At 41.7% G+C, this 144,179-nt stretch overlaps 4 protein-coding genes across 13 annotated transcripts in view; 3 read left to right on the forward strand and 1 right to left on the reverse strand.

The window, feature by feature from the left end:
* LOC139536115 (pleckstrin homology domain-containing family A member 6-like) overlaps nucleotides 1-8,193 on the forward strand; it is a 335,460-nt gene extending 327,267 nt beyond the window's left edge. For all 8 annotated transcript variants that reach the window (XM_071336301.1, XM_071336297.1, XM_071336296.1 and 5 more), the window contains one exon: nucleotides 3,463-8,193. Coding sequence is in view for 1 of the 8 variants with exons in the window: in XM_071336300.1 (XP_071192401.1) it covers nucleotides 3,463-3,506 (44 nt within the window). In the remaining 7 variants the exon portion in view is untranslated. The remainder of the gene's footprint in view (nucleotides 1-3,462) is intronic.
* Nucleotides 8,194-18,729: 10,536 nt separating this feature from the next.
* LOC139536116 (vesicle transport protein GOT1A-like) lies at nucleotides 18,730-34,052 on the forward strand. 3 transcript variants are annotated; one of them, XM_071336304.1, is made up of 6 exons: nucleotides 18,730-25,011; nucleotides 25,298-25,389; nucleotides 29,472-29,650; nucleotides 30,424-30,487; nucleotides 30,597-30,699; nucleotides 30,944-31,678. In XM_071336304.1, the coding sequence occupies exons 1-5, from the start codon at nucleotides 24,987-24,989 to the stop codon at nucleotides 30,690-30,692; spliced, it is 456 nt and encodes a 151-aa protein (XP_071192405.1). In that variant the 5' UTR covers nucleotides 18,730-24,986; the 3' UTR covers nucleotides 30,693-30,699; nucleotides 30,944-31,678. The 3 variants fall into 3 exon arrangements, with proteins under 3 accessions (XP_071192405.1, XP_071192407.1, XP_071192406.1); XM_071336306.1 differs by lacking the exons at nucleotides 30,597-30,699; nucleotides 30,944-31,678 and adding an exon at nucleotides 33,936-34,052 and having other exon boundaries at nucleotides 18,732-25,011; XM_071336305.1 differs by lacking the exon at nucleotides 30,597-30,699 and having other exon boundaries at nucleotides 22,340-25,011.
* On the forward strand, nucleotides 34,047-39,494 carry kiss1 (KiSS-1 metastasis suppressor). Its single transcript, XM_071336307.1, has 3 exons — nucleotides 34,047-34,159; nucleotides 38,490-38,624; nucleotides 38,903-39,494. The coding sequence occupies exons 2-3, from the start codon at nucleotides 38,534-38,536 to the stop codon at nucleotides 39,157-39,159; spliced, it is 348 nt and encodes a 115-aa protein (XP_071192408.1). The 5' UTR covers nucleotides 34,047-34,159; nucleotides 38,490-38,533; the 3' UTR covers nucleotides 39,160-39,494.
* Nucleotides 39,495-57,711: 18,217 nt separating this feature from the next.
* csf1a (colony stimulating factor 1a (macrophage)) lies at nucleotides 57,712-94,553 on the reverse strand. Its single transcript, XM_071336194.1, is given in 10 exon segments — nucleotides 57,712-59,492; nucleotides 62,582-62,628; nucleotides 62,790-62,980; nucleotides 63,273-64,027; nucleotides 64,029-64,152; nucleotides 75,996-76,185; nucleotides 77,485-77,655; nucleotides 78,705-78,767; nucleotides 79,086-79,199; nucleotides 94,238-94,553. Coding segments are annotated over 10 exon segments (1,755 nt in total). The 5' UTR covers nucleotides 94,271-94,553; the 3' UTR covers nucleotides 57,712-59,425.
* Between the last annotated feature and the right edge of the window lie 49,626 nt (nucleotides 94,554-144,179).

A 144,179-nucleotide genomic window follows, 5' to 3' on the forward strand; every position in this document is an offset into this window, starting at 1 on the left:
GTGGATAAGCTGTTATTACTATTATCACAAGGTCAGATCAGTATGGATAAGCTGTTATTACTATTATCACAGGGTCAGATCAGTGTGGATAAGCTGTTATTACTATTATCACAGTGTCAGATCAGTGTGGATAAGCTGTTATTACTATTATCACAGGGTCAGATCAGTATGGATAAGCTGTTATTTCTATTATCACAGTGTCAGATCAGTATGGATACGCTGTTATTACTATTATCACGAGGTACGATCAGTATGGATAAGCTGTTATTACTATTATCACGAGGTCAGATCAGTATGGATAAGCTGGTATTACTATTATCACAGGGTCAGATCAGTGTGGATAAGCTGTTATTACTATTATCACAGGGTCAGATCAGTATGGATAAGCTGTTATTACTATTATCACAGTGTCAGATCAGTATGGATAAGCTGTTATTACTATTATCACAGGGTAATATCAGTATGGATAAGCTGTTATTACTATTATCACAGTGTCAGATCCGTATGGATATGCTGTTATTACTATTATCACAGGGTCAGATCAGTATGGATCAGCTGTTATTACTATTATCACAGTGTCAGATCAGTGTGGACAAGCTGTTATTACTATTATCACATGGTCAGATCAGTGTGGATAAGCTGTTATTACTATTATCACAGTGTCAGATCAGTGTGGATAAGCTGTTATTACTATTATCACAAGGTCAGATCAGTATGGATAAGCTGTTATTACTATTATCACAGGGTCAGATCAGTGTGGATAAGCTGTTATTACTATTATCACAGTGTCAGATCAGTGTGGATAAGCTGTTATTACTATTATCACGAGGTACGATCAGTATGGATAAGCTGTTATTACTATTATCACGAGGTCAGATCAGTATGGATAAGCTGGTATTACTATTATCACAGTGTCAGATCAGTATGGATACGCTGTTATTACTATTATCACGAGGTACGATCAGTATGGATAAGCTGTTATTACTATTATCACGAGGTCAGATCAGTATGGATAAGCTGGTATTACTATTATCACAGGGTCAGATCAGTTTGGATAAGCTGTTATTACTATTATCACAGGGTCAGATCAGTATGGATAAGCTGCTATTACTATTATCACAGTGTCAGATCAGTATGGATAAGCTGTTATTACTATTATCACAGGGTAATATCAGTATGGATAAGCTGTTATTACTATTATCACAGTGTCAGATCCGTATGGATATGCTGTTATTACTATTATCACAGGGTCAGATCAGTATGGATCAGCTGTTATTACTATTATCACAGTGTCAGATCAGTGTGGACAAGCTGTTATTACTATTATCACATGGTCAGATCAGTGTGGATAAGCTGTTATTACTATTATCACAGTGTCAGATCAGTGTGGATAAGCTGTTATTACTATTATCACGAGGTCAGATCAGTATGGATAAGCTGTTATTACTATTATCACGAGGTCAGATCAGTATGGATAAGCTGGTATTACTATTATCACAGGGTCAGATCAGTATGGATAAGCTGTTATTACTATTATCACGAGGTCAGATCAGTATGGATAAGCTGTTATTACTATTATCACGAGGTCAGATCAGTATGGATAAGCTGGTATTACTATTATCACAGGGTCAGATCAGTATGGATAAGCTGTTATTACTATTATCACAGTGTCAGATCAGTATGGATAAGCTGTTATTACTATTATCACAGTGTCAGATCAGTATGGATAAGCTGTTATTACTATTATCACAGGGTCAGATCAGTGTGGATAAGCTGTTATTACTATTATCACATGGTCAGATCAGTGTGGATAAGCTGTTATTACTATTATCACATGGTCAGATCAGTGGGGCTAAGCTGTTAGTACTGACAACACTCAGTGGTTTGGTCTCTGCATGCCTCATGTTGCTCTAGTTGTGTCCTAAATGGCACCCCATTCCCCATTCCCCAGGTTGAGGCCTATGGGACTAGGGTGGCATTTGGGATACAGCCTCTATTTTTCTGCCTTGGACCAGTCAATTTAGAGCTCTACATGTTGAATAAAGCCAGGCTGCCACATCCAACACATATTCAGCAATGAACCCAAGTAATGATAAACTGCTGTTTCAGACTTTGAAGCTAACAGACATCACATTCAACTAATAAGAAGAGGATCACTCTTACTGTCAGCACTTTAGTTTAATCATATCATGTGTACAGACTCGGATGAATACCAGATATTTGAGTTAGTTTAAATATTGAGGGATCGACACTGGGTGGTTGCGACGGTAATGCAACCATAATCTTTATAAGCCCTCCAGAAGACATTCTTGTCATTTCTGGTCAAGAAATCAAACCTCAAAAACTACACTGATTTATTTCCTTTTCATTGTGTTTGGCAAAAACAACTCAAGATATCCGCCTTACTTTTAAACATTGGCAGGATCACACATGGCCCTTACAAAAGCCAAATGCACAAATTGAATGCAGACGTACACCAATGGCACAAGACTGCAATGCCTAAATAGACCTTGAAGTCCATGGGTAGTATCTTTGGTTCTGCCTGGTTTATGATGTTCAGGGTCTATTGTCCATATACTCACACCAAACATACTTCCGTGACTTTCTATGGTCATTGTTGTTGTTTACAAGCTGATAAATCAGCACATTTCCTAAGACCATTGTGGACTTGTTTTACCCAAAATTACAACTATGCAGGAAAAGTATGTTAGCTGGAAAATTACTCAAGTTGATGTTGCACTGCGACTTTCTTGGCCTGGTTGTGACAACTATTGAATCCCTTCAATAACCACTCTCCCACATAACAGGGGCACTTCCTGTACTGTGCGACAGGATTCTCAGCTGTGATTGGTTCAAACTGGCCTGGAGCGGTTGACCGAAATGAGGCAGCATAGAGAGTTGTCCTGCTGTCAAATTAGCATTTAAAGTCACACGAAGACATAACAGAATGGGATCTCATATGAGTTCGGATGCATTTCCTTTCCTTGCTTTCAGTTTTCATTGTGTCTCTGTTTGAATGTTTTGTAAGAGTTTTACTGGAGTTAAAGTGTATTCTCTCTCTCTCCTTCCCGTCCTCCCTCTATCTATCACTATCTCTATCTCTGTGTCTATCTCTGTGTCTATCTCTATCTCTGTCTCTAACTTTGTCTCTGTGTCTATCTGTCTCTATCTCTGTGTCTGTCTCTGTGTCTCTCTGTGTCTATCTCTGTGTCTATTTCTGTGTTTATCTATGTGTATATCTCTGTGTCTATCTCTGTGCATATGTATGTATCTATCTCTGTCTCTATCTCTGTGTCTATCTCTGTGTCTATCACTGTGTCTCTCTGTGTCTATCTCTGTGTCTATCTCTGCATCTAACTCTGCGTCTATCTCTGTCGCTGTCTCTATCTCTGTCTCTATCTCTGTCTCTATTCCTGTGTCTATCTCTATCCCTCTCTCCCTTTCTCCCTTTTTCATTTCTAGCTCAAGCACTGGCTGCCGTTAAGTTTGATGGAGCATCCTTCTGAGGATCCACTGGAATATAAAGAATAAGCCCAAAGAAACTGGTTTTGTTTAGTCTCTGACCGTACGCCCGCCGGTGTATAAACCCAACGACCTCCACAACAACACAACAGGAAAAAGGAAGCTGTCACAGGAAGTCTGGAAAGTTGGCCACCTGAGGACGTCTTCAAGCCAAACAGACTAATGATGGAGTAACTTAAACTTAATGTCCACACCTCCCACCCACCCCAGGGGCTGCTATAACAGCATCCTCCACTCTCCTTCTGTCAATGACCACATTTACACTCTTCCTCTCAGCCTAGGCCTGGTAGAAAATAGCTTCTCTATGAGGGCAGGAAAAGCAAACAAAACAAAAGCAAATTCACAATTTTGGGTGTACACAATTTTTTGATGCAGCATCTGAAGCTACTAAACTAGCCATAGAGCATAGGGTGTATACAGTACATTACTCATAGGGTGTATACAGTACATTACTCATATGGTGTATACAGTACATTACTCATAGGGTGTATACAGTACATTACTCATAGGGTGTATACAGTACATTACTCATAGGGTGTATACAGTACATTACTCATAGGGTGTATACAGTACATTACTCATAGGGTGTATACAGTACATTACTCATAGGGTGTATACAGTACATTACTCTAACATGGTCTCCGCCATGCTAAACAGACAGTCAGACAGTGTTTCTCTGTTACTCAGCTCAGAACGGTATCTGCTATGGAAAGATTAGAAGTACCACAGAGACTAGAAGCCAAGGACAGTAGAGTTTTGTGACTGAACGGTTCAGGAGAGCACTTATTGTACGTGATGCACAGATCTCAGTTAAGATGATTAGGGAAGAGGACTGGCTGAGCTGGACTTCAGGAAGAAGGTAGGAAGGTTTTTAATGGTGCAGAGAGTAGTAGAACAAATCAGAGACTGATGTGTTTAGTGTAACAGAAAAAGGTCACAGAGGAGAAGGAGGTGAACGGAGGGTGGTTCAAGAACCATAAAGAGATAAAAGTAGCAACAGTAACAGAAGGTACCAGAACAGAATACGGCATCTTAAGAGCAATGTGGTCTTCTCTCTATTTGACTCCTGGGTCATGTAGTCTTGTTTCTGATTGGCCCCTGGGTCATTGTCTCTAACTCAGTTAAACAGCCCTTGACCCTCAGAGGCCAGTAGCGGGAGAGCTGTACTGCATGCAAGCAAAGTGTCACACACATACACACACACACACACACACACCATTCTTTCCCACCTCAATCCACTGGTGTCAGGGCATGGGTGTACAGCAGTGCGTGATGAGCCACCCCCCCCCCCCTATTCCTTTCCAACCCTCTCATCCCAGGTCAGGAACACACCTGTTGAACACTTACCTGACCCACTGTGCCTGCCTCCCAGCCCCTTCTCCAGGCTTGGCTACCCCCTTCGGTTCCCTCTTCTGTCTACACCCCGAGCTTGTTGGAACCTGTATGTGTATGTGTGTGACTGTCTACAGGAAGACCCATTCTGACTCTGGTAACTGTGAATCTAGATGTGAGTAAAGCCCAACCACCTTTAGCAATAAAGCCACTGTCTTCTCTTACTCCTCTCATTGCTAGGACCTTTCTTCAGTGGTACAGTACGTCAATAGCTAAATGTCTGGATAAAATCCATGCATACAGTAGCAGTCAAAAGTTTGGACACACCTACTCATCCCAGGGTTTTTCTTTATTTGTACTATTTTCTACATTGTAGAATAATAGAGAAGATATCAAAACTATGAAATAACACATATGGAATCATGTAGTAACCAAAAAAGTGTTAAACAAATCAAAATATATTTTATATTTGAGATTCTTCAAAACAGCCACCCTTTGCATTGATGACAGCTTTGCACACTCTTGGCATTCTCTACACCAGCTTCATGAGGTAATCACCTGGAATGCACTTAAATGAACAGGTTTGCCTTGTTAAAAGTTAATTTGTGGAATTTCTTTCCTTCTTAATGCGTTTGAGCCAAAGTTGTGTTGTGACAAGGTAGGGTTGGAATATAGAAGATTGTTTGGTAAAAGACCAAGTCCATATTAACTCAAGAACATCTCAAATAAGCAAAGAGAAACGACAGGCCATCATTACTTTAAGACATGAAGGTCAGTCAATCCGGAAACTGTTAAGAACTTTGAAGTTTCTTCAAGTGCAGTTGCAAAAATCATCAAGCACTATGATGAAACTGGCTCTCATGAGGACCGCCACAGGAAAGGAAGACCCAGAGTTACCTCTGCTGCAGAGGATAAGTTCATTAGAGTTACCAGCAGCTCAAATAAATGCTTCACAGTGTTCAAGTAACAGACACATCTCAACATCAACTGTTCAGAGGAGAATCAGATCTTCGTGGTCGAATTGCTGCAAATAAACCACTACTAAAGGACACCAATAAGAAGAAGAGACTTGCTTGGTCCAAGAAACACGATCAATGGACATTAGACCGGTGGAAATATGTCCTTTGCTCAGATCAGTACAAACATGCGATTCTGGTTCCAACCGCTGTGTCTTTGTGAGATGCAGAGTAGGTGAACGGATGATATCCGCATGTGTGGTTCCCACCATGAAGAATGGAGGAGGTGTGATGGTGTGGAGGTGCTTTGCTGGTGACTCAGTGATTTATTTAGAATTCAAGGTACACTTAACCAGCATGGCTACCAGAGCATTGTGCAGCAATACACCATCCCATCTGGTTTGCGCTTAGTGGGACTATCATTTGTTTTTCAACAGGACAATGACACAAAACACACCTCCAGGCTGTGTAAGGGCTATTTGACCAAGAAGGAGAGTGATGGAGTACTGCATCAGATGACCTGGTCTCCACAATCCAGGTGAAGCAGGTTGAGAGAATGCCAAGAGTGTGCAAAGCTGTCATCAAGGCAAAGGGTGGCTACTTTGAAGAATCTAAAATCTAAAATAAATAAAACATTTTATAACACATTTTTTGTTACTACATGATTCCATATGTGTTATTTCATAGTTTTGATATCTTCACTATTATTCTACAATGAAGAAAATATAAAAAATAAAGAAAAACCTTTGAATGAGTAGGTGTGTCCAAACTTTTGACTGGTACTGTACATATACAGGTATATAAATATATATACATACAGTACAGTATAAAGTATGTGGAAAGATGTCAGTGGAAAAAAGAAGTGGCCTTAGAATTGTAAGTCTGCTAGTTGGAACACTTGTGTTAAGATGGGCCAGCAACTTGCATCACAGCCAGCTTACAGTGCATAAATATCAGAAAACAAAATGCATCCTACATGTATCATATCCCTAATATTAAACAGTGCCATGATGAAGTCTGAAGCTATTTTAGCATATAGAGATGGTTTATCTTGTCATTCTGATCAGACAGATAAACAGATAGAGATATCCTGGTAAGGGTTGGAGGAAAGGAATTCTATCTGGAGTGAAGGACGTTTAATGGTGCAGTAATGTGCCCTATTCTGCTTCTACTGCGTTCCTCCCATGCAAGTTGTTGACCCATCCTTTGTATTTGGTCTGTCTCTCTTGACACAAAATCTGTTTGTCAGTTTGTCAGTCGATCACTGTCAGCGTCTCCAGATTTAACCTGTGGCCTTTGCGAAAGTCCAGCCCTTTTTATTGCCTTTCATTCATTCCTCCCTCCATCACTATCCACCCATCTCTCCCTCGTCTCTTTTTCCCTCCATCCCTCCCTCTGTTTCTCTCTCTTTGTCATATTGGCTCAAGAGGTAATGTTGTGTCTGTACAGAAAGACATGTTTCTTCAGACCAGCCAAGATGTTTGATGGTACGTGAAACGTGTAAACACAAAGCAGATTATCAATCTCACGAAGCAAAAATCAACAGGTCTGAGGAAAATAGTTATATTTTTTCTTGTTTTGAGAAAGGGAAAAATAAGGTCAAAAAGATGCACAACATATTTTTTTAGACACATGGGTATTTGATGATTAAAATAAGATTTCAGCCAACAGGTTACATTTTTAACAAGTAATCAGGAATGTTTAGAATTTTTTACGACATTGGGGAACAATTGTTGCAGAAATATTTTATTTAGGCTATTTATTGCTTTTAAGAATTGATTTTGGAAATGGTTGATTTTGGTTGATTTTGAAAATATAGGTATTTTTGGAACAATTGGCATCAGATGTGTTGAGAAATACAAAAGCCAAATAAGGGGTGTCCAATATTTGATAACAAATGAAGCATTTATGGCTAATAATGATGTGGAGAGATTTAGCACATTGGTCAATGTACATATTTCTTATTTGAACTACGTATATCTTAATAATAACATTAACTGTTACTATTTTGGGGAAATACACAAACTGCTTGAACTATGCAAATAAAAAAGTGAAAAACCATATGCTTGCTTAGGAAAACCTTCTTGCAATAAAGTGAATGTATACAATAAAGTATGTTTTACTCTTTAGATGCTTTCGGAATATTCACGCTGTACTTTATAAGAAAAATTATCGTAATCATTGATATTATTAGCGTTATTGTTTTGATCATAATATTGATGTTGACTAGGCCTATCACTGCCAAAATAATCACACTACTGAGATTGATTGCTCACCTTTTTGTCTGTTATATTAATAGACCTTTACTTAAAATAACATAAGGACTCTGTTATATAATATCATGTGTATGTCCGGATAAATAAAACTGATGATATCATGTCGACTTTGAAGACTGACTGGATTTGTGGAAAACACTGTATCAACTGTCACTTGACTTTCAGAATTTCTTTGAAACTTTCTCTTCTGCATCTCGGACACATTTGACTGACAGATTATCACCATGGATTGTAAATAAGAATTTGTTCTTAACTGACTTGCCTAGTTAAATAAAGGTTAAAAAAATATATAAATACTCGATTAAACACAGAGGTCAATCTTCGTTGCTTCGCATGGGGAACACTTTCTGGATTATGCTATGGTCAAGAGCCTACTACTATACTTCACAGGGAACTCCTCTATTAAAATATATTTTAATTTCTATAAGGTAAAGCTATCTGGCATCTGTTTGTTCTTATTGACAGTGGTAGCCTAGTGGTAGAGTTTAGAAAAGCAACAAAGCAACTTGGTCATCTTTTATGCCACAAACAATTAGATCTTTTACTAATGAAGTAAGATGCAGGCTGTTGAGAGAGGCGGATCTCACATTGACTAAAGCTATGATGTGTGTCATGCCAGTGAAATTACATCCAGTCCGGTTAAAATGCTCAATGAGGAAATTGAAGTACACAAGATAAAAAGTGTACAGTGTTGGCCAAAAGTTTTGAAAATGACACAAATATACATTTCCATAAAGTTTGCTGCTTCAGTGTCTTTAGATATTTTTGTCAGATGCTACTATGGAATACAGAAGTATAATTACAAGCATTTCATAAGTGTCAAAGGCTTTTATTGACAATTACATGAAGTTGATGCAAAGAGTCAATATTTACAGTGTTGACCCTTCTTTTTCAAGAACCCTGCAATCCGGCCTGGCATGCTATCAATTAACTTCTGGGCCACATCCTGACTGATGGCAGCCCATTCTTGCATAATCAATGCTTGGAGTTTGTCAGAATTTGTGGGGTTTTGTTTGTCCCGCCTCTTGAGGATTGACCACAAGTTCTCAATGGGATTAAGGTCTGGGGAGTTTCCTGGCCATTGTCGTGTCTTTGGCTATGCCGGATTAAGTGATATGACATGCTATTCTCTAAAATCCTTTCTCCGTAATTAATATTACCTGATTGAGCTAATCATGTAAATGTAATTAACTAGAGAGTCGGGGCACCACAAAATAATATTTATAGAGCTGTTATCTTCCGAATAAACTCTTAAAGACCTAGTAATATTTTACATCAATAGCAGTCAATATTAATCGTCACCTTAACGTTGTAAATTATTGGTTATCTTCACGAACCCTGGCTAACAAGTTGAATCAGCAATACAAAATTGGGTTTAATTATTTATTTACTAAATACCTAACTAATCACACAGAATTACATATACACAGAATGAATCATACCTTGATTACAAATTACGTCATAAAGGAAAACGTCCCTAGCGGGCGGAACAGATATGACAGCTGGTTACACAAAATAAAAGGGGGCTGGGTTTGAGTGAAAGAGCGGGAAGACTTGAGGAACCAAGGGAGAAGCCATGCTATCGTAAATACAGTATCTTATGCATTCTAAATTACCACCCATTTGGAAAAGGAAAATGCAATAAATATTTACTCCAAGCTGCGCTTCGGTAGGTTGGTGGTAGATGGAAGGCCGTGTTGCCCAACCGAGTCCTTTGTCCTTTGAAGAATGTCTCTGCTGGTAAATTGGGTACGTTGTAGTAACATCGTTGTGTGGTAGACGGGATACTCTGTCTGTTCTTTTTTAACTTACGTTTGCAGCTGCTGTTGCTAACTCAACGTCTAGGAGGTATCACTTCTGTAGTGAATAAGATTTCAAAGTTCATACCATTCGCAACCAAAGCTCACGCTGATGTTGGCTTAGTTCTGTAGTTGACATGTTTAGTCCTTTTTAACGCAGAGGCTGCAGACCTCACGTACTTGGAACAGGATGTTACATTTTCGTCAAGGGCTTATACGTATAGTGGAGGGAGAAAAGGGGTGTGTTTCATAATTTACAACCTATGTCTCTTCACGTGGACGGGCCACTGAGTCGGGCCTAATTCACTCATGAAAACTCAATTCTCACATTTTAGAAGCTAAAATCACATTTCATCCCATCACGAATAATTTAATATTCAAACATTTAAATTGAACAACAATTCCATGTGAATCCGATAACTCTGATGTGTAGACTTTCCACTGTATAGTTTGTCATCCTATCATTGATGAGAATGTCTCAGATGACAACCGAACTGACATCATATTCATTAAGTACCACCGCATATGTTCAATTGGTCGGATTACCAGAATATAGTTCATTTCCCCCCACCTTCTGATGTTCCCAGAATCTCTATGTTAACCAAGGGGTTTTCTAATGTCAGATCAGTAGGGTAGAGAGAGGAAAAAGGGGGGAAGAGGTATTTATGACTGTCATAAACCTACCCCCAGGCCAACGTCATGACACCATGGACCCAAGATATTGATGTTTTGTTCCCCGAGCCACTTAGTTATCACTTTGCCTTATGGCAAGGTGCTCCATCATGCTGGAAAAGGCATTGTTCGTCACCAAACTGTTCCTGGATGGTTGGGAGAAGTTGCTCTCGGAGGATGTGTTGGTACCATTCTTTATTCATGGCTGTGTTCTTAGGCAAAATTGTGAGTGAGCCCACTCCCTTGGCTGAGAAGCAACCCCACACATGAATGGTCTCAGGATGCTTTACTGTTGGCATGACACAGGACTGATGGTAGCGCTCACCTTCTCTTCTCCGGACAAGCTTTTTTTCCGGATGCCCCAAACAATCAGAAAGGGGATTCATCAGAGAAAATGAATTTACCCCAGTCCTCAGCAGTCCAATCCCTGTACCTTTTGCAGAATATCAGTCTGTCCCTGATGTTTTTCCTGGAGAGAAGTGGCTTCTTTGCTGCCCTTCTTGACACCAGGCCATCCTCCAAAAGTCTTCGGCTCACTGTGCGTGCAGATGCACTCACACCTGCCTGCTGCCATTCCTGAGCAAGCTCTGTACTGGTGGTGCCCCGATCCCGCAGCGGAGTCAACTTTAGAAGCCGGTCCTGGCGCCCTGAAGTCTTCTTCACAACATTTTAACCGCTCTCCTTGAAGTTCTTGATGATCCGATAAATGGTTGATTTAGGTGCAATCTTACTGGCAGCAATATCCTTGCCTGTGAAGCCCTTTTTGTGCAAAGCAATGATGACGGCACGTGTTTCCTTGCAGGTAACCATTGTTGACAGAGGAAGAACAATGACTCCAAGCACCCCCCAAGCACCCCTAAGCTTCCAGTCTGTTTTTCGAACTCAATCAGCATGACAGAGTGATCTCCAGCCTTGTCCTCGTCAACACTCACACCTGTGTTAACGAGAGAATCACTGATGTAAGCTGGTCCTTTTGTGGCAGGGCTGAAATGTTTTTTTGGGGATTCAGTTCATTTGCTTGGCAAATAGGGACTTTGCAATTAATAGCAATTCATCTGATCACTCTTCATAACATTCTGGAGTATATGCAAATTGCCATCATACAAACTGAGGCAGCAGACTTTGTGAAAATTTATATTTGTGTCATTCTCAAAACTTTTGGCCACGACTGTAGAACTGCAAAGAGGTTCGACAAGAACAGAGCAAAGGCAGCTCAAGATGAACAAAAAAATATATGTAAATTGCAACAGATGTGGTTACAAGCGCGAGTACAGAAAATTCCCAGCCTATGGTGAAGTATGTAAATCCTGCCAAAAGAAGAATCACTTTGCCAAGATGTGCAAATCACAGAGCCAGCAGAACCAACAAAGGAAAATGCATGTAGTTGAGCAGAGTGAAGACAATGACAGTATGTTCCTAGGCACAGTTGAGATTGAGATGACTGAAACATTAAAACACATTGAAGTTGTCACTGCAGATATGGACAATGACAAGCAAAATAGACTGAGAAACTGAGAATAAAAAACAAAGATGTGACATTCAAGCTTTACACCGGTACTGAGTGCAACGTAATGTCTTCAAAGATCTTCAACTCACTTGGACTGAGAGAGAAGTTTTGGGGCGGCAGGTAGCCTAGTGATTAGAGCATTGGGCCAGTAATCGAAAAGTTGCTAGATCGAATCCCCGAGCTGATTAGGTAAAAATCTGTCGTTCTGCCCCTGATACTTTTCCTAGTCTGTCATTGTAAATAAGCAGTTGTTCTTAACTGACTTGCCTAGTTAAATAAAGGTTAAATAAAAAATAAAGAAATAAAGTTGAAGAAGTTCACCTGCAAACGGCTTACCTATTCTGGCCACCAGATATCGCCATTGGGTCAGAAATCATTAACTTCCAGATTATTTAAAGAGATGCTCCAGCAATTCTCAGAAGATACACATGTCAAAAACTAGGCATGGTGAAGAGAATACATGATGTTCGAGTCAAACACAATGACATACTGAAAGACTTTGAGGATCTGTTTTCTGATCTCCGGTCCATGATGGAACAACATCATATACAGTTAGACCCTACAGTTGCACCAGTTGTGCACGCCCCAAGATAGTTTCCAGTTGCTCTCAAAGACAAGATCGTTGTGGAACTTCACGGAATGGAATAAATGGAAGTGATCACTAAGCATACAGAACCGGCAGACTGGGTTAGTAGTGTGGTCAAACCAAACAAGATACGGATATCTATGGATCCAGTGGACTTGATCAAAGCAATCAAACGGGAGCACTACCCACTCCTCACTGTTGAGGAAGTTGTATCCAGCATGCCAAATGCTAAGATATTATCTGAACTGTACACGAACCAAGGACTCTGGCAGATAAAACTGGACAACGAGACTTCCAAGTTCTGTACATTCAACACGCCCATAGGAAGATATTTATTTCTGTGTTTACCCTTTGGTGTCTCATCTGCATCTAAGGTGTTCCGGAGATCCGTGGCACAGATGATTGAAGACCTGGAAGGAGTAGTCAACATCATCAATGATTTGTTGGTCTGGGGTGAAACTATGGAGGAACATGACCACAGACTGAACAAGCTGCTACATAGAGCGAGAGTACAATCTCAAACTAAACAGAAAGAAATGTAAAATCAGAACGACAGAGATTAAACCTCTTGACGCTATTATTTTTAAATAACGTTCCCAAGGTAAACAGACTATTTCTCAGGTCCAGATCATAGAATATGCATATAATTTACAGATTAGGATAGAAAACACTCCAAAGTTTCCAAAACTGTCAAAATATTGTCTGTGAGTATAACAAAACTGATTCTGCAGGCAAAAACCTGAGGAAATCTAACCCGGAAGTAATTTTTTTAATTTTTAATCTGTGTTTCCTGGCCCGTCTTTCTTCCATTTAAAGGGGTATCAACCAGATTCCTTTTCCAATGGCTTCCTCAGACTGTGACCAGGCTTTAGACATAGTTTCAGGCTTTTATTTTGAAAAATGAGCGAGATTTTTCAAAACTAGTCAGGTGTCCTTTGATTAGTTCCTGCTCGCGAGAGGGGTAGCTCTCCATTCTCCATTCTTTCTCTCTTTTATTGAATAGGTTACGGTCCGGTTGAAATATTATCGATTATGTTTGTTAAAAACAATCTGAGGATTGATTATAAAAAACATTTGACATGTTTCTACGAACATTACGGATACTTTTTGGAATTTTCGTCGAACGGAATGAGGCTTTGGTTTTCTGAACATAACGTGCAACCCAAATGGCGTTTTTTTGTTATAAAAGTAATATTTATCGAACAAAAAGAACATTTATTGTGTAACTGGGAGTCTCGTGAGTGCAAACATCCGAAGATTATCAAAGGTAAGCGATTAATTGTATTGCTTTTCTGACTTTCATGACCATGCTAATTTGGGGCTAGCTGTTCTAGCATTGATTGATACACTCACAAAAGCTTGGATTGCTTTCGCTGCAAAGCATATTTTCAAAATCTGACACGATAGGTGGATTAACAACAAGCTAAGCTGTGTTTTGGTATATTTCACTTGTGATTGCATGATTATAAATATTTTTAGTAATATGTTTGAATCTGATACGTTTGGGAATTCTCTTCTGCCTTTCAGGACCGGAACGAGGCTGTAGTTTTCTGAACATAACACGCAACCCAAATGCCGTTTTTTTGTTATAAAAGTAATATTTATTGAACAAAAATAACATTTATTATGTAACTGGGAGTCTCGTGAGTGAAAACATCCGAAGATTATCAAAGGTAAGCGATTAATTGTATTGCTTTTCTGACTTTCGTGACCATGCTAATTTGGGGCTAGCTGTTCTAGCATTGATTGATACACTCACAAAAGCTTGGATTGCTTTCGCTGCAAAGCATATTTTCAAAATCTGACATGATAGGTGGATTAACAACAAGCTAAGCTGTGTTTTGGTATATTTCACTTGTGATAGCATGATTATAAATCTTTTTTGTAATATTTTCCGCCCTGCAATTCAGCGGTTGTTTAGGAAAATGATCCCTTTAAAGGGAATCGTAGCGCAGAGAAGTTAAGCATATTGTCACAATGGTCTGAAACCAGATGATGAGAAGGTGAGGGCTGAGGTGCAGATGCCTCCACCTGAAGAGATTCATGGGCATGCTACAGTATCTTGCCAAACTCAATCCCAAACTTTCTGAAGCTAGATCTCCACTCAGAAAGCTCCTCGAGAGTGTCACTGAATGGCATTGGGATCAAAAACAGAAGAACAGTTTTGAGAAACTCAAAAGTCTGGGAACAATTGCGCAAACACTGACGTTCTATGACATGAATAACTCCTAATACTGTCAGTAGATGCCAGTTCAGGAGGTATAGGAGCAGTCATACTCCAAGATGGTAGATATGTTGCATATGTGGTTCTCGACTGTCAACGTAGATATGCACAGATCGAGAAGGAACTACTTGCCATTGTTTACGGATGTGAGAGGTTCCATCAGTATGTGTATGGCAAAGAGGTACAAGTTGAGAGTGATCACAAGCCCCCCGAGAGCATATTCAAGAAGCCGCTAAATCAATCTCCTTCAAGACTGCATAGGATGTTGCTCCGACGTCAAAGATACAGTCTCAATGTGACCTACAAGCCAGGCAAAGAAATGCACATAGCAGATGTGTTGAGTAGAGCCTACCTCAACAAACAGAATGAAGATGTGCTGGGAGAGGAGTTGGAGGTAAAATGGATAACACCTCAGCTGCCAATCAGTGGAGAAGCTACAAGCGTTCAGGAAAGCAACAGTAGAAGATCCCGAAATGCAACTGTTGAGAGAAAGAATGATGAGTGGATGGCCCAGTGAAAAGAGTGTAGTTCCCAAAGAAATCCATCCATACATTCAAGGAAGAAATCAGCTACACATCAGAACTGATGTTCAATGCCGTGAAGCTCATTGTACTACATCAACTGAGACAAGAAATGCTGAACAGAGTTAACAAATCACACCTGGGAATAGTCAAGTGCAAAGAAAGAGCAAAATACATTCTATACTGGCCAGGTATGTCAACACAGATTGAGGACATTGTGTCTCAGTGCGCTGTCTGTACCGCCAAAAAGAACAGCAACCCGAGAAAGCCATTGCTTCCACACACTCCACTAGAATGACCATGGGCAAAGATCAGCACTGATCTGTTTCACTACATTGGCTCAGAGTATCTTCTCTATGTCGACTATTACTTCAAAGATCCAGATATCACCAAACTGAGTGAAACTACGAGCAGCAGTGTCATCACAGCCATGAAGTCTACATTCGCCAGGCATGGCATAGCAGATGTTGTCGTTTCCGACAGTGATCCACAATATGCAAGCACCGAGGTCAGATGTTTTGCTGAAAGCTCAGTCAAAGGGACAATCGGAGATCAAGAACCTGCTCAAGAAGGCACAAAGTAGCAAGAGTGACCCCGACAAAGGTCTACTGGAGTACCGCGGCACACCACTAGAGGGCATAGGTTTATCACCAGCCGCACTACTAATGGGATGGCGACTGAAGTCCAAGTTGCCAACCTCTACCACCCTAGAGACTCCTAATGATAACGTTCAACTCCAAGACAAGCTGAATTACAGACAGCTTAAACAAATCATATCAAATTGTATTTGTCACATACACATGATTATGGGTTGGCGACCCCCCTTGGGTTGTGCCGTGGCGGAGATCTTTGTGGGCTATACTCGTCCTTGTCTCAGGATGGTAAGTTGGTGGTTGAAGATATCCCTCTAGTGGTGTGGGGGCTGTGCTTTGGCAAAGTGGGTGGGGTTATATCCTTCCTGTTTGGCCCTGCCCTGTCTCCTGAACCCTCCTGTCTCAGCCTCCAGTATTTATGCTGCAGTAGTTTATGTGTCGGGGGGCTAGGGTCAGTTTGGTGTATCTGGAGTACTTCTCCTGTCTTATCCGGTGTCCTGTGTGAATTTAAGTATGCTCTCTCTAATTCTCTCTCTCTCTCTTTCTTTCTCTCTCTCGGAGTACCTGAGCCCTAGGACCATGCCTCAGGACGACCTGGCATGATGACTCCTTGCTGTCCCCAGTCCACCTGGCCGTGCTGCTGCTCCAGTTTCAACTGTTCTGCCTGCGGCTATGGAACCCTGACCTGTTCACCGGACGTGCTACCTGTCCCAGACCTGCTGTTTTCAACTCTCTAGAGACTGCAGGAGCGGTAGAGATACTCTTAATGATCGGCTATGAAAAGATAACTGACATTTACTCCTGAGGTGCTGACTTGCTGCACCCTCGACAACTACTGTGATTATTATTATTTGACCATGCTGGTCATTTATGAACATTTGAACATCTTGGCCATGTTCTGTTATAATCTCCACCCGGCACAGCCAGAAGAGGACTGGCCACCCCTCATAGCCTGGTTCCTCTCTAGGTTTCTTCCTAGGTTTTGGCCTTTCTAGGGAGTTTTTCCTAGCCACCGTGCTTCTACACCTGCATTGCTTGCTGTTTGGGGTTTTAGGCTGTGTTTCTGTACAGCACTTTGAGATATCAGCTGATGTACGAAGGGCTATATAAATACATTTGATTTGAATTGATTAGCAGATGTTAATGTGAGTGTTGCGAAATGCTTGTGCTTCTATTTCCGACAATGCAGTAATATCTAACACGTAATCTAACAAATTCACAACAACTACCTTATACACACAAATGTAAGGTATGAATAAGAATATGTACATATACATATAAATATATGGCTGAGCGATGGCTGTGCGGCATAGGCAAGATGCAGTACATGGTATAGAGCAGTATATAGTAGTACATATGAGATGAGTGATGTAAACATTATTAAAGTGGCATTATTTAAGGTGACTAGTGATACCTTTATTAAATCAATTTATTAAAGTGGTCAGAGATTTGAGTCTGTATGTTGACAGCAGCCTCTTTATGTTAGTGATGGCTGTTTAACAGTCTAATGGCCTTGAGATAGAAGCTGTTTTTCAGTCTCTGGGTCCCAGCTTTGATGCACCTGTACTGACCTCGCCTTCAGGATGATAGCGGGGTGAACAGGCAGTGGCTCGGGTGGTTGATGTCCTTGATGATCTTTTTGGCCTTCTTGTGACATCGGGTGCTGTAGGTGTCCTGGAGGGCAGGTAGTTTTCCCCCAGTGATGCGTTGTGCAGACCGCACTACCCTCTGGAGAGCCTTGCGGTTGAGGGCGGTGCGCGGTGCAGTTGCCGTACCAGGCGGTGATACAGCCCGACAGGATGCTCTCGATTGTGCATCTGTAAAAGTTTGTGAGTGTTTTAGGTGACAAACAGAAAAGGTACTACGACATACAAACGAGACAACTACCAGCCATACAGTACCAGTAAAACGTTTGGACACACCTACTCATTCAAGGGTTTTGCTTTATTTTTACTACTTTCTACATTGTAGAATAAGAGTGAAGACATGAAAATTATGAAATAACACATATGGAATCATGTAGTAATCCAAAAAGTCTTAAACAAATCAAAATATATTTTATATTTGAGACAGCTTTGGCATTCTCTCAACCAGCTTCACCTGGAATGCTTTTACAACAGTCTTAGTGCTTTTTATTTAACCTTTATCTAATAGGCAAATCAGTTTACTTCTTATGGCTGCAATCCCGTTAACGGGATGATATGACAACAGCCAGTGAAAGTGCACGGCGCCAAATTCAAACAACAGAAATCTCATAATTAAAATTCCTCAAACATACATGTATCTTAAACCATTTTAAAGGTAATGTTGTTGTTAATCCCAGAAAAGTGTCCGATTTCAAATAGGCTTTTCAGCGAAAGCACCACAAACGATTATGTTAGGTCACCACCAACTCCAGCCAGAGAGAGGAGTCACAAAAAGCACAAATAGAGATAAAATGTATCACTAACCTTTGATGATCTTCATCAGATGACACTCATAGGACATCATGTTACACAATACATATATGTCTTGTTCGATTAAGTTCATATTTATATCCAAAAACTTCAGTTTACATTGGCACCATGTTCAGAAATATCTCCAAAATATCCTGAGAAATTGCAGAGAGCCACGTCAAATAACAGAAATACTCATCATAAACTTTGATGAAAGATACATGTTTTACATAGAATTAAAGATACACTTGTTCTTAATGCAACCGCTGTGTCAGATTTCAAAAAGCTTTACGGCAAAACAATATTCAATAATCTGAAAACAGCGTTCAGTCACAAAAGCAAGCCATACAGTTACCCGCCAAAATATGCAGTCAACAAAAGTCATAAAAAGCATTATAAATCTTCACTTACCTATGCTGATCTTCGTCGGAATGCACTCCCAGGACTCCCACTTCCACAAGAAATGTTCGTTTTGTTCGGTAATGTCCATCATTTATGTCCAAATAGCTATTTTTGGTAGCGTGTTTGGTAAACAAATCCAACGTCAGGAAGCACGTTCACTAAAAGCTGACGAAATGTCCAAAGGTTCCGTAACAGTCAGTAGAAACATGTCAAACGATGTATTGAATCAATCTTTAGAATGTTTTTAACATAAATCTTGAATAACGTTCCAACCGGAGAATTACATTGACTTCAGATGAGCGATGGAACAGAGCTCCCTCTCATGTGAACGCGCATGGTCAGGTCATGGCAGACCTGACTAATTCCCCTCTCATACGGCCCCCCTTCACAGTAGAGGCATCAGACAAGGTTCTACAGACTCTTGACATCCAGTGGAAGCCGTAGGAAGTGCAAACTCATCCATATCTCGCTGTGATTTCAATAGGGTCTTGGTTGAAAATCGACCATCCTCAGAATTCCCACTTCCTGTTTGGATTTTTTCTCAGGGTTTTGCCTGCCATATGAGTTCTGTTATACTCACAGACATAATTCAAACAGTTTTAGAAACTTCAGTGTGTTTTCTATCCAATACTAATAATACTATGCATATATTAGCAACTATGACTGAGGAGCAGGCTGTTTACTCTGGGCACCTCTGTGCACCTTTCATCCAAGCTACTCAATACTGCCCCTGCAGCCATAAGAAGTTAAGCACAAATTCTTATTTACAATGACGGCCTACACAGGCCAAACCCTAACCTGGACGACGTGCCAATTGTGCGCTGCCCTATGGGACTCCCAATCATGGCCCGTTGTGATACAGCCTGGAATTGAACCAGGGTCTGTAGTGACGCCTCTAGCACTGAGATGCAGTGCCTTAGACCGCTGCGCCACTCAGGAACCCTGAGCACTTGTCGGGAACCCTGAGCACTTGTTGGCTGCTTTTCCTTCCTTCGCTCTGCAGTCCATCTCATCCCAAACCATCTCAATTGGGTTGATGTCGGGTGATTGTGGAGGCCAGGTCATCTGATGCAGCACTCCATCACTCTCCTTCTTTGTCAAACAGCCTGGAGGTGTGTTGGGTCGTTGTCCTGTTGAAAACATATGAGAATCTGTCACGCCCTGACCATAGAGAGCCATTGTTTCTCTATGGTGAAGTAGGTCAGGGCGTGACTGGGGGGTATTCTAGTTTATTATTTCTATGTGGGGTTCTAGGTTATTATTTCTATGTTGGTGATTTGTATGATTCCCAATTAGAGGCAGTTGGCTATCGTTGTCTCTAATTGGTGATCATATTTAAGTAGCATTTTTTCCACCTGCGTTTTACGGGATATTGTTTTGAGTTAGTGCACGTAGCACCTCTGTAGTCACGGTTTGTTGTTAGTTTATTGTTTATTTGTTTTTTGTCTTTGCTAAGTTTCACTTTATCATCAAATTATGTGGAACTCAACATCCGCTGCGCCTTGGTCCGATATTTATTCCAGCGAACGTGACAGAATCCCACTAAGCGCAAACCAGATGGGATGGGGTACTACTACAGAATGCTGTGGTAGCCATGCTGGTTAAGTGTGCCTTGAATTCTAAATGAATCCCTGACAGTGTCACCAGCAAAACACCATCACACCTCCTCCTCCTCCATGCTTCACGGTGGGAACCACACATGCAGAGATCCGTTCACCTACTCTGATGACACGGCATTTGGAACCAAAAATCTCAAATTTGGACTCATCAAATCAAAGGACAGATTTCTAGTGGTCTTATGTCCATTGCTCGTGTTTCTTGGCCCAAGCAAGTCTCTTCTTATTATTGGTGTCCTTTAGTAGTGGTTTCTTTGCAGCAATTTAACCATGAAGGCCTGATTCACTGACCGTGAAGGCCTCCTCTGAACAATTGACGTTGAGATGTGTCTGATATTTCAACTCTGTGAAGCATTTATTTGGGCTGCAATCTGAGGTGCAGTTAACTCTAATGAACTTATCCTCTGCAGCAGAGGTACATAACTCTGGGTCTTCCTTTCCTGTGGCGGTCCTCATGAGAGCCAGTCTCATCATAGAGTTTGATGGTTTTTGCGACAGTACTTGAAGAAACGTTCAAAGTTCTTGACGTTTTCCCGGTTAACTGAACTTAATGTCTTAAAGTAATGATGGACTGTCCTTTCTCTTTGCATATTCGAGTTGTTCTTGCCATAATATGGATTTGGTCTTTTACCAAATAGGGCTATCTTCTTTATACCAACCCTTCACAACTGATTGGCCCAAAGCATTAAGAACGGAAAAAATTCCACAAATTAACTTTTAACAAGGCACACCTGTTAATTGAAATACATTCCAGGTGACTAACTCATGAGCTGGTTGAGAGAACGCCAAGAGTGTGAAAAGTTGTCATCAAGGCAAAGGGTGGCTACTTTAATACTTTTTTGGTTACTACATGATTACATATGTGTCATTTCATAGTTTTGATGTCTTCACTTTTATTCTGCAATGTAGAAAATAGTAATAAAATAAAAAAATGAAATTAATAGGTGTGTCCAAAGTTTTGACTGGTACTGTACATGCAGAAGAAAAGTCAGGATCCAGAGAGGAGAGGTGTGGCAACCAGCTGTCGCGTGCTGAAAAGACATGAGCAGCTAAGGTAATTTGTTGTTCGTATGCCGGATGGAAGAATCTACAGGAGAAATTGGAAGCATCTGCTGAAGACAGGCGAACGAGCGTTTTCACAAATGGAGTCAAAGAGAGACATTAGTGCTGACTCTGGGATCACAAACACTCATGTGTATGATCATGATGATCAGTCAGCATCGAACAAGATCACATACCAGCCTGACACACCTGAGAGACACAACTGTGTCAGACAACTAGATTAGGCAGCGCAATCAATGTTCCAGCTAGATTCAGAGACTAAAAAATATTCAGCACAGATTTACACTTAGTTTATGTTCATGTATAGTGTATAAGTGAAAAGAATAGGGACAATGTCTGGACTGTGTTGTAATTGAATGTATGTGCAGATAAAAAAAAGGGTCAAAAATGTTGTTTCTTTGTTAAATTTTGCTGGAAGTAAGATACACCAGTATTGCACATTTGAGGCATTATTTCATGTTTATGTCACATATATACTGAACAAAAATATAAACGCAACATGCAACAATTTCAACATTTTTACTGAGTTACAGTTTATATAAGGAAATCAGTCAATTGATATAAATTCATTAGGCCCTAATCTATGGATTTCACACAATCGGGCAGGGGCGCAGCCATGGGTGTGCCTGGGAGGGCATAGGTCCACCCAATTGGGAGCTATGCCTACCCACTGGGGAGGCAGGCCCAGCCAATCAGAATGAGTTTTTGCCCACAAAGGGCTTTATTATAGACAGAAATACTCTTCAGTTTCGTCTGGGTGGCTGGTCTCAGATGATTTGCAGGTGAAGAAACCGGATGTGGAGGTTCTGGGTTGGCGTGGTTACACGTGATCTGCGGTTGTGAGGGCGGTTGGACGTACTGCCAAATTCTCTAAAAATACATTGGAGGTGGCTTATGGTAGAGAAATGAAGATTCAATTCTCTGGCAACAGCTCTGGTGTACATTCCTGGAGTCAGCATTCCAATTGCATGGTCCCTCAAAATTTGAGACATCTGTGGTATTGTGTTGTGTGACAAAACTGCACATTTTAGAGTGGACTTTATTTGTCCCCATCACAAGGTGCAGCTGTGTAATGATCATGCTGTTTTATCAGCTTGTTGATATGCCACACCTGTCAGGTGGATTATCTTGGCATCATTAACAGGGATGTAAACAACTTTCTGCATGAATTTAGAGAGAAGTATGCTTTTCTGCACATAGAACATTTCTGGGATCTTTTATTTCAGCTCATGAACCATGGGACAAACACTTACATGTTGCATTTATATTTTTGTTATTTATGGCAAAAACAAAAAATCTCCAATAAAAGGCTATTATCATACGACATGTGTTGCTAACACAGAGAATAGTATGCCAAACTCTGTTTAGTGGCTCTGGGTATTGGGTGGTCTATGGACTACTGGTAATGACTCCAGCCTATCTCTACAGCGGGGGTCCCCAAATTTTGGGCCCCCTTCCAGCATTGAGGAACATCCTGCTCCCCCTTTCTTGTGTGCACGCGCTACGTCTATTTCTATGGGCACTAGCACTGTTCATGACACAAACTGTTCACACCCCTCTTGTTGGTGGAGAGAATTTTGCAGGTTTAAAGCTTATTTCCTGAAATTCTACACATTTTGAAGTTTTGAAGCACATTTTTTTATTTATTATTTTATATTTTTTACCCCTTTTTCTCCCCAATTTTGTGGTAATTACAGTCTTGTCTCATCGCTGAAACTCCCGTACGGACTCGGGAGAGGTGAAGGTTGAGAGCCATGCGTCCTCTGAAACACAACCCCACCAGGCCTCACTGATTCTTGACACACTTCACCTGGAAGCCATGCGCACCAGTGTGTCGGAGGAAACACCGTGCACCTGGCGACATGTCAGCGTGCACTGCGCCCGGCCCGCCACAGGAGTCGCGAATGCGCGATGGGACAAGGACATCCCTGCCGGCCAAACCCTCCCCTAACCCGGACGACGCTGGGCCAATTGTGCGCTGCACCATGGGTCTCCCGGTCGCGGGCGGCTGTGACGGAGCCTGGACTCAAACCCAGAATCTCTAGTGGCACAGCTAGCACTGTGCTAGCACTGCAGTGCGCCACTCGGGAGGCCCCTTTGCAATTCTATACATTTTGCCATGTCTAATGTGTATTCATGTGAAATTTGAGTGACAAAAATTACAACAATATCTATGGGCTAAAAAACCTAAATATAAAAATGTTTTCAGAGATGGGCTAGTTGATCTGGACATTTCTGACAAGTTATAAAGAGCTCTCTAAGGTATGCAATGACTACAATGGCAAGAGGAACTGATGATGCACTACCCAATTAAAAAATGATACCTTATGCATTCTACTATTACAACTTTCAAGAGTAAGTTTAAAGCCAGACCCACACACAGAGACGTACGCACGCACACATACCCACACACATTCTCTCCCCTCTCTCTCTCTCTCTCTCTCTCTTTCTCTCTCTCGTGACTTCAGATTCTGAAGTTTTTCCACATTTCTCCAAACGTAGAATTTTGAACACCCTGGGCACATTTTCGGTTGAGTTAAGAGTTAATGTTTGGGAAAGAGTTAAAACAAAAACACCTTCACGGTTAAGTTTCGGCATTAAGATTGAACACGCTACCCTCTGAGCTTTGTCTCGCGGCTTACGCCTGTCCGCCTTCCCTGTCCACATGCCCTAGCAAAATCCAAGCCTACTTGATGGTAATAGCGCTCACTGTTGCCCCTAGTCGTAGGTTTTGAAGACATCTCCCGACGACCTCCCGACCTCCACACTGTGGACACTATCCTGCTGCTTTTCCACCATTGTCCACTGTAGCCTGCTTCATTACTCAAACACAGGGCGAGACGAGGTTAAACTCTCTCGGGTCTGTACAACCTCCAGTGTACACATGATGCTGGGTATCTTGTTTCTTCACAAGTTAGACTTTGTAGTGCCTGTAGCCTTTTTTGAAAAGATTACAACCATGCCAGAACAATCACACTGAGTCTGTGAAAACTGTGAATCTAATGATCATGGTGGAGAGAGGAGCCTCTGACAATCCAATCAGTTGATAACAAGCCTACAGAGGCAATCAATTTCACATCCACTCTATCAAAACCTGTAAATTGTCTCCTTTATAAAAATAGGGCCATTAAAAACAATAGTTGTATATGATTCCTTGATTCAAACTAGGAAGTCCCATTATGATAAACTGGATCCTTTTTTCAAGAGAGACCAAGTCAGGAAGGCAGCTTAAGAACAAATCAATGGATAACCCCCCCCCCCAGTCTGGTTGATGATCACCTAGCACGCAGGATGTGACAGCACAGTTCAAAGGTCACCGAAGAGAAAGGTGCACAGATCTACACACCGATCGCAAAGAGAAGGAGACAGAGAGAGAGAGAGAGAGAGAGAGAGAGAGAGAGAGAGAGAGAGAGAGAGAGAGAGAGAGAGAGACGCAAGAAGGGGGAGAGAAGGAGAGAGAATTCAGGGGAAGACAAGGACATCATGGTTTCAATCACGGAGACTCAGAGTAAGTGGTTTACAACAGCCTTTCTTACAATCAGTTTGTTTTTTATTTACTGCTCAGGTAAATCTGCTAGTCGACATATTGTACCTGGACTTGAGTTATTTTGTTGTGAACTTTTACATTTGAAGTGTGTCATGGTGAAAGCCTACAAGGCTATGGATACTGTGAGTTTGAACTCTGTAGACTGCCTAAATGTAGGAACAGACTGTAGAGTTGGTTTAACTACTCGGGATGTCTCGCTAATTTGTATGTGTGTGTGTTTCTCTCTCAATGTGTGTGTGTGTTCCAGAGATCGGTGTTGGTCTCACAGGCTTTGGCCTCTTCTTCCTGCTCTTTGGCGTGCTGCTGTACTTTGACTCTGTCTTGCTGGCGTTTGGGAATGTGAGTAATACACTTTCTAATTTGAAAATTATAATACAAATATATATTTTGTACACAATAAAGAAAATAAATTATGGGTCAACATCTAAATATTGCTCCCAGCGTTGATCAAAGCTCAGAACGCTTATTTTCTTGTTCTGACTGAGTTCTAATCGCGCCTGACTCTTTGTGAACAAGTGGAATCTTGAACAGTGCTTTGTATGTTATGTTGGCCTGCGTCTTATGGATTCGCCTCCCAGATTTGCCTTTTTAGCAGCACATTCACCACTCTCTCAAACAGCTAACTCTGCACTCTCGGGGCACATGCAGAGAGCCTGAAACATGAAACGAACTACCCCAGTTCGGAATCGGGTCCCCTCTAGACAACTATACTGTAGGCGGCGACAGTGTGCTTGTGAGATGCCAGACAAAAGGCCATTTTAAAACCGTCCTGGGACTACTGCCGTGTCTACAGACATCCCCCAAACAAACAAAAACGGACTCTCAGAGAATGAGTCGCTTATAGATACAGTCAGTCAGATGGCTAGCTGCCGGCAGAGACTTCTATTGCAGTCACGTTGAAGGGCTCTGGCTAGTATTACTTAGCCAGCTAGAAAGATTACATAAAAAGCTCATGTTAAATGGAGCCTACCTCAGCAGGATCAAAAAATACGCAGGCTACAGGAGGAAGTAGACGATACAGTGAGAGAAAGGAAGCAAGCAGAGAGAGAGAGGTTAGCACAGTGGTTCCTAAACTTGGGGTCGCACCCCAATGTGGGGTCCTCTGAGAAAATCTGTACTAATCTTTTCAAACATTTTTTTTATATAGATGTTTCAAAATGAACATCTCCACAGGGCTTATCTTCACTATAGGTAGGCCTACATGAAATTGCAGTCAAAATACAGCTCTAAAAATGTCATACGATTTTGTTTATATCGGTGGTTGTTCATCTTATCTTGATTGCCTACTGGAGTTTATAGTTTACTCATTATACACCTTTTTTTTCAAATAAAATCACAGGCGTAGACTAACAGTGAAATGCTTACTTATGGGTCCTTTTCCAACAATACACAGTAAATAACGTATAACAATAATGAGTAACAATAACATGGATATATACAGCTAAGTACTGTCGGTGTGTGTGGGAGAACAATGTTTTTGCATAGTGTCAGTGCAAGAGAGTTAGTGCAGAAAAGGGTCTATGCAGGTAGTCCGGGTAGCCATTCCGCAGGGTTGTTTAGCAGTCTTATGGCTTGGCACAAGCTGTTCAGGGTCCTGTTGGTTCCAGACTTCGTGCACTGGTACTGCTGGCCTTGCGGGAGCAGAGAGAATAGTCTATAGCTTGGGTGGCTGGGGTCCTTGACCATTTTTTGTGCCTTCCTCTGACACTGTCTGGTATTTAGGTCCTGGATGTCAAGGAGCTCGGTCCAGTGATGTACTGGGCCGTATTCACCATACTCTTGCGGTCGGGTGCCTTGCAGTTGCCGTACGAAGTGGGGATGCAACAAGTTAAGATGCTCTCAATGGTGCAGCTGCGGAACTTTTGGAGGATCTGAGGATCCATGCCAAATCTTTTCAGCCTCCTGATGGGGTAGAGGCATTGTCGTGCCCTCAACTTTGTGGGTGTGTGTCGAACATGTTAATTTCTTAGTGACGTGGCCACCTTTGGAACTTGAAGCTCTCGACCCGCTCCACTACAGCCCCATTAATGTGAATGGGGGCATGCTCACCCCTCCATTTCCTGTACTCCACTATCAACTCCTTTGTCTTGCTGACGTTGAGGGAAAGGTTGTTGGCTTGGTAACACACTGCCAGGTCTCTGACCTCCTCTCAAACTTGATGATGGTGTTGGAGTCGTGGGCCAGGCAGTCACGGGTGAACAGGGAGTACAGGAGGGGACTAAGCACACACTGTTGAGGGGCCTTCGTGTTTATGGTTGGATATGTTGTTGCCTACTCTCATCGTCTGGGGGCGGCCCGTTAGGAAGTCCAGGATCCAGTTGTAGCGGAAGGGGTTCAGTCCCAGGGTCCTGAGCTTAGTGATGAGAGTGAAGGGGACTATGATGTTGAACTGTTGTAGTCAGTGAACAGCATTCTTATACTGAACAAAAACATAAATGCAACATGCAACAATTTCAAAGATTTACTGACTTACAATCTATATAAAGAAATCAATGAATTGAAATGAATTTATTAGGCCCTAATCTATGGATTTCACATGACTGGGAATACAGATGTGCATCTGTTGATCACAGACACCTGTAAAAAAAGAAGGGGTGTGGTTCAGAAAACCAGTCAGTATCTTGTGTGACCATCATTGCCTCATGCAGCACGACACATCTCCTTCGCACAGAGTTGATCAGGCTGTTGATTGGGGCCTTTGGAATGTTGTCCCAATCCTCTTCAATGGCTGTGCAAAGTTGCAGGATATTGGCAGGAACTGGAACACGCTGTCGTATACGTCGATCCAGAGCATCACATGTCTGGTGAGTATGCAGGCCATGGAAGAACTGGGACATTTTCAACTTCCAGGAATTGTGTACACATCATTGTGACATGGTGCTGTGGATTATCATGCTGCAACATGGGGTGATGGTGGCGGATGAATGGCACAACAATGGACATCAGGATCTTGTCACTGTATCTATGGGCATTCAAATTACCATCGATAAAATGCAATTGTGTTCAATGTCCGTAGCTAATACCTGCCCATACCATAACCCCACCAAACGCAAGTGAAATGTTGGTCCCATGTTTCATGAGCTGAAATAAAAGATCCCAGAAATGTTCCATATGCAGAGTTGGCTGAGAGCCAGAGGAAGGCATAGCACTACAGGTTTCACATGGGTTTAATACTAAAACAGGAGGATCCAACCCCAGTCCCAGAGTGCTTCAGTATCTTCTGAACTATACTGAACAAAAATATAAAGTTTAACATGTAAAGTATTGGTCCCATGTTTCATGAGCTGAAATAAAAGATCCCAGAAATGTTCCATACAGTATGCACAAAAAGCTTATTTCTCTCAAATGTTGTGCACAAATTTGTTTACATCCCTGTTAGTGAGCATTTTTCTCTTTGCCAAGATAATCCATCCACCTAACAGGTGTGGCATATCAAGAAGCTGATTAAACAGCTCGATCATTACACAGGTGCACCTTGTGATGGGGACAATAAAAGGCCACTCTAAAATGTTTTGTCACACAATACAATGCCACAGTTGTCTCAAATCTTGAGGGAGCGTGCAATTTGCATGCTGACTGCAGGAATGTCCATCAGAGCTGTTACTAGAAAAATGGAATGTTAATTTTTCTACCATAAGCCACCTGCAACGTCATTTTAGAAAATTTGGCTGTACGTCCAACCGGCCTCACAACGGCAGGCCATGTGTAACTACTCTAGCCCAGGACCTCCACATCCAGCTTCTTCACCTGCGGGATCATCTGAGACCAGCCGCTCATCTGAGACCAGCCGCCCAGACAGCTGGTGAAACTGAGGAGTATTTCTGTCTGTAATATAGCCCTTTTATGGGGAAAAACTAATTCTAAATGGCTGGGCCTGGCACCCCAGTGGTTGGGCCTGGCTCCCAGGTGGGTGGGCCTATACCCTCCCAGACTCACCAATGGCTGTGCCCCTGCCCAGTCATTTGAAATCCATAGATTAGGTTCTAATGAATTTATGTAAATTGACTAATTTCCTTATATGTACTGTAACTCAGTAAAATTGTTGAAATTGTTGCACGTTGCGTTTAAATTTGGGTTCAGTATAATTTAAGAAAAGAGATATCTATGGAAAGAGTTTATGATTTTATGCAATTCATCATCACAACTCACTGAGCAGTTGCTATGTGTCAGTGTGAATCATTTCCCATATTTCCCCCTTCTCAGGGGTATAACATTACAATTGTATAGCTAATAGGCTATGTGTTTGTAGATCGACTGAGATTTAATGTATCTACAGCAGCCAAGGTGGCGACCGCGGAACTCTAACTCTGTTGGCAATTCGGTTGCATGACAATAGTCACAGTAACAGGAAATAACAGTGACAATAATAGCATCACAAACAGGAAAAGAGTTTTCTATATTTTCATACTTCTTTCCTTCAGGTTCTGTTTCTGACTGGTCTGACGTTCATCATTGGCCTGAGGAGGACGGCCGGCTTCTTCTTCCAGAGACAGAAGCTCAGAGGCTCCACCTTATTCCTGGGGGGCGTGGCCTTGGTGCTGTTCCGCTGGCCAATCATCGGCATGGCCGTGGAGAGCTACGGCTTCGTGCTCCTGTTCAGGTGAGTTCAAAAGCACATCTGGGGTATTGATAGAGAGGACATTTTAGATGTTACATTTTTGTTGTTGTCATTCAGCAGACACTTTCATCCAGAGCGTCTTAGAAGACATGCTTTCTAGAAAGCAAGGTGGAACAACCACATAGCAACAGGAGAGCTGGGAGACGATTAGGTATGAGAGACGTACAGTACCTTGGTGGCAGCACCGTATTTTTAAACGCCTGCTTCTCCTCGTTTCCTTTCTTTGATGCCAACTGATTGGAAAGTTCCAGGGGAAAGCAGTATCAACTTTCCCAGACCTCTCAACTATATTGGCCTTCAATTTAAAACAGACAAAGCAAAGGAGGGATTCCATTTAAGGTTGTTTGGAAACAGTGCGTTTAACACAGCAGCTATATGACTGATGCCATGCCAACACTTTCAAAATGAACACCCAGTTTGGAAGATCACAGACGCTACCACGTCCGAGTTTCTCTTCCACCTTATCCAAGGTTCTGACATGACTGAAGGGTCAAAGAAAGCCAACATCACTTTACTGACCGCGTCCAGGGACCAGCCCTGGACCACTTTCTGAGACAAACTGTGGACAAAGCATGTGAGAAAGCTTCAATCCCCAAAATAATGTCTGATATGTCTAAAGGGATATTTGTCTTGGGCATAGTTCTGAAGTTCTGTATCCTGGGCAACACCAAAGACAGATAGTTGTAAGCTGAAGTGACAGTGTCTGCTGGGTTGAAATGTTCTCACTTCTTATGTATCTCTATATCTCCTTCCAGGTCATTCTTCCCTGTGGCGTGTGGATTCATTTTATCGTTGGTGAATATACCCTATCTCAATGTGGTGAGAGCAACAATCATTATTTTTTTCAACTGTGACTGTCACTAAGCCAGACTCATCACTTTGAATAAACATAATACATTATGATTTTTTTCATTCTCCCACAAAATAGCCGAGATCCATCAGTAAATATGGGAAGCGTTGTTTGGGCTCTCAAAGCAATGGAAAAACAACAACAATACATGATCCCGTCTCCAAGACTACTTGACGTTTGGGTACACCCCAGATATTTCATCAAAGACAACATTTTTCCAAATAACATTTTCACAATGTGTTTAGTGGCAAGTTATAGTCTCCCAATAGTGCTGCTTCATGAAAGACTGAAATCTCTCTCTCTCTCTCGCTTCTCTTTTTTTTCTCCAAGGGAAACAGCTCCTCTATGATCTGAGGGAAGAGAAAGGGGGTGGAAGCTCTCTATATTTATCTCACTCTTTCTCTCTTCTTTCTTTCATGTCCCAGTTGTACAACAACTTCATAGGAAGTAGCCCTTCTATTGTCTGAGGAAAGGGAGAGAGAGAAGCCGAAAAAGAAGAGAGGAGGAATGGAAGTGATGGATGACAAAAGGAGAAGTGTATTTGGGCTCAGACTGGCTATGACCTTTGACAGAGACTGATGGAGCGGGGAGGTAGCTTAGAGCCTTCCCCCATCAACAACCATGAACCAACCGATGGACTCTTCTTCTTGAAATGTTTACATGAAACATGAACCACCACATGATGTGTGGCAATGACTAGCTGCCCTACCACTAATGTACATGGTTGGGAGTAACCGATTACATGTAATCAATGACATGTAATCATTTACAAGAAACTGTAACTGCAATCAGTTACGTTACAAGCAGAAATATTGTAATCAGATTACAGATACTTTTGAAAAACTAGGTGATTAGTTCTTGGATTACTTTTACATTTAGAAAGGATGTTTGCAGAAAAAAATACATTATGACACCTTTCTGTTTTCTCAATTCAGCATTGACAAAACGGCACATTTAAGTTTGTTCAGCCTGAGAGAGTCTGACCACAAATCAGAGACCACTATGATGCGTTTGATGGATCCTTTTTGTCTCTTTAGAGGAAGGCATTCAAAAAGCAACTGAAAGTTATCAGATTATTACTTAGTTTGGGTAATCATTTAGAAAGTAACCTACCCAACCCTGCTTATGTATTTATAATAAAACCATATTTTTGATCTACAGTTTATCATACTCTTTATTATAGTTGTAGTCAAGCAACTACGAGCCCTTCTGTTAAACACACTTTGGGCTCAATTCAATCCATAGTGCTGAACTGCGATAGAAATTTAAAGTCAATGTTCCGCCATTCCAAGAGAATGCATTTATGGTTAATGCTGTATATGTTGGTTCAATCGAAATTAACTTTAAATTTCGCTCTAAAGTGTGGATCTTCAGCGCAATGGATTGAATCGAGCCCTACACATTTTATTTATTTACAGTGCCATCGGAAAGAATTCAGACCCCTTGATTTGTTCCATATTATGTTACGTTACAGCCTTCTAAAATTTACTAAATAATTTTATCCCCTCGTCAATCTACACACAATACACCATATTTACAAAGCAAAAACAGGTTTTTAGAAATTTTAGCAAATGTATTACAAATAAAAAACAAGTATTCAGACCCTTTGTTATGAGACTCAAAATTAAGTTCAGCTGAATCCTGTTTCCATTGATTATCCTTGAGATGTTTCTTAAACTTGATTTGAGTCCACCTGTGGTAAATGTAATTAATTGGACATGATTTGGAAAAGCACAAACCTCTATATAAGGTCCCACAGTTGACAGTGCATTTCAGAGCAAAAACCAAGCCATGGGGTCGAAGGAGTTGCCCGTAGAGCTCAGAAACAGGGTTGTGTTGAGGCATAGATCTGGGGAAGGGTACTAAATAATTTCTGCAACATTGAAGGTCCCCAAGAACACAGTGGCCACCAAGACTCTCCCTAGAGCTGGCCGCCCGGCCAAACTGAGCAATCGGGGGAGAAGGGCCTTGGTCAGGGAGGTGACCCAATGGTCACTCTCACAGAGCTCCAGAGTTCCTCTGTGGCACTCCACCAATCAGGTTTTTATAGTAGAGTGGCCAGACAGAAGCCACTCCTTAGTAAAAGGCACATGATAGCCCGCTTGGAGTTTGCTAATAGGCACCTAAAGACTCTCAGACGATGAGAAACAAGATGGTCTGATGAAACCAAGATAGAACTCTTTGGCCTGAATGCCAAGCGTCACGTATGGAGGAAACCTGGCACCATCCCTACGGTGAAGCATGGCGGTGGCAGCACCATGCTATGGGGATGTTTTTCAGTGACAGGGACTGGGAGACTGATCAGGATCGGGGGAAAGATGAACGGAACAAAGTACAGAGAGATCCTTGATGAAAACCTGCTCCAGAGCACTCAGGACTTCAGACTGGGCCAAGGTTCACCATCCAACAGGACAATGACCCTAAGCACACAAACAAGACAATGCAGGAGTGGCTTCATGACAAGTCTATGAATGTCTTGAGTGGCTCAGGCAGAGTCCGGACTTGAACCCGATCTAACATTTCTGGAGAGACCTGAAAATAGCTGCGCAGCGACGCTCCCCATCCAATCTGACAGAGCTTGAAAGGATTTGCAGAGAAAAATGTGAGAAACTCCCCAAATACAGGTGTGCCAAGCTTGTAGAGTCATTGATGACCTTTTTTTAAGGCATGTCAGTTACAAACAAATTCTTATTTACAATGGGGAACAGTGGGTTAACTGCCTTGTTCAGGGGCAGAATGACATATTATTACTTTGTCAGCTCGGGGATTCGATCTAGCAACCTTTCAGTTACTGGCCCAACGCTCTAACCACTTATCTACCTGCCGCCCCAGGTATATAAATAATATATCTATTTTTTATCCATTTTAGAATAAGGCTGTACGGTAACAAAATGTGGAAAAAGCCAAGGGGTCTGAATAGTTTCAGAATGAACTGTATTTCCATGGTATGTTGTACATTTAGAAAGTGTTGTGTGTTACCTATTTAACATTTACTTAAGTGATAATGCCCGAGAAGCCTGTGTTTGAAGGATATACAGTACCAGTCAAAAGTTTGGACACGTTGACAAGTTGATAAATCGCCTGGCTGGGCTAATAAGACAATGGGTTGCGCAGTCAGATGGAACAGAGTAAATAGGCATTTTAACATCATAGATTTAGCCGGTGGTAACTTCTGGAATAGACACCGGCTTGAATGTGGTTTTAACCAATCAGCCTTCAGGATTAGACATCCCATTGTATAATAGTAGAACAACATCAAGAAGACATTGGGTATGAGGCTACATATTCATCAAACCACTTCTCCTTTGCAATGTTCCATTATTTTGTTTATAGTCTGGATGATCTTGACATAAAGCTCAATTACCCTGCATTATGTGCTGGATGGGTCTAAATAAAACTTAATTGGTTCCAATTCAGGGGATTCACTTCTGAGAAATTCTGGCAATCACCAAACAGAAGAGAGGACAGGAGGATGAAAGGAGAGATAGAAAGAAGGGAGGAGGTCCAAGCACACCAGGTTACAACACAGGGACGATGACGCAAGTGGTCTCCCTACAAAAGCCCCTTTGGGGTGGGTAGTGAGGACACCGTCGGAGTGGTCTACATATCTTTCCTCTTCAGGCGGCTCCACAGGGAAACAGGTAAGCCAATGTTGTTCCTTCCATGGTAGATTTTTTTATGGTGAACAGAATATGTATGCCATTGCCTTGAAACTGAGTGGTTTGTCAACTTGGTGTTGAAATCAACCACATTGATTGCTCCTGGTTCTAAACAAACAAGGTATTTGGCCTAAATTTCAGCAAGTAGTATTCAAGAAAAAATCTGGGTTTCCAGGAAGTTCAAGATATCAAGAATCACCTATTTTTGTCAGTCTATTGTTCTCTTAATTTACATTCAATGTACTGTACATATGCCTTGTCAAGTACATATGCCTTGTCAAGTATATATGCCATGTCAAGATTTTCAGGAACATAGTAAAGGTTGTGGTTAGTGTGGTGTACTGTAATGCACCAGAGGAGTGCCAGGTTAACCAGATCCACAGCTGAGGCAGGCAGTGATCAGTATCCCTTTGTTAACTGAGATCTGCACTGCAGGATCAGTGTCTTTGACTTTAGCGGAGCATGGAAAGCAGATAAACTACTAGGTTACAGGCCTCTTTAGTGTTTAACGAGCAAGGTTCCCCTCCATCAAAACCACAATCTGGAGGTTTCTGAAGATAACATTATTTAGGCTATTCTATTAGTTTTTTTATGCAATTTAACAGACACTTTTATCCAAAGTGACTTACAGTCATGCGTGCATACCTTTTTTACATATATATGTGTTCCCGGGAATCAAACCCACTATCCTGGCATTGCAAGCATCATACTCTATCAATTGAGCTACATAGGGCCACGTTTAATTTGAATTTATGAGTACTGTGTTGAATAGATACATTCAACTGGTTACTGAAAATATTCTATGTGGGTCCAAAGTGGATTTTTTAAAATATCATTAATATAATTCAGGATATATCGGTATATGAAAACCTTTTAAAACATTTGTAGCTAAGGTTTCCCTTCTGCTTAACTGTCCAAAGTAAGCAAGTCAGGAAAAATAATTAGCCAATAAAAAGTGATTCAGGGCTCCCTGGAAAGCTCCTTGAATATGAAATATTTGGAAGTGTTTACTTTCTCATCGTTACAATGTGGTGTTTGGGCAGAAATGGGACTCTAGGAGTGAGTAAACAGGACACTTGAATATCAAGCGCATCCCTTCAGACAGCCAGAGATAACTGAGGAAGTAGTGGTTGGTAATGATGTCACAGACCTTTGATGCTCCTGTTTGAAGTCAACTGTTGAGTTTTTGAGAGTGTGTGTGCGTGTGTGCGTGTGTGTATGTGAGGGAATGGGGGGGGGGAGGAGGAGATCATTCTGTTTTGTGTGTGTGCGTTTCCGTGCGTGCATGCATGATAATCTATGTGTGTTTCTGAAAGAGTGAGTTTCTGTCTTCGTTGAGAAGAGTATGAGCAGCTCTGGGAGTATTCTGTGAGCTGTGGCAGGTCAATACCCCAACCTTTCCCCTGTGTTCTTCCTGTGTGCTCTGCAGGGTGAGTTGCTTTCATCTCCACAGAGCAGGTGACATGAGTTAACACTGAGGTCACATTGGCAAGTTGCCCAGCAACCACACACATCCCTGACACATCAAACTGCCTTTTACACACATCCCCAATACATCAAACTGCCTTTTACACATCTCCCTAATACATCAACTACCTTTTACACACATCCCCAATACATCAAACTGCCTTTTACACACATCCCCAATACATCAAAGTGCCTTTTACACACATCCCCAATGCATTACACTGCCTTTTACACACATCCCCAATGCATTACACTGCCTTTTACACACATCCCCAATGCATTACACTGCCTTTTACACACATCCCCAATGCATTAAACTGCCTTTTACACACATCCCCAATACATGAACTGCCTTTTACACAGATCCACAATACATCAAACTTCCTTTTACACATCTCCACAATACATCAAACTTCCTTTTACACATCTCCCCAATACATCAACTGCCTTTTACACATCTCCCCAATAACTCAACTGCCTTTTACACACATCCAAAATACATCAACTGCCTTTTACACACATCCAAAATACATCAACTACCTTTTACACACATCCCCAATACATCAACTGCCTTTTACACATCTCCCCAGTACATCAACTGCCTTTTACACACATTCCAATACATCAAAATGCCTTTACACACATCACCAATACATCAACTGTTGTCACGCCCTGACCTTAGAGCTTTTTATGTCTCTATTTTCGTTTGGTCAGGGTGTGATTTGGGTGGGCATTCAATGTTCCTTTTTCTATGTGTTGTATTTTTTTTTTTACTTTGGCCGGGTATGGTTCTCAATCAGTCTTTGATTGGGAACCATACTTAGGTAGCATTTTCCCACCTGTGTTTTGTGGGTAGTTATTTTCTGTTTAGTGTTTTCTGCACCTGACAGAACTGTTCGTTGTCGTTTCTCGTTTTGTTGTTTTTGTTCTAGTGTTCAGTATTAATAAAAATCTTGAACATTTACCACGCTGCGCTTTGGTCCGACTACTCCTCTTCAGACGACGAAAACCGTTACAGAACTACCCACCACCAAAGGACCAAGCAGCGTGGTAAGAAGGAGGACTGGACATGGGAGGACATTTTAAATGGCAAGGGATCCTGGACGTGGGAGGAGATCCTGGCCGGGAAGGATCGCCTGCCCTGGGAGCAGGTAGAAGCAGAGAGGAAGGCGAAGGCAGCAGCTAAAGCGGAGCGGCAATGTTATGAGGGAACACGGCTGGCAAGGAAGCCTGAGAGACAGCCCCCCAATTTTTTTGGGGGGGGGGCACATGGTAGGTGTGGCAGAGTCAGGTTGAAGACCTGAGCCAACTCCCTGTGCTTACCGTGGCGAGCATGTGACTGGTCAGGCCCCGTGCTATGGGGTGATGCGCACTGTGTCTCGGCCGAGCATTCACAGGCCGGTGTGCTCGGTGCCAGCGTCCCGCATTTGCCGGGTGGAAGTGGGCATCCAGCCAGAACGGGTGGTGCCAGCTCTGTGCTCGAGTCCGCCAGTGCGCCTCCACGGCCCAGTGTATCCGGTGCCTCGGCCAAGGAAGAGGCCTCCTGTATGTCTCCCCAGCCTGGTGAATCCTGTGCCTGCTCCCAGAATCAGGTCTCCTGTGTGTCTCCCCAGCCTGGTGAATCCTGTGCATGCGCCCAGCCCGGAGCCTCCAGAGACGGCCTCCAGCCCGGAGCTTCCAGAGACGGCCTCCAGAGACGGCCTCCAGCCCGGAGCCTCCAGAGACGTTCTCCAGTCCGGAGCCTCCAGCGATGGCCTCCAGTCCGGTCCTTCCAGCGACGCCCTCCAGTCCGGAACCTCCAGCGACGCCCTCCAGTCCGGAGCTTCCAGCGACGCCCTCCAGTCCGGAGCCTCCAGCGAGGGTGCCCAGTCCGGGGCCCGCAACGAGGGTAACAAGTCCGGGGTCAGCAACGAGGGTGCCCAGTCCGGGGCCCGCAATGAGGGTCCCCTGTCCAGGGTCGGCGGCGAGGGTCCCCGCACTAGAGGCGCCACCAAAGTGGGCCAAGCCAGAGGTGGAGCGGGATATACGTCCCGCACCAGTGCCGCCACCGCGGAGAAATGCCCACCCAGACCCTCCCTTATAGGTTCAGGTTTTGCGGCCGGGGAGTCCGCACCTTTGGGGGGGGGGGGGGGGGTACTGTCACGCCCTGACCTTAGAGCTTTTTATGTCTCTATTTTGGTTTGGTCAGGGTGTGATTTGGGTGGGCATTCTATGTTCATTTTCTATGTGTTGTATTTCTTTGCTTTGGCCGGGTATGGTTCTCAATCAGGGACAGCTGTCTATCGTTGTCTCTGATTGGGAACCATACTTAGGTAGCATTTTCCACCTGTGTTTTGTGGGTAGTTATTTTCTGTTTAGTGTTTTCTGCACCTGACAGAACTGTTCGTTGTCGTTTCTCATTTTGTTATTTTTGTTCTAGTGTTCAGTGTTAATAAAAATCATGAACACTTACCACGCTGCGCTTTGGTCCGATTCTTCTTCATGCAACGATGACCGTTACAACTGCCTTTTACATACATCGCAAATACATCAAAGTGTATTTAACAAACATCCCCAATACATCAACTGCCTTTTACACACATCCACAATACATCAAACTGCATTTCACACTAAACCCACCCCTGCTAAGATGCACTGTATCCATTTACAGAATCCATGTTGATCTAAAGGGGTGAGCAGGTGGACAATATACAGTTATATACATATACAGTTTTATTTTACCATGCTTTATTTTGGCTAGATAATTCACTTTTAAGGCCTTCCTACTACCCTAAGGACTTTTAAAATGTTGGTCATTACTGCACCTTTAACGTACTGGACTTTTCTCCTGTGTTTCTCCTTACAGATACATTAAGCCAAGCGGTGGGTTCCAGGCTAACACCACCAACCATGCTGCAGCTCACCGTGGTTCTGATGTTAATCGCTTCAGTAACAGAGACTTTCCCCGCTAGCAGCCTCAGATACTCCCACTATACCCAAGGTACAGTCACTCATGTAAATTAAATAGTGTCTGTAAATACAGTATGTATGTGACTTAAGAGGACAAATTATCAGTGGTTTAGATCAAATGAGATGAGATAGAAAAAATGAAGGTCATGCTTCACACGAGTGTTAGTCCTAAAATCATCATTTTTACAATGACATGACAGTATTATAACAGACATATAAAGGGTGACTGAGGCATGTGTTGTTTTTGCTCTGGTGACTGTTTAGGCTCATATTTGGATCTACAATGTAATATAAACTTTGTTTCCACAGGGGCAAGTCCAGACAATGCAATGCTAAAAGTCTTGAGAGATGTATCCACTGCATCAACAGAGGGCCCACCCCCTGACAAACTTCCTGCTCTTCTACCCAATGACGTAGACAATCCACTGCTAGAGGCGGAACTACCCAGAAGGGTGTGGTGGTGGTGGTACCCAGCGAAGCCCCAACCACAAAACAGGATTCGTCAGAATCGAGCATGGAGGTCCTCATACAACCATAACTCCTTCGGCCTACGTTATGGAAAATGATAGTTATTACGTCTCTCAGTTATGTACTTGATTATATTTTGAACAGTGCCTGACAATATGATGTAGGTAGATATATGTATGTGGAAAAAGCAGACAGAATTCCAAGGCCTACACTTGAAATATTGCTATATCATCTATGACGATTCATGACAGCTATTGATGAAATTACTTTATAATGACTTTATCATTTCTTGTTTACAACAGCCACTGTCATGTGTTACCCATATGTGTGTGTGTTTTGCGACATGTTTCCGTTCTGATATCTGTGATAGTTTTATGAATGCAACTGGAAATCAAAAAGATGACACCATTCAATAAATGGTCACTGTAATCCAGCAGACTGAAATGTAATTTATTTTCAGCAATACTTTCAAGCAACTCCACCTCATGTGTTATCAGTTCAACATCAACATGGTTTCCTCTCTACAGAGCGGTTGTGGTCAACACATTTTCACTGGGGGTTGGCTTATTTGTCTGGTCTATAAACTGCTCAAGCATAAGATGAACTAAGTACTGACGATATAGAGTAGATAATGTTTTAGAATCAAGTAGCCAAAGCATGTAGATACCCAGAGACAACAGCACCTTTACCGGGTCAGAGACCTTAGGCCTAGAGTAGTAGGACTTTAATACAGTACATGAACATGAAGAGAGTCTACAGTTTTCTTATCGGGATGCTTCTGCTTACCAGGTTGGAAGGTAAGGTTCAACAGAACACACCACAATGCATTGAGTTAAATGGGGGGGGGGGGGGTACTAAAGTAACAAAATAAAGTCTATTCATAAACTGAATTAAGTAGTTAACCAAACATGAATACATTTAGTTTTATTGACTAAAAGGCGGACAACATTGTTAAAAGCCCATAGATTTTGTTGAGTGGCTAGCCATAGCTAGCATGGTTTAAAGCTACTGTTCTGTTCACTGAAATTGATATACAGTACAAGAAAATGAATGACAGTGTAGAAAAAGGCAGATCACAAAACCGATCCTGTGTGAATTATAACAGATCTGGTATCCTCATTCGGACATTTGCATGCAAATTAGAGCTAAACAAAAAACATACAAAGTGACAATTCTACAATTTCAACAGGTGATTCGGGAGTTCAGCAGATTAATGGGAAATTTGGAGGCTCTGTGGGATTTAAGTGTTCAAATGGTTACTGGCTATGGCCTATCATTGAAAACTATGAGCAGCTTTTTGCCAAGTTTCCAGAGAAACAATAAGTTAACAGTTCCGACCTGTCCTGCCTGCCCTGACACCGAACCCGCCTGCCATTCCATTCAGCCTGCCCTGACCTCGAGCCTGCCTGCCGCCCTGTACCTTTCGGACTCTGACCTGGTTTACGAACTTATTCCTGTCCTCGACTTGCCTCTTGCCTGCCCCTTGTATTTGAATAAATATCAGAGATTCAAACCATCTGCCTCCTGTGTCTGCATCTGGGTCTTATCCTGAGGTTTGATAGAAATGGAATGACATTAGTTATTGTTGTTGTATCAATGACATTAACTGGTATGAATCCTAACTTGATATGTGTCCACTTGACTCAGACTTTCACGTAAATCATGCATTGTCCATCGAAGATTTGGACAAAAACAGATCGGATAAGATGAGATAAGTTAGTATTCGGCTCAAAGGCAATACATCCTTACCCACTGTGTTATTTGTTTTTTTGCAGCAGCCCAAACCCATTGGTGTTCTACATGGCCATAGGAGCAGGCACTGCCATATCCTTAGCATTGTGTTGGTGGTTCTGAAGAAGCGAAGTGGTGAGTGTTAAGGGTGATCATTTAAACTTAAAACAATGGTTCATTAATCAGATGTCATCATAATCTCACATGTCAATAACCTTGTTCCTGTAACGACTCTCCTCTTCGTCTGATAGGAATCATCGGACCAACACGCATCGTGGTAAGAGCTCATAATACAATTTAATCAAATAAACTGAACACTGAATGACAAAAAAACAACAAAGAGCGTGAACGCCACGAAACAGTCCTGTAAGGTGAAAAAAACACAAAACAGTAAACAACTACCCACAAACACAGGTGGGAACAGGCTACCTAAGTGTGGTTCTCAATCAGAGACAACGATTGACAGCTGCCTCTGATTGGGAACCATACCAGGCAAAACACATAGAAAAGGACAACATAGAACAAAACATAGTATGCCCACCCCAAATCACGCCCTGACCAAACCAAAATAGAGACATAAAAAGGATCTCTAAGGTCAGGGCGTGACAGTTCCTTACATAACAAGGTTGGGGTAAATTTTAATTCAAGGCAGTCAATTCAGGAAGTAAACTGAAATTCCAATTCAATAATTTTTCCAATTTCAATGATTTTCAATAAACTGAAAAAAATATTTCAAATGTTTTTAAATGTTAGAATTTTATATTGGAATCACTTCCTGAATTGACTGCCTTCAATTTGAATTGACCCTAGCCCTGTTACATCAGAATCTCACTGGTGTTAATAATTTACTTACATAAACTCTAATTTTCACTTGAAATCTTTTTGAGTAAATTAAGTTGACATCCTGTAATGCATGACATACACAGAAGTTTAAGTGAAACACAATGGCTGCATCTCAAGTTAGATGTGGTCCTCTGGTGCAATAATGGGTTTAATTCCTGCTGGGGCCACCCATACAAAAAATGGATGCACGCATGACTGTAAGTCGCTTTGGATAAAAGCATCAGCTACATGGCATGCATAAATGTCACGCCCTGGCCATAGAGAGGTTTTGATTCTCTATTTTGGTTAGGTCAGGGTGTGACTAGGAAAAGGCATTCTAGTTTCCTTATTTCTATGTTAGTGTGGTTCTCAATCAGAGGCAGCTGTCTACCGTTGTCTCTGATTGGGGATCATATATAAGTTGTCATTTTCCGTTTGGGTTTTGTGGGATGATGTTTTCCGTTTAGTGTTTTTCCTGACAGAACTGTGCACTTTCGTTTTCACCTGTTGTCATTTTGTTTGAGTGTTTTTTGAACATTATATCATGAACACTTTCCACGCTGCGCTTTGGTCTCATTCCGACGACAACCGTTACAATAAACTAGGACTCTTCCCTAACTTTCTTAATGCTCTTCGTCCCTTTTGGGGAACAATAGCTAGATGTCTGTAATGTACAGGGCATTATTTGTTAGGTAAATCTGAGCAGCTATCTTATCCATTACATCCAATCATAAATCAACATATGAAAACATTTTTGTCTTTCACTAAATCCAGCCACATCCAACCAAGGTGGAGGCAAAATCCAGGTACGATTCTCCAGGACCACCCCAACAAATATGGCTCATGGCAATGCTTATGACTGGGAGACTGCATTTATTATGTACCACCAACACCATCATCTCACCGGAGTCATTGAAGAGGCTGCAGGTAAACATATCTCTGTCCTGTGTATATGTAACATTCCCACTTGGTATGTCAACTGTTATGTACATTCTCAAGCTATGTTTGTTTTACAATTAACCAATGTAGACCAGACATTATTTAAGTACATACAGACTTTATAAACTAAATTCAATACGGATGTCTCCATTTTGTTGATGACAAGACTTCCACAACGAGATCTGATGACTCGGTGATTGACCTCACAGGAAGCAGGAACCCTCTAAAACCTCTGCTTTTGATTATTGCCAAAACAACATGAAGCTAAAAATAACATAATAGAACTTGGAGAACATTATGTTACGCTATTCTGTTAAAGTTTACTTGAGATGTGCACAATCCTGACAACGGTTGAATTCTATAAAATACAGAATATGTCCTATATGAAAAACAGTGTGTAAAGTTGACATTTTCCCTGTGTTTTTTTCTAGTCGAACGATTTCATCTTTGGCCCCTGCATTAATCCCAGTGTCAGAGAATTTGGCCAAGACAAGGATTACATCAACGTTTCCCCTGAGGCGTCTTTGAGGGGGGTACTATGAGAACGTGGCGTCTGTCCTGGGAGGAAGGTACCATGGACGATCCGCCCTGGAGATGACTATAAGAACGTGGAGGAATAGCTAAGAGAGGCAGAGGAGGAGGAGGAGGAGGATGACTATTACGATGAGGTGAAGACAGAAGAGGCCTCTGCCAGGATATGTAGCCAACAGAAGAAAGAGAGGGGAGTGAGACAGACAAAGGAGATGATAAGGAGGACATGGAGGATGGGGAGGACAGTGATGACAATGATAATGATGACTCTGTGAACTACACCACTGTGGTGTTCAAACCCAGAAACAAGATCAAATGAGCCTGAAGAGGGAAGCTACCAGACACTGTCTGTCAGTATGTTGTCACCTTGTACCAAACGTATGGTTGTAAAGGTGCAGTGTGTAGAAATCGCTCCGGTATTACCTGGATAAAAATGATAAACTGTTTGATTTATTTCAGTTTATGTGACAAAACAAGAAATGTAGAGATTCATTGTATCATCTAAACGGCTTTAAAAATTATTTTCAATAACCAAAAATATAGTATTTTCAGCTGTTTGAAGCTGGTGTACAAAACTGAAAGTAAAAAGATGCAAAAACTAAACTTAATGACAAGAAGCATAGAAATAGTAGAATGAATGAAATGAATCAACTGCTTGTCCGACTTGCGTTCAATGACATTTCAATTAGTGATGCACCGATATTACATTTTTGGCCGATACCGATATCCAAAATGTTCCTTGCCCCCAAAAAAACGATAACGATAACCGATATTTAACATTTATGCTGCTTTTTAAGCATTCTAGTACAGTTAAATAGTTAACATACACACATGGACGCAGCGGTCTAAGGCACTGCATCAGCACAAGAGGCATCACTACAGTCCCTGGTTCGAATCCAGGCTGTAACACATCCGGCCGTGATTGGGAGTCCCATAGGGTGGCGCACAATTGGCCCAGCGTCGTCCGGCTTTGGCCGGGGTAGGCCGTCATTGTAAATAAGAATTTATTCTTAACTGACTTGCCTAGTTAAATTAAGGTTACACACACACACACACACACACCACACTGACCAAAAGGTTATTTTGTTGGCATTTACGTATGTCCCCATTACCAGTAAAACGTTATCAAAACCTATTTCTTTCACTTACTTGCTGTGCTGTTTCGTTGTTCTTTTGTTCAGTCGTTTCCTTCTCAACCAGGATTTCTATGGAACGCTGTTTGGGTCTTTGCTATGGAACGCCGTTCAGGTCTTTGTGTGTCAAAAAAATATACTATTTAACACTATTTGACGTGTTAAATAAGCTTGTTGACCAATCAGGACCTGAATATGACTGCACGTCACATAATAATTTAACGCGTTCATTTTTTACGTAGTTATTATTACACATTGTTTACACTATCACTCGTATTTCATATGTCACAACAATTAATGATACATATGCTATAATGCTGGTAAAGTTGTCTCGCGCACCTACAGTGCCGGTCATAAAAAAAGCTAGCTAGCTCATGGATGCAAACAATGTTCTTCCCCAAAAACATAGCAAAACAACATAATCTGTTTCAGTAGCTATAGTTAGCTAGCTAACTATATAGTAGGTATCGTCATCTGAAATATGATTGGATTATTGGATTAATGGTGGTAGAACCCATCTATGTTAAGATAGCCACAATAAGGATTAGTCACAATAGTGGACTTTGCGGTTAGCCTTCAAAATAAAAGTATTGCATAATTCAACTATTTGTACTCATTTGCATCACTGTCTATGACATACTTTTATTTTGAAGGCAAACCGCAAATTCCACTATTGTGCCTAATCCTTTTTGTGGCTAGCCTCACAACACATAACCCGGTGCGGTCAAGCCTCACTAGCCAGATGAAGCTAGCTGGCTGCTTATAACGTTAGCTTTGGGCAACAGGGTTAAGTAGCTGGCTAGCTATTTATTTTCACGAACTGAAGTTCAATTTCAATAGGCGAACAACAAGTGGCAACCTAGCTAATACTTACTCACAAGGATTCCTAAATCATTGCTAAGAATAATGACAATGACTGCGGTTTCTACTGGTCATTGTTTTCAGGCTGGTTATATTGGTGCTAGCTAGGTACCAAGCTAAAGCTAGCTAGCTACCCCAGAAGTTGCGGTTGAACAAATTAAGCTTCATTACCAATGCGGTATTGTAAATACATCGTTTGTGGCCGGTGTTTGCTTGTTTGCAGACTTTTTTTGTACAGCTTTGACAGTGTTACTGTATCTTTTTTGACATGCAAAGACCCAAACGGCATTCCATAGTATGTATGTTGTGAAGCAAATAGCAGTGACGCTATTACTTTGTAACTCCGGTAGTGCAACATCTGAAAAATAGCGCACTTGGTAGTGTGTATCGGTTGATTGTCAAGGGCAATGAATTCCATTATCTTTGCTTTAACCTTTACTTAATATCCATCCCGGATCCGGGATCCTCCTCATCAAAAAAGCTGACTAGCATAGCCTAGCCTAACGGGACAGGGATATCATATAATATAATTTTCATGAAATCACAAGTCCAATACAGCAAATGAAAGATAAACATCTTGTGAATCCAGCCATCATTTCCGATTTTTAAAATGTTTTACAGCGAAAACACAATATGTATTTCTATTAGCTAACCACAATAGCCAAAGACTCAACCGCATATTGTCACCATGTTTCTACCGCATAGGTAGCTATCACAAAACCGACCAAATAGAGATATAATTAGTCACTAACCAAGAAACAACTTCATCAGATGACAGTCTTATAACATGTTATACAATAAATGTATGTTTTGTTTGAAAATGTGCATATTTGAGGTATAAATCATAGTTTTACATTGCAGCTACCATCAAAAATATCACCAAAGCAGCCAGAATAACTACAGAGAGCAGCGTGAAATACCTAAATACTCATCATAAAACATTTATGAAAAAAACATGGTGTACAGCAAATGAAAGATAAACATATTGTGAATCCAGCCAATATTTCTGATTTTTTTAAGTGTTTTACAGCGAAAACACAATATAGCATTATATTAGCTTACCACAATGGCCAAAAACACAAACGCATTTATTCACCGCATAGATAGCATTCGCAAAAACCAGCAAAAGATATAAAATTAATCACTAACCTTGAACAACTTCATCAGATGACAGTCTTATAACATCAGGTTATACAATACACTTATGTTTTGTTCGAAAATTTGCATATTTAGAGCTGCAAACCGTGGTTATACATTGTGAAAATGTAGCAACATTTCCCCAGAATGTCAGGAGCTATTTTGGACACTCACCTAATCTGACCAAAGAACTCATCATAAACTTTACTAAAAAATACATGTTGTACAGCAAATGAAAGATACACTGGTTCTTAATGCAACCGCCGTGTTAGATTTTTTAAAATAACTTTACCATAACAAACAGCTTGCGTTATTGCGAGACAGCGCCCGCCAAAACGGCGGAGAATAGAAATAACATTTTCCACAGAAATACGAAATAACATCATAAATTGTTCTTACTTTTGCTGAGCTTCCATCAGAATCTTGTACAAGGAGTCCTTGGTCCAGAATAAATCGTTGTTTGGTTTTAGAATGTCCTTTTCTCCTGTCGAATTAGCAACCTTAGCTAGCCATGTGGCGCGAACATGCCCATCTTCTCTTGACGCAAAGAACGGAAAATTCCAAAAGTCCCAATAAACGTTGAATAATCTGATAAAACTCGGTTGAAAAAACATACTTTACGATGTTATTATCACATGTATCAAATAAAATCAGAGCTGGAGATATTAGCCGTGTATACCGAACGCTTATCAGAAGACAATGTCGACGTACTTCGCGCGCCAGAGAAGACAAAGACATTTCCAGACCTGTCACTCCAAAAGGTCTTGTTCGGCCTCAGATCAAGCTAGACACCCCATTCCACCTTCCACTGCCTGTTGACATCTAGTGGAAGGCGTATGAAGTGCATACATATCGATAAATATAAGGCAATTGAATAGGCAGGCCCTGGAACAGAGCATCGTTTTCAGATTTTTCACTTCCTGTATGGAAGTTTGCTGCAAAATGAGTTCTGTTTTACTCACAGATATAATTCAAAAAGTTTTAGAAACTTGAGAGTGTTTTCTATCCAATAGTAATAATAATTTGCATATTGTATGATCTAGAATAGAGTACGAGGCAGTTTAATTTGGGCACAATTTTTTCCAAAGTGAAAACAGCGCACCCCTATTGACAGAAGTTAATGGATTTCGCCTGTGAGTTGTCTTGCTGAAATTGTTACTCTTTCAAATGACTGCTCGACTTGCTAACTGCTTGATCCACACAGCAGACATTGTGGGCTAGTTTAGGAATGCTGTGTTGCACATATAGCGCAACATTTTATCATTACATGTACCTACGTTATATAGGTATGCACGTCAGCTTTGACCTTGGTTTTGCACATCGCCGTTAAACTAGACATCAACAGATATCGATGCTGGCATTTTTAGCTAATATCGGCCGATTCCGACATGTTTACCGATATATCATGCATCCTTAATTTCAATGTGAATTTGGTCGGGTCACTCGCGTAGCTGAATATTGTGCCTTTAAAACAATGTTCCATCTACTCAAATGTTACATGCATAGATTACATCAGTTATTTATGTAACTATTGAGTAGTTTGCTGTTTGGATGACGTAAGTAAACCCACTATTGTCCTCAAAGATATTCAAGACTTCTCTCAACTACATTATGTCATTACTGTTTATTGATTAATATGATTCAACTCAGAAACATACTTGAGGGATTCTTATCTACGTGTCTGATGTTCTGGCAATAGCAGTGCGTGGGTAAAATCACTGGGGAAGCCAAGCCAGGGGAAAAAAGCAATAGTACAACGTATATGTTGTGATAATTTCGATTGCGTTGGTTGCTTTTTAACCTGTTAGTTCATATGCCTTGCACCATGATATATAGGCCTAAGGCCGAGAGAATAAGAAGACACAGTGGTAGAATAAATTTAACGACACCTTTGCTTCATGACAACTCCGGAGAGCAACATCTGTCCGGTGAAGTCCACAAAGCATTTTGCATGTAACTAACATGATCTACAGCATGGTCAAGCAAATCGTTGATTTAGAACCACAGCGAGTTACCGTAAGGAGCTTCCTCCACTATTCCAGCACCATTTCAACCTCAACATTTCAACATCATCAAATCACCTATGCTTAGTTTAGTACAGTGACAACTAAAAGATACCAAAGAAATGTAGTTCAATCAACGTAAGCTAAATATGATGTGGCTGTCCATGGTGCTAATTTCTGTGTGTGTGTGTGCATGCATGCCCGCAAGTAGAAAGAAATATGTTGAATCACCCTGCTTGTGGAGAAATTCCAATGATATCCGAAATAGACTATGATCCTATCATACAGTACAAGCTTTTAGTTTTTGTTGTCCTAGGCTATCTGGCTAAAATGCTTGCTTGCTAGCCTAACTTCCTTTCATGGGCAATGATAATACATTACTACATCTACCTATTGAACTTCCATCCTCTCAGGCCAGGGGCAAAATATATGAATTTATGGTTGGATCACAATCACTGTTAAAATCATTGGCCAGTACAGATAATTATGTAAAAGTCAAATTCCCTTACTCCATCCTTGGCTAATTTGGTATTTGGTATTTTATTAGGATCCCCATTAGCTGTTGCAAACGCAGCAGCTACTTTTCTATTGGGGTCCACGCAAACATGAAACATGACATAATACAGAACATTAGAATCAATCATTGTTATATGTAACAGAATTACATATATATTTTTAAAGGCACACATAGCCTACATATCAATACATACACAACCTATCTAGGTCAGATAGTGGAGAGGCGTTGTGCCGTGAGGTGTTGCTTTATCTGTTTTTTGAAACCAGGTTTGCTGTTTATTTGAGAATATGAGATGGAACGGAGTTCCATGCAATAAGGGCTCTATATATCATACTGTACGCTTTCTGGAATTTGTTCTGGACTTGGGGACTGCGAAAAGACCCCTGTGGCATGTCTGTGTGTGTCAGAGCTGTGTGTAAGTTGACTATGAAAACAATGATTGATTCTATATGTTTTGCACATGACAGTTTATAATCTAAGGCAACGCCAAATCATTTAGACTCCTCAAATTATTCAACAGCCACACCATTTATTACCAGATTCAGCATATGTCTAGAACTTAGGGAATGATTTGTACAAATTACAACACTCTTAGTTTTAGAGATGTTCAGAACCAGTTTATTACCGGCCACCCATTCCAAAACAGACTGCAACTCTTTGTTAAGGGTTTCAGTGACTTCATTAGCTGTTGTTGCTGATGCATATATGGTTGAATCATCAGCATACATGGACACATGTTTTTTTACTGCCAGGTCATTGGTAAAAATAGAAAATAGTAGAGGGCCTAGAGCGCTGCACTGTGGTACACCACACTTTACATGTTTAACATTAGAGAAGATTCACTTAAATAAAATCATTTGAGTTATATTAGATAGATTGTTCTGAATCCGCAATATGGCAGAGGTTGAAAAGCCATAACGCATAAATTTTTTCAACATCAGGTCATGGTCAGTATATCAAAGGCTGCAATGAAATCTAACAGTACAGCTCCCACAATCTTCTTATTATCAATTTCTTTCAACCAATCATCAGTCATTTGTGTCAGAACATATTGAGTGCCCCTCTATATAAGCATGCTGAAAGTCCCTTGCTAACCTCTCTGGGATCGTTCGGGACGCCACCTCGCCAATAGCCAGTGAAATTGCAGGGCGCCAAACTCAAACAACAGAAATCTCATAATTAAAATTCCTCAAACATAAAAGTATTTCACACCATTTTAAAGATACACTCTCGTTAATCCAACCACAGTGTTCGATTTCAAAAAGGCTTTACGGCGAAAGCAGAACATATCATTATGTTAGGACAGCGCCTAGTCACAGAAAGCATTCAGCCATTTTCCAACCAAAGGGAGGTGTCACAAAAAGCAGAAGTATAGATAAAATGAATCACTAACCTTTGACGATCTTCATCAGATGACACTCCCAGGACTCAATGTTACACAATACATGTACAGTGAGGGAAAAAAGTATTTGATCCCCTGCTGATTTTGTACGTTTGCCCACTGACAAAGAAATTATCAGTCTATAATTTTAATGGTAGGTTTATTTGAACAGTGAGAGACAGAATAACAACAAAAATATCCAGAAAAACGCATGTCAAAAATGTTATAAATTGATTTGCATTTTAATGAGGGAAATAAGTATTTGACCCCCTCTCAATCAGAAAGATTTCTGGCTCCCAGGTGTCTTTCATACAGGTAACGAGCTGAGATTAGGAGCACACTCTTAAAGGGAGTGCTCCTAATCTCAGTTTCTTACCTGTATAAAAGACACCTGTCCACAGAAGCAATCAATCAATCAGATTCCAAACTCTCCACCATGGCCAAGACCAAAGAGCTCTCCAAGGATGTCAGGGACAAGATTGTAGATCTACACAAGGCTGGAATGGGCTACAAGACCATTGCCAAGCAGCTTGGTGAGAAGGTGACAACAGTTGGTGCGATTATTCGCAAATGGAAGAAACACAAAACAACTGTCAAACTCCCTTGGCCTAGGGCTCCATGCAAGATCTCACCTCGTGGAGTTGCAATGATCATGAGAATGGTGAGGAATCTCCCCAGAACTAAACAGGAGGATCTTGTCAATGATCTCAAGGCAGCTGGGACCATAGTCACCAAGAAAACAATTGGTAACACACTACGCCGTGAAGGACTGAAATCCTGCAGCGCCCGCAAGGTCCCCCTGCTCAAGAAAGCTCATATACATACCCGTCTGAAGTTTGCCAATGAACATCTGAATGATTCAGAGGACAACTGGGTGAACGTGTTGTGGTCAGACGAGACCAAAGTGGAGTTCTTTGGCATCAACTCAACTTGCCGTGTTTGGAGGAGGAGGAATGCTGCCTATGACCCCAAGAAACCATCCCCACCGTCAAACATGGAGGTGGAAACATTATGCTTTGGGGGTGTTTTTCTGCTAAGGGGACAGGACAACTTCACCGCATCAAAGGGACGATGGACGGGGCCATGTACCGTCAAATCTTGGGTGAAAACCTCCTTCCCTCAGCCAGGGCATTGAAAATGGGTCGTGGATGGGTATTCCAGCATGACAATGACCCAAAACACACGGCCAAGGCAACAAAGGAGTGGCTCAAGAAAAAGCACATTAAGGTCCTGGAGTGGCCTAGCCAGTCTCCAGACCTTAATCCCATAGAAAATCTGTGGAGGGAGCTGAAGGTTCGAGTTGCCAAACGTCAGCCTCGAAATCTTAATGACTTGAAGAAGATCTGCAAAGAGGAGTGGGACAAAATCCCTCCTGAGATGTGTGCAAACCTGGTGGCCAACTACAAGAAACATCTGACCTCTGTGATTGCCAACAAGGGTTTTGCCACCAAGTACTAAGTCATGTTTTGCAGAGGGGTCAAATACTTATTTCCCTCATTAAAATGCAAATCAATTTATAAAATTTTTGACATGCGTTTTTCTGGATTTTTTTGTTGATATTCTGTCTCTCACTGTTCAAATAAACATACCATTAAAATTACAGACTGATCATTTCATTGTCAGTGGGCAAACGAACAAAATCAGCAGGGGATCAAATACTTTTTTCCCTCACTGTATGTTTTGTTCGAAAAAGTTCATATTTATATCCAAAAACATCAGTTTACATTGGCGCCATGTTCAGAAATGCCTCCAAAACATCCGGAGAAATTGCAGAGCCACATGAAATAACAGAAATACTCATCATAAACTTTGATGAAAGATACATGATTTACATAGAATTAAAGATAAACTTGTTCTTAATGCAACCGCTGTGTCAGATTTCAAAAAAGATTTACGGCAAAAGCACAATATTCAATAATCTGAGTACAGCGTTCAGCCACCAAAGCAGGCCATACAGTTACCCGCCAAATTGTTGAGTCAACAAAAGTCAGAAATAGCATTATAAATCTTCACTTACCTTTGCTGATCTTCGTCGGAATGCACTCCCAGGACTCCCACTTCCACAAGAAATGTTTGTTTTGTTCGATTACGTCCATATTTATGTCCAAATACCTCAGTTTTGTTCACTATTCCAAAGACACAATGCGCGAGCTCAAAATCCAGAAGAAAAGTCAAAAGAGTTCCATTACAGTTTGTAGAAACATGTCAAACGATGTTTACAATCAATCCTTAGGGTATTTTTATAAGAAGTCTTCAATAGTATTCCAAACGGACAATAGCGTATTCATTACAGAGGAAAAAGAAGGAACGGCATACCCGCGTGACCGCGCAGTAAACAACTCATTGGCCTCAGCCTAGTCCACTTGTTGAAACAGCTCTTATTCGACCCCCTTCCACAATAGAAGCCTCAAACAACTTTCTAAAGACTGTTGACATCTGTTGGAAGCCTTGGGAAGTGTCTGGCCCCATAGACACAGCATTTTGGATAGACAATCACTTAAATGAAACTACAAACCTCAGATTTAACACTTCCTGGTTGGATTTGTCTTAGGTTTTCGCCTGCCATATGAGTTATGTTATACTCACAGACATTATTTTAACAGTTTTGGAAACTTTAGAGAGTTTGCTTTCCAAATCTACTACTTGTATGCATATCATAGCTTCTGGGCCTGGGTAACAAACAGTTTACTCTGGGCACCTTATTCATCCAAGCTACTCAATACTGGCCCCCTTTCCCAAAGAAGTTAACTTGTTTACAAAGAAATAGCATTGTATTTGGTCAAACACTATTTTTTCCAACAGTTTGCTAAGAGCTGGCAGCAAGCTTATAGGTCTGCTGTTAGAACCAGTAAAGGCCGCTTTACCACTTTTGGGTAGCGGAATTACTTTGGCTTCCCTCCAGGCCAAGGGACAAAGACTTTCCTCTAGGTTAAGATTAAAGATATGACAGATAGGAGTGGCTATAGAGTCAGCTACCATCCTCAGTAGCTTTCCATCTAAGCTGTCAATGCTCGGAGGTTTGTCATTATTGATCGATAACAACAATTTTTCCACCTCTCCCACACAAACTTTACAAAACTCAAACTTGCAATGCTTTTCTTTCATTATTTGTTTTTCTATGCATGAATACGATGGCTCACTGTTCGTTGTTGGCATTTCCTGTCTAAGTTTGCCCACTTTGTTAACTTTTACTTGGTACTCATCCCGGATCCGGGAGCACCCCCCACAGTAAAAAAGCTAACTAGCATAGCCTAGCATAGCGTCACAAGTAAATACAAGCATCTAAATATCATTAAATCACAAGTCCAAGACACCAGATGAAAGATACAGATCTTGTGAATCCAGCCATCATTTCTGATTTTTAAAATGTTTTACAGGGAAGACACAATATGTAAATCTATTAGCTAACCACGTTAGCAAAAGACACCACTTTTTTTACTCCACCAGTTTTTTACTCCATCAGTAGCTTTCACTAATTCGACTAAATAAAGATATATATAGCCACTAACCAAGAAACAACTTCATAAGATGACAGTCTGATAACATATTTATGGTATAGGATATGTTTTTTTAGAAAAATGTGCATTTTTCAGGTATAAATCACAGTTCTACATTGCAGCTGCAATCTGAAATAGCGTTGGAAGCAGCCGGAATAATTACAGAGACCGACGTCAATTACCAAAATACTCATCCTAAAACATTTCTGAAAAATACACAGCCTACAGCAATTGAAAGACAAAGATCTTGTGAATCCAGACAATATTTCAGATTTTCTAAGTGTTTTACAGGGAAGACACAATATGTAAATCTATTAGCTAACCACGATAGCAAAAGACACAACTTTTTTTCTCCACCATTTTTTTCCTGCATCAGTAGCTATCACTAATTCGACTAAATAAAGATATATATAGCCACTAACCAAGAAACAACTTCATAAGATGACAGTTTGATAACATATTTATGGTATAGGATATGTTTTTTTAGAAAAATTTGCATATTTCAGGTATAAATCACATTTCTACATTGCAGCTGCAATCTGAAATAGCGTTGGAAGCAGCCGGAATAATTACAGAGACCGACGTCAATTACCAAAATACTCATCCTAAAACATTTCTGAAAAATACACAGCCTACAGCAATCGAAAGACACAGATCTTGTGAATCCAGACAATATTTCAGATTTTCTAAGTGTTTTACAGCGAAAACACAATATATCGTTATATTAGCATACCACATGAGCTAACATCACACCAGTATTAAATCAAGGCAAAAGGGGCGATAACGTTATCGCCACCAAAATATATAAATTTTTTCACTAACCTTCTCAGAATTCTTCAGATGACAGTCCTGTAACATCATATTACACAATGCATATATAGTTTGTTCGAAAATGTGCATATTTAGCATCACAAATCGTGGTAATGCAATGTAATCTGTCAAAACATGGCATGCATTCTGGCCGGCGCCATCTTGGAAAGGCACCTAAGTTTACGATTATTTATCGATTAGATTGACAAAAGAAATACAGGTTGGACAGCTAATGAAAGATGCATTGGTTATTAATGCAACCGCTGATTTAGATTTTTAAAATTTACATTACTAGACATACATTGTGAGTTACAGCCAGACTAGTGCCGCAAAAAATGGCTGACAACTGCGTTTACATTTTTCCACATAAATACGGAATAAAATCATAAATAACTCTTACTTTTGGACGAGCTTCCATCAGTATCTTGGGCAATGTGTCCTTTGTCCAAAAGAATAGTTGCTTTGTTGTAAAACGACCTCCTCAACTTCGGAACTAGCAGCTAACGATAGCTACACGGCACACACATGCCCAAATCCTCAAACGCAATACTAAGGAAATTCAGAAAAATAGCAATATACTCGCATAAACTGATATAAATCGGTTTCAAATAACTTCGTTATGATGTTTCTAACACCTATATCGAATTAAATCACAGACGGATATATCTTTGATCAATAACGAGAGCTTTTGAGCATGCGATTCTGATGTCCTCCCTTGCGTCCTGGCGAGCTTCGAAAAGAAGGGACATCTCACTCCATTCCCTTTTAAAAACTCTGAGAAACACGTAGAGACACCATTCCACTTCTCATTGGTTACTGACATCCAGGGGAAGGCGGGTGCAGTTCATGTCAAGCCATAGGGCACACACAGAGTTTTAAACTGATCCGAGATCAGAGACTATTTTTCAGAGCTTCGCATGTCCTGTCATGAGTTTCGCTGTAGAAAGAGTTCTGGTTCACCCACAGACATAATTCAAACGGTTTTAGAAACTAGAGATTGTTTTCTATCCAATAGTAATAATAATATGCATATTGTACGAGCAAGAATTGAGTACGAGGCAGTTTAATTTGGAAATGTAAAAAAATAAATAATGCTAACAGCTCCCCCTATTGACAAAATGAATGAAGTAAACATTAAAATAATTGGCAATATCAAATAGTTTTGTGATGAATAAGCCATCTGATTCAATGAAAGAAGGAGTTGAACTTGTCTAGAAAGTTTTTTTCCCATCGTTCTTTAAATTATTGATCTTTATTTCATAACACAGTTTATTCTTCTTCTGTTGAGTTTAGTCACATAATGTCTCAATTTCCAGTAATAGACGTGCAGCCAGACTTATTAGCCACTCCTTTTGCCCCAACTCTTTCAACCCTACAGTTTTTCAATTCCTCATCAATCCATGGAGCCTTAACAGTTCTAACAGTCAGTTTCTTAACAGGTGCATGTTTATCAATAAATGGAAGAAGCAATTTCATAAATTCATCAAGTGCAGCATCTGGATGCTCCTCATTACACACATCAGACCAACACATACTTTTAACATCATCCACATAAGAGTCATGGCAAAATCTTTTGTATGGTCTCTTATACACAATTCTTGGCCCAGCTTTTGGAATTTTGGCTTTCCTGGATATAGCCACTGCATCCAATGGGTACAGATACAGCTTTAGAACAAAGTTCTACAGTATTAACATGTGGATGATCTTGTTCCTGTAGTGTTTTTAAACACCCTGGTAGGTTGATTAGCAACCTAAACCAGATTACAGACACTGGTTACAGTGAAAAGCTTCCTCTTGAGCAGACAGCTTAATGAAAACCAGTCAATATTCAGGTCCCCAAGAAAGTAGACATCTCTGTTTACATCACATACACTATCAAGCATTTCACACATATTATTTAGATACTGACTGTTAGCACTTGGTAGCCTATAGCAACCCCCCGAAAGAAAAGGCTTTAGACGTGCCAAGTGAACCTGCAACCACAACACTTCAATAACACTTGACATGAGATCTTCTCTAAGCATTACAGGGATATGGCTCTGAATATATACAGCAACACCTCACCCATAAGCATTTCTGTCTCTTCTACAGATGTTATATCCTTGTATTGTTACTGCTGAATCATCAAATAAATTATCTAAGTGAATCTCAAAATGGCTAATATATGAATATTATCTGATGTTAGCAAGTTATTGATTTCTTGAACCTTATTTCTAAGGCTACGTACATTAATATGGACAATTTTTAGCCCTTTCCTGAGTACAGTAGCTTATCTGAGATAGAGATAATACTGAAAAGAGCAAACAAAGCAAGATTAAAAAAATATGCATTCAGCAGTCCTTTAATCAATTGGTGTGTGTGTGTGTGTGTGTATGAAAGGGACAATTTTAGCTAGCCACTGGAGGCCAACAACATAACAAGATGCAACAATTCAAGTTTTTTCTATAAATGACGTTATGATTTGATGTGATTGGTGTAAAGTCAAATCCAAACTGGCTTCTCTTGACACTTTTTTTTCTGTGCTAGGACCATTCACAGTTGAGTTCCCTCAGTTTCGCTCAAAGCTGATTGGCTATTATTATAAAAAATGTTTATCATTAAGTGCTACGGGCGGCAAGAATGTCATGCTTTTTTTCACCAGACAGCATCAGATAGATGGGCTACATATACTGGAAAAGAGGGGCGCTGTTTCGTTCGCTCGAATGCTTTCTCCAGTGAGATACATTCAGCTTTTTGTGAATTGAAGGAAAATTATGAAACACAGAGAAACAAAAGATCAAATAAAAAATAAAATCAAGTTTATTTTATATAGCCCTTCTAACATCAGCTGATATCTCGAAGTGCTGTACAGAAACCCAGCCCAAAACCCCAAACAGCAAGCAATGCAGGTGTAGAAGCACGGTGGCTAGGAAAAACTCCCTAGAAAGGCCAAAACCTAGGAAGAAACCTAGAGAGGAACCAGGCTATGAGGGGTGGCCAGTCCTCTTCTGGCTGTGCCGAGTGGCGATTATAACAGAACATGGCCAAGATGTTCAAATGTTCATAAATGACCAGCATGGTCAAATAATAATAATCACAGTAGTTATTGAGGGTGCAACAAGTCAGCACCTCAGGAGTAAATGTCAGTTGGCTTTACATAGCCGATCATTAAGAGTACCTCTACCGCTCCTGCTGTCTCTAGAGAGTTGAAAACAGCAGGTCTGGGACAGGTAGCAAACCGGGGGAGAGGTCAGGGTTCCATAGCCGCAGGCAGAACAGAATCATCACAATAACAGGCAAAACCAGGGATTCATTCCAGTCCAATTTTATTGAGGATTCCTTTAATATATTGTTATTTCTGCATTTAGACACTAAGGCTTCAAGCCGTTCACGCATGTACAGATGTAGGATCTTAATATGAGCCAGTTTGCTACAGCAACAGGACATGTAAATTATAATGTGGATTATAATTAATGGACATTTTTTGTAGGGGTTGATACATTTTTAAGAGAAAATCAAGTCCGCCATTTCTAAGTGGAAATTACAAACTTCAGAAACCTTTTTTAACATCAAAAACACTACACGTTTTAAAGGATTCTACAACAGGGTGATCGAATTAAGTTCCTAAATCTAAAGACAATGCAGCTTTTAAGGCAATGTTTCCACTTTTGCTGAGATTGCATTGACGGTAAACGCTGCAGATGTCCGCTCAATCGGATATTACCTTTACGTCAAACGCACTATAACATGACTCTAACACCTTTTTGGATTGAATCGTGGCCTAAGCAAAGACCAATATGAACAGACAATACCTCAACTTCTATTTACTGCAATTGTACATAAGAGTCTAAATATTTAACAGTTCCATGTCAATCTTCATTATTATTTGTATTATTATTATTATTATTATTGTATACAGTATTAAAGTAATACATACAGTAAATGATCCTGGGGCTTAACATTATCTAATACATTGCATTTAATCAACACAATTGATCCGAAGTACAGCATAATCCAAGTGTGACTCATATGGGTTAGCACTGTCAAGATGTTCAATTGCACTTATTAAGTCATATTGAAACATTTCAGAATTTAGGTAACAAACTGAAAATGTCATTGCAGTTTCTATTTAATTGTGTAGTGCTAGTTGAAGGTTCTAGGCACAGTCATCAATTAGCAGCACTTCAATTGCATTCTCTTACTTCACAATTAAGCAATTGAAAGGGACAAAGGACCAACATACAAATGTTCAACATCTTCAACTTTTGTGATTTATAAAAACCCTCACGCCACATGAGTACAACGTAATCGTTTGTATATGGACATGATTCACTGTATGGAATGGAGCGCTCTAATAGGTTTACAAACTGCTGGAGATTGTCATACATTCTCATTGGTATCAGCACAACATGGCATGAGAGACAGGTTTAAGTCATTTTCATAATTTGAAAGGGACAAAACAGAGTAATGTTAAAATGCAAATTAATCCAGTATGATGCATCATTGCATTTATGGAGTTCCCAAAAATGTTGTGTTTTTTTTCTATTTAATTGATTTATCCCCAAAGATACATCCTCTGTCAGCTTGAAGTAATGGCACCTGGTATTACTTTGGCTCAAGAACCCAACTCCATTCAACAATGTCATGGGAGTACTTCAGTCACACAGACTTTCTTAAGCTTGATGTTGACTTGGGAGACACATCCAAACACAGATGCCGATGTAATAAAAAACAAGGTTCTTCCCCTCTTGAACTGTGAGGATCTATCAGTCATGCTTGAACTGTGCATTTCACTGTGAGGATCTATCAGTCTCGCTTGAACTGTGCATTTCACTGTGAGGATCTATCAGTCACGCTTGAACTGTGCATTTCACTGTGAGGATCTATCAGTCACGCTTGAACTGTGCATTTCACTGTGAGGATCTATCAGTCACGCTTGAACTGTGCATTTCACTGTGAGGATCTATCAGTCACGCTTGGAGATGTTTGATGGCAGGGCAGTGTCAGTGAAGAAGCATCAGGGTTAGGTGAAGTCACTAAACCCTGCCGTGCCGAAGAGTCCTTGGAGGATTGATTGGTCCACACTATTTCTGGGAAGATCCAAATTCTGTTGTACATGACACCGTCCAAATAGTCTATGAGCGACAAATTCACTCAAACCTTTTAAACAGAAAAATAATGGAAGCAGGCCAATATTGTATAACTTTGATAGCATAAGATTCTCTGTAAAAAAAATACAGCAATATTTCAAGCAATAATAAACTTAATTTGTATAAAAATAGATTACTTTAGATTCTTAGATATTTATAAACAAAAGAGTGACACGAGTAAAATAGTTCAGCCAAATGTCCATGTCTTCCACTTGTCTTCCACTCTCCAGAGAGAGAGAGAGAGAGACTAACTTCTTAGTCATTCGTGAATGATATACTGAGAGAGATAGAGAGAGAGAGACAGACTAACTTCTTAGTCATTGTGTGAATTATATACTGAGAGAGAGACTAATTCTTAGTCATTCGTGAATGATATTCTGAGAGAGAAAGAGAGACAGACTAACTTTTTAGTCATTGTGCGAATGATATACTGAGAGAGAGAGAGAGAGAGAGACTAACTTCTTAGTCATTGTGTGAATGATATACTGAGAGAGAGAGAGAGAGAGAGAGAGAGAGAGAGAACTTCTTAGTCATTGTGTGAATGATATACTGAGAGAGAGAGAGAGAGAGAGACTAACTTCTTAGTCATTGTGTGAATGATATACTGAGAGAGAGAGCGAGAGACTAACTTCTTAGTCATTGTGTGAATGATATACTGAGAGAGAGAGCGAGAGACTAACTTCTTAGTCATTGTGTGAATGATATACTGAGAGAGAGAGAGAGAGAGAGACTAACTTCTTAGTCAGTGTGTGAATGATATACTGAGAGAGAGAGAGAGAGAGACTAACTTCTTAGTCAGTGTGTGAATGATATACTGAGAGAGAGAGAGAGAGAGAGAGAGAGACTAACTTCTTAGTCATTGTGTGAATGATATACCGTGTCATGATTTGAGGGCAGCAGTGTACTCCACCGGTACTCAAGCATCTTAAACTGTTTCCCTCAGATCTCAATAGGGGTGCAGTAGTCCCAGCCAATTCCACATATGGGGCATTGAAAAGAACATACCATTTGAGAAATGCTCAAAGCGAAACCAAACCTTGGCCATCTGAAGTGCTTGGATAGGAATGAAGGATGTTTTCTAATGACTCAATAAATCATTTAGCATTCATTCTTGCTGAAGACGTGGAAAGGAATGTTAATGGCTCTTACCAGAGCTCTCAATCCTTGGCTTTATAATACTGCAGCTCAATGTCCTTAATGCTGCGGCATGCCCTGTGGAACATGTTACAGTCCCTTCAGATAGTATTCACACCCCTTTACTTTTTCCACATTTTGTTGTGTTACAGCCTGAATTTAAATGGATTAAATTGAGATTTTGTGTCACTGGTCTACACAAAATACCCCATAATGTCAAAGTGGAATTTTGTTTTTACAAATTAATAAAAAATAAAAAGCTAAAATGTCTTGAGTCTATAAGTATGAAACCCCTTTATTATAGCAAGCCTAAATAAGTTCAGGAGTAAAAATGTGCTTACCAAGTCACATAATAAGTTGCATGGACTCTATGATTAATAATCATGTTTAACATGATTTTTTAATAACTACCTCATCTCTGTACCCCACACATACAATTAACTGTAAGGTCCCTCAGTCGATCAGGGAATTTCAAACACAGATTCAACCACAATGACCAGGGGTGTTTTCCAATGTCTCATAAAGAGGGGAACCTACTGTACTGGTAGATGGGTTAACAACAAAAAAAGCAGACAGTGAATATACCTTTGACTATGGTGAAATTATTAATTACACTTTGGATGATGTATCAATACACCCAGTCACTATAAAGATACAAGCATCCTTTCTATTTCAGTTGCGGAGAGGAAGGAAACCGCTCAGGGATTTCACCATGAGGCCAATGTTGACCTTAAAACAGTTACAGAGTTGAATGGCTGTGATGGGGGAGAAAACCGAGGATGGATCAACAACATTGTACTTACTCCACAATACTAACCTAAATTACAGAATGAAAAGAAGGAAACCTGTACAGAATATTGCCTTAATGCAAACAAGATGAATGTTTTTGAACATTTTAATTAAAACTGCAAAAAATGTGGCAAAGAAATAAACTTTATGTTCTGAATACAAAAGCGATGTCCTGGAGTTTTTAATAAAAAAATTAAGGAATAGTGCTAAGCACAGGCAAATTCCTAGAAGAAAACCTGGTTCAGTCTGCTTTCCAACAGACACTGAGAGACAAATTCACCTTTCAGTAGAACAATAACCTAAAGCACAAGGCCAAATTAACACTGGAGTTTATGTTAACAAGATGACATGGACTGTTCCTGAGTGGCCTAGATCAGCTTGAAAATCCATGGCAAGACTTGAAACAACCAACTTGACAGAGCTTGAATTTTTTCAAGAATAATGTGGAAATATTGTACAATTAGATATTTCTGTATTTCATTTCCTCAACATGTTCACTTTGTCTTTATGGGGTATTGTGAGTAGATGGGTGAGAAAACAAATCTATATAATCCATTTTGAATTCCGGCTGTAACACAACACAATGGGTTAGGTTTTAGTGAAGACTAGTCCATGGAATTGTGAGGGTGAGGTAGCATGTGATCATTGTGTAAATATAGGCTACTTCAGTTCAAACAGAACAGACAGTTGCTGCAGTTTTATATTAATAAATTAATCAACAATACATTTATTTAAATTAATGAATTCATCTGAACATGTGGAAAGACATCAGATCACTAGGACTGAACGTAGCAATAAACGTTAGCCTATTTATAGATTTTGATTTCCAGAGAACGTTTGAGTAAAAATCAATATGACACTGAGTTGGAGTTGAGTATAAGTTGCAGATGATCATCTTGAGCCAAAACCATGAGTTCATTGCCTGACGATATCTGTCACTGTTGACTGCACCATCGCCATGTCTGACTGTTTGTGTTGTGGTTGTTGCCTAGCAATAGTGCCGCCCTGATTAATGTAAAAAGCCTTCAAAGGACTACACTGTCTTATCAGTTTTCTGTTTTTTACCATCATGACATTTAAGGATAATATTAAATATAATTTTTTACCTCTGGTTTTCAATTATGTTGGCACTGTGGAGAAGGGCTCGGAGTCTCTGAGAAATGAAAAAAATATTCAATTAGACATCTATGTAGGAATTAGAGTGGGATTGGTTAGCAGGGTTAATCCTCACATGTGGAGGCAGATGTAAGCTAGTTGTCTCTGACAGCTTAGTTGGGCACTACAATTGTTTGTTCAGTGTGTGTTCCCTCTTACCTTCTTCTCACTGAATAGTGTTGTGATGAGGAGAAGTCCGCCGCACATGGCTGCAATGATAAAGGCTGTCTGGTAGTAGGTGCTGGAATCGTAATGACCAGTTTTCCCATTCTGGAATTTCTTCTCTGAGCCTTCACTGGGCCTTTCTGAAATAGGAGCGTCATCCACATCTGTCTTCTCTGACAGGATATCTGAGGGATGATGGCATGGTATTTAAATGGCATGGTATTTAAGATTATTCTACATGGTGAAATGGTATTACACATCAACATGCATTACTTTATTGTTTCCTTAAAATTAATTAAAACAAGCATAATTTGGTAGTACCACATACTTACCAATACTTTCTTTAAAGTATCAGGTAAATATCAGGTACATACCAGAGAAAACAGCCAAATCTCTATGCAAGGGAATGTGTGTATTTTGAATCAGGAGGAGGACACATAAAGTAGTTCAAACAGGGTGCTATGCTACAGTATTTACCTGTGCTCAAGACTTCCTCATAGTATGTCCTAGTATGTTTTGACTCAGTCTTCCTGATTTGGCCCAGGACCTTTGTAGTGGTGTGTAGTTTGTCTGGCTCCTCCTCTGTCATCTTCCAATGTGGAGATGCTTCAGTCGTAGTGCTCCAAATCGGATGGTTCCAGTCATGTGAATATCTCTCTCTGCTTGGGTATGTTTTCGTAGTGTCCTCTAGTTGAGGGGTCTCTGTTGAAATGTCCAGTGACCTCTTGGCCAACACATAGGCAGTGCTCTCATCACTACTGAGGGTGATGCCCATCAACTTGTACAAGAAAGGGACAGGTGTGACCAGCTTGACCCCAGGGACAATAAAGAGATCGTGTGGTGAACCTGCTGCTCCTCTCCCTGCTGGTTTGTCTGCAGAAGCCTCCATCGCCCTTTCAGTCTGGGGGTAGTAAAAACCCTTGTCCTTGGATCCAACAGTCTCCATGAGAACTAGGCTGGGAGGGGAAGACATTAAAGGGTGGTCTGTGGCAGAAGGGGGGTTCGAGCCTGTTTTATAGAGTGCAGAGTCTGACTCAGTTCCAGTGGGTGGAGGTGGACGAGAATCCCAGTGTAACTCCCCCTCTCTGCCCTCTCCAAGTGAATGTCCATCGGGGACAGTCACCTGCAGCTCCCTAAGGGAGGGGGGTCCTATAGTACCAGGACTCCCTAGGAACACCCCAGGGTCAGCGCTGTGGGTACCCAATGGTGGGTGAGGAGGCCTGGGTTGCATGGTTGGGGGACTGGGAGAGGGTGGGCTGTGGGGGACTGCTCGATACACTGTGGGAGACCAGGGAGACATCAGGGGCCACCGGACCCACTGTTGGACATGCACACTGGTGTTCCGGTTCAGGTTCAGCTAGGGGCAGATGAGAGGAAGATGTAAGGGGTTTGGTTTTCATAAAATACTTTGCAGGTTTTACTACATAATTTCTTCCATCCGAGCCAAATGTCCTCATCTGCTTGCATGCTCCTCCCCTATATCAAGGTGTTTTGGTACTCCCTTTTGACCTACGCTTTTCAACACACTAACTATTACTATACCACAGGTCAGTATAATCAACCAATCTAACTGTCTATCCTGCTCTCTATCCACCATTCATAGCGACAATAGTGGTAGGTGGATTGTTTGTCCAGATCTGCAATAGGCTAACTAGCCATCGTACCACACATAAAAGCCTTCAAAGCTGCATATATTTTCTATATGAATCCACATTAACAAATAGGAATAGCTGATAGGCAGCGGAGAAGTCAGGTGCATCACTGCGCATGAAAGAACAGTGAAGACATGAGACACACAGCTCGAAAAGCTCCCCTATATATCTTGTTTAGGGACAATACAATTATCGTACCTAGACTAGCCTACAACACCACAATGCAAGGAATAATTGCATTATTGTTTTCAAATGAGTACAAAATTCTACTCTAGGCTGCGGTGAAAACATCATTTGAATAACAGCGCAGAAGCTGTGTGATTTGAATGTTTAATTCCATTTGGATTGGTTGTGAGTCTACTCTCCACAGTTTATACAGTCTAGAAAGGCACAGTAGCAGGCCAGTCTGGCTGTATTTCTACTTCTGATACTGAGATGGGGTGTCTGTTGCAGATCATCATTCTCCCAAGCCATCCTATAATAGGGACAGGGGAATATCTAGTCAGATGTACAACTGAATTCCTTCAACTGAAATGTGTCTTCTGCATTTAACCCAACCCCTCTGAATCAGAGAGGTGCGGGGGGGGGGGGGGGGGGGGGGGGGGGCTGCCTTAATCAAAATCCACATCTTTGGCACCCAGGGGGTAGAATGACAGATTTCTACCTTGTCAACTCGGAGATTCGATTCAGCAACCTTTCGCACCTAGAACCTAACACTTCAATATAGCCTAAATGTGTGTCATTTAACTTTTAAAATGTTTTGGCTTTTATATGTGGCATAAACACAGCCAGTCACAATGTTTTAATCTGATTAGGCTTCTTCAAAAGTCTCCTGTAAGCATACACACATTCGTCCCAAATATAATTCCAGCATCCTCAAAGTAAAGTACATGTCGGTTAAAAAATGTCACAACATCATGGGAAAGCATACAATCCACAGATGAAATAAATGATGATGAACTTCACAGGGTGGTGAAAGTGCACGCTGATGAGCTTGATGCTCTTTTCAATAAATATGGAGGGTCTTATTCTGGTGACATGATGATTGACTCTTGGCTGCCATTTGACAGATAAATATAATCTTACAGTTTAGTCCATAATAATCTCATTGTGTAGGCTATACCAGCACCGTATCTCTGAGCTATTGGCTAGAGCACACATGCCAGTACCAGAGTGGGTACATTCACTATACTGTACCTATTCAAAAAAAATTGGGACAAAACCATCAGTAGGCCTAGAGTTGAAAATGAGATGGAAACCCATTTAACTTGTATTTTGTATTCGTTGCACGGGAATTGAACTGCAGCAGGTATTTGTATGTGCACAACATATTTACTGAAGCACAGACTTTTATCCACAACAAGTTAATTTGATGGACACAAAACACTGATGGGAAAATGCACATATTGTTCTTATGCAGATTTGAGAATATTTGCATGACACTCTGTGGTCAACTGGATGGTAACCTAGCTACAGACACCCTAATCAACACAGTTGCAGTTCTGACATACGCTATTATGTTTGTTTAAAAAAAAATATTGCATACACCTGCGACCCAAACTGGCCATTGTTTTATTAGAAAAAATATGGCCTTCATAATGTCCACTTATGTACAAAGGATGCTGTATATAGCATTTTTTTAACATATTAAAATAAAAGAAGAGATACATAATATTTATCCAGCCTTTGCTGCTATGCTCGCAGATGCGCATAATGTGCTACGACCCCCTAAAAAGTACGTAATAACTCCAAATAACCAAAAAGTAGCTTGGTTGTTGTCAGTGGCGATTTCAGCATGTAAATCTTTGAGGGGAATTTATTTTTATTTTTATTAAGACGCATGCCAGCTATGCCACTACACAACAGTAAACACTTGCACTATAACAGTGACAAATGGTGCCCACAATCTGTTAGGGCATACATAAAGCTGTCCCAACAGCAGAGTATTCTTTTCAGCACCATGGAGTGAATCCTTACCACCGCTACACCTGACTATCAGAGGAGCCTTGTCTGGCAGCGAAACAGTTCATTCAGCCTCATTTACTGCCTTTTTAAAAAACATAGTTGATATGGCTGACTTGCTTAATAAACAAGTGTGGTTTCTACTGACAATTGACATGTACAAACTATGGCATATGGGAACAATGCGCTGCTAAGAGGCAATCCATAATTTCTATTAAGACATTAATGAGCAAGCCAAGACAGACGTAGTCAATAAAACTATTTGTTCAGCACTTTTGAAATGTACAGCGACAGAGCTCAGAACATGGGCCGTTCTTACAGTATTTTCACTGTACACCAAGCCAGAACCATAGGATAAATAAACGGGGCATATAAACAGACAATGAACGCTCTTACAATATTCGATGATGACATTTCTCTATACCAGGCTATGTGCACCACCAGCTCAGAACAGTAGGCTGAGTTATGAGAGGGAAAGGGACCAATTTATTAGCGTGAGGCACATGGGCTACTAACAGCTTACTACACAACATTGTCGTGTCTTTGGCATCATTAAACTGAAGACTGTTAGTTTATCAAATCAATTCTCTGTAATTATTATTACGTGATTAACTAATCAGGTAAATATAATTAACTAGGAAGTCTTGGCACCAAGGAAAATATTCAGATTACAAGGTTATAATTTTCCTAATATAACTTTCAGATATTTAATATCTGATCAATTAGTCTTCTAATTAATTAATTATTCTTTACCTCACGTTAGTTTCATTCCAAACGTCGTAAATTGTTGGTTATCTGCACGAACCCAGTCTTCACTATGAATCTACCATACATCTATTGTCTTAATAATTTATTTGCTAACTAACTAAATAATCACAGAAATGCACATACAAACAAACAAAGTAGATATGGTTACAAGGAAATGATAGGGGATGTGCCCTAGTGGGCTAAACCGGTATTACGGATTGGTGGACAAAAGGGAGGTGGGTGTAGACTGAGAAAGGCGGGAATTACGCAAATGAATCACTACACACTTGATAATCATATTCATTGAAATGCTAATCCTTTGCACATGAACGCTCACTCATTCGGGAATAATTGCAAACAATATATATATTTATGCTCAGTGTGTCGTCGTGATCTCTGTTGGGATCGTCCGTCTTTCTGTTGGAGAGTTTGTCCGTCCGCCCTCTCTCTCTCTCTCTTTCGTGGTTAGAATGGATAGTTCAGAGAAACATTCAGCAATGTTGCTATAGAATAGGTGTTTCGGCGGTTGTCGGCCTTCACATTCAATGGTATAGAATTCCTAGCTGCAGACTAGTAATTAGTATCAACGATTTGCTCTTATTCTGTCGGTATCGATAGTCTCAGAGTTTCAACAACCATTACAACCTTAGCTTATACTCAGGTTTATAGTTTCTCCTCAAACCTTAGCCCTCTCGTGGTAATCGAGGTAAGCTGGTCTCAAACCTTAGCCCTCTCGTGGTAATCGAGGTAAGCTGGTCTGAAGGGAATTCCTCCCTGTGGGGGTTATATTGATAACAGTAGAAAGGGTCTGTCCCATGACGCCAGATCAATATCTGTGCTCATGGGGCGGCCCAATGATTTAGTTAAAATTTAAAGGGAATTGGAGTTACCTTCATTAAACAGTTTAAAATCACATTACATAATTTCACAAATAGTTTCATCTTTACTCATTCATTTTATACAAAAATTAGATGCAAGCCTCACAACTGAGACTCTTGTATAAACGGAGTTATGGTAATGTGGCTGTATTATCTCTCATGAGTTTCACAAAATTGTACAAAACAGACCAGTTCATAGCTGGATTCTTCCACGACTGTGTACACCTTCTCCAAAACATGGAAATTGTTCAGTTCTCAAGTTCTGTGATTTGGAAGAGGTTCCTTTGTTCTCCTGTGAACCTTACTCCCTCTCTACTCTGGCCATGAGGAGAGAACTCCTCTAGGAATTTATGACCTGCCTAACAGAGCCTGGGTGTAGGGGGGAGAGAGAGAGGTGGTGAGAGAGAGAGGGGGATGGTGCAGAGAGAGGGGGATAGGGCTCGCTGTACCCAAAGAGGGCCACGTCATGACGACATACACTCAGTATTACTTTCTTTGCTACAGTATACATTTCTCCCTAAGACATTTTTGGTCTCACCATGAACAGGAAGGTGGCGAGGCGGTCCTTCTTGTGGGCAAATTTTGTCATCAAACTTTGTCATCAAAGTCTGCCATTCTCTGGATTGATGGTGCTTTCAAGACAACTGGGAACTCGAAGAAAGAAAAAAACAAGGTTGAATCATGACATCAGTGATCTTCATGTCAGAGCTCTAGAAAGAGGCCCGAGTTCCCGACTTGGAATTTTGAGTTCTTTGACCATTCAAAACGCATTTTCCCAGTCGGAGCTTGTTTCTTCCCAGTTGTCTTGATCTCACTGAAGTCTGAGATTTCCCAGTTCCGAGTTTCCAGATATTTTGAACGCGGCAGAAGTCATGCTGGATTGACAGAATGGCCAATGTATTCAGCCTTTTCTGGCCCATGGAGTTGCATGTGAATGTTTATCCTTTAAAGCTTGGAAAAGAGACCCTTAAACCAAGACTTGGACCACTCCACTGAATAGCAGGCTATTGATTGCTTTGCAACGCTTGCAGTTAGCCACTGATTCCTTCCAAACCACTCATTGTTGAATTTGCGATTTCCGACTTGTTGTGTAATGTTTATGTCCAGTGGCCGATGAGCACCGATACATTTTATCTATAATGTCTCTTCATATGACAAGGATTGAAAAGGATTTTCCAGTAGATTGTCGACATGATTCATGATGATGACTGCTTGTCTAGCATGCTAGCTAAGATTTTGAAAGTATGATGTTGACATGATCAGTCCAATCAAAGCTACGATAGATATAACGTGATTTGACATAATTTTATCTGTGGCCAATGACCTTGAGCCTTCTTGGATCGACACTTCTAATATAAATCTCTGGCAGCACCCAAGGGACTTGAATTGTTTTGCTCTCCCTGTAGATTTTGCAGTGACGTAGTGTCCCCATGATTGACAGAACACTGAGCCAATCACAGGGCAACTAGAGAACATTACCAACACCTACGCTCTGTATTTTCCGCTGGCTGCCCCACCACCACAGAAAGCACTGAGCTGGGCTGAAACACCTGCATTTTGGAGCTGCATAACTCAAAAAAGAAAAAAAGAGACAATGTTTGTAGGTGGCTTTATTAACTGAATTTTTTATTTATTTATTACATTGTTTGCAAACTGATATGCCTAAAAAAAGCATGAGCTGGCGCACACCCAGAGACAATTATTTAGTGTAAAGGTACTGACTAACTGTAAGCTATAAAACAAAGAGTGTCGCACACTCCGTATGTATAACCTCCCAGTAATTTACTGGGTGAAAAAACACCAATGTTTCGGCATCACTGTGCCTTCTTCAGGGTAATGCCATGAATGCTTGAACCAGGTTATGTAGACAAACAGTGCAATTAGTGCAACCAATGACAAAAGTGAGGGGTGTGTCATAATTGCTAGGTTGATCAGAATGAATTGAGCTAAACTGTTAAAAGACCCATAGCATATTGGATATATGCCATTAACATTAGCATAACATTAGCATCAACATACATTATTGTTTCATTTATTTTTACCTATATATTTAAATATTTTCGATTTCATTTAAAATGTTGTTACATGTAATATTTTGGTTAAACCATAATAATAATAAGCATCATCAACAGTGGGAACATAGTAGGTGCACTATGATAAGATGTAGAAAGAATACATTCATTTACAAGACCTGTTCACAGAAAATATAATTGGTCATAAGAAGGGCCTGAGATCAAAGTCAATATTCAGACCACTAGGGGTCAACGTTTTTAAAAAGGATATCCAGTAAACCTCCCTCTGTAGTAGTAGGATCTCCATGTTACCTCCTCTCCTTGGTAGAGCAACATACTCAATGCCTCTACATCTGAGGGAGGAGATGGGATGGTTAGTGTTGGATTTTGGGTCAACTTTGAACATTGCTAAACTACAGGACTGTTTTGCTTTGACTGGAACATGTTCCGGGATTCCTCCGATGGCATTGAGGAGTACAACACCCCAGTCACTGGCTTCATCAATAAGTGCATCGAGGACGTCGTCCACACAGTGACTGTACGTACATACGCCAACCAGAAGCCATGGATTACAGGCAACATTCGCACCGAGCTAAAGGGTAAAGCTGTCGCTTTCAAGGTGCGGGACTCTAACCCGGAAGCTTATAAGAAATCCTGCTATGCCCTCTGACGAACCATCAAACAGGCAAAGCGTCAATACAGGGCTAAGATTGAATAGTACTACACCGACTCTGACACTCAATTTAGGTGGCAGGGCTTGCAAACTATTACAGACTACAAAGGGAACCACAGCCACGAGCTGCCTAGTGACACGAGCCTACCAGACGAGCTAAATCACTTTTATGCTCGCTTCGAGGCAAGCAACATTGAGACATCATGCATGAGATCTTCAGCTGTTCCGGACGACTGTGGGAGTAAGACCTTTAAACAGGTCAACATTCACAAGACTGCGGGGCCAGACGGATTACCAGGACGTGTGCTCCGGGCATGTGTTGACCAACTGGCAGGTGTCTTCACTGACATTTTCAACATGCCCCTGATTGAATCTGTAATACCAACATGTTTCAAGCAGACCATCATAGTCCCTGTGCCTAAGAGCACAAAGACAACCTTCCTAAATGACTACAGACCTATAGCACTCACGTCCATAGCCATGAAGTGCTTTCAAAGGCTGGTAATGCCTCACATCAACAGCATTATCCCAAAAACCCTAGACCCACTACAATTTACATACCGCCCTAACAGATCCACAGATGATGCAATCTCTATTGCACTCCACACTGCCCTTTCCCACATGGACAAAAGGAACACCTACGTGAGAATGGTGTTCATTGACTACAGCTCAGCTGTAGTGTGTTGAACACACCATAGTACCCTCAAAGCTCATCACTAAGCTAAGGATCCTGGAACTAAACACCTCCCTCTGCAGCTGGATCCTGGACTTCCTGACGGGCCGCCCCCAGGTGGTGAGGGTAGGTAGCAACACATCTGCAACGCTGATCCTCAAAACTGGAGCCCCTCAGGGGTGCGTGCTCAGTCTCCTCTGTACTCCCTGTTCACCCACGACGGCATGGCCAGGCACGACTTCAGCACCACCATTAAGTTTGCAGACGACACAATCTGATCACCGACAACGATGAGACAGCCTATAGGGAGGAGGTCAGAGACCTGGCCGTGTGGTGCCAGAATAACAACCTATCCCTCAACGTAACCAAGACTAAGGTGATGATTGTGGACTACAGGAAAAGGAGGACCAAGCATGCCCCCATTCTCATCGAAGGGGCTGTAGTGGAGCAGGTTGAGGGCTTCAAGTTCCTTGCTGTCTACATCACCAACAAACTAGAATGGTGCAAACACACCAAGACAGTTGTCAAGAGGGCACGACAAAGCCTATTCCCCCTCAGGAAACTAAAAAGATTTGGCATGGGTCCTCAGATCCTCAAAAGGTTCTACAGCTGCAGCATTGAGAGCATCCTGACTGGTTGCATCACTGCCTGGAATGGCAACTGCTCGGACTCCGACCGCAGTGTGGTAGTGTGTACGGCCCAATACATCACTGGGGCTAAACTGGGGCTAAACTGCCTGCCATCCAGGACCTCTACACCAGGTGGTGTCAGAGGAAGGCCCTAAAAATTGTCAAAGACCCCAGCCTCCCCAATCATAGACTGTTCTCTCTACTACCACATGGCAGGTGGTACTGGAGTGCCAAGTCTAGGACAAAAAGGCTTCTCAACAGTTTTTACCCCCAAGCCATAAGGCTCCTGAACAGGTAATCAAATGGCTACCTGGACAATTTGCATTGTGCCCCCCCCCCAACCAACCCTTCTTTTACATTGCTGCTACTCTCTGTTTATCATATATGCATAGTCACTTTAATTATACATTCATGTACATACTACCTCAATTAGCCCGACTTTGGGGTAGAGGTCAGGTTAGATGAAGTGAGGAAGAACAGATATTACTAAGGTTCTGTCTAGCAACAGGGATGCATTGGCTGTTCAGTTGTGGAGAAGGAGACTCAGACTAGGAGAAAGGGTTAAATATCAGTGCTTTTGTGAAATGCTGTTTGTCTGAATACAGCCGTATCGACACTTAGGGAAGAATTAAACTTGGTTAAGCTTCTCTAGTGTGTGTGAGTTATTTACTCTGAAAATTAGAACCTAACATTAGCTTCAACAAAGTAAGCTGCTACTGGATAGTCAGTATTCTTAGACCTGACTGAGCTGCGGTATTCAGCTATGCGTTGTTTTAATTGTCTTTTCGTTTGTCCCACGTAGGCTTTCCCACATGTAAAGGATATGAGATAAATTACTCCCTTTGTCTTGCATGAGATGTTACCCCTAAAAGGGAGTTTTCGAACTGTATGTGGGTGTCTGAAGAAGGATGTTTTTATAGTGTTATTGCACTGTGCGCATGATCAACATTTGTAGTTCCCATTCGGAATAGGTGTCAAGAGTGTCTGAGTGGGCTCAGGGGGCAGGTCAGATCTCACCAAGTTAACCCCAATATTGCGACCCCGCTTATAGACCAGCAGTGGGGGCTCCTTGAAGAGGTTTGCAATTTTTTTGTCTGATTGCAGAATATGCCAGTGCTTTTTCAGGATTGCTTTCATGTTCTCCGAACACTTGGTGCAAAACACTGTTGCGTTGTTTTTCTTCTTTGGTTGAGTTTTTAGCAATTCCTCTCTTGGTTTTTGAGATATTTTCATCATTGCAGCATCAAGAGTTTGGTCCTTGTAGTCTCTCATTTTGAATTTATCTGTCATTTTCTTAGCATTGCTGTCAAAATCTGTCTGGTGGCCACAGATCTGTTTTACCCCGCATAACTGGCTATATGGTAGACCATTCCTGAGGGGAAGGGGATGCATACTATCCGCACGTAGCAGGGTATTGCGGTCTGTGGGCTTCGTGTATAAGTATGTATGTAATGCATCATTCTCTTTGATGATCCATAAGTCCAGGTATTTACATTTTCTCTCATCAGTCTGAGTTTGAAGGTAGGCCTTGAAATACATCCACAGGTACACCTCCAATTTACTCAAATGATGTCAATTAGCCTATCAGAAGCTTCTAAAGCCATGACATCATTTTCTGGGATTTTCCAAGCTGTTTAAAGGCACAGTCAACTTAGTGTATGTAAACTTCTGACCCACTGGAATTGTGATACAATGAATTATAAGTGAAATAATCTGTCTGTACACAATTGATGGAAAAATGACCCTTGTCATGCACAAAGTAGATGTCCTAACCGACTTGCCAAAACTATAGGTTGTTAACAAGAAATTTGTGGAGTGGCTGAAAAACGATTTTTAATGACTCCAACCTAAGTGTATGTAAACTTCCGACTTCAACTGAATGTGTTATTTCATAGTTGTGATGTCTTCACTATTATTCTACAATGTAGAAAATAGTAAAAATAAAGAAAAACCCTGCAATAAGTAGGTTTTTCAAAACTTTTGACTGATACTATATATATATATATATATAAACACATTTTGCTGAACAAGTGGGGCTCAAAACAAGTAGGGCTCTGTCCCACTTGCCCTGAATGACGGGTCGCCACTTTATTTAGATTTTTTTGGAATGCATGGATCACCAATGCGGTTGAATGCAGCATTGCTGTGTGGCCACTCAAAATGTCTTGTAGTTGAGTAGCCAGCCTAGGCTACTGCACAAATGTTGCTGTGCTTCTTCATCTGCATTGCTTGCTGTTTGGAGTTTTAGGCTGTGTTGCTGTATAGCACTTTGTGACATCTGCTGATGTAAAAAGGGCTTTATAAATACATTGATAGATTGATTGATTGTAATAGGTCTACATGTTTCTCCCTTGCATGGTGTTGTAGGTTTTGTTTTTTGGTTGTTCAAAGTCATGCTTAAAAAACGAAAAAGGTGGGAAAAAGTTTTTGCCTGCTATCGGTCCGATTTTTCAGGGAGTGCTGCAGCACCGTTAGCACCCCTTGGAGGAGGGGGTTGTGTGTGTGTGTGGCAATTCCATTTGGCGTGCAGCACATTGGCAGCACTTGCTGTGACTTGGAGTGCAGCGCATCGTGGGCTGTATGGAAACGTGTCTAATTGAATTGACAACCCAAATCATTGGGCGGCCAGATAGAGATGTGTCATGGGCCGGATTCGGCCCACAGGCCTTGTGTTTGACACATGTAATCTAAAGAATAAGCTACAGACTATACAGACTATCCAGAACAAGATTGTAAGAATTGGTATTTAAGTCCCCTCATACTCCTCTGGAGGTTGAGCATTGTAAGGAGCATGTACTTTGTCCATATACTTTGTCTTTTTACTGACAAATAAAATGTATCAATCAATACAAACTTCGCAGCAGCCATTTGTTGAAAGGAAAGAGACATCTGTACCAGAACACCAAAACGTTTAATGACATTTGGAGATTGTCAAGCCAAGCCTTTAATACTGGGTAGACATTCAAGGTAGGTAAGGATGTATTTTCTGTTTGTCGAGATTGACATAGTCTATTTATTGTGATGTTGAAAACGCAAACCATGAAATGGAAGTGCTCAAAGTCAGTATTCTTTGTTTATTGGTTGTGTGGTGCATTTGCACATTTGAACATGTTGGTCTAAAATTTGTTGCATATATTTTATACATGAATAAATATGGCATCGAAATTGTGAAAATTGAATTTCCCCCCAACTCGTCATTGTCTGCAGCCGGTTCTGATTGTAATGTATGCCTAAAGAAACAAACAGGGAGCGTGAGCTCGTCTGTGGTGATCGGTGAACCCTCAACTTTCTGGCCTGTAGCTCTGCTTGGCATCGACTGTGCCACAAAAGTGGCAAAGTCGATATACACGTTTATAAACATATGGTCGCTTTAGTTATTCTTATTTGTGGTGGTAAACGTTATTTAGAGTTAATTCTATGAGGGGGGAGGGTGGGCAATTTTATTTACAGTACAAGGGGAAGGTCATGTGAAAATATGTTTTATGTTGGGGAGGGGGGTGCATTTTTTGTGGGGACACCTTGAACTGTCTCTAACATGGTTATGATAAATAGGTCTAGGAGAATAGTCTGAAAACAGCTTGGAGTAATCATGTGTGGAAAAAATGTTTGGTTCCTAAACAGCAAAGTAAACACGTACACACAATCTCTAAATCATTGCTGGGAGCTTTGCTGGCTTTTGAAAAGGAAGCATTGTTTAGATGCGTGTTTCCCAGATTTTCTGTTGATACTTTAGGCCTTGACTGGTTTTTATATGGGCCATAATGTTATATTCTCCTCATAACTTTTAAGCCAGCACTTCCAAATGAAAGTTGATCCTTTCAGCCTATGCACATAAAATGTTCCACTACGGGGGACAAACAGCAATAACAATCAATAAAATATGTGGTAGTTATGGGAGACAGTATTAATTCACAATGACTTCAACTGTCTCTTAGAATAGATATTAATGGATAGTATAATTCATCTCACTCTACCTTTGGTTGGGGTGGGGAGGACAGTGGCGGATTCTGGGTAATCCTCAGCGTACTCTTCCTCACAGTTCCAGTCGACAGGCCCGTTGCTCTTGGTCATCAGGGTCATGTACATCTCAATGACCCCGCGGGCTTTCCTCAGAGCCTCTCTGGGCGAGGTGCTGTGCACCCTCACAAACTTCACTGGGTTGTCCTGTGACAGAGACAAGATAGAGGGAGAGTGGTGATGGGATGGGTCACATTCTCTACAAACAATTCAAAACATCCTGAAATACTTTCAAGTTGTTTTTAATGGCACTCAGTTAATGCCTCATACCTAATGAATGTTTCATCAACTCTAACTATGAACACTCAGATCTTGTGAAGGGAGTTGCAAGAGGAGCAGGCTATTCTAAATAATTATTAGAAACAAAATGAAAGTGTCTATTTCCAACGCCACTTCATTGGCTATTGGCCACCTTGGCTTAAGTCTTCAGTATTTCATAGTTTAAAAGGGTTTTGTGAAGCACTCTAAAACAAATTTGTTGAAAGAAAATCAACTGACAAATTATAATCAATCACTCTGATTGGGTCGAGTAATTTGATTTGTATAGGAGTTAATTTAATATTTGATACTGGATAAGACTACAGCCATTCACAAAACAGACACATTTAGCCAGCCCAAACTTCACAGTGTAGATGTTGGACAAGCATTCCCTTATGAGACAGGGGTCACTTGAAGAGGGACCATTGTCTGATACCATCATCACAGGGTACCCAGAGACATACCGGGGGACCAGTCTCATGTCTGACCTTAATCTAACACTAATCTAATATAGACACAAGATGATTTGCCCAGACTTACTGGCATTCTGAAGTGTGCATGCTTATGCTGTCTCCTGGGCCCTGCTATCTCCCCAAGCCAACTTAATAGAGATCACATTTTTTTCCCATGCTGTTAAAACTATTCTATTAACCCTGCCATATCAGGGGCCACAATCTCATTGAAGAATGAATTCAATGCTAAATTGAATATTGGTGACTGTTCCTCTGTACTCTGTAAATTGAATTGATTTGAGGTCTGAGGAAGCTGGATTGATTGATTGATTGCATTTTATCCCTACTTTATCTATTTGATCTATCTAACCACCATGATCACTGAACAGCTTAAAATGTTTAGAGAACATAATATATATAATATTATATATAATATAAGGAGCCATATTGTAATAAAGAAATGTGTTTAGAGTTACCATGTCCTATTGGAATTTAAGATAAACATTATTAACATCACTGCATACTACTATGCCTTTTCAAATAGTCCAATTTAATAAGGCTGCACTTCATGCACCAACCACCCAAGCACTATTTCACTTTGTTTACTTCTGAGAAATAATTATGCTGCCATCAATAAAAGTTGAAGTCTGGCACAATCCAACAGACCTTTGGAAGAGATTTAGCTAAGCCTATTCCCAGACTAGAGTAGCAATGCTCATAAGTAAGTAGCACGCACCTCAATCTCCTCGTTGATTTCAGGTATGCAGTTGTGGGAGTAAAGGTTGTATATGACCTTCTTCAGGGATTTGACATAGCGTCCGTTGTCCGACTTCATGACATAATTGAAGTTTGTGTTCAGAAGCTCCAGGATTTGTGGAAAGGCTGCTTTCACATAACAGACTTCACTCTGTGGTTCAAAGGAGAAAGAAACCTATCGTCACTGCATTTATTAACACCGATTTCCATTGAGGTTTGAACCTCCTTTCCAAAGCAGACCTGGAAAGTCACTCATGACTCAACAGTCATTTCCACTTAGCCATAGTGACTTTGCTTCCTGTGTATAACTAGACTTAATTGGAGGTGCAGGAAAAGTTAGTTACATAACAACAGGTCCTTGTGGTAGTTATTGGCACAACCTTTAAACAGACCTTCAACATTTCAGAGACCTTGATGGCCCTTTCCTGCAGTCAAATGACCTACTGGCCGCATGGGTGGAATGTTATCAATATTTTTCACAATGTCATAAATCTTCAACCTTAAAAAAATGTAAACACCGGTGTTTCTATGTCAAACAGTTTTGTTATATTTCAGTCTTCTTTCATGTATATAAAGTATAATATTGGGATGCAAACTCAAAATACATTTCAACTCTATATCTGACATGGTACAGGGGTCATCTTTTTTTAAGCCCATAACCATGTGTGTGAGGTGTAAACTTTTGTTTCAAAGTACATTTGTTTAAGACTACCAAGAAACACTCTGTATGACCCTGATTTAGCCCACTGCAGTAAACAGTTTACCTGTAAACCATTTCCTGATCGGTGTCAAGTTAAACTGGGGGGGGACTTGACTCCGTACTGCCACACAGCTCTCTCTCTTTATCTATCTACTGTAACTTGGCACAGTTCAGAGGTATTTTCAAAACATTCCCTTCCAGGGGATGAACAACCTGGCTCGTTCATGGCATTATACTTTTCTTCTAAATATAATTCAATTTTTGCGTAAAGGCTGGATGGAACAAAAGATGTGATGAACTTGGACCTGTAATGTTAGAAGTGAGAGCATTAGTTTGAATCAGTATGCCAGCCTGGCACATCTTGAAAGAACAAGGCTATCTTGACAGTGACTGGTTGTGATGTTGTGTATATCTATGGTATAATATCCTTTATGTGCACGCATCAAACTCATTTTGTTGTGAAAGATGTAATTACAGTGTAGTAGGAAGGAAATACTCACCAAACTCTGGAGCTCAGTAAATGCATAGGTTATTGAACAGCCATTCTCCAACTGATTGTCAATCTGCGAGGTAAACAAAGATACAAACAGTGAAATGTAAAACAGAAGTGTGGAATTCAGTAGTCAGGCAGCCATACAGAATTCACGTCTGCCACATTTTGTTCTCATTAGTTATGTGTGTGGGTCACAGAAGGAAAAATCCTACATTTAGATAATACATTAACTAACTTGGGAGAAAACCTTTCATTAACATCAATATGTTCAGGCATGAGTTATATGACAGTTTGAGTGATTGAAAGCAACTATATCTCAAGTTGATTTTTAGTTTATGGAATCTATTGATATCACTGCATGATTTAGTGTGGTATGAGGTGTCCTCACCAGGCGATTGAGGTTGAGGAGGTGACCCTTTGTCACAGAGTGTCGACATGGACCAGGGACGCCAGCCCACGCCAAAGGGAAGCAGAGGAGGACGACGAAGCACAAATGCCTAGCCTGAAATGAACAAAACAGTATTATTACATAACTACTACCACTACTACTACTACTACATAGTACTACAACAATAACTTATTTTTCCACTACAACTACTGCTCAGGGATCTACAAGTCAAAGTTTAGTTGTTCACACTGAACCATATGTTCCCATGAAGAAGAGCAAAGACATGAATCGGGCTCAATAATGTTCAATAATGAGTTGCAAAATGTTAGGCACAATAGTGCCTTTAATCCACACATGATAACTAAATGACATATTAAGTATTAAGTATATACAGCACCACTTTAAAAATCATAAGAAGTACATTTAACAAAATAAAAACTAATCTTTAAAAAGTAGTGCACTGGGCCTTTACTACAACATACCCCAGCTTCCCCGCCCCCACCACACACACACTTCCTGTGGCTATACAAGTTTGCGTTTCCTGCAACTACAGGAGGATCGAATTACTATACGGCATTTGTATTTTATGGTTATTCTCTCCAAAATCATGACCAGATGGAACCTGTGGGCTTATTTATTTTCCTTTCTTTCACAGCAAAAGCGGCATATGTAATTGATGAAGATTGATATGTTTCGCAACAGTATAAAATGTTATATGGATTAAGGCCATAATAATAAAATTTAAAAAATATTGAATTAACATGTGTTCATCAGAAGATGTTGCCTCCATAGATTCCGTCATGGCCCTAACCATACACCAGAGAACACTTCATTTCAAGACATACTCAGACATCAGCCACTGGTCACATTCATCCCATCTTTGAAACAGAACAGAAAAAAATCATCATGTGAATAAAATGTTAATGTACACATTGGCTAGCACCGTGGAGGCCAAAAACAACAGTTGTTGATGGGTGTTGTTCTAATGAAACACTCCAACAGCACTCAAGTATTTTTATTTCAATTAACTCAACTCATATAAACACCCTGCTTCCAATATCCCAACAATATGAGCACAGTAGTTATTTGTTTAATATGAAGACCGTTTGTGACCCACTGTATGAAACAGGACTTTAGTTTAAAAAAAGTATGTTACAATGACAGCTTTAAAATGAATGAGTTATGCATTTTCATGAAAAAATCTAATGCAATAATGAAATCTAACATGATTAATGGAATAATAAAATAATCTTGAAGCTGTTTCCTGTAGAGAGGAATTCCAAGACTTGCCTTTCTGAGAAAACAGCCTCCTATCAAACAATTATAAAAGATAATTCTATTAGTAGCGTCCGTTAATGTGGAAGAAATGTTCAACTTTTAAATTGAATCCCTCTCAAATTCATAGACAGAGATATGGATCCAAGGAATGACCACGCATGATATCAACTCTATAGTTTTAAGTACATGTTTTGAGGCTATACAGTGTTTGTTTACATGTATTTTGTTTACGAACAAGATTCTATTTTGGGTTCTGATGGGGTACAACAGCTAAACTAAGCTCATGTGGCATTTATAAGTTACAGTGCCTTCAGAAAGTATGCATACCTCTTGACCTATTCCACATGTTGTGTAACAGCCTGAATTCAAAATGGATTAAACATATTTTTTGCTCACCTATCTACACAAAATACCCCATATTGTCAAAATGGAAACGTATTGAAAATGAAATACAGAAATATCTAATTTACATAAGTATTCAAACCCCTGAGTCAATACATGTTAGAATCACCTTTGGCATTGAAAACAGCTGAGTCTTTCTGGTTCAGTCTAAGAGCTTTGTACACCTGGATTGTACAATATTTGCACATTATACTTAAAAACATTCTTCAAGCTCTGTCAAGTTGGTTGTTGACCATTTTCAAGTCTTGCTACAGATTTTCAAACTGATTTAAAACCTCTTGGAAATAGGGGGCGCCCTTTTCACTTTTGGATAAAATGGTGCCCAAATTAAACGGCCTCGTACTCTGTCCTAGATCATATGATATGCATATTATTATTACTATTGGATAGAACACACTCTGAAGTTTTTAATACTGTTTGAATTATATCTTTGAGTAAAACAGAACTCATTTGGCAGGCAAACTTCCAAACAGGAAGTGAAAATTCTGAAATGGGTCTCTGTGAAAGGCATCGCCTATTCAATTGCCTTGTATTTATGGATCTGTATGCACTTCATACGCCTTCCACTAGATGTCAACAGGCAGTAGAATGTGGAATGAAGTGTCTAGCCTTATGTGGGACCGAATGAGAGCCTTTGGAGTGTCAGGTCAGCCATATTGGCAGTATTTGGCTACGCACTTGGGTATATCATATCTTTGTCTGCAAATCGTTAGATAGACACGAAGAAATGCTCCGTCTGGGACGTTATTGGATATATATGAGAAAAACATCCTGCATTTTGATTCTCAACTGAGTTTGACCAGTTTATTCGACTTTTATTATCACATTTAGAAGTTTTCGTTCAATGCGTCAAATCTTCATGGACACGTGAGCTACACATGCTAGCCAAAGTTGCTAATTCGACAGAAGAAATGGACATTCTAAAACAAAAACAACGATTTATTGTGGAACTAGGATTCCTGGCACTGCATTCTGATGAAAGTTCATCAAAGGTAAGGGAATATTTATGATGTTATTTTGTATTTTTGTTGACTCTGTTGACTCCAACATGGCGGAGAATGGCTGAGCACTGTCTCAGATTATTGCATGCTGTGCTTTTTACTAAAGTAATTTTTTTAAATCTAACACAGCGGTTGCATTAAGAACCAGTGTATCTTTAATTATATGTACAACATGTATTTTTATCAAAGTTTATGATGAGTTTTTCTGTTAGATTACGTGGCTCTCTAAAATTTCTCCGTATATTATGGAGCCATTTCTGACCATGGCGCCAATGTAAAACCACGATTTGTAGCTATAAATATGCACATTTTCGAACAAAACAAAATGTATTGTATAACATGATGTCATAAGACTGTCATCTGATGAAGTTGTTCAAAGGTTAGTGATTAATTGTATCTCTATTTGTGGGTTTTGTGAAAGCTATCTTTTCTGTGAAAAAATGGCGGTGTGTTTTTGGATATTGTGGTGAGCTAACATAAATATATGTTGTGTTTTCGCTGTAAAACATTTTAAAAATCGGACATGTTGGCTGTATTCACAAGATGTTTATCTTTAATTATGTGTAGAACATGTATTTTTCATAAATGTTTTATGATGAGTATTTCTGTATTTCACGTTGCTCTCTGTAATTATTCTGTCTGTTTTGGAGCCATTTCTGACCATGGCGCCAATGTAAAACCACGATTTGTAGCTATAAATATGCACATTTTCGAACAAAACATAAATGTATTGTATAACATGATGTCATAAGACTGTCATCTGATGAAGTTGTTCAAAGGTTAGTGATTAATTTTATCTCTATTTGTGGGTTTTGTGAAAGCTATCTTTGCGGTGAAAAGATGGCGTTGTGTTTTGGGCTATTGTGGTGAGCTAACATAAATATATGTTGTGTTTTTGCTGTAAAACATTTTAAAAATCGGACATGTTGGCTGGATTCACAAGATGTTTATCTTTCATTTGCTGTATTGGACTTGTGATTTCATGAAATTATATTATATTATATCCCTGTGGCGCTAGGCTAGGCTATGCTAGTCAGCGTTTCTAATGAGAATGATCCCAGATCCGGGATGGGTAGTCCAGAAACTCAATCATCAAGTTTGCAGTCGACACAACCATAGTAGGCTTACCAACAATGATGAGACAGCCTACAGGGAGGAGGTGAGGGCCCTGGTGGAGTGGTGCCAGGAAAATAACCTCTCCCTCAACGTCAACAAAACGAAGTAGCTGAACGTGGACTTCAGGAAAAGGCAGAGGGAACACACCCCTATCCACACTGACTGGACCGCAGTGGGTGGAAAGGTGGAAAGCTTCACGTTCCTTGGCGTAAACATCACTGACGATCTATCTCAAGGCCATCAGACTGTAAAATAGCCACCACTAGCCAGCTACCACCCGGTCACTCAATCCTGCACTGTAGAGGCTGCTGCCCTATATACATAGACATATACACATCCTAGACATTGCACATCCTAATATTTATATATTTTTTTATTCCATTATTTTACTTTTAGATTTGTGTGTATTGTTGTGAATTGTTAGATATTACTGCACTGTTGGGGCTAGGAACACAAGCATTTCGCTACACCCACAATAACATCTGCTACATATGTGTATGTGACAAAAACAATTTCATTTGATTTGAAACTCTGTAACTGTTTTAAAGTCAACATTTGCCTCATGGTGAAATCCCTGAACGGTTTCCTTCCTCTCCGGCAACTGAGTTAGGAAGGACGCCTATTCCCCCCCTATTCCCCCTCAGGAAACTACAAAGATATGGCATGGGTCCTGAGATCCTCAAAAGGTTCTACAGCTGCAACATCGAGAGCATCCTGACCGGTTGCATCACTACCTGGTACGGCAATTGCTCGGCCTCCGACCGCAAGGCACTTCAGAGGGTAGTGCGTACGGCCCAGTACATCACTGGGGCAAAGCTGCCTGCCATCCAGGACCTCTACACCAGGTGGTGTCAGAGGAAGGCCCTAAAAATTGTCAAAGACCCCAGCCACCCCAGTCCTGGACTATTCTCTCTACTACCTCATGGCAAGCGGTACTGGAGTGCCAAGTCTAGGACAAAAAGACTTCTCAACAGTTTTTACCCCCAAGCCATAAGACTCCTGAACAGGTAATCAAATGGCTACCTGGACTATTTGTATTGTGCCCCTCCCCAACCAAACCCTCTTTTACGCTGCTGCTACTCTCTGTTTATCATATATGCATAGTCACTTTAACTATACATTCATGTACATACTACCTCAATTAGCCTGACCAACCAGTGCTCCCGCACATTGGCTAACCGGGCTATCTGCATTGTGTCCCACCACCCGCCAACCCCTCTTTTTACGCTACTGCTACTCTCTGTTCATCATATATGCATAGTCACTTTAACCATACCTACATGTACATACTACCTCAATAAGCCTGACTAACCGGTGTCTGTATATAGCCTTGCTACTGTTATTTTCAAATGTCTTTTTACTGTTGTTTTATTTCTTTACTTACCTACACACACACACACACACACACACGCACACTTTTTTTTCACACTATTGGTTAGAGCCTGAGGTAAGCATTTCACTGTAAGGTCTACACCTGTTGTATTCGGCGCACGTGACAAATACACTTTGATTTGATTGGGTGTATTGATACAACAACCAAAGTGTAATTAATAACTCCACCATGCTCAAAGGGATATTCAATGTCTACCAATTGGTGCCCTTCTTTGCGAGGCAATGGAAAATCTCCCTGGTCTTTGTGGTTGAATCTGTTATTGAAATTCACTGCTCGACTGAGGGACCTTACAGATAATTGTATGTGTGGGGTACAGAGGTGATGTAGTCATTTAAAAATTACGTTAAACACTATTATTGCACACAGAGTGAGTCCGTATTTAAGCTTGCCATAATAAAAGGTTGAATACTTACTGACTCAAGACATTACACGTTTTACTAATTCGTAAACATTTCTAAAAACAGAATTCCACTGAAATTATAGGATATTGTTTGAAGGCCAGTGACACAAAATCTAAATGTAATCCATTTCAAATTCAGGCTGTAACACAACAAAATGAAGAACAACTCAAGGGGTGTGACTAATTTCTGAAGACACTGTATATTCTTCAGGAATCAATAGGTATATATGCTTCTACACCTGCATTGCTTGCTGTTTGGGGTTTTAGGCTGGGTGTCTGTACAGCACTTCGAGATATTAGCTGATGTACGAAGGGCTATATAAAATAAACTTGATTTGATTTGATTTGTATATATCATTAATTTATGAGTAGAACAATGTATGTAGCAACTGCTGATTTCTCTTTTAAAGTTTGGGGGCATTTTCTGACATTTGCGACAAAAGCACTGTTTGAGGGAGTGGATCCTATTTTGAACACAGAATATTTTGAATCATAGGACAGCACCTATGTATCATCCAAGCTTATTTTAATCCGTTTTACAAAAAAAGGACGATACAATCATTCATCATTTCTTCAATTTGCTATCGTACCCAGATTCTAACAGAATAGTTAAAAATTTTGCATTCGAAAATGTGACTGCCTCAACTGCGTACATGACACCCTTCTATTGGGGTTACCGCTGTTGCATGTTGCAGAATACCCTGTGTCTGAGCAGTTTGAGCCAGATTCCATACCACAGCGCCAGGGAATTCCACCCAATAGCACAGGAAGGGAAAGAAGGAAAATAAGTAAAGAAGGAGATTATTCAGTCTATCATAATGCTTATCAATCATCTTCTCTGTGAAAACGTTAGCAAAAAATGCTTTACTTTTAAGGATTCAGACATAATTCACATCTTCAGTCATAGTAACAGACACCAGATTGTGGCAAATTGTTGAACTTTTCATGCGAATCATTGATCCCATAGATGTAGACATGCCATTGGAATGATCATATTCGTGTCTGGTATCTGAAATAGGACACCTTTAGTATCAGCAGGCCCTACATACCAACTAGCTCTCATAGTCTCACGTCAAAATTAGACGTTCATTTTCTCAAATGTAACATTTCGAAGTTTTTGCAAAAGTCAAATGTTGAAGTGTTTAAGGTTAAGTTAAGGCATTAAAATCTCAAAAACAACTTTCTATCACTGGGGTGGAACTTGAAACTTCTATATATTTTCCACTTCACAATAACAGCAGAAATTTGACGAACTGACTTTTTGGAAAGGTGGCATCTATGATGGTGCCACGTTGAAAGTTACTGAGCTTTTCAATAAGGCCAATCTACTGCTAATGTTTGTCTATGGAGATCGCATGGCTGTGTGCTCGATTTTATACATCTGTCAGCAACGGGTGTGGCTGAAATAGCCAAATCAACTCATTTTAAGGGATGTCCACATACTTTTGTATATATAGTGTATTTAACCGCTCATTGTTGTCACTAAACAGTCTCCATATCTACACTGAACAAAAATATAAACGCAACATGTAAAGTGTTTGTCCCATGTTTCAAGAGCTGAAATAAAATATCCCATATATATTTCCATTCACTTTATTTGTTCTATACACATAAAAAGCTTATATCTCTCAAATTGTGTCCACAAATTTGTTTACATCCCTGTTAGTGAGCATTTCTTATTTGCCAAGATAATACATCGACTTGACAGATGTGGCATATCAAGAAGATAATTAAACAGCATGATCATTACACAGGTGCATTTTGCCAATAAAAGGCCACTCTAAAATGTTCCATTTTGTTACACAATACAATGCCACAGATGTCTCAAGTTTTGAGAGAGTGTGCAATTGGCATGCTGACTGCAGGAATGTCCACCAAAGCTGTTGACAGAGAATTGGCAGTACGTCCAAGCGGCCTCACAACCGCAGACCACGTGTGTGGCATTGGGGGAGCAAGTGGTTTGCTGATGTCGTGAACAGAGTGCCCCATTGTGGCGGTGGGGTTATGGTATAGGCAGGCATAAGCTACGGACAACAAACACAATTGCATTTTATTGATTGCTCCCTCTGCAACTGGATCCTGGACTTCCTGTCGGGCCGCCCCCAGGTGGTGAGGGTAGGTAACAACACATCTGCCAAGCTGATCCTCAACACTGGAATCCCTCAGGGGTGCTCAGTCCCTTCCTGTACTCCCTGTTCACCCACGACTGCATGGCCAGGCACGACTCCAACACCTTCATTAAGTTTGCAGCCGACACAACAGTGTGTGAACAGTGCCTGATCACTGACAACAACGAGAGAGCCTATAGGGAGGACGTCAGTGACCTGGCCAGGTTGAGAGCTTCAAGTTCCTTGGTGTCCACATCACCAACAAACTAGAATGGTCCAAACACACCAAGACAGTCGTGAAGAGGGCACGACAAAGCCTATTCCACTTCAGGAAACTAAAAAGATTTATCATGGGTCCTCAAATCCTCAAAAGGTTCTACAGCTGCAACATCGAGAGCATCCTGACTGGAATGGCAACTGCTCGGCTTCCGACCGCAAGGCACTACAGAGGGTAGTGCGTACGGCCCAGTACATCACTGGGGCAAAACTGCCTGCCATCCAGGACCTCTACACCAGGCGGTGTCAGAGGAAGGCCCTAAAAATTATCAAAGACTCCAGCCACCTCAGTCATAGACTGTTCTCTCTGCTACCGCATGGCAAGCGGTACCAGAGCGCCAAGTCTAGATCCAAAAGGCTTCTCAACAGCTTTTACCCCAAGCCATAAGACTCCTAAACAGCTAATCATATGGCTACCCCCCAACCCCTCCACCCTCCCGACTAACCGGTGCACCCACACATTGACTCTGTACCGCTACCACCTGTGTATAGCCTCGCTACTGTTATTTTTGACAGTTTTTAACTTTTTATTTCTTTACTTATTTATTGTTTACCTAATACCAATTTTTTACTTAAAAACTGCACTGTTGGTTAGGGCTTGTAAGTAAGCATTTCACTGTAAGGTCTGTTGTGTTCGGCGCACGTGACAAATACATTTTGATTTGATTTGATTTGAATGCATAGAGATACCATGACGAGATCCTGAGGAACATTATGAGGCCAATTTTTTTTAAGGTATCTGTGACCAACAGATGCATATCTGTATTCCCAGTAATAGGAAATCCACAGATTAGGGCCTAATGAATTCATTTAAATTGACTGATTTCCTTTTATGAAATGTAACTAAATAAAATCTTTGAAATTGTTGCATGTTGCGTTTATATTTTTTATCAGTATTCTTCCATGAATTTTTCAACTGGTACCCGGTGACCTTCAGGCGAGTCTTGTGAGGCTTGTGAGGCTAGAATCCAAGATGGCGTAGCAGTCGGACGTGTGTTTGTATTGTCCTGTATTGTCCTGTCGCGTGTAAATAGTAAATAGTAAATAGTCTTCGTATTTTTCGTATACATTTCGTATATATTTTAATTTCACTTTCCATCTAGGAACTGAATATACATTCCTACATTCCGCCTCACCCAATGTGGTACGGACCTGCTATTTTTTTTATACTTTAGAACCGTAACCCCAAGCAGAAGCTAGCCAGATAACTAGCTACTAGCTAGTAGTCAGTTAGCCACTGCTGCGGTCTTCACCCTCAACTCGGACACAGCCAGCTTCAATACCGGGCCAATACCTGCCAGTCTGCAAGCGCGATATCAACCCAGAGCATATAGGACTGCTTTTTCTCTACCACATCACCGGATTCCTGACGCAAACTCTGGACAATTACACCGTATCATCACAGCTAGCTAGCTGCAACCGAGTGGCTACTACTGGCTAACACCTCTGTCCCGAAGCAAGCACCAGTTAGCCTTGAGCTAGCCTCGAGCTAGGCCCATCTGCCGGCTAGCTGAAGAGGTCTACCAGCGAATTCTTGGGCTACAATACCAGCTAATTTAGCCATTTTGATTTATTTTTTTTTTTTTGCCGCTGCTAGTAGCGGAGTGGAGGCCTCCTCTGCTCCATCTACGGCTGCCCCCTGGACACTATGATCACTTGGCTACATAGCTGATGCATGCTTGACTGTCCATTAATTCACGGTACTCCATTCTGTTTATTTGTGTTTTATCTGTCGGCTCTGTGCTTTAACTCAGGATCTGTGTGTAGTTAATCCGACCCTCTCTGCCTAGTCGTCGCCATTTTTACCTGTTGTTGCTGTGTTAGACTAGCACCCTGTTATTGCTGCTGTTATCTTACCTGTTGTTTTAGCTAGCTCTCCCAATCAAGACCTGCAATCACTTTATGCCTTATTGTATGTCTCTCTCAAATATCAATATGCCTTGCATACTGTTGTTCAGGCTAGTTTTCATTATCATTGTTTTGGTTTGCAATGGACCCTGTAGTTCCACTCTCCGTACCTCTGATACCCCCTTTGTCCCACCCCCCACACATGCGGTGACCTCACCCATTGAGACCAGCATGTCCAGAGATACAACCTCTCTTATCATCACCCAGTGCCTGGGCTTGCCTCCGCTGTACCCGCGCCCCTCCATACCCCTGTCTGCACATTATGCCCAGAATCTATTCTACCACGCCCATAAATCTGCTCCTTTTATTCTTTGTCCCCAACGCTCTAGGCGACCAGTTTTGATAGCCTTTAGCCGCACCCTCATCCTACTACTCCTCTGTTCCTCGGGTGATGTGGAGGTAAACCCAGGCCCTTCATGTCCCCAGTCACCCTCATTTGTTGACTTCTGCGATCGAAAAAGCCTTGGCCTCATGCATGTCAACATCAGAAGCCTCCTCCCTAAGTTTGCCTTACTCACCGCTTTAGCACACTCTGCCAATCCTGATGTCCTTGCCGTGTCCGAATCCTGGCTTAGGAAGGCCACCAAAAATTCTGAGATTTCCATACCCAACTATAACACTTTCCGTCAAGATAGAACTGCCAAAGGGGGAGGAGTTGCAATCTACTGCAGAGATAGCCTGCAAAGTTCTGTCATACTTTCCAGGTCTATGCCCAAACAGTTCGAACTTCTAATTTTAAAAATTAATCTCTCCAGAAATAAGTCTCTCACTGTTGAGAGAGACTCTGCTACCGACCCCCCTCAGCTCCCAGCTGTGCCCTGGACACCATCTGTGAATTGATCGCTCCCCATCTAGCTTCAGAGTTTGTTCTGTTAGGTGACCTAAACTGGGATATGCTTAACACCCCGGCAGTCCTACAATCCAAGCTTGATGCCCTCAATCTCACACAAATCATCAAGGAACCCACCAGGTACAACCCTAAATCCGTAAACATGGGCACCCTAATAGACATTATCCTGACCAACCTGCCCTCCAAATACACCTCTGCTGTCTTCAATCAAGATCTCAGCGATCACTGCCTCATTGCCTGTATCCGCCACGGGTCCGCGGTCAAACGACCACCCCTCATCACTGTCAAACGCTCCCTAAAACACTTCTGCGAGCAGGCCTTTCTAATCGACCTGGCCCGGGTACCCTGGAAGGATATTGACCTCATCCCGTCAGTTGAGGATGCCTGGTCATTCTTTAAATGTTACTTCCTCACCATATTAGACAAGCATGCTCCGTTCAAAAAATGCAGAACCAAGAACAGATATAGCCCTTGGTTCACTCCAGACCTGACTGCCCTCGACCAGCACAAAAACATCCTGTGGCGAACTGCAATAGCATCGAAGAGCCCCCGCGATATGCAACTGTTCAGGGAAGTCAGGAACCAATACACGCAGTCAGTCAGGAAAGCAAAGGCCAGCTTTTTCAAGCAGAAATTCGCATCCTGTAGCTCTAACTCCAAAAAGTTCTGGGATACTGTAAAGTCCATGGAGAACAAGAGCACCTCCTCCCAGCTGCCCACTGCACTGAGGCTAGGTAACACGGTCACCACCGATAAATCCGTGATAATCGAAGACTTCAACAAGCATTTCTCAATGGCTGGCCATGCCTTCCTCCTGGCGACTCCAACCTTGGCCAACAGCCCCGCCCCCCCCACTGCTACTCGCCCAAGCCTCCCCAGCTTCTCCTTTACCCAAATCCAGAGAGCAGATGTTCTGAAAGAGCTGGAAAACCTGGACCCATACAAATCAGCTGGGCTTGACAATCTGGACCCCCTATTTCTGAAACTGTCCGCCGCCATTGTCGCACCCCCTATTACCAGCCTGTTCAACCTCTCCTTCGTATCATCTGAGATCCCCAAGGATTGGAAAGCTGCCGCGGTCATCCCCCTCTTCAAAGGGGGAGACACCCTGGACCCAAACTGTTACAGACCTATATCCATCCTGCCCTGCCTATCTAAGGTCTTCGAAAGCCAAGTCAACAAACAGATCACTGACCATCTCGAATCCCACCGTACCTTCTCCGCTGTGCAATCCGGTTTCCGAGCCGGTCACGGGTGCACCTCAGCCACGCTCAAGGTACTAAACGACATCATAACCGCCATCGATAAAAGACATTACTGTGCAGCCGTCTTCATCGACCTGGCCAAGGCTTTCGACTCTGTCAATCACCATATTCTTATCGGCAGACTCAGTAGCCTCGGTTTTTCTAATGACTGCCTTGCCTGGTTCACCAACTACTTTGCAGACAGAGTTCAGTGTGTCAAATCGGAGGGCATGTTGTCCGGTCCTCTGGCCGTCTCTATGGGGGTACCACAGGGTTCAATTCTCGGGCCGACTCTTTTCTCTGTATACATCAATGATGTTGCTCTTGCTGCGGGCGATTCCCTGATCCACCTCTACGCAGACGACACCATTCTATATACTTCCGGCCCTTCCTTGGACACTGTGCTATCTAACCTCCAAACGAGCTTCAATGCCATACAACACTCCTTCCGTGGCCTCCAACTGCTCTTAAACGCTAGTAAAACCAAATGCATGCTTTTCAACCGTTCGCTGCCTGCACCCGCACGCCCGACTAGCATCACCACCCTGGACGGTTCCGAACTAGAATATGTGGACATCTATAAGTACCTAGGTGTCTGGCTAGACTGCAAACTCTCCTTCCAGACTCATATCAAACATCTCCAATCCAAAATCAAATCAAGAATCGGCTTTCTATTCCGCAACAAAGCCTCCTTCACTCACGCCGCCAAACTTACCCTAGTAAAACTGACTATCCTACCGATCCTCGACTTCGGCGATGTCATCTACAAAATAGCTTCCAACACTCTACTCAGCAAACTGGATGCAGTTTATCACAGTGCCATTCGTTTTGTTACTAAAGCACCTTATACGACCCACCACTGCGACCTGTATGCCCTAGTCGGCTGGCCCTCGCTACATGTTCGTCGTCAGACCCACTGGCTCCAGGTCATCTACAAGGCTATGCTAGGTAAAGTGCCGCCTTATCTCAGTTCACTGGTCACGATGGCTACACCCACCCGCAGCACGCGCTCCAGCAGGTGTATCTCACTGATCATCCCTAAAGCTAAAACCTCATTTGGACGCCTTTCCTTCCAGTTCTCTGCTGCCTGCGACTGGAACGAATTGCAAAAATCTCTGAAGTTGGAGACTTTTATCTCCCTCAACAACTTTAAAAATCTGCTATCCGAGCAGCTAACCGATCGCTGCAGCTGTACATAGTCCATCTGTAAACTACCCACCCAATTTACCTACCTCACCCCCCATACTGCTTTTATTTATTTACTTTTCTGCTCTTTTGCACACCAGTATCTCTTCTTGCACATGATCATCTGATGATTTATCACTCCAGTGTTAATCTGCTAAATTGTAATTATTCGATTTATTGCCTACCTCATGCCTTTTGCACACATTGTATATAGATTCTCCTTTTTTCTACCATGTTATTGACTTGTTTATTGTTTACTCCATGTGTAACTCTGTGTTGTCTGTTCACACTGCTATGCTTTATCTTGGCCAGGTCGCAGTTGCAAATGAGAACTTGTTCTCAACTAGCCTACCTGGTTAAATAAAGGTGAAATAAAAAATAAAAAAAATAAAATAAAAAAATTCTAGAGCAAAACAACCGACATCTACGTGTTCGTGAGTGTCACGCCCTGACCCTAGAGATCCTGTTTATGTCTCTATTTTGGTTTGGTCAAGGTGTGAGTTGGGGTGGGTATTCTATATTCTATTATTAGTATTTCTATGTTTTGGCCGGGTAGGGTTCTCAATCAGGGACAGCTGTCTATCGTTGTCTCTGATTGAGAACCATACTTAGGTAGCCCTTTTTTCCACCTGTCTTTGTGGGAAGTTGACTTTGTTTATGGCACATAGCCTTTAGCTTAATGGATTGTTTTGTATTGTTTATTGTTTGTACGCTCACCACGCAGCGCCTTGGTCCAGTTCATTCAACAGCCGTGACAGTGAGAGACTCGTCTGTCTTTTGTAGGCCAAACCGTTCGATAGATAGAGACTAGTTTGTGAGAATAACAATTTTAGGGATGTCTCATCGTCTGACAAACACTGCTCCAGCTCTGTCACCTTTCAACACAGATGCGGAAGTGAGACATAGGCGGATGTGGTGGATTGAGACGCATCTAATGCAAAACAGCAGATATCTCTAACTTGAACTGATATATTTATTTTTTGCGGGGGGCACAAAGAAAATTTGCGGGGGGCACGAAAATTGACCTTACGGGGTTTAAACTTGTGAAGTCTTTGTGCAGGAAATTGACTAATTCCATTGATGTGGCTTTTTGTCTGCTTCAATCACTCCTCTTTTCACAACACATCTCCCCATCCATCCCATTCACTACGGTCATATACATGTATGATACGCCTGTCGGAGAAAACGCAGCACCCCCACCCCCAAACTACTTCCTGCGGCTATGAATACACCTACAGGATTGCCTTTCTGGCATTACAATGGTTACACAAACTAGAAGCTCAAAGAACCAAGAAGAACCACAGGGGAGAGAGATCTCTGCTGAGCTTAGCAAATAAGTTCAAGAAGAGACATTTAAAAAAAGACAGTGTTCTTATGTCATCCTAGATGTTAACTTTTCAGTGTGGTACTGTGTGTTTTAGCTGGGCCACAGAAGTTGTTTCATAAACCTGTGACGCATCCCAAGCTCATTTCATAAGCAACAAAAAAATGCTTCCAATATTTCTTCTCACTCCCTAAGATCCATTGGCTACACTGGGTGTTTCACAATACAGACTGGAACCATCGATCTTCTTCACAGTAACAGTAACCACTCTCTGTGCATTGCCTAGACTACTACAGTAAATGCAGTTAATTACAACTCATTAACTGTCTTGTCAAATTCACACAAAGTATGTGGCTTAATAAAATAAACTTGCCTTCAATCAAGTCAAAGCATCACTCTCTGTGTGAATTGCAAACTTAGACCTTATACTCTAAACAAAATCCACAGCCATGATGAATACGTAATTTAAAACAAATAAATACATGGCATTAATGTCGATAACAAATGTTGATAACAAAATATCTAGCATTCAGCATTCAGCATTCAGCATTCAGCTTACAATTTCCAGCCCATCATTTTTGCCCTCAACAAATAAAGCTTGGAATGATACAAGTTGACATCACATTAAGATGCCCAAAATGCCAAGGTTCCAGAGTGTGGGACCTACCTTGGCTTTGTGGGCTGGTTTGTGTGTGTTCATCTGGCTGACCTAGGCAAGTAGAAAAGAGTAGAGTCCACTTTTAGAGTCATTGGAGCAGAGTTCCTTTCTCTGGTGGTGATTCAATTATTTCCCACTTGAAGTGCATAACGATGAGGAGAAAAGAGAAGGAAAGAAGTGACACCAAATGAGGGAAAGATCAATGTCCGGATGTTGACCGACAAGAAGTTCAGTTCTGCTTCGCCATATCTGTCTTCACCGACTGAATGACTGAGCGAGTCTGAGTGTGGATTGGGTTGTGGGTGTGGGTGTGTGACCGCCTCTCCTCACTGGTACCTCATTACATGTTAAATGTTTTTTGTTGAGAGGCAGTAAAACCCCTCCTATTTCTCTATGTCTTTGTCCCTCCCCCAGCCACCCTCTATCTCTATCTTGTTCCTCTTACTTGCTCTCTCATTCTCAAGCTCCTCTCTTTGTAACTTGCTGTCAAAATCTACTGTATCAATCTTTCTTTCTCAAGTCATACTTTCCTTGACACATGGAGCGGTGCCCCCGTTGAGCACTCATGAAACCCAATGCAGTAAGAGTCCTATCAGATGTCTATCTCAGCCCAACTCTTTGGCACAGTATGATCACTTGTTATTAGTCTTGTACAACCTTTTGTAACTGGCCCGTAATATCTTCAAGACTCTGTATGTGAAGACACTTTGAGCAGCTCTGTGAACATGAAGGGTATTTTCTAATTCAACTGTACAAACAAGACAGAGCTTTTGTGTTTCAATAATGTCTCATTAAAGATCACATGATCAGGCTGAATCCTCATAGCAATAGTTTACCATTGTGAACATGGTGGCGGTATGTTCACAATGGTAAACTATTGCTATAAGGATTCAGCCTGATCATGTGATCTTTAATGAGACATTATTGAAACACAAAAGCTCTGTCTTGTTTGTAGAGTTGAATTAGAAAATACCCTTTGTGTAGAAAATCCTTGAATTCAGTGCATTTTTACAATGAGTGAAATCAAAATGATTTCACTCATTGAGTTTAATTTAAATGCTGAGGGTCTGAAAAAGATGGGTTCACGTTAGATTTCCCCTGCCCTTTTTTGGGCAATGGCCAATTGCTATATCCAGATGCTGTCTCCAATCAAATCAGGGAGTTGACGAACACAGAAAAGGAAATGACCTCATACCTAGAGGTCACAGAGGTCAAAGACTGGTGACACCGGTTTTTATGATCATCCTTATTGGTTTACACAGACATTATATGGGATATTTTATCTTCTCATCCTTCCTCTTGTAATATGGGCAATGTGTCATTAGTTAGTTGTAGGTTCAAACCAAAGCCTGCAATGCATAGCCCCGGGAAGAACGGGTGCTGGAGATGCTGCAGCACCCCCTGGTATATTGAATAAAAATAGCAAGAATTATGTAATTAGATTAGATTGACATCATATTGTACAATCTATGTGTCTCCCTTTCGTACACATACGCTATTGGTTGCATTCAAGAGGAGATCGTTTGTATTGTTTTCAGTTTGTCAATATCAAAGTAGCCTGTCATTTTGGTATTTTTGTGGTATAAAAAAAGATTATGCTAATTTTTCCAGTCTGTAAAATTAGGTCAATTTTTTTGTAAAAGGACAAAATTTTCCCGGACAGCCTAAAATAATTTACCCCTGGGCTTCGAATGTGCGCTCTGTACAGAAGGTAATTTTGCAAATAGTCATTGAGTTCAATAACCTGCAGTGACTAGGCTACTGGTACCAAATCTAGACATAGGCCTAGTCATCACATTAGGAATAGTATTTTACTGTTTGTCTGCAAATGCGATGATAGATGCATATGCTGTATTATCCAGATTATGTATTTATTCATTATTAAGGTGAATTCTTCAGTTCTGGTCATAGGTTTCAACCATAGCCTGATAAGATAATTTGACCCCTAACCCTAACCTTGACCCTTCCTGTGGTTATGGTGGAAACTCACGGGTAGATATCTGGTCAAATTCCTTTTTTATTACATACTGACATTCAAAATGTCAATATATGACCACTAAATCATGAGACCAGTCTGTCAGACTCAGTACATAGCTCGGGTACAAAGTCAGGATGCTGAGATTTCACTTTCAGATTGGTGTCTGACCCAGAGTCAAGCCAATCACTGCTTTACGACACTTGGCAGACTGGACATCACTGATCACATTAGCCTTCTGGCATACCCAAAGCCACAGTCCCGGACAAAATTGCTCCAATTAACTGCGGTCCTCTATCTCCTATCTAATAAGCTGTATTGCCATTGAACATCCCATCTGTCTTTATGGTCCCTAGGCCCTATTGGCTATGTATACAGTGCCTTCAGAAAGTATTCACACCCCTTGACTATTTCCACATTTTGTTGTGTTACAGCCTGAATTTAAAATGTATTAAATTTAGATTTTGTCACTGGCCTACACACAACACCCCATAATGTCAAAGTGAAATTATGTTTTTTGACATTTTTACAAATATATTCAAATGAAAAGCTGAAATGTCTTGAGTCAATAAGTATTCACAATGAAGGGCACAAATTTGTAGACTGGTAAAAAAAAAAGCAAACATTGAATATACCTTTGAGCACGGTTAAGTTTTTAAATATCCTTTAGATGTTGAATTAACATACTCAGTCAATACAAAAATACAGATGTCTTTCTTAACTCAGTTGCCAGAGAGGAAGGAAACCGTTCAAGGATTTTACCATGAGGCCAAAGGTGACTTTAAAACAGTTACAGAGTTTACCTTCTGTGATACGAGATTGAGGATGGACTGAGGATGGATCAACAACATTGTAGTTACTCCACAATAATAACCTTGTCACACCCTGATCTGTTTCACATGTCTTTGTGCTTGTCTCCACCCCCCTCCAGGTGTTGCCCATCTTCCCCATTATCCCCGGTGCATTTATACCTGTGTTCTCTGTTTGTCTGTAGCCAGTTCCTCTTGTCTTGTCAGGTCTTACCAGCGTACTTTCCCGTCTTCCTGCTTCTCAAGTTCTGTTTCCTAGTTTTCTCGGTTCTGACTATTCTGCCTGCCCTGACACCGAGCCTGCCTGCCATCCTGTACCTGCCTGACTCTGACCTGATCACAAACCCCTGTCTGCCCTTAACCTGCCCTTTGCCTGCCCGACTGGCCATGACAGACCCAGCAGACCCAGACCAGATCCACAATGCTGTCTCCCAGCAAGGAGACACCATTGGAAGACACGAGGAGTTACTGCAATGCCTTATGGAGGGACTCCATACCTTGACAGAATGCCATGATCAGGCGTCCGATACATTGCTGGAGTAATTCCACAGATTCCTTGCTAGGCAGCGGGCCACACCAGTAATCCCCCAGACTCTCAGCAACCCCGCCACCAGCGATTCTTCTTCCCAGCCTACCCCAGTGTCCCGAGAACCCCACTTACTTCCTCCGGAGCGCTACGCTGGAGATTCTGGAACCGGCAGGGCCTTTCTCTCCCAGTGCTCCCTCATCTTTGAGCTGCAGCCTTCTTCGTTCCCCTCAGACCTCTCATAACCTCATAACGCTGATGTCCGGGAGGGCACTCGCCTGGGCTACAGAGGTGTGGGAGCTACAGTCCACCGTCTGCCTCATTCTGAAGGAGTTTGTGGCAGAAGTAAGGTGTTCGATTCTCCGTTGTCCGGGAGAGAGGCTGCTCGTAAGCTGCTCCAGCTACGTCAAGACTCCCGTAGTGTGGCAGACTACAAGGTGGATTTTTGCACGTTGGCAGCTGAGAGTGCCTGGAACCCATAAGCATTGTTCGACATGTTCCTTCACAGATTATTGGAATTGATCAAAGATGAACTCGCAGCCCGAAGGCATGTCAATGAACCTTGACTCCCCCGATCGATGGGCGGCTACGAGAACGTAGGAAGGAGAGGGAATCTGTGCCCTGTTGCCCTCGCTCGCCCTCGATTCCCACCTCACCTCCAAGGAATCCCAGAGAGCCCCGAAGTCTACATATCCGAGTGAACCCGATGTCACCCGAGTTCACTCAGGAAAGACTGAGGGCTTCCGACTCAACTCATTCGGATCCCATGCAACTGGGCAGGGCTAGATTGTCTCCGGCTGAGCGCGTGCGCGGACTTAACACCCAGAGCTGTCTATTTTTTTGAGCTACGGGACATTTCTTAGCTATCTGCCCATTAAAAACCCAGGCTCATCAAGTAGCTATGAGTACGCTGGTGAGTCGTATGGGGAGTTTCCCATATTCCATTGCTCATACCCCTCTCCATGCTACCCCAAATCTCTCCGGGTGCTCATTGACTCATGGGCCGACGAGAGCTTTATGGATTATACTGGTCACGGAGCTGGGATTCCCCACACAACCCCTCTCCATTCACATGGATGTCAGAGTGTTAGATGGGAGCTCTATTGGCAGAGTCACCCACACTACGTTTCCCATTAACCCGAGAGTGTCGGGCAATCACAGTGAGTGTATGCAGTTCCTGCCCATTGAATCCCTTCATGAACCCGTGGTTTTGGGGTTCTCCTGGCTCCAGAGGAACAATACTCTGATCAACTGGGCAACTGGTTCTATCCTGGGTTGGAGCCCATTTTGCCAAGCACATTGCCTGAAGTCGGCACTGCCTGCCCCGGGACATCTTTCTGCGGGCTTGGGAGAAGCCACGAACCTCTCCGCCGTTCCTGCGGAATACCAGGACCTCCGGGAGGTTTTCAGCAAGGCCCGTGCCACCTCGGTTCCTCCGCATCGGCCCTATGACTGTGCCATCTACCTTCTCCCGGGCACTACACCTCCTCAGGGGCGACTTTATTCCCTGTCGGGTCCGGAGACCAAAGCGATGGAAGGGTATATTGAGGACTCTCTCACTGCTGTGTTTATGTGTCTCTCTTCCTCCCTGCCTACATCCATGTATCGACTACCGGGGTCTCAATGACATTACGTTTAAAAACCGCTACGCGCTACGACTCTTCTCCTCAGCTTTTGTAAAGTTAGTGTGGGAATGGTGGAACAATTGTTGTTCTTGATCAATAATGACTAATCTCCTGGTATTGACAACTTAGATAGAAAGCTACTAAGGATGGTAGCTGACTCTATGGCCACTCCTATCTGTCATATCTTTAATTTGAGCCTAGAGGAAAGCCTTTGTCCTCAGGCTTGGAGGGAAGCCAAAGTAATTCAGCTACCCAAGAGTGGTAAAGTGGCCTTAACTGGTTCTAACAGCAGACGTATCAGCTAGCTGCAAGGTCTTAGCAAGCTGTTTGACCAAAAACAATGCCATTTCATTGTAAACAAATGAACAGACGTTCAGCATGCTTATAGAGAAGGGCACTCAATTTGTACTGCACTGACACAAATGACTGATGATTTGTTGAAATAAATTGATAATAAGATGATTTTGGGAGCTGTACTGTTAGACTTCATTGCAGCCTTTGATATTATTCACCATAACCTGTTGAAAGAATGTACACTACCGTTCAAAAGTTTGGGGTCACTTAGAAATGTCCTTGTTTTTGAAAGAAAAGCAATTTTTTATCCATTAAAATAACATGAAATTGATCAGAAATACGGTGTATGTCACGCCCTGACCTTAGAGATCCTTTTTATGTCTCTATTTTGTTCTGGTCAGGGTGTGATTTGGGTGGGCATTCTATGTTCTGTATTTCTAGGTTTTGTATTTCTTTGTTTCTGGCCGAGTGTGGATCCCAATCAGAGGCAGCTGTCTATCGTTGTCTCTGAATGGGGATCATACTTAGGCTGCCCTTTTCCCTCTTTCTGTGTGGGATCTTGATCTTTGTTTGTGTGCAGGGAGTTTGCACATCGAAGCTGTTCGGTCGTTGTATTCGTTATTGTTTTGTCCTGTTTTAGTTTCACTTCGTGATTAAATTATGTGGAACTCGAAGAACGCTGCGCCTTGGTCTCTTCCTTCCTTCCGACACCCTTTACAGTGTAGACATTGTTAATGTTGTAAATGACTATTTTAGCTTGAAACGGCAGATTTTTTTATGGAATATCTACGTAGGCGTACAGAGGGCCATTATCAGCAACCGTCACTCCTGTGTTCCAATGGCACGTTGTGTTAGTTAAGCCAAGTTTATTAATTTGAAAGGACAATTGATCATTAGAAAACCCTTTTGCAATTATGTTATCACAGCTGTGCTAACGTAATTGCAAAAGGGTTTTCTAATGATCAATTAACCTTTTAAAAAGATAAACTTGGATAAGCTAACACAACGTGCCATTGGAATACAGGAGTGATTGTTGCTGATAATGATTGTTGCTGATAATAGGCCTCTATACGCCTATGTAGATATTCCAAAAAGAATCTGCCATTTCAAACTACAATAGTCATTTACAACATTAACAATATATACACTGTATTTATGATCAATTTGATGTTATTTTATTGGACAAAAAATGTGCTTTTCTTTCAAAAACAAGGACATTTCTAAGTGACCCCAAACTTTTGAACGGTAGTGTATATGTTATGGCTTTTCAACCTCTGCCATATTGTGGATTCAGAGCTATCTATCTAATATAACTCAAAGGGTTTTATATAATGGAAGCTTATCTAATGTCAAACATGTAACGTGTGGTGTGCCACAGGGCAGCTCTCGGCCATCTACTCTTTTGTTAGGCCTAGGGTCTAGTTTCCTGAATTTCTGCCTGACTGATGTGCCCAAAGTAAACTGCCTGTTACTCAAGCACAGAAGCCAGGATATGCATAAAATTGGTATCATTGAATAGAAACACTTTGAAGTTTATAAAACCGTTAAAATAATGTCTGAGACTATAACAGAATTGATATGGCAGGCAAAAATCTGAAGAAAATCCACCAGAATCTTTTTTCTTTTGAGCTCCCAGGCTCTTATTACGGAAACCTATTGTTTCTATGTAACTCCGTCACCCAGATTGCAATTCCTATGGCTTCCACTAGATGTCAACAGTCTTTATTCAGGCTAATTATTTCAGGCTTCTGTTTTGAAGTATTTGGAGTTTTTGTTAGGTGACCACCTGAAGCAAATCAGTCTTTCGAAGCGCACTTATGAATTTTCCTTTCCTATTCAACATACCACTTTCCATATGAAATATGATAGTTTATTTACATTTTAGAGTACCTGAGGATTAGATAGAAACATTGTTTGACTTGTTTGGACGAAGTTTAGCGGTAGCTTTTTGGATTCCTTTGTCTTCATGCTGAACGAGTGGATTACTGAAATCAATGGCGCCAACTAAACAGACTTTTGGGATATAGAGAAGAATTTTATCGAACAAAACGACCATTCATGTTGTAGCTGGGACCCTTGGGATTGCAAACAGAGGAAGATATTCAAATGTAAGTGACTTATTTAATCGCTATTTATGATTTTGTGAAACTTGTGATGGTTGAAAAATAAGTTAATTTGGGGCGTCGTCCTCAGACAATCACATGGTCTGCTTTCGCCGTAGAGCCTTTTTGAAATCTGACAATGCAGTTAGATTAACAAGAAGGGGCGCTGATCCCGCTAGCGGGATCAAATTCGACAACATCTGTTGAAATCGGAGCGCGCCAAACTCAAAATACAAAATCGTAATATTAAGCTTTCATGAAAATACAAGTGTCATACATGATTCTTTAGCTTAGAATCTTGATAATCGAACCGCTTTGTCCAATTTACAATACGCTTTAAGGCGAAAGCATAGCATTCGATTATCTGAGGACAACGCCCCACAACAACATATGTTTTCAAACCAGCACAGGTGTCACAAAATCATAAATAGCGATAAAATAAATCACTTACCTTTGAAGATCTTCCTCTGTTTGCAATCCCAAGAGTCCCAGCTAAACAATTAATCAACTCAAATGTAAATCTCATTTATTTATAAAGCCCTTCTTACATCAGCTGATATCTCAAAGTGCTGTACAGAAACCCAGTTTAAAACCCCAAACATCAAGCAATGCAGGTGTAGAAGCACGGTGGCTAGGAAAACTCCCTAGAAAGGCAAGAACCTAGAGAGGAACCAGGCTATGAAAGGTGGCCAGTCCTCTTCTGGCTGTGCCGGGTGGAGATTAAAACAGAACATGGCCAAGATGTTCAAATGTTCATAGATGACCAGCAGGGTCAAATAATAATAATCACAGTGGATGTCGAGGGTGCAACTGGACAGCACCTCAGGAGTAAATGTCAGTTGGCTTTTCATAGCCGATCATTGAGAGTATCTCTACTGCTCCTGCTGTCTCTAGACAGTTGAAAACAGCAGATCTGGGACAGGTAGCACGGACGGTGAACAGGTCAGGGTTCCATAGCCGCAGGCAGAACAGTTGAAAATGGAGCAGCAGCACGGCCAGGTGACTGGGGACAGCAAGGAGTCATCAGGCCAGGTAGTCCTGAGGCATGGTTCTAGGGCTCAGGTCCTCCGAGAGAGAGAAAGAAAGAGAGAAAGAGAGAATTAGAAAGAGCATACTTAAATTCACACAGGACACCAGATAAGACAGGAGAAATACTCCAGATATAACAGACTGATTCTAGCCCCCCGACACATGAACTACTGCAGCATAAATACTGGAGGCTGAGACAGGAGGGGTCGGGAGACACTGTGGCCCCATCCCCAGCCATTAGAGGCAGAGAATCCCAGTGGAGAGAGGGGAACCGGCCAGGCAGAGACAGCAAGGGTGGTTCGTTGCTCCAGTGCCTTTCCGTTCACCTTCACACTCCTGGACCATACTACACTCAATCATAGGACCTATAGAAGAGATGAGTCTTCAATAAAGACTTAAAGGTTGAGACCGAGTCTGCGTCTCTAACATGGGTAGGCAGACCATTCCATAAAAATGGAGCTCTATAGGAGAAAGCCCTGCCTCCAGCTGTTTGCTTAGAAATTCTAGGGACAGTTAGGAGGTCTGCGTCTTGTGACCGTAGCGTACGTGTAAGTATGTACGGCAGGACCAAATCGGAAAGCTAGGTAGGAGCAAGCCCATGTAATGCTTTGTAGGTTAGCAGTAAAACCTTAAAATCAGCCATTGCCTCAACAGGAAGCCAGTGTAGAGAGGCTAGCACTGGAGTAATATGATCAAATTTTGGGGTTCTAGTCAAGATATTAGCATTAGTGTTTAGCACTAACTGAAGTTTATTTAGTGCTTTATCCGGGTAGCCGGAAAGTAGAGCATTGCAGTAGTCTAACCTAGAAGTAACAAAAGCATGGATTCATTTTTGGACAGAAAGTTTCTGATTTTTGCAATGTTTCGTAGATGGAAAAAAGCTGTCCTTTATATGTTCGTCAAAAGAGAGATCAGGTCCAAAGTAACGCTGAGGTCCTTCACAGTTTTATTTGAGACGACTGTACAACCATCAATATTAATAGTCAGATTCAACAGAAGATCTCCTTGTTTCTTGGGAGCTAGAACAAGCATCTCTGTTTTGTCCGAGTTTAAAAGTAGAACATTTGCAGCCATCCACTTCCTTATGTCAGAAACACAGGCTTCCAGTGAGGGCAATTTTGCGGCTTCACAATGTTTCATCGAAATGTACAGCTGTGTGTCATCCACATTGTAGTGAAAGTTAACATTTTGTTTACGAATGACATCACCAAGAGGTAAAATATATAGTGAAAACAATAGTGGTCCTAAAATGGTACCCTGAGGAACACCGAAATGTACAGTTGATTTGTCAGAGGACAAACCATCCACAGAGACAAACTGATTATCAGATAAGATCTAAACCAGGCCAGAACTTGTCCGTGTAGACCAATTTGTGTTTCCAATCTCTCCAAAAGAATGTGGTGATTGATGGTATCAAAAGCAGCACTAAGGTCTAGGAGCATGAGGACAGATGCAGAGCCTCGGTCTGACACCATTATAAGGTAATTTACCACCTTCACGAGCGCAGTCTTGGTGCTATGATGGGGTCTAGAACCAGACTGAAGCGTTTCGTTACTGGTAAAGTTTGTCCAAACAAGTCAAACGACATTTCTAATTAATCCTCGGGTAGTCTAATATCTAAATAAATGATAATATTTCATACGGAGAATAGTATGTTCAATAGGGACGGAAAATAACGAAGAGCACGTCCTCATTTACGCGCTCAAAGAGACTACTTTTGCCTTAGTGCTCCACATGGATAAACAACTATTTCTTATTGGTTTTTCAAAAAAAGAGCCTGAAACCATGTTTAAAGACCGTTGACATCTAGTGGAAGCCATAGGAACTGCAATCTGGGAGGTGGAAGTCATAGTTTCCAATAGCTTCACATTTGAAGTGGATGGGAGCTCAAAAAAAATTCCGGTTTGATTTTCCTCGGGTTATCGCCTGCCATATCAGTTCTTTTAACATAACACACATTGTTTTAACAGTTTTAGAAACTTCTGAGTGTTTTCTATCCAATGCTACCAATTATATTTTTATATTTTTCCATCAATTGTTTACAGACAGATTATTTCACTTATAATTCATTGTATCACAATTCCAGTGGGTCAGAAGTTTACATACAGTAAGTTGACTGTGCCTTTAAACAGCTTGGACAATTCCAGAAAATTATGTCATGGCTTTAGAAGCTTCTGATAGGCAAATTGACATAATTTGAGTAAATTGGAGGTGTACCTGTGGATGTATTTCAAGGCCTTACCTTCAAACTCAGTGCCTCTTTGCTTGACATCATGGGAAAATCTAAATTAATCAGCCAAGACCTCAGAAAAAAAGTTGTAGATGTCCACAAGTCTCGTTCATCCTTGGGAGCAATTTCCAAATGCCTGAAAGTACCACGTTCATCTGTACAAACAATAGTACGCAAGTATAAACACCATGGGACCACGCATGCGTCATACCGCTCAGGAAGGAGACGCGTTCTGTTTCCTAGAGATGAACGTACTTTGGTGCAAAAAGTGCAAATCAATCCCAGAACAACAGTAAAGGACCTTGTGAAGATGCTGGAGGAAACAGGTACAAAAGTATCCATATCCACAGTAAAAGGAGTCCTATATCGACATAACCTGAAAGGCCGCTCAGTAAGGAAGAAGCCACTGCTCCAAAACCACCATAAAAAAGCCAGACTATGGTTTGCAACTGCACATGGGGACAAAGATCGTACTTTTTGGAGAAATGTCCTCTGTTCTGATGAAACAAAAATAGAACTGTTTGGCCATAATGACCATTGTTATGTTTGGCTTGCAAGCCAAACAACCCCATCCCAACCGTGAAGCACGGGGAGGGGGGAGGGGGGGGCAGCATCATGTTGTGGGAGTGCGTTGCTGCAGGAGGGACTGGTGCACAAAATACATGGCATCATGATGAGGGACAATTATGTGGGTATATTGAAGCAACATCTCAAGACATCAGTCATGAAGTTAAAGCTTAATCACAAATGGGTCTTCCAAATGGACAATGACCACAAGCATACTTCCAAAGTTGTGGCAAAATGGCTTAAGGACAACAAAGTCTAGGTATTGGAGTGGCCATCACAAAGCCCTGACCTCAATCCTATAGAAAATTTGTGGGCAGAGCTGAAAAAGAGTGTGCGAGCAAGGAGGCCTACAAACCTGACTCAGTTACACCAGCTCTGTCAGGAGGAATGGGCCAAAATTCACCCAACTTATTGTGGGGAGCTTGTGGAAGGCTACCTGAAACATTTGACCCAAGTTAAACAATTTTAAGGCAATGCTACCAAATACTAATTGAGTGTATGTAAACTTCTGACCCACTGGAATTGTGATACAATGAATTATAAGTGAAATAAAGAATTCTCTCTACTATTATTCTGACATTTCACATTCCTAAAATAAAGTGGCATTCCTAACTGACCTAAGACAGGACATTTTTACTTGGATTAAATGTCAGGAATTGTGAAAAACTGAGTTTTAATGTATTTGGCTAAGGTGTATGTAAACTTCCGACTTCAACTGTAATTACTATGAATGCAAGTTTCTCCTGTCTAAGAGTTGAGGAGAGACTGCCTGCAAAACGTTAATGTGTTGAAAATCCCAAATTGTTTGCATAGTTAACGTACACACAGCTCTGACACACACACCTACCCTACCAGACATGCCACCAGGGGTCTTTTCACAGTTCCCAAATCAAGAACAAATTCAAGAAAGTGTACATTATTATATAGAGCCATTATTATATAGAGCCATTATGGAACGTCGTTCCTTCTCATGTTGCTCAAAGGAACAGCAAGCCTGGTTTCAAAAAACAGATAAAGCAACACCTCACCACACAACGTCTCTCCCCTATTTGACCTAGATAATTTTGGAGTATGTATTGATATATAGGCTACGTGTGCCTTTTTTGGAAATGTATGTAGATCTGGCCTTGAGCTGTTCTTATCTATTAATGTTTTGTATTTTGTAATGTTTCGTGTTTTGTGTGGACCCCAGGATGATTAGCTGCTGCTTTTGCTTCTAGTTCCGACAGTGCAGTATCAAGTAATCTAACAATTCCACAACAACTACCTAACACACACAAATCTAAGTAAAGGAATGGAATAATAATACATGGATCCTAATAAAATAACAAATAACAAATGTCAATGAACTTTTCGTTGTTTTTAACAGATGAAGTAACCAAATTGTGACTAGTTGTATTTATGCCACACATAAAAGGAAATACATTTTGAAAGTTAAATGACAAATATTTAGGCTATATTGAAGTATTAGGTTCTAGGTCTAGGAAAAGCTGCATTTATATCCACATAGCTGATACCTGACAACCAAAAATACAATGCCCGATTTATCTGGGGTTTTGATGGGATGAAAACAACATAGGTAATGCCTTAAGAAGGGTGAAATATTGGTTAGAGGTTTCCCCATTACATCCTAAAATACTCCATGCTGAAGTCTACATGGGTTTCAACTTCACTCCGTCCAAATTAATTGTGATCCGTTTACCAGGTGGTTGGGAGTTGGTGTTTGGTAAAAACGCATCATAGTGTGACACCTTCTGTATTTTGAAAGTTCTATATCTTGACAACTTGATTGCTCACATGCAAAACATTTTGGGGCTGTATCAACAGTGAAATAATGAAACAAATATCAAAAGATGGTTTTTGAATGGTATTTTCCTTTAAATGCCAAATGCAGCTGTGTTTATATCAATATCAAATAATTTCTGAGTAACAATGAAGTACCTTACTGTAATAGATTTCCATTAAAATGGGCAATAATAGCCTGTGTAGATTGTATTTTCAACCAGCAAATATCAGGATATAACACTGCAAAAAAAAAATTACACTTTTTTAGTGTTAGTTTTATCAGCTGTTTCAACTGCACTGGGCCCTTAACAATGCAGGCAAAGTGCATGGAAAAAATATAAAACAGCTCAATGGTGACAACTCATTAAATGGACTGCCACAAATATAGTTTGGCATTTAGAAGGATAGGAAGTTACCTGTATATCACTAGATATAACTGACATTCCATGCGCTGTTATAAGACTATTAAAACCAGATCAGCATGGACAGTATCATGCAGTGCAGCTGCAGTCACATGAACATTGGTCCTGCTGCCACGAGAGATCTGTTTCCAAGAGACAAGTCACATTTCCTAGAAGGGGAAGAGTGAGTTGCCTCTGAAAAATCCATATGTGGTCTTGAGTTTGACTGAGCCATCTAGCCGTTTGGATGGAACTCAATCCATCTTAAAGCGATAGGTATCAGAGTTGAATACAGTAACTGTCAAAACAAAGATATTGATTTTGGCACTACGTAACAACAGCTGTGGTTGTGAAATTGAGTGTAGCAGGTTAGTTAGCTGAAGTATGTCTGTGTGGACAGAGATGGACAATGCCTTGGGCAGCAGGGGGCTGAAACCCTTTCCACAGCACCTATCCACTATGGTGTCCTTCAAGGGTCAAATCTGGGCCCCATTATTTTTTCCCTGTACATGGGAAACCTTGGTGACATCATCCGCAATCATAACATTCAGTTTCACTGCTGTGAGGATGACATGCAGCGTTTTACCAATCAGTCCCAGTGACCAAGCTAGTGTAGCTACCCTTCACAAGTGTCTTGCTGACATCAAATGTTGGATGTCTGACAATTTTCTCCCGCTCATTGATAAGAAATAGGTTGTTTTATTTGGCCCGCACCTTGCTAGAACCCACACTGTAAATAATCTTGGTCATTTGTCCACCTACGTAAAGCCCACAGCCAGAAACCTTGCTGTCTTCTTGGACCATGACCTAAACCTCAAACTGAATGTAAAGAACGTTGTTCAGTCCCGCTTTTACCATCTAAGTAATATCGCAAAAAAAAATTTGGTCACTGATCTGGAGAGAGTTATATATAATGTTATTAATCACATTCAAGGATAGGCTTGGTTTAGCCCAATCCTATATCTCTGATATTGTATCTCCATAGTCAGGACCCAGCTTGAGATCCTCTGGCAGGGTACTGTTGACCATTCCAAAGTATAGGTTGAGTTTTTGTAGAATATCTTATACAATGGGTTAAAGATATGTATAGTAACCCTTGGTGTAAAATAGTAAATAATGGCTATTTCTCAAAAAGTATTAAACTGTTAAGAGGAGTAAAACAAAGTTGTCCACTATCGGCATATCTATTAAAATCAGATCCAACAATAATATCAAGGGGCTAGAAATCCAGTGCTTAAAAACAAAGGTGTCATTGTATGCTGATGATTCATGTATTCTTTTAAATCCACAGTTTGGATCTCTCCCTAGTATCATAGAGGATCTACAAACATTTTCTAACCTAAGTATATTATATTACGTATTGGATCACTAAAAAATATAACTTTTACATTACTGTGTAGTCAGGGTTAGGTAACTAACTTTCAAAATATAATCCATTATAGTTACTAGTTACCTGCCCAAAATTGTATTCAGTATCGTAACTTTTGGATTACCCAAACTCAGTAACGTAATCTGATTGCATTCAGTTACTTTTAGACTACTTTCCCCTTGAGGCATTAGAAGAAGACAAACATGTATGTTACCAATTGAACGACATCTATTGCAGGATAGATCAATGTTAAAGTTTATATAGCTGGCCATATATGGATGTTAAATGTTCCTTTATGTGTTGGTTATGTAGGCTTCTTCTAACCCATTGCTTTCTACTAAATATAATAATACGATTATATTATATCTTTACATTAGAAACCAAAGTCTATCAGAATTCCAGTTTTCCAATAAATCTTATACCCCTTGATCTTCAAGAATATTACTGGAAAATATGGAAGTATAGATTAGCCAAATTGTTTTATCTGAGCAAAACCCCAAAACTAGGAACTTATTAGCCAGCCCTGCTCTGTTGTTTATGATTTGGTTGTCATGGAGGACTGATTGGGCTCATTGATTTTTGTTGAACAATAAATGCTGCCCTCATGGAATGGCATGCTTTGAACACTACTGAAAAGTTATATTTACATGTGAAAAATGAATGCCATATGCTGCATTTGCTATAGGCCTATAGTTTACCTTTTTCTTGGTGATACTTTGATATCTTGTTAATATGCAGCTGTTTAAAGGGCAAATCCACAGAAGAAACAATAACAACACTTCGGCCCTGCCTCTGTTTCGGTAAAAAGCTGAGGGATGAGCCTGGCGAAATGTAACCACTCTCAGATTATTAATAGAGAGAGCTATGGATGCAAGGACTGACCATCCATGATATTCAAATTATTGTTTTAACCATGTAATGAGACTATACAGTGTTTGTTTACATTTACAATGTTTAAAAACATTGAAGAAAAACAAGCTAATATTTTGGGTTCTCATGGAGTGTGACAGCTGAACTAACCTCATGAGGCATTGGTAAGTTATATTCTTTAAGAAACAATGGATATATACAGTACCAGTCCAAAGTTTGGACACGGCTACTCATCCAATGGTTTTTCTTTAATTTGACTACTTTCTACATTGTAGAATAATAATGAAGCCATCAAAACTATGAAATAACACATGTGGAATCATGTAGTAACCAAAAAAGTGTTAAACAAATCAAAATATTTTATAGATTTTAGATTCTTCAAAGTAGCCACCCTTTGCCTTGATGACTGCTTTGCATGCTCTTGGCATGCTCTCAACCAGCTTCACCTGAAATGCTTTTCCATCAGTCTTGAAGGAGTTCCTACATATATGACCCGTTTCAGGAAACTAGGTGTATGTCACTGGTCAATACTTCACAGGAGAGCCCTTTGAAGGTAAACTTAACCCTTTCACACGTACCATCACACGGGTGTGATCGTTCTACAGTGGTCCCTGAAGTGTACGATCACACCTGTGTGATTAGAACGCTTATTTAGAACAGCTAGTTTCGAATGACGCAACAATTGAGCTTGACGCAGAAATTGCGCTAGCCACACTTTTTTTAAGAAACTATTTTCACAAACACAGTCCTTACAAAGTTATGTCCAGAATGTGAGCAGTTTATTTTTGGATGCAATGTTCAGATTTTCACAGAAGTATCTATAGCATAACACAATCACCCAAACTGGAAAAATGTAGGCTACATTTGTCCTAGCGCTAACTGAGGAAAGATTGACTCAACACAAGAGGTCATATTTTCTAACTCTCGGCTGACATAAACTACAATATGAATTAGCTAATAGCAATTACTATGTATAATTAATCACATCAGGGGTGAGCTCACCATTGAATCGAAATAATTGAGTTAAACACTTTCTAGAAATCGAAAGTAATCCAACGATGATAAGTTTCAGCTCGAAGCCATGCTTTTTTTCCTCACAGAAACCAAAGATAATAAGAGAAGACAGGATGAGTTTGGTCTGTTTATAGTATGCATGTTGAAGGGGTGTGTCGTCTACCATCGTTCACATCACATCATTCACTTCCTTAAGTTCTCAAAAAATGAGTGAACCCTTCCTCACCTCATTTTGTTATAGCATCTTTGGTCCGACAGACGATTAAGTGAAACCCAGAATGCATTGTATGTCAACAAACACACATAGCTGGAATTAGCTTAGCTCATCATAATCAGTACATAGTTCTGCTGCTATGACTGCATTTCATCAACAATGCTACTGACATCCTAAATGACCCTTTATACAAAATAAGAAATGTCAACAGCTGGCAGTAAAGTGGCATGACAAATGAGACATCCATGTCCTCTCCACTGTCCATACAGCAACCATGTCGGTCACAGGGAAGGTAGACCACCTGATGGGAGAGAGAAAAATCAAACCAGACTGCGTGCTTGACTATACCCTCAAAATGGGGCAGTTGATAAGGCGGACATGATAAACAGCTTTGTGGAATGCACTCAGAAAACGACCAAGTGGTATAAGAAGATATTTTTCAATTTTTCCAGGGTAGCTTCAAAATACAGCAAGCCAATAGTTCTGACGCAATTAGCATTGTTTTCCAGAGCTAATAGAAGAATGTAGCTAGCTACCTAAGCATTGAATATAACACCAAAAAGGTTATGAAATGAGTAACATTACCTCACGTGTACACGGTTATTAGGAATATACACTAAAATATTATGCTACAGTAGAAATGACATAGCACGACAAGCAGAAAATATTATAACCTAATAAGGCACTTTTATAGAAACGCACACATTTCCAAAGTTATTATTGGTAACGAAAACAACTTTGACTGCGGGAATTTTGTCCGGGTCAGAAATGTCTAAAAAATGTATTGGTCCGCAAAAGTAAAAATGACTACTTTTATGTGAATGAATGAGTCGGAACACACCGCAATTCAAACTGTTATTAGAAAATAAAAAACTTGTTAGAAAATAATTTGAAATTGACAAATTGAAAACAGCCTATAAATAAAAACAGGCTGCGTGCTTTGGTTCGAGGGCAGCGCGGATTAAATGTACTGTTGCGTAACAATCACATTCTGGAATGGAGAGAACGTTAAAAATTCATTTCTTGAACATGTGAACTTTAATATGCCTTAATAACAAACTTGTATGCCATCTGTAAATACTAATACAATTGTTAAATTACGAGCCTAGTTGGTTAAGCCACAGAAAAAGTCAGCAACCTTCCCACTACCCATGATTGGCTGAGATAATTAGTGGGCTGGACAGGCCAAGAGATGAGTTTGGATTGGTCTGCCATATACTGTAGCAGGCTTCTGTCTATTTGAGCTGGTCAGTTTGTGTAGGTAATCCTGTCTAACGTGGCTTTTATAAAAAATGTATCGTGATGTAAAACTTAACAAAAGACTCAACTATGCAAGTATCCATTTCAATAGAACGTCACTGCAACAACTGTTTCACAGTGCTCTCGTCTGAGTGTGTGTAAGAGTGTAGAATAACTGATGAATTTATGAACGCTCAACACCGGTTGAATATGGCCGGTGTCAGTAAACGTCGGCAAAAAAGCATAATTAAATTGTTGCCAGGAGCACAGTTACAGTCAACAACGCTCTGGATAACATGAAAACAGCCTAACCGGCTCTGCTAGGGCGAGTAAATTTGTCAGAGTTTGGGTGGGGGTTAAAGCTTAAGATGATTCTTATGGCATTGCACATGGTCAGTGCGAACCAGTGACTTGACACAACAACGGGCCAAGCAAGCTGTACAAACAAAACGGAAACGACACAGGACATCTTATTTAATGAAACAGGTTGCAGTCTGCCATGAAGCTTTCATCCATGTATGCAGGTAAGAGTCTAGCTACAGTTTCAGATATTATACGTTTCAAATTTTGTCAGAAAGTTGTTTTCATTGCAAGTTAAATCTTACTGTTAGCTAGCTAGCTGGGGTTAAACGTCACTGTTAGCTAGCTAGCTGACGTTAGACAGGTCGACAGGTAGCCTAGTGTTTAGAGCGTTGGACTAGTAACCGTAAAGGTTGCAAGATCAAATATCTGAGCCGATAAGGTGAAAACCTGTCGTTCTGCAGCTGAACAAGGCAATTAACCCACTGTTCCTAGGCCATCATTGAAAATAAGAAAAATAGATGGCTAGCTAACATTACATTCATGATCTGTGTGTAGTAATGTTATCTCAGAATTCCATTTTGCATTGCTAGTTATAGCCTAATGTTACCTAGCTAACATTGAAGCTAGTTGGTTAACTTTAGCTAGCGATGACAATCGGTTTGTATTGCTAGTACTCTATGGATTTGGATTATTGTTCATTTTTTAGCTATCTAGCTAGCTGGATACATGTCTAAACAAAAGACCCCAAGTTAAAGCTTACTGTTAGCTAGCTAGCTGATGGCTGGCGAGCCAGGTGGCTGGCTCGCTAGCTAACATTACGTTTACAATCTGTGTGTAGTAATGTTATCTCAGAAATGTCATTTCGCATTGCTAGTTATAGCCTAATGTAAGCTAGCTAACTAGTTAACATTGAAACTATTTGGTTAACTTTAGCTAGCTATGGAAATCTGTTTGTATTGCTAGTACTCTATGGATTAGGATTACGGTTCATCGTTTAGCTAGCATGTCTAAACAAAAGACTCCACTTCGCAAAAAGAGTACATGACCCATCAAGTTAGCCATGTGTGTCTGACTTTGATTACGGCTATCTAATGTATAATAATGCCAAAATATTTGTATTTGGAATTTGCCTTTCAGCATCAGTAGAACATGCCTGACTTTCCTCCACCAGTCATACAAGGAGAATGGTCTAATGCCTCCCATCAAAAAGAGAGCTAGCCCAAGCAAGCACAGGTTACACCTGAAGCATGAGGACTTGCAGCGAGTGTTAAACTTCATCAACAACTACGCAGAGGATAATGCAATAGTATTACCAGGATGCCACCCAGGACACAAACACTTAAGTGGAAAGCTGCTACCATCCCATGTGACAAAAGCAGCAGTGTGGCGTCTACGAGGAATCGATGACAACACTTGGCATGTAAAGCGTAAACAACACATTTTGATGATTTAATTGACCTCTAACATGATTGGCACTACTTTTATTGATCTCACATTATTTCTGTATTTTCCAGAGGTACGTGTAGTTGGGCTGTGTGTCATTTAAACTTCTAGTTTCCAAGATGAGGTTTCTGTATGCAGTGCTGCTGCTCTGCACATGTGTAGGTAAGGTAAACTTACCTGATAATGATGCATAAAAAAATTATATTATATTTTACGTTACATTTTCTTTTATTAACTTATCTTAATGTTATTTTGTTGTTTGCAGGTGCACTATCCTTCTGACCCTATGCAGACAGGTCCCATCTATTTTTTAACTCCTCGCAAGCGTGGTTTGTTTGGTGTCTGCTGTGAAGGAATGCCACAACAAGTCAACGACTTGATTCATGAAGGCATGTCATCCAGCAAAGGCAGCAGCGCAGTCATCAACTCCATGCACCATTTCTTCAGTAACTACGGAGTTGGGGAAACAAGTGTGGATCTGAATTGTGATAACTGCAGTAGCCAAAACATGAACAAGTTTGTGTACTGGTTTTGTGCCTGGCGGACCATGCACAACCTCCACAACAGTCCGGACCTTCACTTCCTGATCACAGGCCACACCAAGTTTGCCCCCGACTGGTGCTTCGGCCTCATCAAGCAGCGCTTCAGAAAGACCAGAGTGAACACTTGTCTGAGATTGTTGGTATTGTGAAGGACAGCACTGTGCCAGGGGTCATGTTGGTTAAGTGTGCCTTGAATTCCAAATAAATCACCAACAATGTCACCAGAAAAGCACCCCCACACCATCACACCTCCTCCTCCATGCTTGACGGTGGGAACTCCACATGCGGAGATCATTCATTCACCTACTATGCGTCTTACAAAGACATGGCGGTTGGAACCAAAAATCTCAAATATCAGACCAAAGGACAGATTTCCACCGGTCTAATGTTCATTGCTCATGTTTCTTGGCCCAAGCAAGTATCTTATTCTTATTGGTGTCCTTTAGTAGTGGTTTCTCTGAACAGTTGATGTTGAGATGTGTCTGTTACATGAACTCTGTGAAGCATTTATTTGGGTTGCAATCAGAGGAGCAGTTAACTTGAATGAACGTATCCTCTGCAGGAGAGGTAACTCCCGTTTAACGGCAGTTTCATCATAGCGCTTGATGGTTTTTGCGACTGCACTTGAAGAAACTTTCAGAGTTCTTGATATTTTCCAGATTGGCTGACCTTCATGTCTTAAAGTAATGATGGACTGTTGTTTCTCTTTGCTTATTTGAGCTGTTCTTGCCATAATATGGACTTGGTCTTTTACCAAATAAGGCTATATTCTGTATACCAACCCTACCTTGTCACAACACAACTGATTGGCTCAAAGCCATTAAGAAGGAAAGAAATTCCACAAATTAACTTTTATCAAGGCACACCTGTTAATTGAAATGCATTCCAGGTGAGTACCTCATGAGGCTGGTTGAGAGAATGCCAAGAGTGTGCAAAGCTGTCAAACGGGTGGCTACTATAAAGAATCTCAAATATAAAATGTATTTTAATTTGTTTAACACTTTTTTGGTTACTACATGATTCCATGTGTGTTATTTCATAGTTTTGATGTATTCACTATTATTCTACAATGTAGAAAATAGTAAAAATAAAGAAAAACCCTGGAATGAGTACTGTAGGTGTGTCCAAACTTTTGACTGGTACTGTATATAAAAAAAAACATGTTAACAACCCAACATTGTTAATCAACCAGGTTGTCAACAAAAAACGTATAATTTAATAGTAGTCTTACTTTTTACATTTTTTTATTAATGCGAATGCTGTTTTCTATGCTTGTTTTCCCTTAATACTTTGGGATACCGGTGCTATGTCGGATTTTATGAGGGTTGCCAGATTAGAATAAAAAGCTTTATTTATCTTTTTTTTTTTGTGGTATCGATGAAGGTATTTGAAAGGGGAATGGAGATACATTTTCATTATGGGAAATTAATAAATCAATAAATGTTGGGAAACAGAAGACCTGCCAAAAAAATCTGTTTGGTTTCATTTCCCTTGTGCAACTGCATGGTATTTGCAACTATAATGAGTCTGGACTACGATCAATTCAGCCATATCAATGCAGTTAAACAGGCTACTGAAAAAATAATGAATAATGTTGGCTTACACTTATGGCATTTACTGTACAAGGCCATTTCATGATGATTATTATGGTTGTGTCAATCATGTTATATACTTAGGCTATTGTAACAAGGTATATGCCAGCATTGTAGACCTACTGACTCTGCCCTGAGGCCTACTACACTTTCATGGCAATGGCCGTTAGATCTTACTTTGCCACGTAAGAGCCCTGGTTAGAGTCCCTGTTGCATTTTCACTTTCTTCCGCTTTATTGGTGGCAGCGTTGGGATCACATCACATCACGACTAGTGGTGGGAAGCATTCTGTTTTTCAACATTGTGTTGGGTGTAACTACATTGATATAACTAGTGAACAATGGATAAGCAACAATGGGCATGATGGTTAGAAGTGATCACTACAGGTGTGATCATGCCTTAAATCAAAGTTGCCTGAAGCTGAATGGAAAGTGCTATGCCCTGACCAGTTATTCAGAAGAAAATCCTGTGTGACTGTCTAATTTACACAAGTTAAATTACCAGTCTGGACCCAAAACAAACACATTCAAAAACAACCTTTTTAAAGTGTTATTATAACCATGGTGGTCATTTGTTACTTAAGCTTATACAGTTGAAGTCGGAAGTTTACATATACTCTGGTTGGAGTCATTAAAACCTGTCTAGGACTGGGGTTCCGCTAGCGCATTCCTCTCTTTAGAACTTTAGATACACTTCTCCTTAATGCAACCGCTGTGTCAGATTTACGGAAAAAGCATCATCTGAGACCAGCGCTCAGAGCCCAAACCAGCCAAAAGAAATATCCGCCATGTTGCGCCGTCAACATTAGTCTGAAATAGCATTATAAATATTAACTTACCTTTGATGATGTTCATCAGAATGCACTCCCAGGAATCGCAGTTCCACAATAAATGTTTGTTTTGTTCGATAATGTCCATCATTTATGTCCATTTATGTCAAAATAGCTTCTTTTGTCAGGGAGTTTGGTAAACAAATCCAAAAGCGCGTTCAGGTCCAGTCGGACAAAAAGTTCAAAAAGTTATATTACAGGTCGAAGAAACTTGTCAAACTAAGTATAGAATCAATCTTTAGGATGTTTTTATCATAAGTGTTCAATAATGTTCCAACCGGATAATTCCATTGTCTGTAGAAAAGCAATGGAACGAGAGATACCTCTCATGTGAAATGCGCGTGACTGAGAACGAGGCTGCTGGCAGACCCCTTAGTCAAACAGCTCCCATCCGGCCCCCCTTCACATGAGAAGCCTGAAACAACGTTCTAAAGACGATTGACATCTAGTGGAAGCCTTAGGAAGTGCAACATAACCCATATCCCACTGTGAATTCGATAGGGGCTGAGTTAAAAAACTACAAACCTCAGATTTCCCACTTCCTGTTTGGATGTAGTCTCAGGTTTTTGCCTGCCATATGAGTTCTGTTATACTCACAGACATCATTCAAACACTTTTAGAATAGAGTAGGAGGCAGTTCACTCTGGGCACGCTATTCATCCAAAAGGGAAAATGCTGCCCCCTATCCCAAAGAAGTTTTAACAACCCAATATTGTTAATCAACGAGGTTGTCACCTAAATAATTATAATACAATAGAAGCTTTTCGTTGTTTTTATTTTATTAAGCCAATACTGTTTTCTATGCTTGTTTTAGCTTAATACTTTGGAATACTGGTGCACTTGTAGTCAGAAAGGCCCTTTTTTCTTGTAGGCAAACTTAGGCCCGACAAGATTTTCTTCATAACGCAGTTCATATTTTGTGGAGCATACATTACACAATTTTCTTCATAATACATTTAATACAACACCCCACTTTTTGTTTACATTACATCATTTCTTTCATAATGCATTTTATGCAAGGCTTGTTAAATTTTATGAGGGTTGCCAGATTCGAGAAAAAATACAGATTATTTGTATTTATTTTTTGATATCGATGAAGGTATTTGATTAGGGAATGGTGATACATTTTTATGATGGGAAATTATAATACACACCATAATACACACACACGCACAAAAACAGTTACACAGATAGAGCCAACTGATGACTTTTGTATGAACTATTTGTATCTAGTTGTCATGTATTCATCATCTTTAACTGGTTAAATGTTTAGTCAGTAATGATTAACATGGTTAACAGTCGTAAATCTCTGCTTGATTTAACTTTTGCTATGAATACACACATTCTGTATTTCCACTGAAGAAAGCAATAATTAATCAACACACCAATGTAAATAAAATGGAAATTGTTCTCTGTAAATAAGTGGTGAGAAATGCTCAGTCTGAAACCATTCTGCTATGGGTTTCACAGCCCTATAATATTGATACAAGTTATATCACCTTAAAAGGGGTTTATTTACAACCTATGGGGTATAAGATGTTGGACAAGTGGCATAGGAAGGTCTGACATATAACCCCTAACTTGAGTTCAGTCTTTGCCAATGAGAACCAAGAGGGGCCTAGCTTCGTCCTTCATGACTGGGAAAGGCCTCGATTCTACGCTGTATAAAATCCTAGATCCATCTCATTAGATCAGAACAGGATGGATCAAAAGTGATTCACATTACTGGTTTGCATCCTAAAAAAAGGATAGCTGTGTTTTGCTGCATAACACTTACAGTATTTGTCTACCCATATGATGTAGATCATTGTCAGGTTAAGTTTTAATGACTCCAACCTAAGTGTATGTAAACTTCCGACTTCAACTGTAGATGTTGTGCTCTGGTACTGACATTGAACGCGTTAGATTGCTCTGAGCTATGCACCAATGTGTTCATGATTTAGTCAGAATGAAATAAACTATGAAGCCTGCTGGCAAATCTGAAAAACTAAAAGAATGAGAGCGAGAGAGAGAGAGAGAGAGACTCCCCATGGTGTGTGTCAGTGGCTTTCGAGCCGAGACCTGAGACCTTCAAACTATTACGTAATTCACACCAACATCAAACTTTCCCATACACTTTCATCCCTCAAATGTGTTCCAAAGCTAAGTTTGCGTTCCATTCAATCTCCACATCCCACAGCATCTCTTCTTTAGATGTTGTTATATATGCATAATCCTGTTATATGTTAATCACTCAGTAGGCCCACACAATGTTAGGGCTCACTTAGGGCTCTGCATCTTACCATCCCAAATTTTACTTACAGAAATATTTCCAACAATTTATGTTTTTGTTCAACATAACCTTAAACAAACACTTGGGAAAACAATGGAAATGATCAGGGGTCTAAAACCATTCAGGAGCAACTACATTGTAAATGGCATATTGCATGCTTGTCTTGCTGGCATTACAAAATATTGACTTAAAAAATGCTTCAGTTGTAAATAGACTTTAACATGAAATTGAAACATTATCACTTCCCTAAGGGGGAATGGTTTTGTTCCTGGCAACAGAATCCTTTAAACAAATACACATTTCAAGAAAGTAAGATATGGAAAGCATTTCACTGTAAGGTGAAATGTTGTATTCGGCGCACGTGACAAATAAACTTTGATTTGATTTGGAAGACAATACATAGATATGACAAAGAGTATTGCATTGCACAAGGTTGTGTGATCTACTGAAGAGTAAGGTTGAGTGTTAGGTGTAATTATAAGTTTAAGGTGAAATGTGTATGGACAGCAGTGACAGACAATGCGTTCATCAAAGAAGTAAATTACATTCAAAAAAGAAAACATTTGTCAAGGCTGATTTTCTGCTATTGTGTTCGATGGTTGGAGATACAGTACACGGCATAGGGTAGAAGGGCAGATGGTTAAGGAGGTCTCCTGAATTGTACATTTTGCATTTCAGTCATTTAGCAGACGCTCTTATCCAGAGTGACTTACAGTAAATAGGAAGTGTATACTTTTTTTGTCCTGGTCCCCAGTGGGAAACAAAACCACAACCCTGGCGTTGCAAGCGCCATGCTCTACCAACTGAGCCAAGCCGAAGACAACTCTGCACTCTCCAAGACCCCTTTGTTTAGCCCTGCAGCCATGGCCTTGGTCTAAACCTGTCTAGTGACTGCTCAACCCTGAAATGTTTTTAAAAACTTGTTAAGATTTATACTGAAGACATGTCAAACTGGACAGCTTACGTCCTAAAGACACTTCATGGTTCCATGGTGTGCCAATCTGACGATGAGAGGCCTACTGTACACAAAGCAAGGTGCCACACCACACCCACCAAAATAGCAAGCTTGCCAAAAAATGATTGAGGTCGAAACTTAAATTAGTTCACTTTAAAAATATATATAATTACATCCCTCTCCTTCATATTGTTTTTGCGTTATTTTTGCTGAACAAAAATATGAACGCAACAAAGTACAATGTTGGTCCCATGTTTCATGAGATCCCAGAAATGTTCCATAAGCACAAAAAGCTTTTTTCCTCAAATATTGTGCACACATTAGTTTACATCCCTGTTAGTGAGCATTTCTCCTTTGGCAAGATAATCCATCCACTTAACAGGTGTGGAATATCAAGAAGCTGATTAAGCAGTATGATCATTACATAGGTGCACCTTTTGCTGGGGACAATAAAAGGCCATTCTAAAATGTGCAGTTTTGTCACAAAAAACAATGCCACAGATGTCTCAAGTTTTGAGAGAGTGTGCATTTGGCACTCTGACTGCAGGAATGTCCACCAGAGCTGTTGCTAGAGAATTGAATGTTAATTTCTCTATCATAAGCCGCGTCCAACATCATTTTAGAGAATTTGGCAGTACGTCCAACTGGCCTCACATTTGCAGACCACGTTGTGGCAAAATCCTGCATGGAGCCTTCATGATGCGCTGCCACTTTAAGAGCGCATCAACAGCCAGGAAGGAGGAAATAAAGATGGCTCTTAAAGTGTTTAACTCGATCGCCGGTGTTACCACTCTAGGTCGTGATGTATCTTTTTGGTCAGCACCGGCTATTGATCGCATGGATTAGTAGCAACATTGTTACGAAGCTTTGACATACAAACCAACAAACCATCAGACGGACAGACAGTGCAACTGCAAGCCTGAAGTCAACAGCCTCTCTCTCTCTCTTTCTCTCTCTCTCGCTCTCTCTCTCTCTCTCATTTCCCCTCTATCGCTCCAGCGCTTTACACTGTAGCAGACTTTGCCTTTTTGTCAATATGCTCCCTTTGATGTTTAGTGTCGTTAGACTATTAGTTCCCTGCCAGTTGTATTTGGTGTGATATTTTAGTTAAGGGAGTTTGCGTGAGAGTATTGTTTAATATTGTTTGAACTGTATTGATTTGGTGTGGGACTATTTACATTTGGCCGAGAAATGTGAAATTTTAAGGCCTTTGTTTGGTCTATGAACACCCACCCCCACACACCCATTCATATCACCTGCACTCCCCTCCTGGGAGGTAATACAGATTATTGCAAATCCTCTAATGTTGATGACTGGGTTCTTCTTGTCAATTGTTTCTATGAAGTTGCCGTTAAATTGCTCTGCCCTTATTGTTGTATGAGGTATTATTGGTTGGGTTACCCCTGTGCTGTGACGTGTGTTTTATATGGTGTGTCTTTATTTGTTATCTCCAATGGCTATCTGACAAACAGGCTACACTCTAGGCAGTCTCTTCTGCTGATGTGTGTGGGTCTGATAGTGGTACACTCTCTATCCTACTCTTTTCCTTTCGGCAGGGTTAATACTTGCCTGGCAACCGAACAAAATCTTTATCTTTACCCCTCTCTAGCAATACCGCTACAACGTATAAACACTCCAGCCCAGGACCTCCACATCCAGCCACTGGACAGCTGATGAAACTGTGGGTTTGCACATCTGAAGAATTTCTGCCAGAAACCGTCTCAGGGAAGCTCAACTGCGAGCTCGTCGTCCTCATCAGGGTCTTGACCAGACTTCAGTACTACATTGTAACCGACTTCAGTGGGAAAATGCTCACCTTCGATGGTGACTGAAACGCTGGAGAAGTGTGCTCTTCACGGATGAATCCCTGCTTCAACTCTAATGGGATAGATGGCAGGCAGCGTGTATGGCTGTCTGTTTGCTGATGTCAACGTTGTGAACAGAGTGCCAGATGATGGCGGTGTGGTTATGATATGGGCAGGCATACGCTAGAGACAACGAACACAATTGCATTTTATTGATGGCAATTTGAATGCACAGAGATACCGTGACGAGATCCTGAGGCCCATTGTAGTCCCATTCATCCGCTGCCATTGCCTCATGGTTCGGCATGATAATGCACATCCCCATGTCACAATGATCTGTACACAATTCCTTGATGCTGAAAATGTCCCAGTTCTTCCATGGCCTGCATCCTCCCCAGACATGTCACTTATTGAGCGCGTTTGGGATGCTCTGGATCTACGTTACGACAGCGTGTTCCAGTTCCTGCCAGTATCCAGCAACTTCATACAGCCATTGAAGAGGAGTAGGACAACATTCCACAGGCCACACTCAACAGCCTGATCAACTCTATGTGAAGGAGATGTGTCGCACTGCATGAGGCAAATTTGTTTTCTGGTCCACACTCCTACCTTTTTTTAATGGTATCTGTGACCAACAGATGCATATCTGTATTCCCAGACATGTGAAATTCATAGATTAGGGCCTAATGAATTTATTTTTGACTGATTTCCTTATATGAACTGTAACTCAGAAATATCTTTGAAATTGTTGAATGCTGCGTTTATAAACTCAGCAAAAAAAGAAACATCTTCTCACTGTCAACTGTGTTTATTTTCAGCAAACTTAATTAACATGTGTAAATATTTGTATGAACATAGCAAGATTCAACAACTGAGACACAAACTGAACAAGTTCCACAGACATGTGACTAACAGAAATGGAATAATGTGTCCCTGAACAAGGTGGGGGGGTCAAAATCAAAAGTAACAGTCAGTATCTGGTGTGGCCACCAGCTGCATTAAGTACTGCAGTGCATCTCCTCCTCATGGACTGCACCAGATTTGCCAGTTCTTGCTGTGAGATGTTACACCACTCTTCCACCAAGGCACCTGCAAGTTCCTGGACATTTCTGGGGGGAGTGGCCCTAGCCCTCACCCTCCGATCCAATAGGTCCCAGACGTGCTCAATGGGATTGAGATCCCGTTTCTTCGCTGGCCATGTGAGAACTCTGACATTCCTGTCTTGCAGGAAATCAAGCACAGAACGAGCAGTATGGCTGGTGGCATTGTCATGCTGGAGGGTTGAGCCTGCAGGAAGGGTACCACATGAGGGAGGATGATGTCTGTAACGCACAGCATTGAGATTGCCTGCAATGACAACAAGCTCAGTCCGATGATGCTGTGACACATCCCCCTAGACCATGACGGACCCTCCACCTCCAAATCGATCCCGCTCCAGAGTACAGGCCTCGGTGTAATGCTCATTCCTTCGACGATAAACGCGAATCCGACCATCATCCCTGGTGAGACAAAACCGCGACTCGTCAGTGAAGAGCACTTTTTGCCAGTCCTGTCTGGTCCAGCGACAGTGGGTTTGTGCCCATAGGCGACGTAGTTGCTGGTGATGTCTGGTGAGGACCTGCCTTACAACAGGCCTACAAGTCCTCAGTCCAGCCTCTCTCAGCCTATTGCGGACAGTCTGAGCACTATGGCAAGACTTGACAATGGCTGTCTAGCAATTATCAACAATCAATTTGACATAGATGTTTTTATATAATAATGGGAAAATATTGTACAATCCAGGTGTGCAAAGCTCTTAGACTTACCAAATAAGACTCCGCTGTAATCGCTGTCAAAGGTGCTTCAACAAATGACTCGGGTGTGAACACTAAAAACATGTTTCACTTAGTTATTATGGGATATTTTGTGTAGATGGGTGAGATCATTTTTATCCATTTTTAACTCAGGCTGTAATACAACAATGTGGATTAAGTCAAAGGGTATGAATACTTTCTGAAGGCACTGTAGCTGTTATGAATGCATTCATTCATAAGGACACCGACAGTAAAGTGTTACCGTTATTTTATCTAAAGGAATGCATTTATTCATTTCAGAACCATTTTGTAATTGCCAGGGAGGAGTCTGATTTCCTAGTTAGAGCAACACACTTTTTTTGCTACAGCAAGGACAATTTCAGTTCAATTTTATATGACAGTTATTTGTAAGGTTTACCTTCTCAAAATTACCCAGAAGGCGGTTTGGGGTCTGTGGAACAAGATTATTCATGACTAATGGAAGCATGTCATATACCTCCTCCTGACAAAATGCTTGTAATTTGACAGTCCCATGTAGTGTAGAAAAGTACTTTCTGTTATTCCACACCTGAAACATATTGCTCGTATATCAGGATAATTTCTATTCAACCTGTCAGATACCGTTGATAAAGGAAATTATATTGTATAAATCTATACTGAACAAAAATATAAATGCAACATGCAGCAATTCTACTGAGTTACAGTTGATATAAGGAAATCGGTCAATTGAAATAAAAATAAAATAATAAATTAGGCCCTAATCTATGGATTTCACATGACTTTTTCCATCTGAGCCAAATAAGTTTTATTAGCTCATCTAAACTCACGATAGGAGTTCCATAAAAACTGTCTGATATTTTTATTTAATTAAATAATGCAAGCTAATGTTAGTCTATTTCCAAAGTCGAATGAATATCAAATTTAAAACATTGTTGTCACGACTTCCGCCGAAGTCGGTCCCTCTCCTTGTTCGGGCGGCGTTCGGCGGACGACATCACCGGCCTTCTAGCCATCGCCGATCCACTTTTCATTTTCCATTTGTTTTGTCTTTGTTTTTAACACCTGGTTTCAATCCCCCAATTACTTGTTCATTATTTACCCTTATTTACCCTCTGTTCCCCCATGGGTTTTTGTGAGTGATTGTTTTGTATGTAGTGAGGTCCGTTTATGTGGGCTCTCTTTTGTATTGCATTTGATTTATGTTGAGTAAAATATGTTTATTTACTCATATCTGCGGTCCTGCGCCTGACTCCTAAACAGCAACACACAGACCTCATTACAATTGTAGCTAGCCAAGGACTGATGCAAGAAATTCACATCTGTCCAGACTAAATGTGAAAATGACAGCCCTTTTTAAAAGTAAATGAATTTCACTTGCAAACTTTCTCATTGTTGGTCCTGTGTTCAAAATGTATCAAATTTTGATGTGTGTTTGTGAGGCGGATGAATGTATCATCAGCATAGTGTCTTGCTTCTTCTCCTCTTTCCTATTAGCCATGTGCAGAATGTCATTCACTTTTCTACCTTATAATTACGGCAAAATAATGCACATTCCCCACACTTGCTGTTTGTTGTATGGGCTCACTCTTGAAATGATCACCTTCCTCTCTCTCAACCAATGGCAGTAAATCTTGGGATATACATTACCGGTCATACCCTACATTACTCATCTCATATGTATATACTGTACTCTATACCATCTACTGCATCTTGCCTATGCCGTTCGGGTATCACTCATTCATATATTTTTATGTACATATTCGTATTCATTCCTTTACACTTGTGTGTATAAGGTAGTTGTTGTGAAATTGTTAGGTTAAATTACTTGTTAGATATTACTGCATGGTCGGAACTAGAAGCACAAGCATTTCGCTGCACTCACATTAACATCTGCTAACCATGTGTATGTGACAAATACATTTTATTTTATTTTATTTGAATACTGTTTGTCTCATGAAATGGGTTCTTGTGCTGACGTTGCTTCCAGAGGCAGTTTGAAACTCGATAGTGAGTGTCGCAACCGAGGACAGACGATTTTTACGTGCTTTAGCACTCAGCGGTCCCGTTCTGTGAGCTTGTGTTCTACCACTTCATGAATACTTTGTTACCATTTCACAATAACAGCACTTACAGTTGACCGGGGCAGCTCTAGCAGGGCAGAAATTTGACGAACTGACTTGTTGGAAAGGTGGCATCCTACAGTATTACAGTGCCGTGTTGAAAGTCATTGAGTTCTTCAGTAAGACCATTATACTGTCAATGTTTGTCTATGGAGATTGCATGGCTGTGTTTTCGATTTTATAGACCTGTCAGCAACAGGTGTGGTTGAAATAGCAGGATCCTCCCATTTGAAGGGGTGTCCACATACTTTGTGTATGTTGCAGCTCTTGTCCTCATTGACCCATTGCCGTTCTCCTTGTCCTTATTGTGACCTGACTGATCCCTGGGATTCCTAACAACACATGCACTTCAACTACTCTGAGGACCTTCAATGGATTGATCTGGAATTCTAGTGTGTGTTCTGGGAATTAGATTTATGGTTGAACAGATAATCCTAGTTAATTTATGAAGTCCATCCTAATCCCCTGCCTCAACCATAGAGCACACAATCTAATTTGATTTATATACCACCTCCTTATACTGTATGTTGAATAAATCAGCCTCTTAATCCGGGTCCAACTGTGCCCACTATTTAAGCAAATGCATATGAAATAATAACATTAAAATGATTTTAGAGCTTCCCTCAGCCATCACCTGCTTTTTCCTGACAATGACAGTGGGTTAAATACTGTAACAACACAGAATAAACCATTTAGAGTCCATCCTAATCCCCTGCCTCAACCATAGAGCACACAATCTAATTTGATTTATATACCACCTCCTTATACTGTATGTTGAATAAATCAGCCTCTTAATCCGGGTCCAACTGTGCCCACTATTTAAGCAAATGCATATGAAATAATAACATTAAAATGATTTTAGAGCTTCCCTCAGCCATCACCTGCTTTTTCCTGACAATGACAGTGGGTTAAATACTGTAACAACACAGAATAAACCATTTAGAGCCCCATGTTGTTAGTTGAATGCCCATTACTGGTTATCACGTATTAACCATTTATTCACATTACTAACTTTACTTTAATAAAATATTTCAGATGTATATATTACTTAGTTTTTATCTGATTACTTTAAGTCATCATCTCATCTCTGCTCAGGCAATAGCAGCCAGCCATACAACCATCTGTTATCTCTGTCCTCCTCATTGAACGAGTCATCCTATTTAGCTAGGCTAGCAGCTAGCTGGTTGATGAAAACATTTATACTAGTTCTTCAAAGTAGATAACGTATACTTTCAAGATCGCTTATTACCAATAACTACAACTATCAATTGGGTAGAGCTACCTCATAAACTGTCTCTATCCCACTTGTCGTTGTGTTGTGTACATTCCTCTCATAGGGTTTCATATGGTCTGTATGTATCCACCTCTGGGCCGGGAAGAACAGGTGATGTGGATTATGGTAATTGTAGTTAATTACTACTTTTCTGCACAGAACTAGGTTGAATATTTGCCTAATGAAAACTTACAAACAGCCCATCGTCACACATAGTTATTGACTACATTTCTCTTGTGAATAATATGATTTCTAAACTAGATGGAATTTAAGTAATTGAACTGTTAAAAGTTGTTTAATAACCCTCCCCCCCCCAAAAAAAAAATTACATTTCGGTTCATCTTTCAGCCATAGTGTTTGCTCTCTGTGTTACACCAAGTGTAGCACGCTTTACTAGTTTGCTATTCTTGTTTGCTCACCAGATTTGCTATTGCTAGTGCCAACTAGCCACTTTACCGATACGGTATTAGTTTTGCTACTCACCACCTCTGCCGTAGGACAGCTCATGTTCTCTTTATCCGATGAAGACCTGTTCCCGGATACCCCAATACAGCATTCTATCAGACCGAGCCAGCAGATTCAACCATCCCCTGCTGCCCACGTCACTTCGACATAGTCTGGGAGAGATACAGATCTCCCCGCACAGCCTACAGCGGCAACAAGTCCAAGCCACTAGCCATCACTGGTGGTCGGCCTCCGGAGTTACTCCAAGAGCGGGAAATCCCTTTTCGCTAGGTAGATTCCAAAGCTCTAGTGTTTTCGATCTACACCAGTTCCCTCAGCAGAGAGGGCCCCGCTAGTACGTCCACTGCTGCCAGAGCCGAGCACCCGACTTCCGATGATGACCTCACGTCCCCCAAACCCATTCGTTGTGACGTCACCCACCAGGCTCCAGCTGGAAGAGCTGAATCTCTACCACCATCAACATCCCAGCCATGGCAGCCAAACTCTCATCTCACCCCAACACCCCCTTCGTCCAGTTCTTCCTCAATGGCCTCACCCACAGTTTCTCCCCCAGTCTCATCACCCTGCCATAATCATCCTTCACATGCCCCAAGCTCCAGACTGTAATCACAGAACCGGAAGCAGTGGAAACTGGAAACTCTTCTTGCCAAGGAGATGAAGGAAGGATTAATGATCGGCCCCTTCTCATCACCATCCTTCCCCATCTACAGGATCAGCCCCATAGGGATAGCTACATGTAAGTACTCTGGAAAGAAACAAATCATCACTGACCTCTCTGACCCCTGCAACAGCCACATCCCCAGTATTAACAGCCTTATTCCCGGCTAAGACTTCTCTGTTGAGTACCACATAGTCAACCAGACCATCTCGATGATAAACTCGCAGGACATAACGCTTGGCTTACCAACGATGACGTCATCAGCACCTTCAAGGTCCTTCCTCTGGTCCCAGAATACTTGCATTTTTGTGGGGTCTGCTGGAAGTGCCAATACTACTTTGCAGTCCCCCTCAGCTTCGGCTGCAAGAGTAGCCCCAGGCTCTTTGACTCCCTTTCCGATCCTGACCAACAAACTGCCATATGTCCTCCACCTCCTGGACGACTTCCTTGCCATCGACTATCTATCATCTCGTCCCACACAAGGTGAGAACAACCTATAGAAATAGCAATTCCTCAAGGTTTATCAGCTGTTTTGTCCAGGGGTGAAACTAAACAATTTAAAAAGGGTTTAATTTGTAAAGATTTGTCTTTTTGCTTTTAAAATATTTGACCTTTCAATATGTGGCATACCGGAAAGCAAAACCAGTCATAATGTTTTCATCTGATTGTCAAACAAAACACTTCAAATGCTTCTTAGGCTACCTGCACACGTTCATCCACTCTAAAATATTTCCAGCATCCAACAGTGCACCATCCATTTGATGAATGAAAAAAGACATCTGCTAGAAAATCACCAGAAAGTGTAATGACATTTGCAGATTGAGACACTAACCAGGATTGAGTTTAGGTTGATGCGTCCTCTGTTGTCCGCGGGCGCCTTGGTCTTGGCATGTCATCTCTGTCTTGGCAAAATTTCAGTGTTCTTGTTCTAGAGAGAAACCCACACCACATTCAGGAACGTACACCAACTTTTTCAAGTCCATTTAAAAAATGTTTGTGACTGATGTGTTAATGATAATTATAATGTATAAGCCTAAGGTTTTGTTGACATCTTTGATCTAATTATTGTGATAGGCTAATCTTTTACTGGTACTGCGTATCACCACTATTTGTTTTACTGGTACTGTACTCCATACTGGACCGTACCGGGTTCACTTTCAACCCTGGTTATATTGTACAGTGTGGTAATAAAAAGGCGTTAGGATTTCCCCAAAATTTGACCTTTTCCTGATGAATTGTTAGGGGACCCATTTAGTAAACCTGCGGGGAACACACTCCCTTCCAACCAATATCGCAGACCTGTCAAACATCCGAAGGATACATTCTGAAGAGTAAAGGCGAGGCCAGACTGGCCTGCTGATTTTATCTGTATCCGTGATTTCCAATAATTTCTCAATAGGAGTCGTAGGTTTATGTTCTGCGAAGATGACACATCCATACAATTTCCATCCATTTTCATGGACAAAAAGTTGACGAGTTGAACTTTTGAAGGGCCGACAGATACGTAACCATCCGTTTAGCAAAGAGGGAATTTTATGTCAAATCAAAATCATATAGAATTTTATTGGTCACATACACATGGTAAGCAGATGTTATTGCAAGTGTAGCGAAATGCTTGTCACGCTCTCCACACGCGCGTGGACTACGGACCAAAATTGATTTGTTCTAATTTGGTGTCCATTCTCCAGGGATCAGTATGGCTTTGCCCTTAAGGTCTGTCTCTGTGAAAGGGAAGAGGGCCCGGAATTCTGCTCTGTTTGGGAATGGCCTCCAACTGTTTTGAGAAATGTTGCCTCCTTTATGTCAGAAGGGAGTCTGGTTTACTGAGTCAGTTTAGCAACAGAGCAGACAGGGTACCTTCCCCAAGTGGCTTTGCAGGACCTGGATACTAAGGTGGAGCGCAGCCAAGGTGTCAGCCAAACTATTTACACTACACTCTGTATTGGGCGGTGGAGTGTGTGTGTGTGGATTAGCTTAATTTATAACCTTTCAGTGATACCCATCCCGGATCCGGGATCCTCCTCATCAAAAAAGCTGACTAGCATAGCCTAGCCTAACGGGACAGGGATATCATATAATATAATTTTCATGAAATCACAAGTCCAATACAGCAAATGAAAGATAAACATCTTGTGAATCCAGCCATCATTTCAGATTTTTAAAATGTTTTACAGCGAAAACACAATATGTATTTATATTAGCTAACCACAATAGCCAAACACACAACCGCATATTTTCACCATGTTTCCACCGCACAGGTAGCTTTCACAAAACCGACAAAATAGAGATATAATTAGTCACTAACCAAGAAACAACTTCATCAGATGACAGTCTTATAACATGTTATACAATACATTTATGTTTTGTTCGAAAATGTGCATATTTGAGGTATAAATCATAGTTTTACATTGCAGCCACCATCAAAAATAGCATCAAAGCAGCCAGAATAATTACAGAGAGCAACGTGAAATACCTAAATACTCATCATAAAACATTTATGAAAAATACATGGTGTACAGCAAATGAAAGATAAACATCTTGTGAATCCAGCCAATATTTCAGAAGTGTTTTACAGCGAAAACACAATATAGAATTATATTAGCTTACCACAATAGCCAAACACACAACCGCATTTATTCACCGCAAAGGTAGCTTTCGCAAAAACCAGCAATAAATATAAAATTAATCACTAACCTTTGGACAACTTCATCAGATGACAGTCTTATAACATCATGTTATACAATATATTTATGTTTTGTTCGAAAATGTGCATATTTAGAGCTGCAAATCGTGGTTATACATTGTGAATACGTAGCAACATTTTCCCAGAATGTCCGGAGATATTTTGGACACTCACCTAATCTGACCAAAGAACTCATCATAAATTTTACATAAAAATACTTGTTGTATGGCAAATGAAAGATACACTGGTTCTTAATGCAACCGCTGTGTTAGATTTTTTAAAATAACTTTACTACAACATACAAAATACATTATTGTGAGACAGCGCTCACATATTCTCCGCCCTGTTGGATTCTACATATTCCACAGAAATACGAAATAACATCATACATTTTTTCTTACTTTTGCTGAGCTTCCATCAGAATGTTGTGCAAGGAGTCCTTGGTCCAGAATAAATCGTTGTTTGGTTTTAGAATGTCCATTTCTTCTGTCGAATTCGCGCCACAATGCTAGCCAAAGTTGCTAACATTCCCATCCTCTCTTGGCGCAAAGAACGGAAAACTCCAAAAGTCCCAATAAACGTTGAATAAACTGATAAAACTCGGTTGAAAAAAACTACTTTATGATGTTTTTCTAATATGTATCAAATAAAATCAGAGCCGGAGATATTCGCTGTGTATACCGAACGCTTTTCAGAAGACAATGTGGAGCTCCTTCGCCGCCTTGGAAAACTGACAAAATGGCAGACCTGTCACTCCAAAAGCTCTCATTCGACCTCAGATCAAGCTGGACACCCCATTCCACCTTCCACTGCCTGTTGACATCTAGTGGAAGGCGTATGAGGTGCATGTATATCGATAAATATAAGGCAATTGAATAGGCAGGCCCTGAAACAGAGCCTCGTTTTAAGATTTTTCACTTCCTATATTGAAGTTTGCTGCCAAATGAGTTCTGTTTTACTCACAGATATAATTCAAACAGTACTAGAAACTTGAGAGTGTTTTCTATCCAATAGTAATAATAATATGCATATTGTATGATCTAGAATAGAGTACGAGGCCGTTTAAATTGGGCACGATTTTTTCCAAAGTGAAAACAGCGCCCCCCTATTGACAAGAAGATGAAGATGATCTTCATGTGGGCAGATGTCTGTTTATGCAGGTAAAAAGTGTATACCGATGCATCGATGGCGTATGAAAACATTACCACAGAGTTCCACTGATGGAAGAGTTCCACTGATTCCACTGATGGAGGGATTGGAGGGATTGTGCGTTCCTGGAGTAACTCGGGCAGTTGTTGTTGCCATCCTGTACCTGTCCCGCAGGTGTGATGTTCGGATGTACCGATCCTGTGCAGGTGTTGTTACACGTGGTCTGCCACTGCGAGGACGATCAGCTGTCCGCCATGTCTCCCTGTAGCGCTGTCTTAAGCGTCTCACAGTAAGGACATTGCAATTTATTGCTCTGGCCACATCTGCAGTCCTCATGCCTCCTTGCAGCATGCCTAAGGCACGTTCATGAAGATGAGCAGTGACCCTGGGCATCTTTCTTTTGGTGTTTTTCAGAGTCAGTAGAAAGGCCTCTTTATAGTGCCCTACGTTTTCATAACTGTGACGTTAATTGCCTACCGTCTGTAAGCTGTTAGTGTCTGAACGACAGTTCCACAGGTGCATGTTCATTAATTGTTTATGGTTCATTGAACAACCATGGGAAACAGTGTTTAAACCCTTTACAATGAAGATTTGTGAAGTTATTCAGATTTTTACGAATTAGCTTTGAAAGACAAGGTCCTGAAAAAGGGACTTTTCTTTTTTTGCTGAGTTGATATGCTGTATTCTATACCATCTACTGCATCTTGCCTATGCCACACAACCATCGCTCATCCATATATTTATATATACATATTTTTATTCATCCCTTTACATTTGTGTATATAAGGTAGTCATTGCGAATTTGTTAGATTGCTTGTTAGATATTACTGCATTGTCGGAACTAGAAGCACAAGCATTTCGCTACACTCGCATTAACATCTGCTAACCACGTGTATGTGACAAAGTTTGATTTGATTTATGTTTTAGTCAAACATTATATCGGTTTGGGCTTCTTGTTGTTAATTTGCAGTCTATAAATTATTTGTAATAATGTTCCGCCCCACCGGCCATCCTCTCAAGATAAAATCGGCCGTCGGCTGAATCTAGTTGATGATCCCTGCAATACAGTACCGTAGCCTACCTACTAACTACATTAGACTGCAGGTCCATTGGGCGCCATTTCTAGTAGCATACTGTAGGCTACATGCAGCTACAGCATCTCTCGTGTGAATTATGTGGTACTGGATTATAATAAATTGACATATTTGTGTGTGGGGTGTGGCTATTTTTCGTTAGGGGAATTCCATTTTTTATTGTTTTATTATGTTCAAAGCAAGTAAAAGGCAGAATAAATCATTGGGAAAATAGCAATTAGATTGTGAGAGCATTTACAAGGTAAATTCATAGAACATGGACAGACCTAGCAAGCAACAATATATGTTATGCAAATGGTTTACACCATTTAAAGGGAAAACAAGCTAAATAAAAAAGTATCTTTATATGATGAAATTGAGGTCAGAGATTTTGAGGTGGAGATTAAACGCTTTAGAGGACATTTAAGCCATGAATACATTGCATGTTTGCCCCTTTCAGTTCTAATTAATGCACTGAATGAGTGGAGGAGTTCCAGCATCTGATCAAATTTCTTTTTATTATTTAAATATGAATTAAACCTACAAGTTCATCCTTAAGAGTCTATTGATGCACCCGTGCATAAATCGAAGTAACATCTTAAAAAAATCCCAATCAAAATTTGTCACTTTAAGATAGAGGTATAAGATATTTGGCTGCGTCTCAATCCACCGTATCAGCCTATCAGCCTTCCGCATCTGAGGAGGAAGGTGGCCGAGCTACAGCAGTGTTTTTCAGACCATGAGACATCCTGAAAATCGGTCTTCTCACAAGGTGTTTAGCCTACAAAACTAATATGAATGCGGTCTCCATTTTTCTCTATGTCACGACTTCCACCGAAGGTGGCTCCTCTCCCTTTACGGGCGTCGCTCGGCGGTCGTCGTCACCGGTCTACTAGCTGCCACCGATTCCTTTTTCTTTTCTGTTAGTTTTGTCTTGATTGTTTTCACCTGTTACTTATTTGTTATTAATTATGGCCTATTTAAACTTCCAGGGCCCGCCTGATTTTGTGCAGGCTTATTCTTACTGTCAATGGTGAAATTGTTTTGCTTACGTATTTTTGCTGTCTGTTATTTTTCCCTGGTTTTGGGGACATACCTGTTTATTGGTCATTTTGCCTGTTTGTTGGCTAGACCCAGCTTAATAAACGTATCCATTGGAAGCATTGCTCTCTGCGCCTGACTCCACACCCACCACTCCTAGCTATCCTTGACAGAAGCCCGCACCCGAAGCCATGGAGTCAGCAGGAGCAGCTGCGCCCCCTCTCCCATCCATGGAAGAGCGTGTCCTCCATCACACAGCCATTCTACACCGGATCGGGACGGCGATGGATCAGATGATTGAGAGAATGGACAGATGGGAGAGGAGCGGCCTCCCTACTTCGTCTCCAGCTCCTCTTCAGCCTGCGCTATCAACTTCTCCGGTGGCGTCCGGACCCAGCGCTCTTCGGCTCGCGCCCCGGAGGGAGTACGATGGAACGGCTGCCGGGTGCAAGGGATTTTTGCTCCAGCTAGAACTTTACCTGGCTACCGTTCGCCCAACTCCCTCTGGAGAGGAGAGTGTGAGTCTCCTCGTCTGGAGAGGAGAGTGTGAGCGTCCTCATCTCCTGCCTGACGGGCAGAGCCCTGGAGTGGGCCAACGTGGTCTGGGAGGGTCCAGAATCAGCGAGGGACCACTACCCTGAGTTCACCCTCCAATTCCGGGCTGTGTTCGACCACCCACCGGAGGTTCGAGCGGCGGGTGAACGGCTGTTCCACCTTAGGCAGGAGACGAGGAGCGCGCAGGACTTCGCGCTGGAGTTTCGGACCCTGGCCGTTGGAGCGGGGTGGAACGACAGGGCCCTGATGGACCACTACCGGTGTAACCTCCGGGAGGAAATCCGCAGGGAGCTAGCTTGTCGGGACGCCACCCTCACCCTAGACGAACTCTTCGACATGTCAATCCGACTGGACAACCTCCTTGCTGCTCGCGGGCGTCCAGAGCGGGTCCTGTTTGTTCCACCCCCCAGCACTCCCGCTCCAACACCCATGGAGTTAGGGGGTGCTGCATCTAGGAGAAACAGAGGAGGAGTCTCCTCCTGCACCAGTTGTGGTCGGAGAGGGCACACTGCCGGTCGGTGCTGGAGGAGCTCGTCTGGGAGTCGAGAGGGCAGGCAGAGCACTGCTCGGACACCCCAGGTGAGTCAGCACCAGACGCACCCAGAGCTCCCTGTTGGTCATATGTTTGTACTAATCTCTTTTCCTGAGTTTTCCCCCTCTTCCCAGCATAAGGCGCTAGTCAATTCAGGTGCAGCTGGGAGTTTTATGGACCACGGGTTCGCTCGTAGATTAGGGATTCCATTGGTGCAGTTAGGACAACCCTTCCCCGTGCGCTCCCTAGATAGTCGACCGTTAGGGTCAGGGCTGGTCAGGGAGGCCACGGTTCCACTGGACATGGTAACGCAGGGGGGTCTTAAAGAGCGGATTAGTCTCTTCCTCATTGATTCTCCTGCGTTTCCAGTGGTGCTGGGGGTTCCCTGGTTGACTATTCACAATTCTAAGATTTCATGGAAACAGGGGGCTCTAAAGGGGTGGTCAGAGGAGTGTTCAGGTAGGTGTATAGGAGTTTCCATCGGTGCAACGACGGTGGAGAGTCCAGACCAGGTTTCCACTGTGTGCATTCCCTCAGAACATGCCAATTTGGCTATCGCTTTCTGTAAAAGGACAGCGACCCAATTACCACCTCATCGACGAGGGGATTGTGCGATAAACCTCCAGGTAAATGCAGCACTTCCCAGGAGTCACGTGTGCCCGCTGTCACAGAAGGAGACAGTGGCTATGGAGACATATGTCACTGAATCTCTGGGACAGGGGTACATTTGGCCCTCCACGTCACACGTCTCCTCGAGTTTCTTTTTTGTGAAGAAGGAAGGAGGTCTGTGTCCGTGAATTGAATATAGAGGGTCTAAATTCCATCACAGTGGGGTTCAGTTATCCGCTACCTCACATCGCTACGGCGGTGGAATCATTTCACGGAGCACGCTTCTGTCACGCCCTGACCGTAGAGATGCTTTTTATGTCTCTATTTTGGTTGGTCAGGGCGTGAGTTTGGGTGGGCATTCTATGTTTGCTGTTCTATGTTGTCTATTTCTTTGTGTTTGGCCGTGTGTGGTTCTCAATCAGAGGCAGCTGTCTATCGTTGTCTCTGATTGAGAACCATATTTAGGTAGCCTGTTTTCCCACTTTGAGTTGTGGGTGATTATTTTCTATGTAGTGTTTTTCGTCACCTTACAGAACTGTTCGTTTGTCGTGTTGTTGTTTTGTTAGAGTGTTCATATTTATTAAAATAACGTATTATGAATACTTACCACGCTGCACCTTGGTCCTCTTCTCCTTCTCCCGATGACGTTCGTTACAGAACCACCCACCAACAAGGGACCAAGCAGCGTGGTGGAATGGACTCCTGGACATTGGAGGAAATCTTGGATGGCAAAGGACCATGGGCACAGCCGGGAGAGTATCGCCGTCCGAAAAAGGAGCTGGAGGCAGCTAGAGCGGAGCGGCGACGCTATGAAGAGTTGGCTCGAGGAAAAGTGCACGAGAGGCAGCCCCAGAATTTTTTTTGGGGGGGGGACACACGAGGAGATTGCCTGAGTCAGGTAGGACTGACCCGTGCTTACCATGGCGAGAGAGTGACTGGGCAGGCACCGTGTTATGCGGTGAAGCGCACGGTGCTCCCAGTGCGCACGCATAGCCCGGTGCGCTACATCGCAGCTCCTCGAATTGGCCGGCATCGAGCCAGGAGGGAGGATGCCGGCTCAGCGCATCTGGTCTCCAGTGCGTCTCCTCGGCCGGGGTATACTGCACCAGCCCTACGCACGGTGTCCCCAGTTCGCCAGCACAGCCCAGTGCGGCCTGTTCCAACTCCCCGCACTTGCCGGGCTACAGGGGGGATCCAGCCAGGAAGAGTTGTGCTAGCTATGCGCTCGAGACCGCCAGTACGCCTCCACGGTCCAGTGCATCCGGTGCCTCGGCCAAGGACAAGGCCTCCTGCATGTCTCCCCAGCCTGGTGAGTCCTGTGCCTTCTCCCAGAGCCAGGCCTCCTGTGTGTCTCTCCATTCCTGTGATGATCCATGGCATGAAGCCTCCAGTGATGATCCATGGCAAGAAGCCTCCAGTGATGATCCATGGCACGAAGCCTCCTGTGATGATCCATGGCAAGAAGCCTCCAGTGCTGAGCCATGGCACGAAGCCTCCAGTGATGATCCATGGCGAGAAGCCTCCAGTGATGATCCATGGCAAGAAGCCTCCAGTGATGATCCATGGCGAGAAGCCTCCAGTGAGGATCATGGCACGAAACCTCCAGTGAGGAGTTATGGCACGAGGCCTCCAGGGTCGCCCTCTAGTCCGGAGCCTCCAGCGTCACCCTCTAGTCCGGAGCCTCCAGCGACGCCCTCCTGTCCGGAGACTCCAGCGACGCCCTCCTGTCCGGAGCAGCCAGAGTCTCCCTCCTGTCCGGAGCAGCCAGAGTCTCCCTCCTGTCCGGAGCAGCCAGAGTCTCCCTCCTGTCCGGAGCAGCCAGAGTCTCCCTCCTGTCCGGAGCAGCCAGAGTCTCCCTCCTGTCCGGAGCAGCCAGAGTCTCCCTCCTGTCCGGAGCAGCCAGAGTCTCCCTCCTGTCCGGAGCAGCCAGAGTCTCCCTCCTGTCCGGAGCAGCCAGAGTCGCCCTCCTGTCCGGAGCAGCCAGAGTCTCCCTCCTGTCCGGAGCAGCCAGAGTCGCCCTCCTGTCCGGAGCAGCCAGAGTCTCCCTCCTGTCCGGAGCAGCCAGAGTCTCCCTCCTGTCCGGAGCAGCCAGAGTCTCCCTCCTGTCCGGAGCAGCCAGAGTCGCCCTCCTGTCCGGAGCAGCCAGAGTCGCCCTCCTGTCCGGAGCAGCCAGAGTCGCCCTCCTGTCCGGAGCAGCCAGAGTCGCCCTCCTGTCCGGAGCAGCCAGAGTCGCCCTCCTGTCCGGGGCCCGCTGCGAGGTTCCCCGGTACGGGGTTGGCGGTAAGGGTCCCCGCTCCAGAGGCGCCACCTATGTGGGCCAAGACTAAGGTGGAGCGGGGTCCACGTCCCGCACCAGAGCCGCGACCGCGGTGAAATGCCAACCCAGACCCTCCCCTATAGGTTCAGGTTTTGCGGCCGGAGTCCACACCTTTTGGGGCGGGGAGTACGGTCACGCCCTGACCGTAGAGAACCTTTTTATGTCTCTATTTTGGTTGGTCACGGCGTGAGTTTGGGTGGGCAATCTATGTCTGGTGTTCTATGTTGTCTATTTCTTTGTGTTTGGCCGTGTGTGGTTCTCAATCAGAGGCAGCTGTCTATCGTTGTCTCTGATTGAGAACCATATTTAGGTAGCCTGTTTTCCCACTTTAAGTTGTGGGTGATTATTTTCTGTGTAGTGTTTTTCGTCACCTTACAGAACTGTTCGTTTGTCGTGTTGTTGTTTTGTTAGAGTGTTCATATTTATTAAAATAACGTATTATGAATACTTACCACACTGCACCTTGGTCCTCTTCTCCTTCTCCCGACGACGTTCGTTACAGCTTCTTCACAAAACTGGATCTCAGGAGCACGTATAACTTGGTGCGTATCCGAGAGGGAGATGAGTGGAAGACCGCGTTTAGTACCACATCTGGCCATTATGAAAACCTCGTCATTCCGTATGGGTTGAAGAATGCTCCAGCCGTCTTTCAATCTTTCGTAGATGAGATTCTCAGGGACCTGCACGGGCAGGGTGTGGTGGTTTATATCGATGACATTCTGATTTATTCCGCCACACGCTCCGCGCATGTGTCTCTGGTGCGCAGGGTACTTGGGCGACTGTTGGAGCATGACCTGTATGTCAAGGCTGAGAAATGTGTGTTCTCCAAACAAGCCATCTCTTTCCTGGGGTATCGCATTTCCACATCTGGGGTGGTGATGGAGTGTGACCGCGTTGCATCCGTGCGTAATTGGCCGACGCCGACCACGGTAAAGGAGGTGCAGCGGTTCTTAGGGTTTGCCAATTACTACCGGAGGTTTATCCGGGGTTTTGTCCAGGTGGCTGCTCCCATTACCTCACTGCTGAAGGGGGGGCTGGTGCGTTTGCGGTGGTCAGCGGAGGCGGGCAGAGTGGTTAGTCGTCTGAAGGCGCTGTTTACCGATGCTCCCGTATTGGTGAATCTGGACCCCTCTTTGGCATTCATGGTGGAGGTGGACGCATCCGAGGCTGGGGTTGGAGCCGTGCTATCACAGCGCTCGGGCACGCCACTGAAGCTTCGCCCCTGCGCTATTTTTTCGAGGAAGCTCAGTCCGGCGGAGCGAAACTATGACATGGGGGGCCGGGAGTTGCTGGCTGTGGTAAAAGCTCTGAAGGTGTGGAGACATTGGGTTGAGGGGGCTAAACACCCTTTTCTCATCTGGACTGACCACCCTAATCTGGAGTACACCCGGGCAGCGAGGAGACTGAATCCTCGCCAGGCAAGATGGGCCATGTTTTTCACCAGATTTCGGTTCACCATCTCATATAGACCAGGTTCCCTTAACACTAAGGCCGATGCGCTGTCCTGTCTCTATGATACCGAGGAGCGGTCCACCGATCCTACTCCCATACTTCCGGCCTCATGTCTGGTGGCACCGGTGGTATGGGAGGTGGACATCGAGCGGGCGTCACGGTTAGAACCCACGCCACCATAGTGTCCAGCGGGCCGGAAGTACGTGCCGCTTGGTGTTCATGACAAATTGATCCGGTGGGCCCACACGCTACCCTCCTCAGGTCATCCGGGAATTGAGAGAACGGTGCGGGGTCTTGGGGGAAATACTGGTGGCCCACTTTAGCGAAGGACATGAGGTTTTATGTCTCCTCCTGTTCGGTGTGCGCTCAGAGTAAGGCTCCTAGACACCTGCCTAGAGGGAAGTTACAGCCCCTCCCCGTTCCACAACGGCCTTGGTCACATCTGTCGGTGGACTTCCTCACCAACCTTCCCCCCTCTCAGGGGAACACCACGATACTGGTCATTGTGGATCGGTTTTCGAAGTCCTGCCGTCTCCTCCCGTTGCCCGGTCTCCCTACAGACTGCGGAGGCCCTGTTTACCCACGTCTTCCGGCACTACGGGGTGCCTGAGGACATAGTTTCTGATCGGGGTCCCCAGTTCACGTCGCGGGTTTGGAGGGTGTTCATGGAGCGTCTGGGGGTCTCGATCAGCCTGACCTCAGGTTTTCACCCCGAGAGCAATGGGCAGGTGGAGAGAGTGAACCAGGATGTGGGTAGGTTTCTGCGGTTGTATTGACAGGACCGGCCAGGAGAATGGGCGAGGTACGTTCCATGGGCGGAGGTTGCCCAAAACTCACTCCGCCACTCCTCCACGAACCTGTCGCCTTTCCAGTGCGTGTTGGGCTACCAGCCGGTCCTGGCACCGTGGCATCAGAGCCAGACCGAGGCTCCTGCAGTGGAGGGGTGGATGCAGAGCTCAAAGGAGATCTGGAGAGCCGTCCAGGAATCGCTAAAACGTGCTGGTGGGCGTGAGGCCCCCATGTTTGCACCGGGAGACCGGGTCTGGCTCTCGACCCGAAACCTGCCCCTCCGCCTACCTTGCCAGAAGCTGGGGCCGCGGTGTGTGGGGCCATTTAAAGTCCTGAGGAGGATAAACGAGGTGTGTTATAGGTTACAGCTCCCTCCTTACTATCGCATTAACCCCTCATTTCATGTGTCTCTAATCAGGCCGGTGGTAGCTGGTCCCCTGCAGGAAGATGAGGTGCCGGAGGTCCCTCCGCCCCCTCTGGACATCGAGGGGCCCCCGGCGTACACGGTATGTTCCATCCTGGACTCTAGACGCTGGGTGAGTGGCCTGCAGTACCTCGTGGATTGGGAGGGGTACGGTCCGGAAGAGGGGTGCTGGGTACCGGTGGAGGACATCTTGGATCCATCACTGCTGTGTGATTTCCAACGCCTCCATCCGGATCGCCCTGCGCCTCGCCCTCCGGGTCGTCCTCGAGGGGGGGGGGGGGGGGTACTGTCACGACTTCCAACTTCTGTCTTTAGCATCCGAAAAGTTTGAGCTACAAACTATTATGAACTAAAATTAAAGATTCAATGAAAACCCACATTCTCCATCTAAATAATGAGGCTCATTTGAATTTCCTGATGCGCAGGAAAATTCTCTGCAAACAAAAAGTGATCAAATTAAGATCCGACATGTGTACCTGCATCTTCTGTTTGACACAGGACATCTATAACTATCAGCTAAAACCACATCTGGAAGCCAGTAGGCTATTATGTTATTAATCATGCTCCAGATGCAGAGAAGTGAATGGACAATTTGTTTAGGTTCCTTTTAAATCACGATTGATTATTCCTGTCTTGTCAGAGCTACTAGGAGTACTGGGTGGTTGGAGTCAAGCGCAGAGAGCAGGTTTAAGGAACGTGGATTTATTTTCCAATGCACAGGGAAAACGATCATGCCTTAAAACACACGGGCGCATGAAACGATGAGTCCAAAAACACCGGACTAAACTGTTCCGAGAAAATAACAAAATCCACTTCACAATCCAACACCAACATAACAGAAAAACAAGCCCGCACAACAGCCAGCGGGCTACCTACCCTTAAATAGCCTACCCACCAAACTAAACTCAAAACAGGTGCACCCAATCAGCCCAAACTAACAGAAACAAAAGAAACGAATCGATGGCAGCTAGTAGGCCGGTGACGACGACCGCCGAGCGCCGCCCGAACAGGAAGAGGCACCATCCTTGGCGGGATTCGTGACATGTCTATATTAGAGGGGGTCATCTTTGCATCCAGTCACACTCTAGGGGAACCTGATGTACAAACAGTGTTACATGAAGCTTAAAGGTCAAATGAGGCAGTTGTTTTGCCCTAAAGGGCATTATCATCAGTATTTTTACACCTCATAGCGTGGAAATATGTATAAAACACAGTAAAATTGACTGCACTGGGCCTTTAGCTCTTTTAAAAACACAACCCAAGAATTACTCCTCTAATATACTGTAAATATCCAAGAACAGTACATGTCTTCAATGAGAAACAGTGAGCTTCAGAGGCAGTTTAGCCACAGGTGCTAGCGATAGCCTAGCTGTTCTGTATATCATGTTACACGAGAGCTACATTACACATCTCAACCAGCGAGGGGAATTCATTGAATTAAGGAGGGGAAAAAGTCTGGACCGTTTTTCTCATGTGTGTTCCCACATGTTGTTCTCGGTCACACCACTGCCCTTTAAATACATCCATGTGTTTGAGGCAGGGAATAAATCACATCAAGTGACAGTTCAGATTCCCAGAGTTCCTCATCGGCTCTTGGAAGTGTTAAAGGTTGAAGGCAGAGTCTCCAGAGAGGAGCACCAACTGCACCAACTGACCCAAGACATGCACCCTGTTTGCAACAAGGCACTGAAGTAATACAGCAAAGGGTTATGCTTGTGGAAAATCCAATACAACACATTACTGAGTTCTACTCTCCATATTTGCAAGCATAGTGGTGGCTGCATCATGTTATGGGTATGCTTGTAATCGTTAAGGACTGGAGAGTTTTTCAGGATAAAAAAAGAACAGGCAAAACCCTAGAGGAAAACCTGGTTCAGTCTGCTTTCCACCAGGCACTGGGAGATGAATTCACATTTCAGTAGGACAATAATCTAAAACACAAGGCCAAATCTACACTGGAGTTGCTTACCAAGAAGACAGTGAATGTTCTTAAGTGGCCGAGTTACAGTTTTGACTTAAATCTATTTGAAAATCTATGGCAAGACCTGAAAATGTTGTCTAGCTATGATTAACAACCAATTTGACAGAGCTTGAAGAATTTTGAAAAGAATAATGGGCAAATTTTGCACAATCCAGGTGTAGAAAGCTCTTAGAGATTTACTCAGAAAGATGCACAACTGTAATCACTGCCAAAGGTGCTTCTACAAAGTATTGACTCAGGGGTGTGACTACTTATGTAAATTAGATATTTCTGTATTTCATTTTCAATAAATGTGCTAATATTTCTTTAAAACATGCTTTCACTTTGTCATTATGGGTTATTGTGTGTAGATGGGTGAGAGAAAAACATATTGAATACATTTTGAATTCAGACTGTAACAACAAAATGTGAAAAAGTCAAGTGGTGTGAATACTTTCTGAAGGCACTGTAAACTGACAGTCAGGTCTGTAAATATTGGCACCCTTGACAAAGATGAGCTAAAAAGACTGTGTAAAAGAAATAATAAATACTGAGCTATTTATTTATTATTATTTTATACTAATGCAATTTCTCAGAGGAAAAACATTTTGTTTAATTATTGCCACCCCTGTTTTCAGTACTCCAGCACGTTACCCTTGCTAGGATAATGACACTGAGCCTTTTTCTAAAATGTTTTATGAGATTGGAGAACACACTGGAAGGGATCTTAGACCATTCCTCCATACAGAATCTTTCCAGATCCTTGATATCCTTCATCTGTGCTTATGGACTGCCCTCTTAAATTTAAACCACAGGTTTTCAATTGGGTTCAAGTCCAAACAACGAGAGGTCTCAACCCCACTAGGTTACCTCCTCCTCACACTGACTTCATCAAGCTCGGTAAGACACACACACACACACACACACACATTTACATTTACATTTAAGTAATTTAGCAGACGCTCTTATCCAGAGCGACTTACACACCAGGGGAGGCTGGTGAAAGGAGCTAAAGGAGAATGGCCTCATTGTAATGGCTGGAATGGAATAAATGGAGTTGTATCAAACACCTCAAACATATGGAAGCCAAGTGTTTGTTCAATTTTTCCCCCAGTTTTTTTCTTCCATTCCACCCATTACAATGAGCCTGTCCTTCTATTGCTCCTCCCACCAGCCTCCTCTGACACAGACACCCACACACACATGTATGCACACAGACACACACAGGGTTGGGGAGTAATGGATTACAAACACACACTATACAAACA

The sequence above is a fragment of the Salvelinus alpinus genome, chromosome 12 (assembly GCF_045679555.1).
Source record: "Salvelinus alpinus chromosome 12, SLU_Salpinus.1, whole genome shotgun sequence".
Lineage (NCBI taxonomy): Eukaryota > Metazoa > Chordata > Actinopteri > Salmoniformes > Salmonidae > Salvelinus > Salvelinus alpinus.

Bases quoted from the DNA above. Each gene is read 5' to 3' on its own strand.
- LOC139536116 (XM_071336304.1), top strand. From the start codon at position 24,987: ATGGTTTCAATCACGGAGACTCAGA. The intron at 25,012-25,297 runs GTAAGTGGTTTA...TGTGTGTTCCAG, and splicing joins TTCAATCACGGAGACTCAGA to AGATCGGTGTTGGTCTCACA. The intron at 29,651-30,423 runs GTGAGTTCAAAA...ATCTCCTTCCAG, and splicing joins GGCTTCGTGCTCCTGTTCAG to GTCATTCTTCCCTGTGGCGT.
- kiss1 (XM_071336307.1), top strand. From the start codon at position 38,534: ATGCTGCAGCTCACCGTGGTTCTGATGTTAATCGCTTCAGTAACAGAG. The intron at 38,625-38,902 runs GTACAGTCACTC...TTGTTTCCACAG, and splicing joins ATACTCCCACTATACCCAAG to GGGCAAGTCCAGACAATGCA.